The sequence below is a fragment of the Blennius ocellaris genome (assembly GCF_963422515.1).
Source record: "Blennius ocellaris genome assembly, chromosome: 4".
Lineage (NCBI taxonomy): Eukaryota > Metazoa > Chordata > Actinopteri > Blenniiformes > Blenniidae > Blennius > Blennius ocellaris.
In genome coordinates this window covers 3,715,569-3,858,870 of record NC_137653.1, presented here as the reverse complement: position 1 = coordinate 3,858,870, position 143,302 = coordinate 3,715,569, and the positions used below count along the sequence as shown (strand labels likewise).

The following is a 143,302-nucleotide window of genomic DNA, read 5'->3' as shown; positions in this document are numbered from 1 at the left end:
GTCGACAGGAATGCCTGGGATGAAATGTCGTTTCACCGGTATAACTCACCGAGTTGTTTCATTAAAGCGAGGGGCAGGATGATGCTGGCCGAGACCATGATGACCAGGTAGTTTCCATTCACGTACCACAAACTGTTCGGAGAGACATTTGCTTTGGTGAGCTCAATATTTCCAACAAACCACGGAAACACAAGAGGGCGACGGGAGACAAAAATAGAGCAGATCATGGAGGGTGGAAACAAGACCGGTTTTCATATTGAGTGAAACTGTGTTGTCTGTGTGATCCGCTGCCAATTCTCTGTCCTCCCCGTCTTAAAAAAAAAAAAAAAAAAAAACGTGTCTGCTTATGTTTCTTTCCACAGAAGGAATAGACTTTTGCATAACTCCTGATTTATGAGACTGTCGTCTACGCTTGCAGAAAATGAGGACATGCTGGAGTCAAAACGATACTTAAAGGAGGATAAGCAGCGGCAGTTTGGAGCATGTCTTATCACGTTTGTTCACGTTTCATGTGAGAACATGCCTAATAATAAATACCCCCTCTTGTCCTGACAGACTTTCTGCAGGGATCCTTCTTTGTATATATGGTCTCTCGTAAATAAGCTGTGAAAGACCCCCCATAAAACATCCCTCCCTCACACAGGGAGTATGTCACATCACCTGCATGTGTGTGTGTTCTTAACCCACGTGGGCACGTTGGTGTCAAGAGGGTCCTTTGCCAAGAATCTGACTGCTGCACATCACAGAAAACACTGTTGTGTACAATGACGCCATGCCGTAATATAGCATGAACACAGATGGTGGGAGGTTAAATAGCTTGTTTATTGTCTTTTAAATATACCCTATAACCCTGACATCAGTAGCAGCAGGTTTTAATACTCGATACACGCAGCTTAAGGAAATTATTTTCAAACCATTAAAGGCTAATTGTCTCCTAAAGCCTGTGTTGCGGAGAGGTCTTTGTGCCCTGCAGCCCCTTTTTAGGCTGCTAAGTCTGTTATTCTTAACCCCGAATGAAACACAGCCAGCGGGATCAGCTGTCAGACGGGAACACAGTGATTTGTGAGGCTCGCAGTGCGGGACGGTGCGGGTGTCAAGGAGTGTGTGTGTGTGTGTGTGTGTGTGTGTGTGTGTGTGTGTGTGTGTGTGTGTGTGTGTGTGTGTGTGTGTGTGTGTGTGTTGATGGTGGTCCCTTGAAAGCAGAGGAAGTCACACAAAGCACGGGCCCTTTCATCTTTGCCCTTCTGGTCAGTAGGTCATATCAGACGATCGGCTTTCACACTCGAGACTAATCAAGTCGAGCCAAGGTTCAAGTTCAAACCGATGCCGGGTCAAGTTGTTAAAAATCAAGTTCAAGTCTTGAAGAAGTCTCTGAATATGATCTGGCATCTTGTTTCCAAAACTGTGCTGCAGGTACTTCTTTTTGCCTTGTGATATAATATATCTTGAATAAGGACTTTGTTTGTTAAGCACTATTCTCACATCAGTGCAGCTCAAAGGGGTTTACATACAAATAAATTATAATTTACTTTAAGAATATATAAAGACCGTAACCTTGAAATGTAATACTGCATCACAAAAATAAACAAATACAAGTGAAAATAGTACATAATAAAACTGGACACGAGGGAATATAAAAAGTTGAAGACATAACAAATGTTAGTCCGAGACCAAAAATAAACTCGTCATTTAACTCTTATACCATACGTTCAAGTTATTATTAACGATCTCGCCGTGTATTTACGCAGCAACACCCACATTACCAAAAATGACCATGTAATTCAAATATGTCTCCATGTAGTCTAAGAAACTACTTCAGTTACAGCACCTTGTCCGTTCATCCACCGCACACTTATTACAGTCTATTTAGAGAGGAAGCAGTCATAAATAAACCCCTCCCTCCCTCCCGGACGCTCGCCCCTCATTCTCTCAGTTCTAGTGACGCCATGGATTTGAGGATTTGACTGGCTGGAGGGGAGTCGTGTGGAAATGAACAGTGTGTGTCTTGGTTGTTGAAAGTTGGCCCTGAGTTGACCCGTCCTTATGCTCAGCCTTGGAATTTGGCACTCCGTGTCACACCACCTGCTGCTGTCATTTGTGTGTGTGTGCGTGTGTGCACAAGTATATTGCATTATATTCCATAAATCAATTTTAATTTAGCATGACATTCTGATCTTAAAGTAACAGAAGTTTAAAAAGATTAAAAAGTCATGATTTTAGGAGAGCGTACTCCACAGGTGGACACTTCAGAGCCCAATGAACGTCTCGTCAGACTTTCTCTGTCTGAACTTAATACTCGACTGGCTCGGTGGGTCTTAAACGTTTGATTCGGTTGGGGAAAACAGCGCCTCCCTGGTGGTACTGTGTGACATCAGTGTATCTTAACGGCATCAGTTGAATGCGCCTCAGAGTGCATCAAGAGATTGCTTCAAAGGGCATGACATGAAAATGGGAAAGCAAATATTAAACGAGACAACAGCAAGATGATAGAGAAGGAGACCAGGCCGCGTGCTTTGACGGTCGCCTTTGTGCGTGTTTAACAGTTTTGCGTAATGTTTATCAAGGAGCGTCGGCCCTGGAGATAACCGCCCGGAGGCACATCTCCATGGCGAACAGTGGAGAAGTGTACAGTTGCAGTCGCCGCAATCCCTTTTGCGCACAAGGTTTGTTTTTAGATTTGAAGAGGCAGCTGGAATCCACTTCAGGCCTCCGTATCCTTATGCAGAGTGTCTGTGTCGTGACGTGAACAGTGCTTGCTCTCCAGTGGAGGGTTTATGCTGTGTGCGTATGTAACTGACAGACGCTCAATCATGGACACTCACTCCGCCCCCCCCCCACGGTGTCGCTCAGCCAATTCCAAGCCTCCAGTCTCATCACACCCCCCTGACTGACCGAATCAATACGCGTTGCCAAGTGCAACATTCGCTGCCCACATTGTCTGTCAAGCCCCCGTGACCCTGTACACAGTGTCTACCACGGCCGAGAGTCACCTGTTTTCTGTCAGCGCTGGAGCGCACGGCGCTATGCGTGTTGTTAAGTACACAGGATGACGATACTCACTCGGAATCAGGCCCAACTTTCAGGAAAGCTTGAATAACCAGCGGCAGTTCAGACTTGACAATGTAGAGGTAGCTGGACATGGCTGTGGAAACACAAGGCAGAGGGGAACGTGAAGTGGTAGAGCCAGACGTGCAAGACGACGTCAAGAGAGCAGTTACCACGCCATGTTTATGATAACGTTTATCTGAAACTATGAACCCATTGATATGTAGCATCCTGTGTTCAACGGAGTTCCAAAATAAAGAAAAAAAGAAAGTGTGGCACATTCCTAATGACAGTTGATTATTGATTAAATGTCACTCAGACATGATTTTAAAAGGGACTTTCCAATATTTCACCGCCAGAATTGCACAGTTTCTCCACTCCAGTGATGAGTAACCATCTAAGCTAAAGTACTGATGCGGACAGTCATGCTCTCAGCTCACTCATGCAATGCCACTGTTTGGTTTCTGTTTTTTCGCTGCTCTCTACGAAGAGTCCACAAAGACCACCACACACCTCTGGCACGGAGTGCTCACACTTCTGCCTCCGTGCCGCAAGTACAGAAATGTGAAATGCAGTCAGACTAAAAAAACACCTTCTTCCCCACTGCCATCAGACTCCTGAGCAGCTGAAGGGAGTCACAGACTGATAACACATTCAGCACTGAACCAATTGCACAGAGTTCACACCACTTCTTATCGCTCCTATTTTACTGTTTGTATATTAACACTTCTTTATAGAAATCAAACAGCATTTATGAATTGCAGTGTTCCTCTCGTACATGCATTTTATTTATATAATTTATATCTACTTCATTATATTTATAGTGATTTCTCACAGAACTGAATTTGTTGGTTCATCCAAATTGATTCAAGAAACCTTGACAGCAGACTTTTCTTAACTGATGTTTCCATTGAACAGTAGAGGGGGTGCACCGCTCCTGGAGGTACTGCAATACCAGGTCGATGCGTGGAGTGGACGGAGCAAGCCCCTATTCCAACTCCCTGTTCCAAAAATCAATTTAATATATGGTCCCCGGGTAGGGGACGTATCAGATATTAAACTGATAAGAACAGATACTACACTTGATCTTAGCCAAAAGGCCGAGAAGCGATACCTACAATGGGTCTGCAGTGAGGCAGTCATTCCTCGTACTGTCTACATGAGTCCTGGTGTGACACCAACACAAGTTTATATAAGGCTTCATATAAAACCAAAAGAACCCAGAGCATCACTGCCATGGATCTGATGCATTTAAAAGACACCAAAGAGGTGTGTTGCCCAGTGACATGACTGCCAACACCTGTAGCTTTGCGTGAGGCTTGTTCGGGAACCGGTGGCATTATGGGGACCGCTCAGTATGTGGTCAGACTGCGCTTCCAAACGGATGAGCTCTAATCACGACGTAAGCTTCGATGCTTTCATATGTGGTCTGGTTCATCCAGCTGTGCACACTGTGTGCATTCACATGTGTTATTCAGATGAGTGCCCCCAGTGCTGATCCTGTGTTAAAAACCAAGCGTTCGTGACATCAGTGAGCTAAAAGTAACACCAGTATGTAAATAAGTCAACTCAAATTCATTTGGAGTGATTAGAACTGCCTGAGCTGCCAAATGCTCCATGAGAAATGATGCATTCCATTTTTAACAATACTGATTTCACTGGTTGCGCTATATAATTTCACTAATAATGGAATAATCATGGGTCTATACAAATCCTTGGCCAATAAGACACATGATATTAAGTGAACAGGACAAACTCTCTTCAATGTTTTCAGCACAGCGCTCAAAGATGATTTTGCTCTCTTATATTTTACTTTCAATACTTCCTCCAATTCTATATCTACAACTAAAAACAAAAGCTAAATCAGCACCGGCAGGCGAAGTGAAGTAATTCATATTCTGAGAGAAATGACATTTGAACTCAGCTGTGAGCGCTTATTCACAAAGCCACAGTGGCTCCTCACCTCCGATGTTCTGCAGGGTGATTGCGATCCCAGCAGCCATTTTTCCAGGAGTGCCGAAGGCCCTGAACCCCAGCTGCTCATAAGCTCGAATTCCTGTAAACGGATTACAAACAATACCATTCAACCTCATTTCCAGAAATGGCCCTGTAGGTAAAACAATAAAAACCAATAAAAAAATAAAAAAATAAAAAGATGCTGTATATCTGCAATAAGAAGACGTGAAAACGTTTAAAAAGACATTTTAAACTATGCCGCACGATATTACAAAACAAATTCAATAAATGTTCCTCATGTAATCAGACACAAATCTGATTGCAGAACTTCCTGTAAAATAAACAATTTAATTGTAATTATAGAGATATTTCTTCGCTAAAAGGAAGAGACGGGACACAAGGCTTACCCACAATGCCAGAGGATTTGAGCAGCAGATGAATAGAGTACGATGACAAAGCTGCTACCGCAGTCAGAAGGAACCTGTGACACACCAGAGAAAGTCGCACAATTCTGTCTTGTTATGCATCCATCCGTGTTCGCCTCATCCAGTACTCCCTGCCATTCCATATATCGTCAGGGATTACAATCCTCCCACACCACTTCTATACTTTAAACCAATTATAGTAAGGTCATGATGTACTGGGAACAGATTTCCGGTTTCATCTGACATGATTCGTGTGTTCAGCGTGAGACGTTCAGGCAGAAGCAGCTCTTAACTGGCTGGATTTGAATCATTGTTTTGGCATCTTGAAACTTAAGCTATGCATCACATAAAAAGGCAACATGAAACCAACGATTAAAACAAATCATGAAACAAGAAAAAAGAAAGTTGAGATAACAGGTTCCTTTATGAAACACACATTTTTTTTTAATTTATTGTTGGTGGTGAATAGATTCAGCCTCCAAACATACTTATTGTAGTTAGATGTAAATCGTAAACTCATTACCGCCGCTCAATGTCTCCAAACAAGATCAAACTTTGACATCCACTTACCAATCCTAGAAAATAGTTATGAGCGCAAGGCCTCACAGTATCTATTTACATTGCGAATGGGTCCCGATTTAGGCGGTAATGTTGACTATATATCTTGCATAAGATCAGAGTCTTAACACAAAACAGGATTAAACACGTGTCAAACGCTGCAATGACACATAACAGTCAGGAAGGAAGAGAAGGGAAGAATAAAAGATGTGCAGATGTACATGACAAGATAACGGTTCACATAACATGGAGTATGATTTTTGACACTCAGTTATCATTTCCAAGTCTCATCTGGTCTCTTTTCGTCTGACACGTCAGATTTTAACTAGTTTTTTCTGTGGCTATACCAGATCCTTCATCCCTTCTCTTCAATATTAGTCTCGAAAAGCTTTTAACCAACAGTATACAGGTCTGTGGTTTGATTCATGTCTCACGTTGACATTTTTGTTTGAATCCTTGCTTTTCCTTGTCGAGATCCATCTGAACTCATCCTCTCCTGATGTGTCCTGATGTGTCCTGATGTGTCGATATATCTCACATGATGCTCGTTAGGATCCACACTCCTTTGTATAAGCTGGTGGCTTCCATCAGGTTGTCGCCGTGTCACCTCATTTTGTATCTGTGTAAAGAGTCAAATCTCTATGCCCGCATTCTCTCATCTGCACCATGTCACTCCCACCTACTGCTTGCTGACCCAGTGAAAGTAAAGGGGGGGGGAATTTCCTAAGATATTTTCTGCAGCTTCCGTCATCATGGGAGCTTAAAAACTCAAGTTCTTGGATTTACAGTAGAGACGAACAACAGAGCCGGCCATTATTCTCGTCTCCCACTTGTGCTCTCGGCAGCTACATAAACACAGACGGTATAACCGAGACCACCTGGGCCATGGTCGGACAGCAGAAGTCTGCATAGAGACCATTACGAGGAATCTCGACGTAACAGTCTGCATGGAGACGGTCACAGATTCCTTGTAAAGGATCTGTGGGTTCAGTTATTCTGAGCTGTGGCCTTTCTGGGGCCTATATGTGACACTGGGAGTGAGGATGAAAGACTAAGAGAAGGGATATGAATAGAGAGGGCTTATCGTGTTAAATATATTGTACAAAATTCTGTGGCACGCCAGTTTGTACGGAAGTCCATCAATGAAGCAGTTCCCCCGCGTTGCATTCACAATGCGACTGTTGGTTTTCTTGGGGTGTCTGATTTTCTGTTCCCGTTTAAATGGTGCATGAAATTGCTCGTGTGTGAGATTGTAAACGTGTGAGGTTGTCCTTATCTCTGTGTGTTTGCCCCGGGACTAACTGGTGACCTGTCTGTGGTGTGCTTTGCTGTCTGCCAACCGAGGCCTCATTTACTAAGACCCTTTACAAAGCATGTTCAATTGCATCCTTGTCAGTACATCGGCTTCTGCGTGTGTGCAACCAATGCCAAGTCTGTGCCTATTTATAAGCCCAAACCTTTATTAGATCAGATCCTTGTGTGTAGTAGAAGATACGTATGAATGGTTCAGTACAAATATGGAGCGAACTGGTTTATCGTAAAGCATAAACTAAGTCAAACAGCTTGTCCAGATATGTTTTATTCATCGACCAAAACCTCATGCGTGGACTCATTAGGAAATGTGTGTCAAAGTTTAATGCTTTACAGGTGTTTTTGCTTTGCGAGGTGAAATGACATCCTGGGGTCTTGGTGGCTTCCCTGGGAACACACCCACAACGAGCCGCTTCCAAGAATTACTCATTAGTGTTATTGATCAATGCTGGTCGGTACATGCTGTTTTCTTCAGCCGGCCGAGACGTTCCCATTATGAACCCGTCTAAATGCTAAACTGTACAAAACCAGCTGCAGCTGTATTTAGCGGATGAAACGGGAGTGGTAACCTTCTCCTCGAACTCTGCCCAGGAAAGTCAACACCAGGAAGTCTGTTTCCCAAAATGTAGACGGATTCTTGAATAGAAGCTATTCAACGCATGCAGTTATGCAACATGAGAATGAATCGCTTTCTGATTGGCGTGCCCTTATTTACTCACAAGAAAAGCAGTATGCCGGTGTTGGCCATGGCATAAGCCAATCCCAGGATTCCACTGCCCATAATAGCGTTGCCCAGGTTGAAGACTGACATGCCAAAAGACGTCTTCCCTTCAAACTATAAATAAAACAACAGCATATGTTAAATACCAAATAGCAACATCATACATGGTGCTGTTAAATGATCACTTACATCTGTGAAACGTATCGGCTTTTTTCCATCAGCACTGGGCAGGAATTCTTCATTCTCCAGTCCTCCATCAGGATCGTCAAATCTAGAGAGCAGTAACATGGCTGTTAAAAGGATGTTTCTCCAATTCACCGTCTTAAAATGTGCAAATTTGTACTATGTACATTATATCGCATGCTCAATTCATGTGTAGCAGATATAAACACAAAAAAAACCCAGCATATAACCCTCAGCACAAATGTCAACAAACATACCTGACTGTTTGAGTGCCATTTCTGTGTAAGGATCCACCCGTTGCGAGGAGCACAAAAACAAGGTGAACATGCATTTAAAAGAGCAAATATTATGCAGGAAGTAAGTCATACTGTATGTGGTACACCACACCTGTTGACCTGATCTAGTCCAAACCTATGTTTTTAAGCTTTTTTTTTTTTTTCCCAAAGTAGTTCAAACTTAAATAACTGAGGATGTGGTTTTCACATAAGTATAACTGCAGAGAGTAACAAGAGCTTGATACATGCTGTGTTAAGCTTTCAGGGTAAAGCCACTGTTCATCCATTCATTTGTGCATGTATGAAGTTAGACTACTCACTGATCCTCCTCGAATAAGGTCTTCATGGGTACACCCGCCTCATCAACGAGGTCATGACTTTTACCGTTGGCTAAGATGTTGGTCTCGGACTGAGAGGGCTCCATCGTGCAGGTTTCGACGGATCACTTTGCGTTGGCCGGTGTCGACTGAGGTTTGATCCTTCTGGGCGACTTAAAACCTCAACGATCTGGAACAGACGGGAAGAAAACAACCGTCACCATCATACAGACGAAAAACAGTAAAAAGCATTTCTCTTTTGATTTCAGGATAGGAAAATAAAATAAGCCAAGAAATTTCTTCCGTCCTTTATTTGTTGTTCACACCGCTTTATCCAGCTGCTGGTGGTGACGTCCCGGGTGACTTTGGGCGAAGGCAGAGAAACAATCACACACATTTAACACCAACTTTAGATCACCAAGTCATCTGAAATTGGTTTTTCCGGCTGAAACCCGAGAAAACCCTCACATGCAGCTGGACTCAAACGGCGGGATTGCTAACCACGACATCACGCAATTAGCAACCTGATACACTCTGTGGTGTTGTCTTACATTGTCATGGTAACCATCAATCAAACCAAACCACTCTGTGTAAGTCGAGTGAGCGAATTCTTGCCTCAAAACTTGCCCAAAGGAGTAAATGAAAATGTGTGTGACTGTCTTGTCTCTTTGATTTTTGCCTTGTAAAAGGACTGGCGTTTACCCTGAATCCACCCATAGTCAGCTGGGTTTACCTCCAGTGCCCTGCGACCCTGCGGGAGGCTAGTTTTTTTTGCACACATTTCATAATGTTTTCATGAAATTTTCCGTTGTTGGTACTGCAAACATGCAGCAGCAACCCAGGTTTTCTTCAAACACAGGCTTGGTTAGAAGAAATGAGCCAACACGACCATTCATTGAACCCCAAGGTTGCATAAATGTAAATAACTCAAACTCAAACTTAAAATATATATATATATATATTCATTGCAGATCATCAGCACAGAGAAAAGCAAACAAGGCCGAACCTCTCGCACAAAGGTCAAAGTCTGTTTGAGTCACTTTGACTGATGTTTGTTCTTTTTTGTGTGTGTGTGTGTTGTAAAACCACAGGATTCCCAGAGCTTCTGCAGAGATTACACTGGCAGTGCCTTTTCTGATGCATGAACACATAATATGATCAAACAAAAGGGCAAATTACTCACAACAACATGCCTCAAATTACAGAGAAAGCAGATCGTAAAACGGTTATTACTTAAACACTTTAATTATACATACTTTCAGTCGGTGAATGTGGGGTTTGCAGTAATCACAATCAGTCAGAAAGGTAAAAAAAAAAAAAAAAAAGATATATCGAATGGGAAAGTATGTATCAGAGATTAGTAATAACTTAGCTACGGTATCACATGACCACCGGGGAAACAAATGGATGTCCTTCACTGTTTCAGAGTGAGAACTCAGACGGACAATGGCGTGCTGTTGGCAGCTTCCGCTGTCATCGATGTACAGCAGCTCGATTGTCTTCAGAGCGTCTCCTCTGCCAGAGGATCAATGTCACGGCTATTCATACTGTGTGACTGAGGAGTGTCACTCATACCAGCGCAGCGAGGAAACACATCTAATGGAGATGAAAAAACGCGTGGCCCTGCATGGTTCTCGCACACAATGGTCGGATAAATTGATAAATGTCTGTAGAAATCTGTAACCGAGGACAAAAGAGTGCCCTAACCCCTATGAGACCTTTCACTCGTCTAACCACAAATGGCTTTTATTTGCACAGAGCTAACGCGCCCTTTAACGTAGCCTCAGACGTAAAAGACGCGAGAGTGATCGTCTCCACAGAAATGGGACTGAGAGACTGACATTTTTCACACAGTTATGTCATTATTGATCTTGATTATGAATACTGGTTGATGAAATGTTGAAAACTGGAAAAAAAATGCAGAAAAAAAACCTCATCAAGGATGTGAGTGCTGTGCTTCACTGCTGTGAAAATGATCACTCACAAGGCTGTAAAGCAATGGATACCTGTGTTTACTGTAAATACAGCAGACGGCTCCTGGTGCTGGCGCAAATAAAGAATTCACTCAACACTCAAACAATAAGTAAGACTACAAAAAAAGTGGAAAACTACTTTAGAGGTAGTGACAAAGTTCCACATATGTGGACAATGATATTCTAAGTACTGGATATGAAAAGAACAAGTTCTCTGAGGACGATCCGTAGTTTCCTCTTGATAATTACTGGGAAGTTACAGATTGACGGGTTTCAAAAATATATTATCAGATGATAATACATTAAGTGTCACATTAACCAACAAGACCACATCAATTCTTGACTACGGCTCCTCCTTGAAGTCTTAATACGAACATAAGACCTCCTACTACAGTCTAAGAAACATGACCACGGAATGTTCTAGCGTTGTGCACGCACATCTGCCGCGGTGACACAAACGACAAAAAGTCAATGTCTAAATATCTGACATGACGGGTAATGGAGATATCTGGGATTGGGTTTCTGTTTAAAATATTCTTATGGAAACGTTGCCGGTACTATTTCTGCAGTGTAATTTCATCTGGTGACACGCAGGAAGGAAGGCCAGACAGTTTAACTCCACGTGTGTCCAAGAACATTGACTCGCGCTTTAAAGCGACTCCACGACGCAGAAACGCCACGCTGCAAGTTGTTGCCTTATATGACGGTCATGACGCGGGTCCTTCGCTTGGATTAGGTTCGCAGGTTTGCAAAAGATGCGTACATGACCGAGAGCAGGAGCTTTAACTGTCGGAGCCAAATATATTATTTTATATATATGTTATTAAGACCCTTTTTGTACTTTTAGTACTCATTACATTCTGAAAATGTTCCGATTCAATGTGCTCTGTTCACTATTCCTATACTGAAACAGGAACATATCATAAGTAAAGTGTAGATTAACTTATTCAATTCACAAAATGTGAGATTTTCTTTTTTAAATAGTATGAGTATTCATGAGAATTTTTTCCCCCCCTTTAAAAGCTGTAAAGTAATCCTCGTGTGGATTTGTGCTATGTAAATTGCTCGACTGTTGAATGATACTGAATACAGATCTCCGTCAGGGGAAAAAATACCCCGTGAGCATATCCTGTTCTCCTGAACAGCAGGACGGCCTCCTTACACTCCTGGAGGCTCGGCGAGCTCTGTTATGTAAGAAATCGAGTCGTGATGGAGCCATGTGAAAGTCCCAGTTGGAGTTAGTGAACTTACAGAAATGGTGAAGCAAGAGGATTATTATTATTTTTTTTTATAATTCTGTCAGTCCCAAACACTCAATAAGGACAATTAATTATTTTACATGTAGAAACAGCATTCTTCAGAACGCGTTCCTCTCTATTCCTGTGATTGGCTGGCACTTAAAACACAATAGGAAAAGGGAAAAGCGAGGAGACAGTGGGGAGCCTTTGACAAGCACATGTGAATGAGAAAATGCCCATGTGGCACGAGGTGCAGCCAAGAGTGCCTGGCAGCACCAGCTCGTCCAGATCCACGTGCCTGCTGAGGACAGAGGAAACAAACTCGTGTCCCGTGCTATCAGCCAGCACCTGAAATACTCACACCACTCGTGTGCTATGAAATGAAACTCAAAATACATTTACTGCGGAGGAAACTTCAATTCTCTTTAAGGAAGAAGACAAATGAACGCCCTGAATTTCACCCTGAAATCGGATGTTTTACAGATTTCTCGAAAGAAAGAAAAAAAATCAGCTCGATAGCACAGCGGCCATTGTTTCTCCCACTATCAGCTCACCGGACTGTTATTTTTCCTACAATACATTCTCCAAATATTTTCAGCCGAGATATGCGACGTTCAAATGCGACAGTAACCTCTTGCATTCCACTGATATATCGAAGGTCTTTCAACCGGGTTTTGGTGGTGCAATTTTGAAAAAATCATAATGAAAATGTAAGAAAATATTCAGAAAATCCATTATTAAATACAGATTTTTAATTTAAAAAAAACTAAACTAAATTTTACTGATACCCAGTAAGTTTTACTCATTAAAAGTCCAACACATGACTCTTTTACATCAGCACAACAGCGAACAACTATTGGAATAATGGAATTAATATGCTTTCATACTGATGTTTCGAACACCGGTGTGAGCGAGACGTGTGAATATCTCCATATTGTGGTTACTATTGTTTTGATATTTCATAACAGCGCATTTTTAAATAGCAACGCTATTCATTCGTGATACACCGCCCCCTGCTGGAGCAGATCCCGACTGGTTAAAGCAAGATGGGTCGTCAGTCCATCAGACGACAAGCACAGACAGAAAGAAAGACTCAAACTAACACCTTTGAGTAACTACTTCGCCAAAGCTACATATTGTTGGGGTTTGGTATCGAAACCTTTTCAACCCAGACGTGAACCGGAAATCTGCTAACCGCTACGTCCATGTGCAACTCTCTGTAACATTAGACAGCCAGTTTCAAATATAATTAGATTGTGGATCAAGCGCACTGTTCCCTCATTGGCTGACTGATGCTGATGAGATTTACTCTTAGGTATCAAAGCCATAAAAGTACTAATTTGAAGAAATGGAAGCGGTGAGGTTGCAGGTTGAACACAACTCTATCTGCATTATGGCTGTGAAGCAAATTTGGAGTTGATATCCAGTACAATACACCAGAAGAGCTGATAAAACATCAACCCAGCATGTCTCTTTATCATCCGGCTCCCTTTTCACGCAGACTGTTAAAAAAAAAAAAAAAAAGAGCCGTGGAAAGGAAGCAGCACTACTAGAGCGCAAACCGAATCAAGATATAATCGAATATGCTCCTTTACAGGGAGACGGCAGCAGTCTGGGTTCACGCGAGGATTGAGATGACAATATAAAGCTCAGCTGTCATCTCAGTGATGATTTGCAGAGCGACATGCAACAACCTGATAATGTCACTACCAGCCAGTGTCCCGGCGGCAGGTGGGACATCAGCTGGACTTCTCAAATGCACTTAAAACCAATGAAGAAGGAATTGCATTTTTTTTCTCTCTCTCTCTTCCGACTGACTCCAGTGATCTTCTCGACATTATCTTATGACTCACAATCAGATTTAAGCGCCGCAGCTGTGCAACACGCATTTGTGTGAATTGGTCCAGAGCATTCTGCTGCACATCTTCATCAAGTTACAAGTTGGTTCTGATCCAGCGGGTCATTAGTTTGGGAAACCGCAAAAACGTACGGATGTGAGCTGTTCGGAGGCTAATGACTGACGCATCCTGATCTAATTAGAATACACACACGAGGAAACACAAACCACAAGAAACATCTGCACAACACGGAGCAAACGACAATAAATCTTGAGGTTTTTTTGTAAGTAATTTTTTTTTTCTTACACTACATGAGCAAACAGCTAAAACAACCTGATTATTTCATCCATTCAAACAGTTATCGTTACAATTATTTGTGACAACAAGCTAATGAACTATTTGAATAAAGTTTTCAAGTTCAAAATGGAAAATTAGGCTGTTTCATCAAGATTATGTAGAAAAGATTATGTAGAAAAAAGAAGAAAGTCAAATAAATACCTCATTTAACACCATATATAGCAGCAACACAGCTGATGAGGAGAATTATGTGTTAAAATCAGCATTATTTTCATTAAAATATTATTAAAAGGAAACGCACAAAGAAGATGACCTCCTCTTTCTACTGCAACAATGAGAGAACTTTTTTTTTTTTAGGAATCTGCATCTTTCATTCGGAACAAATGTTACAACAGCACCATTTTCAACAATGTGGCTTCAGCAGTGGCGTGTTCGTCACTGTATCTGCCACTTTTATTTCTTGTCAGCTGAAACCCCGGTGCAACACACACTTGTATAAAGAACAAAGGGAGGTGCTGTTGGCAGTCAGGTGTGACTTGGGAACAGTTCCATTGCGTTGACAATCACACTCATCTGTGCAGTGTTCAATTTGTACTTTTTCACGGCCCTCAGGAGACTCTTGGCGACTTTCATTGTGTTGTTTTGATTGCATTGGCCTGTTTGTGTTCTGATCCATCGTCACAACTCTCTGTTATTTTTATCTGGCAGAATATTAAGAATTGTGGGAGTTGTTTTAACCACCTTGGCAAACATAATAAACTCTCCTTTCCTGGTCTGTTTTGGCCTCCAGAGGGAAATATTTGAGTGTCGTCAACACTCCGCCATGTTTTCCAACTGGTCACACGCTCTGCTTGTGACGATGTTTGGTGATGAGAGGGTTTTTTTTTCTTTCTCCTCACCTGAATACGTCTGCCTGCTTCCGCCAGTGAACGTGTTGATTATGAACCACAACGGGGAAGTGATGCTGACCCTAACTTTGCATGTTATATTCTGGCTTTGTTTTCATTGTATTTGATAGTTTAGGCCGCTTTAAACTTGGTCTGATAGTACAAGTTGTTCACGACGATGCCAAGTATCTGGTTATTTATTGTCTGTGATTGTACATATGGCCCACATGGGACATTTTCAGCCGGCATACATTGGCTTGCGTGCACATATTTTGGTACAGATTGTCCATTAGAGGAAGAAGAAAAAATCTCATGAGATAAACTTTAAAATCTGCCCTTCGACCACACAAAAAATCAGTACATTTAAATTTCACGTCAATCCCTTGTGTCACCAAATAACAATGACTTTCTAATGACATTAGTATAAATAGACTGTAGCACACGTGACTGTCAGGCCCAACGTACAGACGACGTACCTATTAACAAAGATAATAATAACCTCTGGAGTGGTGACACGTTACACTTGAGCTGACTCAAACGCAGATATTCACAGTGTGACAGATGAGTGCAGCTGGCCGAGTCCCATGCAGATAAAACACCACACTGCACACCTGTCTGTCCGGCTCCTGTTCAAACTCTCCAACAGCTTGACCCCCCCCCCCCTCCTACAGGATGAGGTGACTGACCGCAGTGACGTTTATCTGCTCCCTCTCCACCGCCATGAAGCCCCCGTGTTTAGACAGGGACCAAAGTCAAAACATACAGCCCACTCTCCACCTTGAACACACAGACAGGTGTCCTCTGAACTCCCCACCCAGATCCCTCTGAATGATTATTGATTCCTTCCCCTGTTGTAAGTAGGTCCCCCTGCAACACAGGTCTTTTTATGGACATTCAAAAGGTAAGATTTAAGAGACTTAGGGGCTTAGGCACCTTCTTTTATATAATTTCAACAGCTGGTGCACAGAAATAGTCACATTGAAAGAAGTGGACCAACAGTCTTCAACACACATGTAAACACTGGGCATGTTGCTAAGAGCCATGATGGGAATATTCCCAACCCTCAGCATCCTCATGCCTGTCAGCCGACTGGGAAGAAAAATCACAACGAAATTAACAGTATGGAAGACAGAAACGCAGCGTAAAGAAAAGTTTTCAGTCACATAGTCGCAAAACTAAATTCCCCATTTGTTGTTTTTATTTTTTTTTCCCCCAAAGCACACAGTAATGACAGGCCAACAGAGCATGTGTGCTGAACTTAAGAGAGAAAGTGGACTAATGTGCAGCATTAACGTCCCACACAACGCGCTCTTCCTCCACATGGGTATATTTAGTCCACAATAACAAAAGGCGACGCGCTTTAAAGGGCTGCTGCTGCGGTTTATTCCCTCACGAACCGACGCACACTGGACGCTTTATCGCCGTATCGGCGGGATGAAATGTTAAAAAGTCGCAGCCCTCTTTTAACCGTTCAGCTGAGCTTTGGGTGGGTTTTTTTGGTAGATTTTTTTTGGGGGGTGGAGGGAAACGCGTCTGTGCGCTCTCGCGGTGCCATGTGGCGCACAAACGCCGAGCTTCGTCTTCCGAAGGCGCGGGGCTGAGATACCTGGGGGGAAACTCTTCCTCTGGGCTGATCTTTATACAGAAACATTAGAAAATGGCCAAGTTCTGCCTGAAAAATCCCAAACAGGGTCGCTGAGGTGTGCACACACACACACACACTCACACACACACGTGCGCTCATGTGTCACTGGTAGTCACGTAGGCGTCCCGCGACCTGTTGCAGGGGGGCTTTGTTTCAACTTTAACGCTTCATTGGCGTTAATAGTATTTATTTTCAAGCCCCCCCCAAAATAAAACGAATAAAGACAACTCGAGTGTGGGGCAAAGAAAAGATGGACAACCGTCTGTCACTTACTCCTGGGGCCACATGGTCGTGTCATCTGGACCTGGCGCTGCCTGGGGATTAATCTGCGTTCCTGCTTTATTGATCACCCCGGATAGTGGGGGGACGGACAGAGCCATGTGTGAGCCAACAAAGACTGCAGAAATGTCCATTCTGCGCTTTCTAATTTACTGGATGAAAGAAATCAAACATAACCTACTGCAAAGATTTACACAGTGCGTTAATGACCAACAGTGAAAGCAGTTGAACACAAAATAACCGCGTCTCCGTTGATTTGCCATTAAAAGGTATGAGATTTGTTCAGTCTTACCAAAACGTTGTTTGTCACGAAGCTCTCGGGTTTAATTCCACTGGTGAAAAAAAACAAAACAAAGCAAAGCCACAAAAAAGAAAAACCAAAAAGAAAGAAAAAAACTGATGGTCTATGTTGTTGTCCTTCTCGTGTGTAATTCTTTATTATTCTTATTATTTTTCTCTTCAGTGCAGCAGATTGCGCCTATGTCTTTGTACGTCGGGTGTTTACGCACATTCGGACCGCTTCTCCTCGCGGCGGCGGCTGCAAAATGTGCTTGTAGAAATGGACGGCATTGTAAAGGCGTCTGAATGCTCCGCTGTGGGGGTCGCGTAAGGTCCGCCTCCTTGGCGCCCCCCTTCACCCCCCCCCCCCCCTCCCCTCGGGTCCCACCCCCCCAGGCGCCCGAGCTCCAGCCTCTGTCTCTCTGCAGGTGAGGCAAAAGGAAAACCAAACACTTTGGTTACTCCAGACGTATTTGGAGAATCAATGTGACAAAAAAACATTTTAATAGATAAATACCGACAAGTCTTCCCACGCCTGCACCAAAACGAGCGCCGACTCTATTACCGTCTTCCTTCACTCACACTGAGTTGTTGCATAATTCCCTCCCTGAATGTCTCCGTGCTGCAAAACTGTGGAGACGTTAGGAAACCGTGTCAGACCGACACATAGGAGATTATATTTGGCTATGCGTGGCAAAAATTACATTGCAACAAACCAACCTAACATTTTTTTTCTAATTGTATACCTTTATTTGATCAATTGTCTTTAATTTATAGGATAGAATTAAAAAAAAGTGTTTTTTTAAGAACAGCAATAGTTGAGTTAGTTTACAAAGTTTCACCACGGCAAGTTATAGCAGCTTGTCACATTAGACATTTACGCTCGAGATTTAGACACATTAAAACTCTAGAGAAAGCCATAAATGTTAAAGTTGTGACATTTGCAGGCTGCCTATTAAGAATTACTCATTTCAAATGAAAATAATAGACAAGAGGAATTTCTATCGATTGTAGATCCCTGTAGCATTAACTAATAATATATTTTATTATGAGGTAGTTAAAGCTCTGTGGAGTTGGGTCTACTCCTCACCAGTGTGAAATGATAAAACATTACCCCATTCTGGAGCAAGAATTGCAGCAAAGACTGGATCAGTTGCGTAGGTGAATACCCCCATAATATGTTTTAAATATGTTCTCCAATTGTAGAGCAGGGTATAGAGTTTTAGACAGTGTCCTTCAGCTGAGAGAAGGTCTGCATAGAAGCTGTTCTGTCTCCATAACATCTTAAAAGACTCATTTTTAATATGCATTCATCTTTTATACCAGGTTTGTGAGAATCGCAGGCCTTCAAACCAAGTCGCCCAACATGCATCTCCGTAGATTGTAGGAGGAAACGAGAGTACATGCACAGAAAAATATATAGTCACCAGGGTCAGTCCCTATAGCTGGAGTGTACTGCATCACGGACATTCCCTGAATAGTTCTTCCCTTTGCTATCTTGTGTTTCTCTACTTGTGGTGTCCTTGGTCTCCAGAAGATAACTTGTTTCAGATTCGAGTGAAGACTCGGAAATATAATGGCGTCCCTTGTAAGCTACACCTGTGAAATATCCCATTCAATACATATATAGACTTTGATGCTTATATTAAAAAAAAAAAAAAAAATGTCTTCCTGACTTTTCAGGGTGACTGATTCAGATAATGGAGCGACTGAAGCAATGACTCCAAATTCTCAGGATTTGCTCAGTTCTCACATGTGAGACTCGTAGAACCGGGGTGGTTAATTACTTGTAAGCTGGGCACAGACTTCAAAGCGACAGCAGCTCAGCAGGTTTTCAGATTAAAATGTACAGGCGGTCACCGTGTTATATAAGCAGGACAGTATAGATGAAAGGCAGCTGCAGGGCTGCTCAGTGTATTCAGTGAAGAGCGCTATATCTTCGGTGTCAGCCCAGGCTTGGGGACTTCAGTGGAGAGTTTTGCATGTTCTTCCTGTGTGTCCCTGGATTTTCTCACGTGTTTCAGGTTTAACTGGTGACTCTTTCTCTCTGTATGACCCTTGTGAGAGACGGTTGTAGGACGACTCGTCCACGGATGAGATTTCGGAATTTGTTTTTGAGAAAATAAATCCTGTAGAATGTACTTCCACTCATTGTTATTTCTAATTGATATTTTATCTATTTTTCATATATCTAGTATATGTCCAGATATACGTATTTAGTATGGTATCATATGGCTTCGTTTCTCTTTGTTTTCATGGCAAAGAAATCGAACAAGTGCAGGTAAATACATTTCTAGGAATTACTTTTGATGCAAAGCTCAGTTGGAAGACGCGTATAAATATCCTGAAGTCAAAATAAGCAAAGAAATATTGATTAACATGTAAAATCAGATCAGTATGTGATCAAAATTGACTCATCTTATTATTTAACTCTCCACGGAGACTTGAAAAGTTCAATGTCTTGTGACCAAAACAATAAATGGTCCAAACTTCACATGCTGTCTCCTCTTACCTGTCATGATCTACTTCCCTCATTATTTTAATGACAAATCAATAATCATCCTTTTTTTTTTTACTTCAGAAAAAGCCATTTCGACTCATAAATCAAGATTATTATTATTATTATTATTATTATTATTATTATTATTATTATTATTATGCTCCAACAAATCCTCTGTTTGCATATCAAACACGCTAAAGATACATGATATTGTCGACCTTAATAGACCAGCATGTTTTCGTCTCAAATACACTTAATATAATATATAACAGTGTACTTTTGTGGACGAGTTGTCCTACATTCGATAGACTGGTGGTCTGACCTGCGTGCTTCCTGTTTTCCCCCTCGGCCCAGTTGGCTGGAATCATTCTGGATAAAGTGCTGTGGATAGATGGCAGCTACTTATCTGCCCTTTGCTAACTCAACGTAAAACAATGCTAAAATAACTGATTAGTGCTAAAATCATGTGAGAGAACAGCATTGAAATACTTGAGCTGATTGTGTGGATTATAAAGGGCCAGTGTGACCGTGGTGTGTTCTCTGTATCATTCTACTGTCAATAGGAACCAGTGGCAAGAGCAAAACAAGATTTCACATAGATTGGACAAGCAGATTAAAGGTACATTACACACAACCACATGGCGTCAGTAACAGAAGATATATGATATCGGTTTTTCTTAAACTTTAATAAGACAGAATAACTTGCAAATTTGAGTTGCATAGCTGAACTTCAGCTCAAGCTTTGCACCGACTGCTAATCAACCCAACAAGAAACAATAGGCCCGAGCAAATGGTGGCATCGATAAAGATTTACAATAATGTTCATTATGCGGTCGCGTGTGATACTGTGCTGAAATTTAACTATCACGTGGAAAGTGAGAAAAGGCATGTCAGCAACATGGAAGTGGGAAGTTGGGACGTTTCTCGATGCTCCCAGACGCTGAAATCTTTCATATCCAAACAAACAAAATCTTAACGTGTAGAATATGTCTACGCCTATTGATAATACTGACTTTACATGTGACGGAGAAGCCTTTTTTCTTTTTTTGCACATTATCAATAATTTGATAAAAAAAATGTTTTGGTTTCTTTTCATTTGAATGCCGCCAACTGGGAAATAGGAATTTTCCAACAGATAACTTCCCAAATTCCCAGTTGCATGAACACACCACAAGTAATTCAAAGGATTCACATTCATTTGAAACAAATTCATGAAGGTTTCATGATTTAACGGTGGTTCAGACGATATGAGGTACAAAAGCTGAAGCTGAAGAAAACACAGAGCTACGTTCTTGTTATTTCTTCGTCGCTCAGCAGGAGTGTGTGGTGTTCTCCCTGACAGTGTGGAGACAAACACTCCACAAAGAACATATGCAACCTTCTTGTATTGCTTCGTGGTCTTTTATGTAACAAGAGGTGGATGTGAGACTCGGGACATTTCTCCCTGAGAGGTGAGACTATCAAAGGATGGGGTTTTACTAGATTCACGCAATAACATGTGGGATACTTTGTCTTGCGTTTCATTGTGGAACACACTTTGTTTACATAAAAGACACGACCAGCAGGGAGACCAGCTCACCACCGCTTTGTGGGAAGGACCAGCATCGCCTATAATTCTTTACAGGTGTGACTTTGCTGGTTACTTTCACAGTGAAAAATAAAGGTAAGAAACTGAGCATTTAACTCTTAATTTACGAAATGCTTTTTTCCCCTAATTTCTGTGCCTATACTCCATTTACAGTTTTTATACACAATATTAAATTCATAGAGCTTTTTAAGGATAGCGTGTGAAAGAAAAATCATTCAAACTTTTTAAGAATAGTGTGTGGTCATACCTTATATCTCAGCCCAAAGTAAAAGTTTTAACAGCCTAAAGAGTCAAAAGAATATAAACTGATAAATAACAATCGGTGTAAAATTAATGGCTGCAGTGTTTAACGTTCCCACTTTACAGCAAGTAAAGTCAAAGGTTTCAATCCATTTTGTTGCTTTTCTCTGGGATAAATCATTTTTGAAGAAAGAAGCTTAAAATGTAATATTAACATAATGTACATAAAAAAAGGTAATTTTTTTAATATAAAAATGGCTGTTTTTCAAATGTTAATATTGTCAGACCAAAACAAAATGATTTAAAAAAAATAAAAAAATCACAATCCAAAAATTCAGATATCACCATCATTGGTGAATAATGCAAAGCAATAAACTCAGTATTTTCACTTTTTCCAAAACCCACCCTGATTTATCCGTCATCCCCCCCCAAAACTATTTCCCTATTTCCCCCCACTGCAATGTCTACATTTTAGATTATACATAATGAACTCAATTACTTCAGTTTAGCTTATAGCTCAAAATCAAATCACACTACAAAGACCTGCAAACAATAAACAAGACAAATCATGTTCGATGTCTTTTATTTTCTGTACAAATAGACAAGACTTTGTATAAACTGTACAAACTTCACATGCCAGAGATTAAACAAAAAAGGAAAATAGCACGGAATACAAAAGAAAATGTGTAACCCAAGAAAGTAAAATTCACTGTGCATATGTACAATTTATAAATTATATCACCAATACTCAATGTTTTTGTCTGGTTGAGGGCAGGAGGTAATAATCAGACTATACACTAAGGAATAATTAAGTCTTCTTGCGTTTCTCCTGGGTTTGAACTCCACCTGGACAGGAAACTGCTCGGGTTCCGTCGACTCATTCCAGCTCGGTGAAGCGAGCGAACATGGCTTTGCGGACGGCGTCTTTGTACGTGTCCGAGGCAGAGAGGGTGTAGTTGGTTCCTTTAGTGCCCAGGCCAGCTCCCTTCGTCCTCAGCTGTGCCTGAAGAGGAAAGCCACACAGCTTAGTAACTTTGAATTTTACATGCGTACTCGTTGCCGACAGTCTTGGGGTGGGGGGGGTACCTCGATTGGCGTCGTGATGCCCTGCTGGTTGCGACCAAGACCTTTGCCCTCCTTCCAGCCCATGGCCTGCAGCATTTTGTTCCCGATGTTGTCACTGTTAAGGCCGTCTTTAGTGGGCTGCTCGTAGTTTCTACACACACACACAAGTCAGCTCCATTACATTTTGCTCAGAGAAAACAAAACAAACACGAGACGGTAAAATAAAACCGATGCTCACATGACTGGCGCTGGCTGGTTAAATTTCTTCTTTTTCGGCGCCGGGGGTTCCGGGATGCCGTATTTTTCTCTCCTCTCCGCTGCTCTGTCTCTGTATTTCGACTGTTCAAGCAGGGAGACGCAAACATTTCCCATTTTAAGATGCCGTCCCGCCAATAACAACGTTAATCATCAGTGATTTGGGTCATTTTCAATCAAAGCCGAACCTCCGTCTCTTTCCTCTCCAGCTCCTCCAGCTCTGCTTCGGTCATTTTGGTTCTGCGGAGAACTTCCAAGTTTTTCTGCAAGAGACCGCCGGCGGGTTAAAGACGACCTCCTGATGAGAACTGTGCATTTTAAACACTGATAATGAGAGGACGTGGGGCATTACCTTGTGGAGGTCAGAAAGCTGCTGATGTCTAACTAGACCTTCTTTGTTGGGGAACTGCCGTCGACACAGCAAACAGGCCATCTTCTTCCAGTCGGTCAGCTTGTCCTGGATGGCGTCGAAAGAATCCAGCTCTGCTGCTGCTGCCGCCGCCGCCGCCGCTGCTGCTCCTCCTTCTTCAGGGTCGCTGTCGCCGCTGTAGGCCGCCACCAGGGCACACTAAACACAACATGGAGAAACAAGAATTTGCATTAGTGCAAATTAAGACAAGAATATGAGGAGTATATTGGTAAATCCATTCAGATGTCTTATAATATTAGCTGAAATTCAAAAAACAACAACAGGCCAACAACCTTGGAGGTGCTGACAGATGTGGCTGGTATTTCCTCTTCAGGGCCCCTCAGCATCTCTGGCATTAGTCTCTCTAGACCTGCCTGCTGTAAAATCAGACAAACCAGATTAAAAAAAATGAAAAAGTGCGAGGAAAATGTTCACAGTGCACAATCGTTTGTAGTGAATCTATATGATATACCTTCTTTTCGAACAGTGTGTATCCAGCATCAGCTGCGGCTGCTTCCCTCCTCTCTTCTTGACTAACTGGCTGAAAGCTGCCCTTGAAGTTTTCTTTCTGCTTGTTGAGACTTTTAGCCCATCGCTCCATGTCTTTAGCGATCTGAATGACGCAAACAGATTTAAATAAAGTAAATGATATACGACAACCAGTAAAAGGTTTCGTAGACACGTTTGTTGCAGGTTTTATAGCACAGTACCTGCTGGGCAGTCTTGCTTTTGGGCTTGTCCTTTTTCTCTTTGCCTTCTTTTGGCTCTTTGCTGCCGGACGCTGCAGAGCCACTTGCTGTATTGTCATTTTGTCCAGGGACGGCGGTGGCCGGAGCGGGGACGTACGTCTGCTTCTCGATGTCCCAGTACAGATACTGCTGCGTCTGAGAGTTGTAGTAATACTGAAACGCAAAAGCAGCAGGAGGTGCGATCAGACCCATCCAAACTCTCACCAACCCTGCTGAAAGCTGAAAACGTGAAACATGAAAGCTGCTGCTTACATGCGTGGTTGGGTCGTAGTAGAGGCCGGTTTGAGGATCGTAATAGTAGCCAGAGGACTCGTCGTACTGGTAGGCAGATATATCAGGACCAGCTGTGACGTGTTAAAACACGATAATTGAAACAGTTACAAAAACGCTATTTTGCAAAACACAGGATGCGAATTTTGAGACGACTGAGCCGTTGTTGATCGTTGTTACGTCCATACCTGCGTTGGGGTCCAATGTCTGTCCAGAGGCTGCGCCGGCAGCATTAAGAGCAGCAGCGGCAGCAGCAGCGACAGCGATGGGCGGCAGAGATGCAGCTTCAACACCAGAGAGAAGTCCAGTCTGGGGTTTACCCTCCAGCTGCTGAGCAAGTGGCAATGCCTACAATGAAAGTAAAGGTCGTTTGGTCATTGGAACAACAAATATAAGAGATACAGTGTAAATGCTGAAAGAAGAAGAAAAAAAGAAGAGTTGAATTACCTGTACAGCAGGCTGTGCAATGATATGGGGCTGATAGACTTGTGCATGCTGTGAGATCACAACCCCAACTGCAGCTGGAACGATCTTCACACCCGGGGCAGCTACATTTTAAAAGCAAACATTTAAACACTGACTCTACTTGGCAAAAGGATGCAGGTTTGAACATAAATCCAGCTGGACAACTACTACATGAAAAAGTATTAATCTATGACGATGTGTTTATGAAGCAAAGAATGCAGTGTACCTCCAAGAATCCCATTTCCCTGAGAGGTGCTGGCTCCTGCTCCTTGCTGATAGAATGGCTGATAGTCCTATTAAACAGTGAAGGAACATTATCAGGAAAGAAGTACAGCGTCATGTCTCCGGTCTGGAGTCAGTAAGCCGTTACAATGTCCTGAAACTGCCACTAGATGTTCCTACAGAGCAACATTCTACTGAAAGATGTCTTGAGCAGTTTGAACCTCTGAGCTCCACTGACCTGTGAGAGTGGAGCGTAGCCCTCTTGCAGGTAGCTGTACTCCGACATTCCGTCTGTGCTCTGCTGGGGCTGATAACAAAAAGGGAGTTTTAAATCACGTCAGCACTGGGACGTGACCAATGACGGGACGCGGGTCGGAACGGAATCTACCTGGGTTGAAGACCACTGGGCTGCAGCGATGGCTGTGCTCGCCACAGAAAAGGCACTGACACGATTTCCATCGGGGAGCAAAAGATCCCTGACGGAGGCAAGAAGCAAAGATGAGCGATTATTCCGTCTTTGCATATTTATGAAAACAGCCAGTTTGAGCAATAGCACAAATTAAAAAAAGAAAAAGGATTCAAAGAAGCCAGGATGAAGTTTGGTACTCACTTTCTCGCACTCTTGGCATAATCCACCCCGATTGTTTTGCCATCGAGTTTGAGGGGAGGCTGCAGCCCCTGTAAAATGGTGAGCAGCTGAGAGGCCTCCTGTGAAATACATTAAAATTACAGACTTAGTGATCAAACTTAGGTTTTTTTCCCCCCCTTTTGCCCTGTACATGTTGGAGGACACTTTACCAGAGGGGAGGACAGCTGCACAAAGGCAAAGCCCCTGTTCTGGCCTGTTTGCTTGTCCTTGATGAGGCGAATGTTGTTAGCGGAGAGATTAGCGTACGGTGCCAGCGCCGTCATGATGGCTTCCACTGTCGTCATAGGAGCGATATTTCTCATTATGATCGCTGTAAGAAAGGACATTTAATGGTTAGGAAAACCCCACAATGTACGTTTCATGTCAAAAACAGGTCATCTAAGGAAAAAGAAAACGTTCTTACTGTCGCCATAGAAGTCTCCAGTAGGTTGAGTTTCAGAAACTCCAGCATTGTTGCTTGTTTCACTTTCTGTCGAGAGAATGACAGAAGTAAGACGTGCATTAACATAAAAACTTCTGAGACACATTATTAAAGAACTGGAGCTGAGGTTTAAAGGTGGTGTCAGAATGATAGTAAACTACACCTTCCTGTAAGCTTTAGCCTTGTGTACTGATCAAGACGTCGTGACAAAAAGAAAACACCCATGCTGTTATGTCTACACCCTTTAGCAGTATCTGACAGGATTCCACATCAACCTAGGGTTCCTCATGTTTGTTATACTCCAGCACAGTTGCCTCAGGCTGCCCGGATGTCTGCAGTCAGTGGCCTCTCGTTGGTTTAACTACTTACCAGCTTTGGCTGCTCCACACCTGAAGCACTTCAGCCTCCTCCGGAAATTGTACAGGCCACACTGCAAGTAACCGTTCACATCATTTTGATTATACACCTACTAAAGCCCTGGACAGTGCTGCCTGAGAGAAAAGGCATGTTTTTTTTGTCTGTTTGTTTTTATTTTATTTTATTGTTGCCGCATACCATACTTACTTGAGTCACAGCCTAACCTGCACCACTTCACCAAATGTAGGCGTGTCAAAAATGATGCTAACATCGCTACAAAATTGTATCTTTCATGCCTATCTTGTGTAAGTGTGTGTGCAGTGTTCTGATGAGGCATTGTTTGCATGATGCAACCGTGATTCATGAACTTACAGTGCCGCAGAGCCAGTCTTCAAACTTGTTTCGGGGGTGACTGTAGTGCATGTCCACACTTTTGCCTTGGATGGTCAGACGTTTCTGAAAAAGGAAAATCAAATCATTCAAATGTTCATGGCGAGTGCTGGTCTCATCAACAGAGCTAGCAGTTTTGGAAGGGAGAGAAGGGGGAGAGGGGCCCCCAACAGATAGCCTTTGAGTTAAGACAGGCACATGGTGTGTATGTGAGCATGGTGTATGGTGCTCTTTAAGTGTTTGGGACCCGTGTGCCCAGGCTGAGCTGGAGCAGAGTGTACCATGTGCTCTTTACAGACATTTTTGTATGGGATTTCCACAAAAAAATGTAAGAGGAGAAAATTTCTTGGCAAAAAAAAACAAAAAAAAACAAAACACAAAAAACCAAACAAAAATAAAACGAAAGAATAAAATCCTTTTCTACTGAAGGGCAGGCCTCACACAGTAAGGTGATACTGCGCTTTGAAAATATTCTTCATAAGGCCCTGATCAAGATTAAGCTAGAAGCAGATAACTAGAAAAGATGACCTTAAGAACTGCAAATTAAATCTGCAGCTGCCACTGGCTAACTTAAGGACATACCTATCAAATGACTACGTTGTATATCCTAAAAAAAACAAACATTTTCTCTGAGATACTCATTTCAATCCATGAGAGTTTATCTGTGCAGTTTCCACACCAGGTAATCAGTACATTCTGGTGGCCTTTAGGTTTTTTTTTCTCAGATCCCCAAGATTAAAACTAGACTTGGCGATTGTGAAGCAACCTGATTGGTCTCCATCCATCGGGTAGCATCTTGCAAGTGATAAAAGTCCACGAAGGCGAAACCACGGCTTATACCTAGAGACAGCATTCAAATATAGACGGGAGGCGTGTTAGTTAAGAGTCCATGGGCATATTATTCAAACTCTTCCACAAACTGCTTCACGACCCAGGCCCAGTTTGGTACACAACAGGCCGCTCCTTAGGAGTTACATCATTGTAAGAAAAAGACTTGTTGAACACTACTGTTCGAACCACACTCAACAAACGAGTGTGTCTGCCAACTGACTTGATAGCTTTTACTAATATTCTTACTTACCTCCGACTGATTCACAACGTCCTGCAAGGGTAGGATCAAAATCTCATTCGTTTCAAAGTAGCTGATATAACTCTCTTAAAGGGAAAATGGGTCTGAATGGAAGCAGATTGGCCCTATGGTCAAAGAGAGGGGGGAGGTCACGGTCCGTCATTCATCTGGTTCTCACCTGTTTTCTTTTTCATCAGTCTGACATCCACTGGCTGGGGTCCCTCCAGCTGGTCTATGGCAAAACAAATCTGAAAGGCAGCAACAGATCACATCTTAGAATGATTGACAGTTATTATCAAGGAGGCTCTTTATCTCACGACGCACAGTAAGATCACACAAGAAAAGTTCCAGGAGGTCAAGCAAGTTTAAAAACTTACATCATCCTCAGTGATATGAGGCGACAGACCCCAGAGCATGATGGTCTTGCTTTTCTTCTCCTCTCCTGGCTCCCTTCTGTAATCCTGCTCTGGGTAGTCACCATCTGAGTGATAACCATCTTCTGATCTATCACTATTGCGTCTTTTTCTCTCTCTCTGCTGTTAAAAAAAATACAACAACCATATACACGTGTAAATACATTAAAAAAAAAAAAAAAAAACAGCTGTTAAAAACCACCCCGAGAAAAGCAAAAACATTAACGAAAATAAGTACCTCTGGGCTGTCTCTTGATCCTCGGCGATCACCTTCGTAACGATCACTTCGTCGGTCGTCTCCCCAGCGGCGCGTGTTGTGATCACGCTCTGGGTCCCTCTCTCGTCTGTCACGCCATTCGGATTCATCACGGGATTGATCAGAACCATATCTCCCACTGCGCTCGGTCCGGCTAATCCTTTTAAGAGGGATGTTCAACTTTACTTAAGGATATCCGTCAATGGGTCAATACACGCTGCTGTATGAGGAAACTTTTAATTAGGTGCGGACTGTGGTTAACACCTAATTATTCATCTCGTTGGTGTCGTCACTGTAACCAAAACTACCATAAATCAAAGATAACGTGCAAATTGTACACACTATTATCATTCAGTCTGTTAGATGTGACATTACCAGCAGAATGGAACAAAAACATTACGAGGTCTGGATTTGCTTTGTTTGGGGTAAATATGATTTCAATGACGGTAGATGAGGCCTAGAAAATACAATCTACTCCACTGTGACACGATGGCCTCCTCTGCAAATGGATCCACAAGAGGGTAGCGTTTTAAAATCAATCTTTACACTTTCTATCCATGATGTGTTAAAACTGTTTCAACAATTGACTCCTAGGTGAAATTACAATTCAACGTCAGCTCTGACGAAGGAAATTGTTACGTCACTCGATCAACACTAGCTTACATTTTAAATTGAGAGATTGCTTTTTTTTTTTTTTTTACACACGAAGCGTTTTGTTTACAATAAAACAGTTGCCTGAAATAAAAAAAAAGAGCCACACCTAGCAGGACGATCGACGTTTGCAATAAACATTCCCACTCACCTTTTATCGGCGCCCATGTTTTTTTTTTCTTAACTCCGCACTCACACGACCTCTATGGGGCAAAAACACAAAATCGCACAGCTTTAATCAACGTATATTAAGTTGAACATTTCGTGACTACCAGATTAAACACAGACTGACTCGTGTTACGAGGAATTTTGACGCTAAACGACAGCTGGCACAACTTTAATGACTGCAGACGGAAACATGGAGCCCGTTTGGATCGGCGCTTGACAAATGGGACACAACTTGAATTGAAAAACAACGACACTAAAGAGAGGCGGGGTGAGACGCTTCAGACGACAATTCAGTTACAGGGAACTCACCGGTGCAAGTTTGCTGATTAAAAAAAATATCGCGAAGTATGTATTTTTCAAAGTATCAGGAAAACAATTGGGTGAGAAAATTCATCTCACGTCCAAGGACTTCACTCGGCAAAGGCTGCTTCTTTATCCCAGAATGCACTGCGGTAGAACCCAATGCATTGTGGTGATTGTGTTTTTTTGTCCTCGGTTTACCTCGCAGGCACACATCGGTGCTCAGCAGTTTGTCGCTTTTTCTGTGACTAACCTATCATATTTTGGATCAACGTCGAAAAAGAAATGAACAAAAAATTATGTTTTGGGGTTTTTGAAGACGTGTGGATCAAATGCATTTGTATGTGGATAAAGTCAAAGCTTTCTGCCTGCGAGGCAAAGCAGAGGAGCGCGTCAACCCACTTGTAACTTATCCACCATTTTACTAGATGCTTCTTTTAATCTTTTTGTAACGAAAAACTGTTTTCACCTTATTTAATACCTAGAATCTACGTGTTCTATACATCCCATCAATGATCAAGTCAAACAACTAACATGTCAATTTTATAGAGAACAAACCTCCAGCTCACACATTCACTGTTGGAACCATGATGAGCTCTAACATAGGGAAAACACTTTAGATATGATCCAATATTATTTAACATTTATTGCACCATCGGTGCTACTGCAGTTTTCTGCTGCAGTTCATGTTTGTGTGGCTGTAGCAAGAAAATAATTTCCAACTCAATATAACTTTGTTTTTACAACAGGACAAAGGGGATGTAGTGTTTTTAATTATAAATACTGCATAGTTATATCAAAAAGAGTTCTCCAGACACAAAAAGAAAAAAACCAAACAACAAATGGTCAAACAGTGCTTTATTTTCACATTTTGCATGAGTTAATTATTTTAAATATTCCATCTATTTCATCCAATAGCTAATAAAAATACAAGTAATAATGTTTGGGTCTTTTTATTGTAGTTATTTTGTGTCTAACAGCATTCACTGAGTCACTGTTTATCATTTATTACAGTATTTAAATCCTGAAACATCACCTAACAGTTCACTGTAAATGCAGACGGCGACACAATGTTGTTCAGCTTGGCACACAAGAATGTTTCCCTCTTTGTTTTCCCCATAAACCTCTTTCAGTAATGACAATGTATGCAACACAAAAGGTCAACAAGACTCATATTTACTTTGCAGGATTGTTTTTTCTTCTTCTTTCTTTAACAGATGCCTTTAAGGTTTAGTTAGATAATATTAATGAGCCCAACACACATCTTCTATACAAATGAGTCATGAGATAAAACAAAACTTAGGTCATACAATATAAAAATGGTCCACATGGTTTCCAAAAAGCAGAGGGTGGACTCCGTCACATGTATTCCAAAACGTTGAGGTGGGAGGTGGAAGGGTAACAGGAGGATTATGTATGATGAGTTCTAGGTCAAGGTCTCCCCTTTTGTCACCTGTATGGAGAAACATACACGTTTGTTAGTCACTCACAAACAAAAACACACTGGATTCTGATCATATTTGGAGCAGGGTAGAATGCCTGCCCTGCCTTTTCCCTGTTAATCAGCTCAGATGAGGTCCAGACCCCTCAAACATCAAGTCAACAAACAGAAGGTGGATGGATGAATAGATTAATAGATGAATACTCACTCTGGCCTCAATATATTCAATCCTCCTTTCCAGCGCTGTCAGCTTCTCGTTGAGGGTGGCCAAGCGAGACCGACACGACATATCTGATAGGGATGAAAAGCTTCGTGTTACTGTTGATGTGATTTTGTTTCATTTCCTTATTTTTTTTTTTTTTTTTACAATAGCAGCTAGCATTAGCAGCTAGTAGCTACCAGCTCTTAACCCCTTTACTGCATTTTGAAAGCGGGGCTCAAAATCACCAATAAGCGAAGCAAATTACAAAAGTATATTCGACGCCAGACTGGTCATATCCGTCAAAACGTCGGTGATATAACCAGCTATCAAGCTCGAGCTCGGTGTTAGCTGGGAGTGGCCATTTAAAACGTCAACAACTGATGCTAAGCAGTAGCTGCGGGGCTCGCGCCTGCGAGCTAACCGCCCAAGACATTAGAGATAATCGCCACCGGTAAAACCTCACCGAATGAATTTAGGAAGTCGGCGATTTTCTTAATGCTGCTCGTAATGACTTCTATGTACTCCCGATTGGCCCAGTCCTGGTGGATCTCTCGCTGCACTGGGTCTTCCTGGCCCGCCATGTTGGATGAGTCGCAGCTCCGCGCAGCGTTCAGTTGAGGATAAAACACCCGAGTTCACCAGGAAGACGACGATGAAATACTGACTCTACAGTTTGAAATAAACATTGATTTATTAGGATAAAACACTCGAGTTCACCAGGAAGAGGACTGTAAAATACTAAGTCTACAGTTTGAAATAAACATTGATTTATTAGGATAAAACACTCGAGTTCACCAGGAAGAGGACTGTAAAACACGAAGTCTACAGTTTGAAATATACATTGATTTATTAGGATAAAACACTTGAGTTCCCCAGGAAGAGGACTGTAAAATACTAAGTCTACAGTTTTAAATAAACATTGCTTTATTAGGATAAAACACTCTACAGTCTTACATCATACTAGATTCCTTAGAGGGTTATTCGACAAGCGTCCAGATCAACTGCAGCCAATAGTATTTTTTTATTCCTTATGTTGTTGTTCATTTGGAGTATTTTTTTACATGAGCACTGTTTTTTTTTTTTTTTTTTTAAAGAATAATACATTTTATTTATATATGTTGTGCTTTTCAAAATAAGACACTTTACCTGGTCACATTATAAAATCAGCAAAAGTCATAAGTCATAATCCCCTATGGCGACTGAATAAAATATCTATCCATCTATAGAGAATAGGGTAAATACATTTTGGTTTAGTATTTGAACAACTGAGGATACAAATAATTTGCCATGACTCAGCATTTTAGACATTTTCTTTTTATTCTGGTTTCAATTCTCCAAATAAAGATCTGTGATATGCTTTATACAGGGTGGTACAGTCAAACTTTTACATCCTCATCAGAATCTTCCCTCAAAAATGTTTCAGGAAATGTCTTCATTTAGTAAATAGTTTGAGCAACCATTATGTACTGAAGGTATCACAAACGTTGTACTGCCATTGACTTGAGTGTGACGCCTGATAAAATACCAACAATGTGTGACGACTGATAATATTTCTCTTTCCGAGGTGGTCACAACTGATATTCTCCAACGCCACTCTCAGCACACTTTACTTGACTCGCTTAAGCAGCTCTTTAATGTCAGCTTCAATATCGATGGTGAGGAAATTTCTGCTGTAGCGCTTATACGGCTCCCCATCGGGGCCGACCAGGAACTTCTCAAAGTTCCAGGACACATCATTCCTACACACTGGACTCCAAATGATGAACTTGGGGTCACTCATGAGAGCCATGGCGTCGTCGGAGGGGAACGGGAGTTTTTCTTTCAGGAAGGCAAACAATGGGTGGGTGTCCTTCCCATTAACGTCCAGCTTCTCAAGGAGCTGGAACTTCGGTTCAAAGCCATTTCCTGGACGGACGTACTTCAGAGATCGCAGAATTTCATCATTCTTGCAGTTCTCCTGCAAAATAAAAGCGTCAAGAACTTTATAGAATAAACAAACAAACAAGCAAACAAACAAAAAAAGCTATAGTAAATGTTGACAGGTACCTTGAAATCCACTATTCAAGTTTGGAGGCCCTTGTGATGTACTTTAAGTATTGAGATCTTTTGTTTCAGTATTTCCCCCCCTTTTGGATCATTTTACACAAAAATGAAAGCAATTCCTACAACTCTGACATAAAACTTTATGCCGAGTTGGCAAATCTACAATTACGGCTGTGGATGGAAAGTCGTTGAGTTAAATCCGGCATATTTACAGAACTGGGCGTCTGCTCCTCAATTTGCACTGTCCCATTCAAATACAATAAGTAATGAAATGAAAACAATTACAAGCAATCAGAAAAATGTTCCCACAATACACCCCGGAATCTGCCAACAATAGCGTGGTTTTACTGTGATGGTAATATTCATATAGTGACGGGAATTACTTAAGAATCACATGTTTTTCATTGATTCAGCTCCTTGAAAACTACAGCAACACGTTACAAAGGCTTCCTGTGAAACATCCGAGTGCATTACTTTTATTATTAACTCGGGTAAATGATCAACTGTGAAGTATACTAAAAAACACTTGTTTGGTCCTACAGTGCAATAATATGAACAACAAAAAGTCCTGGGATTTGTATATGTATTTCTATATATTGATTAAACAAGTGCACGATGACATTTCAATTATTATAAATATTTTTAGGCAAAAAAAAACCAAAATCTAAAACAAACATGGCTCACCTGATGACCGAACTGGTTGCAGGGTACGCCCAAGACAACGAGTCCCTCGGTGGAGTATCGAGAGTGCAGCTCGTTCATGTGAGTGTAGTCCCTGGTTGTTGTTCCTCAGAGAGACGCCACATTCTCAACGAGAACGACTTTCCCCTTCAGTGCGGAGAAACTCAGAGTTTCTCCAGACAGCAGCTTGGCTGTCAGGTCGTAAAACCTCTTTAAATTCCCAGCCATTCTAAGGAGTTCCCGATGATTTGAACGACCACGGTCAGAATTTAGAGGAGAGGAAAAAAAGAACCCTACTCTGTTTATCTTTAATCCACGAAGGTTACCTAAAGTCCAGCCCCTAACGTCAGCGCGCCGCTGTTTATCAGTGCGCCTTTATACTATGCATTACTGTAAGATCGCACTCAAACGGACTTCAAAATAAGAGTGAATGAGCTCTGTAAGTTAGTTAATAAAACACAAAGTAATACTACCACCACTAATAATAATACGCAGCAACAAAGCTAACAAATGAGTGCATTATTAATACTTAAATAACCAGTGAGAATCAAATAATAATAATAATAAAACATACTGCATGCAGAAGCCTAAATAAACAAATACGACAAAACAAAACAACAAAATACAAACAAAAAACTAAACAACAATCTAAGTTTCAGTCAGTGGTGTGTCACTATAATACAATAAACATCTTCCCATTCCAATGACGTCTTTGAAATTAAAAGCCAAACAAAACAGCATATCTTGGCAAAATTCAGATTAATATTAAATTAAATCCCTCCATCGCCATAAACCAATTTCACTTCCGATTGATAGTAGACCAGTTCAGGATGTGAAAGAATTATAGAGCACTTATAAATGCATAACTGACTGAAAATGTGTTGTTTTTTTTCTTTTTTGCTTCGACAGGCCATATTAATATTTCATTATTAATAGTTTGTATTCATGATGCATTCAATTATTTTGTTTGTTGTTGTGTGTTATTATTAGAAGTAGTATTCGTTTGTGATGAATTATTTAACTAAATAACGTCGAGATTTCGTTCAATGGAACGTCACTTCTTTTATTTTGAAATCCGTTTCGTATGCTCTTACGGTAATGCATGGTCTATCGGCGCACTGTAAACAGACGGCGGCTGGTTTTACCGTCCTCTCTGAAGTGAGGGCTGGCTTAACACAAGTCTTCTGTCATAGAGCGGGACTTACGTGTAAACAAACCTCTGGCTGAGTTCCAACTTTATTACTTTTATAATATTTTTATTTTTTTATTTTTTAAATAAACAATAATTAGGATGCCTGATATTACTCCCCCCCCCCCCCCCCCCCCCACACACACACATTTTTTTTTTTATTAAAATGAATACATTTTTTATTGTACCGGTACTATCGAGGAAGTAGGTTCGCCTCGTGCGTTGCGCAGTTAACTATTGTCAAAAAGGTCAACTGACAACATAATCCGTTCACTTCAGACAGCAGTGCACTTTTCTTTAAACGATCAAAAATAAAATAAAATAAAATAAAATAAAATAAAACAAAATAAAATAAAATATCACAGAATGGTGAGTTCTAGCAAATATTATAGACAAACATCGTTGATTTGGTGTTAGTTTACCCGTTTTTTCATTAATAAGTAAGTATTATGGATTAATTGACCTGAAAGATGTGTCTCAATTACACTACAGGAAAGTCCGAGACGTCCAAGAAGTCCTTCTGACTGTTCTATACACATGATGTTGTTTCATACGCATTTTTAACTGAGAATAGATAAATATTACACAGAAAGGCTTTGTTACTCAGAATTAGATGATGTGGTAAACTGAAAGGGTCTCAGGAATAGTTAGCACAACAGGTGGCATCGTTTGAATAGAAAAATCTGAAATTGCGACTGCTGAAAAATCCCTCGCACACAATCCTTTGAGACGTTAGTTTGTGTAAATAAATATCACAATAATGTACTTCACAAGGACATTTCTTCATCGTATGAAGTTTTATCCAGTAATTACTGATAGCCATCACCCCCTTGTTTGGCCGAAATGGTATCCTCCAGGAAGTCCCATTCAATGTACAGTCAGGTCGTTCACGCCACTGTCGCTTAAAGAGAAAAAAAACAAGCCACATACAGTTAAAATAAAATATAATAAGACAACGCATTTTTGTTAAACATGCCAGCTTCTTGTAACAAAACACGGTAGAGGTCAGAATCCGGAAGTCGCGCGTTCAGAGCCCCTGAGCAGCCTGTTGGTAAGAAGCCACCATGTCAGACTGGGCCAGCATGTGTCTGGTCTTTATGAGTCTGCTAAGTCTTCTCACTGCCGCCGCTTACATCCTGTACTCCGGGATCCTCTCAGACATCACAGTGCTCACCGGCTCCCCCCCGTTCAAAAAGATCACATTCGCCTACAAGTTTAAGGAAGGACCCTACAAAAACTGCGGACAACTTTTCAAGGAGTCTCACTGCATTGGACCTGGACTTTCCTGTATCGGAGTGTTTTATGATGATCCCAAAAAGGTAAGCATCCAGAATTCAGCAGAAGACAATCGATTTGTGGGAGATCTGTGCACGATGCACGTTTTGGTACAGTTTGTCCAATAGTTAAGTTTGAGGTCGTAAAAAGCTTCGGGTTTGTGATCTGCAGACCGACCGGCTAGATGGCGGTGTTGCTATTCTAAAAACTGCAGAAACCATGGCGGATGGATGTTTTACCTCTCAGCAGGTGGTCAGCTTCATTAGAAAGAAACTGGCTTTTTAAAAGTCAGATTGCCAGTCATACGTCTAACAAGGCCCGGATCAAAAAAAGGTGTAATCAATTAACTGTATTTATTTTTGATGTGGTTTGCCATTTAATTCAGTCTAAAAAAAACCCCAAAAAACCCCGAAGATTACACAAAATATGGAAATGGTTTGTTTTACAAAAATGTACGACTTGAGGAAAGTGTAAAAAAATAGTATAATTAATCAAAACTACAAAGTCTGTGAGTCATATTCTTAACTAAATAATTCAGATTTCCTTGATTTCTTAAAAAAACTTAGGTAATTATTATTTCTTCTTCATCTCTATACATGAGTTCTCAAACTTGGGGAGCCTCTTTTAAAGTCTACCCTTTAATTAGATGTTTTTCTTTTTTTCCTTCTTTTTAGCAAAGGTTAGTTATTGTGATAGCATTTCAGTTAGTTTTGATTTTCTCTTCATTGTTTTTTTTATGCAGAAACTGGTGAATCTGTTTTTCACTGTTGTGTTGTCCTAAGCACATTCTTGGTGCACATCTGAAAATAGTAGGGTATGTTTTATATATGTCTTGAAATATAATCCAAGCATGTTATGGGATTTCGGGTTCTGAGATGTGGCCACAAATGTGTACAACTTAGAAACAATAGGTAAATATTCCATACATCATAAAAATGAATAATTATTTATCAATACTGTTACATTTTTCGAATCTGAGTGGACATTATAAACTAATCAGTCAAATTATTCATATAGCATTTCTATGGTTAACAAAAGAATGCCATTATTCATTGCAGTTGAGGTGTTTCATAAACACAAACCAATCTCTTGTAAATTTCAATTACTGAGCATTATGAGCTGACCAATCCTGTTTTACGCTGCAGATAAAATCGGTTCACGGAGTGTAGAACATTTCACAATACAGCACCAACATCTGTGTTTGCAATCCAGGAACAGCCTTCAATGTGACGCCTCAAGCAGACAGAGTTCAATCAGACTCTTCAATATGGTAACAGAATGCAGTCCTGACTGGAAAGATGGGCATTACTGGGTTGTAATGCAAGTTAACCATTAGAGAATGGAACTCCTCCACTCACCACATGCTACAGCGCCTTTTGCAATCTACAATCAATAAACACTTCTCCAGGCTTGAGAATGTGGAGTTCGTCCTTGAACAGGAATCTGACTGGCTCGTCTTCTTTTCTTCAGCTTTTCACAGTAGCAACATCGAGTAAATCACAATTACTCTGGCATCGTTCCTCTCTCGTCTCCGTGTGGTGGGGAGAAAATGGCAGTATTTGATCAAATGAGGCACTTTGAAACCCTAATTATGAAATAAAAGTGAACTCCAGGTAATACCGTCGTGGTCGTTCTGTAAAGAGCAAGGATCAAACTGGGGAATGTTATTGCCGTTCTGTGGCTGTGACTGAAGCTGTTGTTTCCTTTATTGCTTTACCAGTTCAGTTATCGCCACTATTAGTTAGTGTGATCGCTCTCTGAGATTTTTCTCTTTATTCATGCACTCCCAGTCGCTTGCCGTGTGAACTCATCCATCCTCCGAATCTCAGGTCCTTTAAGCAGCAGGAAAATATCAGCTGGATCTGTTTCCCTGATACATAATACTGCACTCTCTCTGGGGCCTCCACAGCCATGCGGCGCGCGTTCCCAAATTCTAAAGTGAGGCCAGCGTGAGCTGTGTTTTTGTTGGGCTCGACAACACCAAGAAGGAGCGGACCAGAGAGGCTCACCTTGACGTGATTAGTGCAAAAATTATTGTTCCGTTGCAGCAGCTGAGGGTCCACAGCAGCGGTGTCAAAGTCATTTCAGTTTGATCTCAGTGGTGGCGGAGCGGCAAAATGATAGGATGTCTGAAAACCAACAACTCCAGAATTATTTTTTTTTCCATTTTAATTTTATTGCAAAGAAACACTAGTATATTCTGAAAATGTCTATCTATCTATCTATCTATCTTGCTATCTAGCTATCTAGAGCTATCTCGTTTATTACTGCATACTTTTAAATGACAGTCCCCTTCATAAATTCAATTCAACTTTATTTATACAGCACCAAATGTAATCTTTACTGCTGTGCTAGTGAAATGATCGAGCAGCCTGTTCCCTGCCTCTAATATTGAATCTTTCTGGCAAAATTGTTCTGTTTTTTATATATAATTCCTCCTTTGAAAACTTAAGACACCACTTAAACCTGCCACAGTTTTATGCACAACAACCTGATGGAATGCAGCCACAGCTCAGCGAGGAGATCTTCCCAGCTCTGCTTCAAAACCCCTTTGTTATGCTCATCCTTTCTTTCCTCCTCCCCCCCAAGCCGGCAATTAGACAAGTAGTGGCTCCTAGTTCCACTGCACAGCCACAGCCAAGTCCTGATCTAAGTTAGAATAATTGGCGTAATGATCTCAGCTCATTAGCGTCCGAGCCTCAGGACGCCATTCAGTCCCTGCGTGGGGGAACCCCAGAGAGTTCTTTCAGACCGTAGGTCCTGTACTCGGTGTCTCAATGGCGAGACACCGTCCACTGACGACTTCAGTGGGAAGGTTTTGTTCAGTGTCAGCGTGGCTTGCTCTCACGTTTCTCACTTTTACCATCCTTTAATCACTTCCTCCGGAGAAACAAAGGACCTCAACGGGAACTCGAGTGGGTCCCGAGATGGTTGCCATGGCTACGAGTCTGGAGCAGCTCCGTCTCTTCCTTCGTATAGGGCTAACACGTGGTGTGGGCCTCGCTCGCTGCAGCCTCCTCCGCCTCCTCCGCCTCCTCCTCCTCCTTTACCAACAGCCTCTTTGCTGCTTCACAGCCAGGAGGGGGGGGGGGGGGGGGGGGGGGGGGGGTGGATCTCTGACCCAATGTGCCCGCTTCACCCCTGCCCCACGGTGCTCCATCACCGAGTCCAGCAAACTGCAGACATCCTGTAGTAGTCTGTCAATTTTGATTTGCCGAAGCAATTGGGGTCAAGGCCTGCGATCCTACAGACATAGATTGTCCATATAAGAAAGAAAAAAGAAAAAAAAAGGGGATGACAAGTGGGAGAGCAGCGAAATGCCACACATGTCCCATCTTCAGGGACTCCATGTTTGTGTCGGGATATGATGAAAACCGCGAGAGTGGCAGCTGGAGGGGAAACGCTGTTGAGAAAAATGTGCCTCTGTCCAAATGTTAGGCTTTGCGCTGAGTGATGAAATCTCTTTAGCGCTTGCCCTTTCAAAAAGTTGTGTTAAAACTTTCAAAATGCAGGCCTTTACTGAACGCGAGCCCGGCTTGAAGAGGCTTTCCGGTGCTCGCGCAGATAGTAAGCACCTCGTTTCCCCCGTTTCCTCACCAAAGCCAATTCAGCCGACGCGCAACAGAGACAAAAAGACGCGTCATCCACCCCGAGTTGATGTCTGAAACCTTTTTGCCTCAGATGAGCTGTGAGCGTATTGAAGTTGCATCAAAAGACACTACGCTCGTGCCTCGATGAGCACAGACGGGCAAAAGCAGACAGTATGGACTGATGTTTGTGCTTTTGGCGCTGCTGCTTTGTTCTGGACTGCCGACTTGGAGCCCTGTGATGGTTAATAAATCCACTTGGCTCTGACTCTCATTCATCCCGCAAGACAGCCAAAGCACCGAAAATATCCCCATAATTAAAGATTGTTAGACGTACCCGATGTAATTATAGTGACATCAGTGGGACATTTGACTGGATATTTAAAATCCACCAGGAATAAACTTTTTTTTTTTTTTACGCTTAAACCTTTTGTCTGACGTCTTCACTGAAAGTCCAACAAGCGACAGTCGTGAATATCAATCTGGAGTGGGTGAGTTGATGTGTATTCTGGGTTGGTTGACATTTAAAGAAGATCATCTCTCCTTCTTTGATACATTGATACATGAATATAAATCGTGTCATTGCCACTGAACATCGCGAACAAAACTTTTGGAGTCGAGACGCTTTACTCACAACGAGTTGAGCCGGGAATTGCATATTAATATGTCTGGTCATTATGGATTTTTCTTTTTCTGTTTTAATGCAGAATCAGACAAGATGAGACGACATACTAGTTCACAGAATACAAGTTTTGAAAGTTTTTTTCAAAGGCAACAGTGGATGTTGTCTTTATTCCAGCACAAATTCAAAGCATTGGTAGAAACTGTTTATTTATATAAAGCCTAAATTTTGTTTGTATTACAAAAATAATAACGAGGGCAGAACTCTTGCTAAAACCCCCAAGTCATGATCACACTATCATCGTAAAATCAATGAAAAAAACCCAATAAACATTAAACTTGATGATTCATGTTGTATTAGGAACAATATACTTCTTTTACCTTTGATTCCTACCACAGTCAGATGAGGTCAGGTGTGAATGCTGATGCATGTGTGATAAATTCACCTTCTCTGAATTTGTAAACGCCGCAATTACCAGACTTGTACCCGTCACTGCCCTTGTGTGTCGAAGCACAGAGGAGAAATAAAAGCCTCCTTGGACTGACTGACTGTGCCTGCAGCGCGGCGTTGATAGGTTTAGGAGCAAATTGGACAATTCCAGCTTATTTATCACATGAGCCTTCAGTAGTGCTCAGCTCGGCACAGTGGGGAGCGAGGCTCGCTCATCCCAGGAGTATTCATTTATAAAGAGTGTTTCCCTCTTCTTCTTCTTCTTCTTTTTTTTTTTTTCTTAATGGCCACCACGCTGCTCAAAATGGAGGAAGAAGCAATAATTGCTACGCTGCCAAATACTCCAATTAGAGCTCAGATTAACAAGCGTCTCTCCTCTTTAACTTTGGCACCTGGCGAACATCACAAAAATAACTTTTTTTTCCTCCCAAACTTCCCCCCAGTTTTTTTTTTACTTATTCCACACAATATTTTGAAAATGTTGGGGATTCTCATATTTTTCTGCCAGATTGAGTCCCATGAGACGAGATGCTGCTCAGTACAGTGATTTCATGCAAGCAGTCTCTGCAGAAAAACACAATATTAAACATTATGATTTGTTCCCAAATGGCCAGATAACATGTTTTGACAGCGCTCGGCATCCTGGAGGCTGTGGGAAAATATTGCCAGTTGGAATCGCTATAATCGCACAAAAAGAATCGGAAACCTCAAACACTGATGAGACTAATGAGCCTCATAACCCATAGCTTTCGTTATATTTCATGTTTGGATTTTTCCAATGTGTCTTGTTATTTTTAGGTACCTGGGCCGCTTTGCCGCTACGCCGTTGGCAGTATCCTGAGTGAAGGAGGGACCAAGGCCGACCAAGAGCTTCTGGAGCGCTACGAGACTTCTGGCTTTAATTTCTTCACCTTTCCCCAAGTCACACATGTGGTCACCACCTCGTTTCCCTTCAGGACGTCTCTGTCCGTCCTCCTGGGAGTACGACGAGTGTACCCACGACTGGAGACGTACATAAAGGTAGGAGGATGTGTGAAATCCTGGCTTGCCTGTAACATACATTCACTTCGGTTCTGTGTTTTGTAACGGTGAACGAGTTCAAATGAATCTTTAAAAATCTGACACCAAACAAAAATGAAAAAGAAAATCTTCTACATGTGAGACACTCTTATACCAGACTGAATTCAAAGGTTCTTCAATTATTGTCTTGTGTTTGTCTTTGTCATGTAAATAGTCTGTGTCTTGTGATGTAGAAAAGTAATATCAAAACATATTACATGATAAAAATGACAAATTGTTCTCGTGAAGCCAATGATGCATTAAGGAAAACTATATACAGGCGAACACATTTTAAATTTGAATCACGCACGCAGAGACGTTTTCTCCTCAGTGTTCAAGCAATCAGCTGGCGTGCATGTGTGTTTCAGTCTAAACTGTGTGCATGAGTAAACAGACGTAATGACAGTGAATCATACTGCATCATCAGCAATAAGCCCGTTACATGAAGGTCCCATGAGCCTCGGCGCTCTCAGTAAGTAGGACCACACACACACACACACACACACACACACACACACACACACACACACACACACACACACACACACACACACACACACGCAATTAAAACACTGAAGGCCACACAGCTTATGCATGTACACAGTAAACATGCTGAGTTTTCACTGTTTCTGCTTGTAAATTGAAAATATATATGTCAGTTGTTAATGACATTTTCAATGTGCAATGGTGGAACAAAAAAAAAAAAAAAGTCATTCTATTCCTGTTTTGTTATTTTTTGTCTGTTTATTTTAGCGATGGAAAATGGAGAAAGGAAACGTGTGAGTGTGTGTGATAGAGTGACTCATCGCTCAGTCTGAGGTGGACTTGCGTCAAACGGCAGATAAATGATCAATACCTCGCCCCATGATCGTATTGTGCGTTTGACGCGCGCTGTGTGTACCTGACTGAACAGCGTTGAAATACATTTTGTGAAAAGTTGAGCACGTCAAAACTTTTCATTACGCTTCCTCGGGCTGTCTTTGTGCGGCGTCCCCCCGGAGGGCCGCCGCCTGCGTTCAGCTCGTGTCGCGCGAGGAGATTTATGGAGGGGAAGGAAGGAGGAGGAGACGAGGACCGAACTTGGAAAAAGCGAGCAGGAGGAGGAATAGACGGAAGAACATTTCGAGTTCATTTTCAGCGCCAATTGACGAATGATTCTGGTGGCGCGCTGCTCGAGGGATGCCGGGAAAGCGAGTCACTGTGATGAACAGAGAGTTCGGTGAATACGCTCTAATTGTGGAGTGTGCCCGAAAACAGGTGGCGGCACCACAGGTTGTCTCAATCGCTCTGTGTCTGCAGGAGCAATGAGCTTGCAAGGCCTGTCTGGCTGCCGCTGCCATCTGCTCGGACTGTGTTTGAGCCTGGCTGTGCTCCAGTGGCACTTAGCCTATCTGAGAGGTTGGCGCACCTGGTCGGGATGTCACTTGTTGTAGTTCCAAATATCCGTAAAAGTGGAAGCACTCGTTCATTTTTAATGCCTTCATATTGTGTCCCAGGCACCTGTCATTTTTTTTTTTTTACAACAGCTGCAACTAGATGGTATACTTAAAATGTCCAATTTGTAAAGAAGTATATAGGATTTTCTCCAGATCTGTTACTGATGCAGGTACACTTTACACAGGGAGCTAACACAACAAGGCTTTCATTTAAAATCATGAAACTGCAGCGCCATTGATGAGACAATATTTAAAAAACATCTAACAGTGCAAGCAGTGCCTTAAATTGAATCGTCAAACTTTATATCGCATTGAACTGTGTCTAAACGGCATATTCATCCATTTGTAAACCGAGGCTTACGTCAGTTTAAACTTGTTTGTGTAAAATAATATAACCCAAAGGTAAATAGCGCTTGCTAACGGTACCGTGTGCAAACTGACTGATGTTATTACCCCCCTCATTTATTTTCCCTGCTGCAGTTATTGATATCTAACCACAGTGGGTTGGGGAAAAAAAAAATCCCAGCTGTAAATTCATATTGATTTATTCGAGTAGAAGGTAGATGTAGGAGCAGCATTAATGGTACAAACTATTCATGAAATGGTATCCTTAAGTGGTGTGGTGGTTCGCACTATGTATCTGAGTCAGGTCTGCACGTTATCCCTGTGGGAGTGTGGGATTTCTGGTTTCCTTCCACAGTCCAGTGTGTGTTTGTGTACGTGTGTGTGTGTGTAAGTCCAGGTTGCATCCTGCCTTGACCCTTGGCCTGGTGGGCTCGGCTCCAGCTCTCTATGACACCGAGTAGGATGAAGTAGTATACAATATAGATTGATTGAATGTCTAGAAAGCTCTTGAACCTGAAAAAAACCCCATCCCAGATCTAGAGTTTCTGTGGTTAGACGACACATTTCCACAGAGAGACACTTATGGAATGTAAATCTTGAGTTTGCACGTTGTAGTGGCTGTTGTTAACACTTTGTTTTAAATGCAGCTCTGTTTTTCCAAGCGTCCGTGCGTCAGGATTGTTTTTTTTTTCTTTTTCCCCCACAGCGTTTCAGCTATAACAAGCTATAACACTTCATTGAGTTTCCATGGCAAAGTTCAAATTGGAATTTAATTTTCTCCTTCCTGCGTAACACAATGCATTTCTTATGATGAAATGATTCTGTAACTTCACTGTATTGAAGCTAAATTATAATATCTGAAATGGGGATTTTTTTTGTTTTTTACTGGGAAAACTTTGCATTGTAAGCTGAGGATTTAAAAGGTCTTTTGTTTCAATAAATTTGTCATTCTTGGAGAATGTTATAAATAATATTACTACATTACCGGCTGACCTCGGTGTAGATAGTATTCCTCTAAACCGTAGCTCAGCCACAGCTGAATGGACTAACTTGAAATGGATTTCTTTTATTGGCCAGAGTGTGCTGCTGATGGCTGACACTTTGAATATCCCAAGTGGTAAGACCTTTTGAAACGAGCTCATCAGCATTTTGCATGCGTGGCTAGTCATGGCAGAATGATTTCTGTCTGTCAGACGCTTTGTGTCGCTGCCCCACGGTCGGGCCTGATATTTGCCGAGTGCGGCCATCGATCGGTCCTGGTGTTTTTTCTTCTGTGCCTTGGCTTTTTAGCGGTGGGCTGCGTCACAGAAGCCTTGGCATCTTGAGATTTAGTTTGAGCTCGGTGGCCAGGTCTTCAGACTGGATTGGGGACCGGAGCGGGAGGATAATATTGCTGACATTCACTGAGATCTAAAGGTTTGCGAAAGGCAGACGATGGAACATTTGTTTGCTTGAGGGCACTCAAGTTTCTTGCCAGCGCAGAGGTTCTGGGCTGAATATTAAGCATGTTCTCCTTTTGTTCCTGAGAAAGTGACCATTTTCTTTTCTTTTTTTTTTTAACCAAGTTGCACACATGGTAGAATGATTATAGAATCTGCTTTAGTCTGACAGAAAATGAAACCCGAGTTTTGGACCATAAGGTGCTGCCTCTCGCAATTCTTATTCTTGTCATCTCTGTGATGCAAAGCACTGCACAGATGCTCGTCCGCAGGGTCTGGTGGACATGCAGACTTTTAACCTAACTGTGACGTACATTCGGAAAGGTCAGAAAAGGTTGTAGGTTTTTTTGTTGTTGTTGTTTTTTGTTTGTTGGACAAAATAACTGGGGCCATGTCATGCTGCAGGATGTATAAAGGAAGTTGGTTTATGGTTTCACGATAAATGTATGACGATGTAAAACATCTCTCCATCAAGTGTCAATAGTTTTGTGGAAGATGAGACTACCCCCTCCCCTCCCCCTCCCAAAAAGGGTCATTTTCAGACTGTACTTGCATTTACTTTAAGTTCTATATTTTGGTTTTTATGTGTGACTCATTGCATTAATGCATTAATAATGTTGATGGGGGTGATCAAGCAGTTTGGATAGTTTATTAATGAACTTTTAAAGTTGCAGAGATTGAAAGTCATAAACTATCCAGCCTGCCAATGCGTGACTTACTCACCAAACAGATTGTTTCTGTATGGAGTGAAAATCCTCTAAACTAAGTAAAAAGGTTTTAGAAGTGATTTTATAATGGATTTAATCAGCTTCAAATGGTGTGTTTCTTTCTGCTGATGCAGACATTGTGTGATTTCATTGCATTCAAGTATCTTTTTTTTTTTTTTTTATTATATCATGTACAAAGACAATGGGCATTTTTTCCCCCCCTGCGTATTTTGCATCACGACCCAGCGAGCTAACACTTTCCTCTGGAGCCTCTGTGGAGTTTGCCCATCAAATGTTCAAACACGACTTTCATCCTGCAGCGGCCGGGAATCTACTGTTGGTGTTAAATGTCACATCTACATATGATTGATCTGATCTAAACTTTATTCACCGTTGCACTGTCGCTCTGAATTAAGATCAGGTAGGAGGGTGTGATTACAAATTAAGAATTGTTGCTATTTTTAGATATGGGACAAATAGTTTTTTGCCAGTGGCCATCTTATCAAAAAACAAAAAATCAAGCAATTCTTAAAAGGTGAATGTTATGAGTGGTTGGCATGCAGCCTTTCAGTATAGAGTTTGTATGCTCTCCTTGTGCATGTCTGGGTTTTCTCTGAATATTTCCCCCCCAATGGCCCACAAACATACATTTCAGGATAATTGGTGACCCTAAACAATCGGTGTGTGTGTATGTGTGTGTGTTTTCCTCTCTGTTTGCCCTGTGATGGACTGGCGACATGTCCAGAGTGTGCAATGCCTTCACCCACAGTCACCTGGGCTCGGCTCTCACGTTGAGGGCTGTGCTCCACTTGTCCGGTTTTTATGTGGATTCTATGAATATGTAGTTAAATGAAACAATGAGAGCAGTTCTATCATTCACCGATAAAATAATGCCATAGTGAACGAACTAAAACTTAATTACACATCATCAAAAAGCTTAGAAACTAGGCTCAATGTAGCTCCGGGATGCAGGAGCTCAGGGCGTCAAATCCCTCCTGGAATCTAATGGGATGTTTTAATTTTTGTGGAAAATCGGTTGAGAGTGAAAATAGAAATGTATCTCGTATTCAATTTAAACCTGAAAATATGTTGAAATTAGCCTCCAGTGGTGAGGTGCTGTTGACACGATTTCGATTGGGTGCATTACCGAGGCAAAGCCCAAATGTCTTTTACAAATTGTAGAATGTGTAGCTATATTAGAAGAAAATACTGTTTTATAAAACACTTTTTAGACACGTGACCAGCTTGTATAGCTGTTTTATTGTTCTACATTATAGTGAAAGCAAAAAAGGAAACGCACCCACAACCAAACTAATTTGCTGGAGGCTAAAACAGTCCAACAATTTGGTCGTGTCTTTTGTTGCGATAGGCATGCAAATTAAATGAATTTGCTCCCCTGTCCTCTTGAGGGATTTTCTGAAAAGCAATCCAAGAGGCAATTTTGAACCATTCAAGTATGAGTCCGACAAACGGGGTGGGGGCACCTAAACCAAGGTGTGGAGGTTTGGGGGCTCCGTTGAATGAACTGCAGAAAATGGGAAAGATAAAAAAAGAGGATTAGGATTTAACTGCTTTGTTCAGCTCAGTGACTTTCAGACAGTGGTTCATTTGTCAGGGCTGAATAAGGCTGTGTAAAGAGTGTTGTTGCCTGAGTGACACCTGGGTGGTTCGTGTTGGCAGTGACTACTGTCACTCAGTATGTCCTTGGACTCTTTGCACCTTTTTTTTTTTTTTTTGCTCTTCGTTGCATTGAAAGGATTACGACCATGAAAGACCTGTGGAAACACAGTTTTGCCCTCATCCTTAATGTGAAGCAATTAAACTCTAGTAGGTCTGTTGTACTGTTGTTGGGTTATCAGAAACAATAATGCGACAAAGCACGGCAGAATCGAGAATAAATACGACTTTAATTTGAGGGATTTGCTCGCTGTGGTTAACGGAGCACGATGAAAACATGTGAGGGGAAAGTAAATTGGCAGGGAGAAAAGCCCGCATGCCTCTGATAGATTGGTACCCTCCATAATCTCCCGAATTACTATTATTACCTCACAAGCTGCAGGAAATGGTCAGATGTCACTGTCCCTTGAATTACACATTTCGTGAGTGCCGAGTGCTCGTCTTGGCATTGCAGCACCCTTTCAATTGCATGTTGGGCTTAACAGCAGGATGCATGAAAATGGTGCTACTCGAGTCAAAAGGTTTTCCACATTTTATAGCAGATCTTCCAGATTCACACATCAGTACGTGTTCCCACCTGTCCATCTGAAAAATCTCCCCCCCCTTTTTTTTTGACACGAGAGGTGAGTGTGTTGACGGATCGGTATCGGCGATATCAGCTGGGGTTATGATTGGTATCTAATTATAAAGGTGACCAGTGGTATCTCGCATGGAAGCAGTGAACCAATCGAAACACTAACTCCTCCTCAGCTGCAAAATCTACTCATTTTGTATGGTTGTTTTATTCAAATGACAGTCGGGATTGGATTCCGCCACCAACAGTCACGTTCAAACAACTGCAATCAATTTAGGGGGAAACCTACATAACAAACCTGGAGCTGGACTCTGCTTTGCATTAGGGCATGGTTCGTCTTCCCCTGTGTGAGTGTTCACACTTGTTTATGTCTTACATAGGTAACGTAGCATTCCGGTGAGACCACATGAGAAAAGACATCCTTGGTACCACTGCAGGTATTTTTTCACCGTTTGTTTTCAACTGTCCATTTTGAGTCCAGTTTTACAGAAGTGCAGTTTAATTGGCGAAGTGCTCTTTTCATGTCTGTATGAAAGAGTCTGTTCCATTCTCCAATTCCAGTTTTTTTTTTCTTTTTTTCTTTTTCTTTTCCTTCAGTTGCAAGCTCCTTTGGTTGTACGATAGAAGACATGGTGTTATGGCCATGTTATCTTTAAGAGACACAGTCCTCCATTCCCTGCAGCCACATGCTGTTATTATCAACCATCAAGTGAATGTTGCGTTTGAAGTCATTTCTAACTTTCAAGGCAAGTTGTATCCCTGCAGCATTTACCACCAAAATATGTCTTATTTCTCAGCCCAGAAAAGCTCAAGTGGATATCAAGTAATGGAATATTTTTTTTTCTTTCCCTGTTCTCTGTTTGCTACTTCTCTTCCTCCACTGCCAGAATTTATTCAATAGAAATTTCATATGTCATCTTATTCATTGGACCATCTCGGCAGCAATCTGAACTTAAACATGCCTCAGCGAATGTGAGAACATTGACCCTATAAAGACGACGGCGCTGAAGACAGAGAAAGTTGTTGCACAGTTGTATATTTCTATTAACACTATTGCCAGATATTCTGTAAATACAAGACATAGAGTTTGTGTGGTTGGACGGTTATTTGTAGCGTCAGGCAGCCTCCTATCCGATGCGGCGCGAGTTCCATAAAGCCCATTGAAATATAAAACACTTTCATCTTGTAGACAGACGTTCCAAATAGACGGATAAAGCTGAAAAAACGACACATCTTCTGAGGCTTGGCCAACAGGAGACGACAGTTTAGCTCCTTCGGCAGTTGACCCAGTGTTGTTACACTAAAGGAGCACAAACGTGTGCATTTATCATTAATAACCTGTCAAGGACATCTCCCAGACCAGGCTGCCTGCTTCTCCCTGCACTGAAGCCTTTTACATCTTCTAAATAAAACGACCTTGTTTAACTTGCAGTAACATAATGGGGTGTTTTTTTTTTTTTTTGGTTCTTTTTTGCCAATTTGTCTTCCTCTGATTTCTCTTTTCATTATGTGTTGCACACAGCCTCAAACAAATAATTATCTTGTGCACTCATTGGAAGATGTCCAGCCACAAAGCAGTGAATACTTATTATATGATCAAAATTTGATCCATTTGGGCCCATAAAATTAAGTCTTAGAGTGTTTGCTGTTGCAAAGAGACTCACCATCTTCACCCACTGAAAAGATATTGTGCCGTGGATTTGCGTAAGTGGCGTTGTAATTGATTGGAGGGAACATATACAAGCATGGCATTCGGTTATTGTTATGATATCGTGTTTTCAGTGGCAAATCTGTTGATTTGATTTCTTGAATGCATAGAGGTAAGGGTAAAACTTGTTTTCCTTAACGATCCATACAGACGCACATTTGCATTCTCGCAAGAATAACAGCTGTTGACTACATGATAGTGTGCAATCATTTAAAGTGTCAGATGCATGCATGTGTTGGAGCTTTATATGGAAATGAATATCTCCTTGACGTTTGAGTTCTCGCATAAACAATAAAGGAAAAAGTGAATTCACACACGAGGTTTTAGGCTCATTGGTTGAACTATTTTCAGACCAATTGTGAATTAAATCCTTGTATTCTCCTGTTTTGTTTTACTTCATGTCCTGTTTGGTTAATGTGTGTTGTTAGTGTCTTTCCATACGGTTTTATTTTGATGAAATTTGAATAGAAATGTCTCGCGTGGCGGGTCGACTGATGCAGTTTTCATTTCTTCTCAGGAAATGGTAAATCACACTTAATATATCTATGAAGCCACACTGTGTGCACATGATGTGATTGGAAAGGAATGAATAAAGTGGTGGGAGCACTTATCTGCCACTCTCCTTCAGATTTTCTCATCACTCGTGACAGCGGTGCTCAGTTTCCCTTCCCTTTTCTCCTCAGGAGACAAGGGGCCATTGTTGAGGCAGAGGTTGCTGTTTTTATCCATCTCAGTACTCGGGATCATCATTTGTTGACTGTTGTGGCCTGGGAAAAAAAAAAAAAAAAGTCTGTTATTCTCCATCTTCTCCCCATCGGCTTCTCCATCAATTTCTAAGAGTCTTTGTCTCGCCGACACTCAGTCTTTCTCTTTAAGCTGCAGCAGGTACTTTAAGCTCTGCTTCTGGTGGAGAGACGTCATATTGATAAATGCCAATTGTTATGACCTGAGAACGACTTGGTTCTATTGTTAATTCGTGATTGATGGTGCCACATTTATCGTTTGTTTTTTTTGTGGTTTTTTTAAGCACAATTTGCGACTGATCTTTAAATAAACGTTTATTGCTTAAGAAGACTTTTGCAATTTCCAATCCTCTATCACATTTGCCTCCTCTAGTAAACATATGTGAGCAGCGTTTTCTCCGCCCACACAGACCGGTGGAGGATTTGTCACGTCGTCCAGTGTTACTGCTGCACATTGTGAGAGTGTCACAGCTGAGGTCTACCAGTAAAGGGCAAAGCTCTGTGGTAACCAACCGTGTTTTCTGTTGGACATGCTGTCCGTCTGCTGCTGAGGAGGAGGGATTCATTTGACTTGGACAAAGACCGTTACATTTTGTTTTGGATTGCACAGGTTTGGGTTAAAAATGCAATATAAGATACACCTGTAAGCATGTAATCTCTATAATATAATATAATATAATATAATATAATATAATATAATATAATATAATATGATCCATTTTTTTAGTGTTGTAGAGCTGACTTGAAAGGTTGGCGTTGCGAAGAAACCTGTGGGAAAAAGTTCTGTTTTTACTGCCGTTTTACTGAAAACGCTGTGCCTAGATGTTCGTGTCGTGATTTTATGCACATGAAGCTTCAGCGGTGAGAGAAATGTGATATCATTAACAAAATTAAGACAACTTCCAAGATTAGAACAATTTTTGTACATCATCTCTACATTCAAGGGGCTAAAATACAAATATTGCCAGAAATAAAATGTTCATTAGTGGTACTTGGTTGTGGATCCGTTGCAGGAAACGACTTCCTGAAGTGAGGAACCTACAGTGAACCCACAAAGTTTTTCCTTCAGTAACAAAAAAAAGCGTGAAAAGCGTGTTCAATCGGGTTTAGATCTCCAGAGTCCAGAATGCTCCTTTGCAGTATGTTTTATATTGTTGTAAATTTGTGATGTGGAGCACCTTTTAATCAACTTTGCTGTATTTAAATCTGAGTCTCCTTATAAATGTCATATTTTAATTTGCCTGCTTCTGCTGGATCCTTGATAAACACAAACTGGCTGCTGGATGTAGGGTGTAGATGTTTAATTGTTTATTTATTGTATTATTTTTATGGAATAATCTATAAAACAAAAGCTTTTTATAAAAGAAAAAATACCAGCAAAAGTCAAGTAGTGATAATCTTGACATAAATGTAAGACATAATATGGTTGGTTTGATCCCGGTTTACTTGTTAAACGTACCAGTTTTTCCAAATGCGCTTTCAAAAAGGTACACATATGATTATTTCGGAGTAATTGTGCCCAGTGGAAGATGTTAATCAGCGTCTCTTTGTCATTTTTGGTGTTAAAACCCCTTTCGAGTTTGTGCGCATTCCTCGAGCAAACAACAAGATAAAGTGGAGGTTTCATGAAAAATGTAGATGGACGCGATTCATCAAGTGCCACCTTAAAAGAGCAAGTCCTATTTCTTTTGTGTGCAGGGAGTTAATGGCTCCTTTGGCAGCTGGAGCGCAGCCATTATTTCTGTGAGCCTCGACTTTGGTTCACTTCGTTCTCATGTAATACCAGTTTTTTTCTATTTGTTGAAATCATGCATTTGGTTTCCCGAATGTATTCTCTATATCTGTTATGTTGTCCCAAAGTGTGTGTGTGTGTGTGGTTTTTTTTATGCGCTGGTAAAATATCCTTTCTTTGAGGCAAAAAAGAGCTCTTTGGTGTTTTCCCCACCGGCAAATCTTCCAGCTCCACTCTGGAGAGAAATGTGTTCTTTTGTCTCTGGTTGAAAAGTGGCTCATGGAGGAAAACCTTGTTATTTCTGGAAAATGTTTTATTTATTTTTGATTCCAAACGGGTTAAGAAAATACACACTTACAAGCAGACTAATTGAATTCATGAGAGGAACAGGCTGTAAAAGTAAATACGGAGGAGTGGTTACAGTTTCTTTCATTCACCCAAGCGCACATGTGAAGGTTTTTCAACTCGGTCCCCTGCAGATTTTGTTCGCAGGCCATACAAGCACAGAGCGAAAGGACACCAATGCATCCTCTTCTTGCCTGCAAATATACAACCAGCAGACGAAAGTACACGAGGGATGATTAAAGGAACTCTTGTGTTTATTCCTCATTTTTAATTTCTGACGAACTTCTCAATTCTTGATGCATGAAGGCTCGTTGAGCTGCAGCATATGATTGAGTTCAATAATGAAACTGTTAAATTAGCTGCTTGCCATTTAAAACAATTCCATGATCGTAAAAATTACATAACTGGGAACGGAGGCTGAGTTTAAATAGCTCTTTAGAAAGTATCGGTTTTCTTTTGAAGTAACGTGAGACTTGAACTTGCGTTTATCTTTTCAGAACATCTCGTCCTGTCTTGTTGAACTTTGCAACGCCTACAGTCGTAGTGATCAATGTGTTGCAGCGTTTCATTCATTGCAACAGAAATTCATCTCCTCTTCACTCCAGAAGTGGATATTTATTAACTTTTCAATGCTGCACTATAATTCTTGTTTTGCTGTTTGTTTCTTTCGTTGTTCACTTGTATTGTGTCTATATCACTTCTGTTCTCGACATTAAAAATCAAAAAACACGCGCAGATGTAAAATAACAAATGAATCGCATAAACGGGTAATTTTGTTGCAAAGACATTGGAGTATAGTGGAAAAGCATGTATTTATTTTACATTATTTATCTTGGTAAGGTAATCTGCATAATCTCATGAAGCTGTTTACATCATTGCACGGATGTACAGATAATTCTACTAGTTTATTGGACGTGTTGAAGCCCAATATGAAACGACCCAAAAGGTTATAAAATATAATGTAGTAAATCCAATAACTGTTCAAGAATGTAACAGACTTGCTGAGCCTGAAATTTTATTACTGGGCAATAATGTAAAAAAATATTCACAAGAATTAAAATGTGATCTTAGTGTTTCATGCTTATACATTATTTTGTATAGTGATGATTGGAGAAATTGATTGTAGAGAACAGGAGACTATAAATTACTTGGGCAACAGCATTCATGCATAAATGCCATAAACTGTATATAGATATACATTTAAACAAAGAGTCCACATTTTCTTTTCCCACTTAAGTCTTCATTGATTTTTTAGATTTTTTTTTCTCACCACAAAGAGACAGAACAGGACAGTATATCCTGAACAAATGTAATTGTTCTAGACAAAAATAGGATATATAAGAGCCATGGCACAGTGGTTAGCGCTCTCGCCTCACAGTAAGAAGGTTGTGGGTTCAAATACAGGGCCTTTCTGTGTGGAGTTTCCATGTTCTCTCCATCTGTGTGGGTGTGTGTATTCTCCAGGTACTCCGGTTTCATGATGTAATAAGCTTATTCCATTATAAGGGGGGAATTAGTTTGCTTGCCCTGTAATGTAATATTGAAGGTTGTTTTAAGTTTTCGGCTCAGGGTTTATTACAGTTTGGGTTTTATTACGTTATATTTTATAATAATTCGGTTCGTTGTTACATTTTTGCTCGTTGTTACATATCGAGGTCTAACAGGGAATATAAATAGATCAGACTGGTACAGAAAGGCCATAATCAGTCCTGAGTACTCATATATTTTGGTTACTGATTCATAAGGGACTCTGATTTCCCAACCAGTGAAAATACATTTCTTCAAAAACAAAAAATATCAAAAGAGGAGAAGAAAGAAAGGGTACATCTGTTTTTCTTTTTTTTTTTTAACAATTCAATCAAAGTGTGATGACGTTGTTTTTTTATTTCTTATTCCCTTAATAAGGCCACAATGTAATAACGGTTTTGTAGCAAGGGAACAACAGATATGTTGCTGTCAAAAAATAATGCTATTTCCAAGCTTAGGAGGATGTGAAGATGGGGAGAAAAAAAAAAAAGACCTAACAATGACCCTGTTACTGTGGACTGCCTTAAGGGCCCTCCTGGGCCCTGAGGTCATGATACTTCTGGGGAAGAGTGTGGAGAAAATCAAGCAAAAATCAATAAGTACACTCCCAACAATCCCCTGCCCAAGTGCAAAGTCCTACTGTGGATCTTGTGCTTCAGCGATTCCTCTGCTGCTGTAATTATTATCCTCCGTTCTGTCCCAGGAATACTGTTTAGGAGACACACAGAACCTGACCTCATTATATTGTCAGGCTTGATGGGTTAGGTTGTTGTTTTACTCACCTTGCAGTCCCGATTAGTAATAACTGTGGGCCTCATGAGTCGGTGCACAAATATTAAGTGTCCTCGGAAGAAATTCCGAGATTAAGGTCAAATCAAGGATTTATCTGTCCTTCACTCTGGTTATGTACAAGCAACTATAATAGTTTTTAATTACACATATTACCAGGTTGTTTTATTTGTATGGCAGGTTTGGATGTTGTCACAGCTTTGTGATATTATGTGATACATAGTTGTTTTTTTCTGCAATACTGCATTCCTAAAAGTGGCATCTCTAAATCACTTAAATTCACCGTCAAACCGCGTGAAATTAGGAAATATCCAGTTTACCATCACATGGGATGAAAAAAAAAAAAATGCTTGAGGCTGGTTTTAGAGAGTAAAATGCTATTAGGCTGACTAAAGAACCACCGAAATGATTTATTATCAAAATTCTTGCCAATTAAATAATTTTTTTAATCTTCTCATCACATACTGTGTCCAGGTTTGAAAGACGGCTTATGCTGCTCATACCGCACGTTATGTACAAGTTGCACATCAAATGCTTCGGTAGCGACCCACTTTCACCGCCTTCTGGCTCGGCTCGACGCCTCATCTCACACATTCTGCCCAGCTGCTCTACCTCATTGTTGTATACACCATTTCACTCGTCAGACTTCACAAGTACCACACTGAGGCCACACGCATGCTGATTGTGTGTTACGCACTCACTTCATCAGGCACGCATTGTTACTTCTCTGTTGGACTTCCACTTTTGCCTTCAGAACCATGTCGCATCATGGAGACATAGATTCAACAAGTTACTGGAAACATCCCTCAGAGAGTTTCCTCCCTCTTGACATGATGGTATCACACATTCATGGCGCGAACGTCTCCTCCACCAGACGCAAATGGAATTCAGTGAACTCATTGTCACTATAAGAAACCAATGTGAGAGGATTTGAGCTGTGTGACGTTGCGCAATAAACTGCTGGAAGTATTCATCAGAGGAAGAATTCCGTGGGTGTAAATGGACGCTCAGGTCGGCTGTGGCATTCAAATGACACTCAGTCGATACTAACGGGCTCGAAGTGTGCACCAAGCAACCTGAAAGTCTCAGCTCCGATCAGTTTTGAAGAGCCCGTGTAAATCGTACCCTCAGCTTTATGGTCTTGGCTGGACGGAGTGTCACACGGAGTGGTCTCCTGCCGGTGGGGCCCATTAGCCTCAAGGTTCCAGGTTCCAGAGGAAAATGTAAGAAGTGGTCATTTGAGGTACTATGGCCTCTCTGTCTCGACCCAGCCAGGCCATTCCCCTCTGACTTGTGTAGCATCAACGAGGATTCCTTCCTTCCTCTCAGTGGGTACTTTCTTTTTCACTGATCATTCTCTGTTAACACCTTAAAATGGCAGTTTCTGAAATAGTGGCACCGGCAACCAAACCGCGCGACTTAAAACATCACAATTGCCGATGGAGTGGCTCTGATTTTTAAGCTTTTATGACCTGCAAGTATCAAGCTATTGAATGCTAAAAAACATATCTTGGCTATTCATTTTTGATAACAATAGACAACGCTGCGAGCTCCCATTAAAGAGAGTGGACCTTTTCTTTTGCATATTACAGTCTGTCTAGTTTCACTCAGTTGTCAAAGTACGCACCTTCTGCTCATTTTATTCCAAAGAGCCATTTTACTTTCTAATTAATGAGAAGAACATTTGTGCCGACGCTGCTTCTAACATTACTTTTTAGAGGGAACTCGGTGGAAACGGAATTCATTTTCGTGCTTTTTCAAGTGGATGTGCCACAAAAAAAAAGACGTAGCCACTTGACTTTAAAAATCCTGACATGGTATTTTTATGAAAGCAGGGGCACAAATGTGTTATTTAACTTTAATCGGAAACCCAATAGCCTTAGTGAGAGGTAAGTCGGTGAACTGCATCGATGAACGGTACAAAATCCGAAACTGATGGGTTGGTTCAAAAAATTGTTTGACTCATAATGAGAAAATAATTAGTTCCTTTTTCTTTGCCATTTTATCAGAGAGATGTGAGATCCTAACATGCAGAAAATGTCACCATTTCCACTCGCAGCTCTTTCTTAATGAGCTTTGAAAAAATAAAACCAAGTCCAATCACCAGTTTTCACCTTCAGATATGAATAAATCCAATGCCGGTGCCCTGATGAAACTGTTTCTCTGACATCAGGCCAAATCCGGAATCATAAGCACTGTTAAGCAACTTTTTTTTTTTTTTTTTTAACAGACTTTTGAATCGTCACCTCAAACCACAACTAATTGTTTACAGGATTCATCAAAGCAAAGACGGAACACGTCGGGCTCCTGTTTATATGAAAGGAGTGAAAAAGAAAGTACCTGCTACTTTCTATTCCCTTTTAGTGGAGAACTTCTGGTGTTTTTTTTCCCCCCTTCTAAGGATAAATGCACTGTTTTTATAAACCACTCTCACGCTGCTCTCCCTTGGCCTTTAATGCTTTTGTTCCTGGATCTTTTAAGTGTGCCATTAGACTGCCGGGTCTACTATTACGTTGCTACACCATGTCAGCAGTGCTGCATTTATGAGCTCTGCTTCAATCCATAATCAGCTTCCCAAGTCAAATTTCACGTGCATTCATTGCGATATGCAAATAATGACAGTTCTGACAAGTCGGATTGAGCAGAAAAAGATGCATGACCAACTTCACCTTCTGGCGGTCGGACCGTCTGCCATATACTGTCTCACCTTTGACTCTGTACGGATCGAATTGTCGGTCTGCATGTGTCCCGACGCAAAGTTAGCGATTATGTAACGGGCCACGTCTGACTCAGGCTGATGAGCGACGCCAACGAGGACACACGGATGTTTCTGAGGGGAAACATGCACCAATAATTGATGTTTGCTGAAACCGTGAGCGAAACTGACAATGTCATTTTCCTGCCGACAGCAGCGAGAGGAACGTCACCGCTGTCATAATTGGGTTGAGACAGATGGCGAGAGAGATGATAGGAGAGAGTTTCAAAAGAAGTCGGCTTGCTCTTTTTTTTCCTTTCTTTCTTTTTTTTTTTTTTATGAACACATCCCGTGTGTGTGTTTCTGCTCGCTCCACCACTGCGTGTGATGTTCCTCCACTAAACAGTAACTACCTGTCACCGCTTCTGCTTTGCCTGAATCTGGAGCATCAGCAAGGGGTCACAGGGGGAACGTATACGCTCAGGAACGGCCGAGAAACAATCACAGTCGCGAGGAGTTTCCGCAGTTGGAGACATGTCATGAATTTTCCATCATTGTAGGAAATGATTTATGTTCTCAAACACTTCAGCTAATATAGCTCGAGGCAGTGATGTGAATACATAAGATTTCATCGGCGTAATAACTCTTTTATATTGTCTTTCGATATAAAAAAAATGACTCGTCTCAAGTCCACAATAATGATATCAACCGTTTTGTTCAAAGTTTATTTGATTGGAACTGTGAAGCAGTAAAAAAAAAAAAAAAAGTTAAATGTTATCGTTTTCATCTTTTAAATTATATGGCTTTATTTTTATTGTGTCCCTGAATAATCAATCACACTCAGACAGCGAGCTGCCGCTGTGATGTGTTTCTACTATTGCTCGACATTTAACATATGCCAAAAGGGTGAAGTAACCGACATCAGCTGTGCATGAGCGGAATAACAAAACGCCGCGTATGAAAGGTTAATGAGCCCCGAGAAGTGGAGTGGTCTGTCATAGGAGGCTTCCCACACCTCGACAAGTGAGGCGACGAGCACGGGGAGAACAGCAGATTTAACAAAAGCAGAGTGAAATGTGGAAGCTGAACATCCGTGACGACAGATTGTCGGCGTCTGAAAATGTGATGCACGTCAGGCTGTGAGGAAAAAAAAGAGTTCAGGCCAGTTCAAGAGTGGACCCGCGAGGTTTCCACATAAGAAATGGAGTCGTTTTCACTGGTTATTGACTGGGAGGAGACCTTCAGTTGGCATCCCTGTACTTGTGCTCTGTTATATTGCTCTGCTGTCCACCGCCTGTCCCTGGAGAAAATAATGCGCTGCTGGACTTTTAATTAAAATCGTAACACAAATTTCTCCCATATACATTCTGTAGTCACACCTCAACATAATCACTTCTGCAATGTAATGGGCTTTTACTTTTAAGTCGTGCATGCATCACTTAAAAGCCCCTGTAGCAGTAGGATAGTTTGAGAAAGAAGCTTATTGACGTTTTCGCAGCGTGTTACGGGAAGAATCACTGAAACGTGAAGCTACAGTCGGCAGCAGGTTAATTTGGTTCCAGATTAACAATATTGAATTTTTTTTTTTTGAAATTTTGATTTGGTGTGGGTGTTACTTTATTTAATGTATGACACATTTCTTGAATATCATAGACTCCCCTTTGTGCCTCTCCCCCAGGAAAGAAGACTGTGCGCACACCCATTCCTGGAAATCTACACAAAGGATGAGATACACTTCATGGCTCCGTTGGCCCGTCAGGCAGATTTTTACGTGCCTGAATTCAGACAAGGAGAAAAGAGGCTGCCAGAGGATTCGCACAGTGACACTGATGTCTCGGGTATGTGAACTTCTATAGTGACTTGCATTAGCGCAGGAAGTACTCTCAAATAAAGTCGAAGTCAAAGTCCATTTCAAGTCTCAGAATTGCAGATTCCACATGAAAATAGGTTCAATTCATTCAATAAAAAAAAAAAAAACTCCACAAACAAAAACAGTTCACACCCCTAATGTTTCGTTCTTACGATGTTTGGAATCTCTGCTCGGTCGCTCCTGTGTGATTGCTCCATGGGCAAATCGCCAGCAATGGTATTGCTGTGGAAATCGATGGACCTCACGATTCGTTTGGCAAGTGACCACAACCACAATCCGTCTGCATTTGCTGGCCGTTCTACATTCCCAAGCTCACCTGTGGCCGTGAAGGAGATGATGAATGCGAGCAGCCAAATTAGTTTTCTTGGCAGGGAGGCTGGTTTCTCTCTTTGTGAAGGAGTGAGGCGTTTTACCATGCAGGAGAGCCTCTAAGTGAAGCTCCTCCATCCTGAGATGAGCTGGTGAAGGTGGTTCAGGTATCCAATTAAGACCCCCCCCCCCCCCACACACACACCCCCATCCCCAACCCACCCATCACCTCCCATTCATGAACAACTGGGGAGAGGTTCAGCTGGAGAGATTAACTTACCAGGTTGTTCCCTCTTGAGAAGCTGAAGACATTTGCACTGGACTTAAAAATCACAGCCATGTGGATTAAGCATGAAAGAAGACGGATGGATGGAAGAATAAGCTCTCTGTGTCTTATTTAGAACACATGATATCCCTAAAATGAGGATGGCTGCATAATAAAAGGAAAATACCATGTTTGAGCTCATTATTCTGAGCTTAAAATAATATATATATTTTTTTTAATTCAGTAACATATATAGAGATGTATTGTTAAATAGTTCATGTTAAAGATATTAAGCTCATGTTGTCGAGTGCATGGGGAAAATAAAATTAGAGGACATTGACAAGTAAAAATATTTTGCTTTGTGCAAACTTTTTGTGTCCAGTCGGTCAGTATTCACCCGAAAATAATGAGTCAGAAGGAAAGTAGGCGAATGAAAAAAATAACATGATAAACACTTAAATGGATATTTTCTTTTTTCTTTTTTCTTTTTAAAGAATTCCCAGACTATATCACTGTAAACCAGCTCACAGAGCACCAGCAGGAGACGTTATGGTTAAAGAGAGTTGCTGTGCTGTCGGCACAGTTTGAACACATTTTCACTGATATTCACATTTTGTCTGGATGATCTCGTACTGACAAGCATCACAAAGTAAGTATAAATACTTAATTAATCTGCCAGTTAAAGACACTACTTCATACCACAAGACATACAACATACCGCAAATTTGTAATGTGTAACACTACAGCATGATATGATGATCAAACATATTGTGATTCCAGTGACATCCTACTTTACAGCGTTACACCCTTCACTTGCAGTTTTTCATGAGTTGGTTGGATATTTTTGCACATTGTGCTTTTTTTTTCAGCTTCACAAGTGTGAGGTCTGCAATTAGCTGAGCAGCTTGCATCCCATAGTTATTTTTTTCTTTCCACAACCTCAAGGTCTAACCATTTGCTGTCCCAGAAATAAGAAAAAACTAAAATGTGTATATATAAAAAAAAATGCTTTACATGCCAGCATGCTCCACTAACCAAGCTTAGCTTTTCATATTTTATCTTGCTATTATAATATCTGGTGGTATTTCAGTGACATTATTCTGTAAGCTGTGGTGACATTCGACCCTAGAAAGCTCCACAGAGCAAGAGCAAGAGAAATCAAGGCTTTTTCTTTCGTCTAACTATTGTCTCATTTCGTTAAGAGTAAAGTTGTTAAATTTGTCAGCCCTTTTTGTCTGATGGCTGTTATGAAACTGAGCCCCGACTCCGGAGTGTGGCCGGTGCCGGAGGCTGTTCAGATGAGACCTCGTTTCTATTACTTTTCATTATCGAGCAACCTCGTAGAGGCAAACTGTGAGCGACGCCTTCAGAGGTGTTAATGAAAAGCCGACGCACAACAGCCCCTGGAAGTGGGAGTTGTTCTAGCACTCACCGAGCGGTAATCCACAGTTTAACTCACACCATATTGGAAAGCTGCCTTTACTCTACGAGTTTTTCCCATTTTAACGTGGGAGGAGTATCTTTGGACCGACTTGACTTTCGTGGCTTTAAAATGTAGCTTTAGTTGAATACACACAGCTAAAACTGCTAAAATGTGAAAAGCAATGGTGACATTTAAATTTACTATAAATTCTTCACAAGTATTTATTGGAGGGGTCAATAAAAAGGAGTTTTATACCTTTACAAACACATCAATTGGAGTGTTTTTTTGGTTGGACTCTTTCTTTTTCTTTCAAGAAAGTGGCTTATAGACTCATATGGACTCGTAAGATATCTGAGTGCCATATGAATTAAGTCCTTATTAATTATTATGGAAATGTTACTTTATCTTTGTGGATGTTCCAACATTTTGTGTTGAAACTGTAGTTTCGTCCTCATAATTGTAACAAAACCCTAAAAAAAATAAAAATTGGTGATGGTCACAATGTTTCCCGTCTTGGCTGAGTGCTGCTGTGTTCACAAAGCAAATGTGTTCAGCTGCGAGGCGATAAAGTGATCCGATGTAGCCCGGTTACCTTTTAAAGTGTTGGATTCCACTGGAAAGTACAAGTGAATAAAAGTTTCTTGACATATCTGCAGTCAACCTTTTCTAAACACTGTGAGGAAAAAAAAAATAGTCCAAGCTGAGCCGGGGCGGGAAAAAGAGCAGACCACCGAGCACTAATTCCTGCTTGCAGCTCCCACTGAAGCGTGAATCTAAATCCATGTTGACAAATACAGAATAGATGATCTCTGATTGACTCGTATTTAATCACGAATGATGCCATCCTTCCATCGTCCCACCTGTAAAACTGTGGTGGACAGTCCATCACAGAGCAGAGATGGATTTGTTAGCCATATTAATCAAGCCTTTTGTGTGGATGTGTGTGTGTGTGAAAGAAACTTTTTCAGTATCTGACCTGCAACAGTGGAAAACAATGCGATTGTACCGTTTACATGTCATAAACTCTTCTGATCCCGTCGTCGGTGGAAGTCGATCTAATCACGCAGAATTGTTTTCACGATGCAGTTTTCATCGGATCGCGCTGCGCTTGAAATGACCAGCTTTTGTTTCTTTGATATAAATTGGAAAACTTTCCTTTCAAACTTCTGATCAGTTAAAAGAAATAGTCTGAAGATGAAAGCTTTTCCAGGCCGTCTTTTTTTTTTAACCGCCATCCCCGCCCGTCTTTCAATAAACTAAACACTCACTGGATTAATAGAAGGGAAATCTGTTTGCTTGTGCTACTTTGTACAGAATATATTCATTATTTTGCTCACTGAATCCTAAATATCGGAGGCGTTTACGAAGTGCAGAAGATGATCTGAAAGAAAAATGATTGATGTGTTCCTCTTCGATTTCATATTTGCATCTGATCTTTGATTTTTTTTTTTTTTTTTTAATGACAAATGTTAAAGTCGATGCTAAACTTTACATAATTCTAAAAGATTGCTTCTATTATTCATTCATTCTTACAAACTGATGCAGGCTTATTTTTCAAATGAATGTGCCGTTGCATTTAAAACATTTCCTTTCAAAGCAGCTTAAAAACCTCAAAGATGCCATTACAAAATACTAATAAAAAAATATTCTACAATTACGCACAGTAATACACATTATTTGAAACAAAGCTCTTCACTAGCACTTGTCACTCTGCATTTCCTGGTGATGAGATACAGTTCTTTCATAATTTATCCCGGTCCCGCCCAGACACACACAATCTGTTTTTCAAACTCCATTGCAGTTTATTTCACACCTCAATCTTTTGAACAATAATGAAAAAAAAAAAAGTAAATAAAGTAGTTGCAATAAACTAAACTACAACCTCTTTTAACCACCTTTACCCCCCCCCCCCCCCCCCCACCACTGATTTAAGTAACAAGTGAAATGTGCGAGAATGCATAACTGTGCACTTTTCATTATAATGCACATGCGTGTTGCATAATCCATCCTTCATGTTGACACTCGAGCTCCTACTTCACTAACTGCAATGTCAGTTTTCCATAATTTCACTGAGGAAAAAACCGAGGGTTGTTTACGGACCCCGGTGGCTCCTCAGACGTCGTGTGCAGTGGAAGTGACATTCAGTTCCACGGCTGCGAATGATAATGTGACGGGCAGCCTCGCTCCTGTCACACTGGGATCGACTCGGCAAGGTCAGCGGAGCATTCAGGCCACTTGAAGCTTCTCTGGTCCACTGATCTCCCCACTCAGCCGCCCGACACACCCACCTCTCGCGCCCAAGCCTGTCTCACTGACCTGATCCACCCCCGGGCTTCTGCTCACACGGTGTGGAAATCCCTCCACCGCTCTCCAGTTCCCGTTCACTGCCACATATATTTTTGGGGGGTTTCAACACTTGATCGAATAGGTTTTCCAGTCAAGCCTGTCTTGAAGTTGTTGGAACAGAGGAGCTCCATGTGGAATCACGGTGTGTTTATTTTCAGCTGAGCATGATATTTAACACTCCACACGGCACCAGAAGGACGTATTTAACAAAATTGATTTCCATACATTTTGGGACAGTGTGTGAATAAAAACTGGCTATGATGTTTTCTCACAAGGGGAAAAGGAGTTCATGTGAAAAGGAGGCTCACATGAACCTGATGACAACAAAAGACTGAAACGGAGAAGTTGTACTGACAAAAGCATTTCGGAGAGCATTTTTTAAAACATTGGATCAATTGGAAGCAAGTCAGTAATATATATATATATATATATATATATATATATATATCTACAGCGGCAAGAGTTTCACAGATGGATGTCCAGAGGTTCACCAATCAAAAAGGATCAAATGAAGGGAGGGAGGAACGAAATCTCTTCAAGAAAAGAAAAATGATGTCAAAGTGCGTGAGGTGTTTACAGAGTGCCTACAAAAAAGGAAGCTTTGCAACTGGTAAACATGGCTCTGCCATTAAATTGGAAAAAAAAAAGACGTTTTCATGAAAGGTTTGACTTTTGAACGCGTGATATTTTGCTCATCTTCTACCATGAATACAATAACTATCGATTAAATACGCAACTCAATGTATTATGTTTACATATACTTGTCACACAGACTGTCCTCAATCCCCCCCCCCCAAAAAAAAAAAAAAAATTATATTTTGAATAATGGCCATTTTAATTTAGATGGATTTGTTATGCAGTGATGTAAAACATTATAGCCTGACGCTAAATCGTTAAATAACATTTAGCTTTTGCATGCATTGTTTACATTGTCTAATTAGCTACACGAGTCCCAGATCAAATGTGATTTTCCTGATGGAGGATTGTTCCACTGTCGGTTTGTAAAGAGACAGAAAGGACATGACGACCTGACTGGTAATATGTTGACTAAAAGAGCATATGTACTCTCTCTCTCTCTATATATATATATATATAAAACGTGCCGACTGGTGAGCCTCGGAGTTCCCTACATTTCCTTTTTGTTGCTGCCGGTGCCCTTTGCACCAGCAATGCTGTGGGCTTTGCATCAGCTTGTTAGTTTATTCATGACCACTGACAGAAGATCTGCTGTGTTTTCTTCCTATTAGGAGAGGGCTTTGTGTTGGATGTAATGATATGGTGGAAGGTTTGACTTTACAATGTGAACCGACAAATGGATGACCAGGCACCACGGATGTTGCAGAATAACAGAAATAAACACACCAAGGGGTTTAGTGAATCACTGTTTCCACCAGATGTAATAAATAACCATATTACATTTAATTTAAAAGTCAGTTCAATTCAGTCAAGATATGACAAGGATGAAGCCAAACCCTGAAAATTACAATAATGCAATAACGTTTAAAAAAATAAAAATATGAACAGTGAAGGAATCTTGTGCTGAATTTTAAGGAGTGAATTTATATGTGGCCCTGTTGATAGAGTGGGGTCATCTCTCACTCGTAAGGTTGCGCGTTCGATTCCCTATCTATCCACATGGTGTGTGAACGTGTGTGGGTGAATGTCAATATCCTCACAATCAGAATTTCCCTGAATTGGCTTGCAGGGCTTTCTGTGTGGCGTTTTCATGTTCTCCATGCACTTATTCCCTTTCAGCAGTCCAATATATACAAGTTTGAGGTTAATTAGTGCTTCTAAATGGCCCTGGGTGCAAATGTGATTGTCTGGATGCTTGTCTCGTCTCTTTGCCTTTGCCCTGTGCTGGATCTGACCGGGGTTTTACCACCTTCGCTCCGAGTTGGATCCGCTATACAGAAGATGGTTGGACATAATTTTAAATAGCATTTTAAAAGTTTGAAAATGGCCGAGGGAGGAAAACATCCAGAAATCTTTCTTTACACTCTGAAATCTCAACACGCATCACAAATTGTTGGAGAAAAAAACACAAGCGGCCAGCCACAGTTCACGGGGGTCCCACGTGTTATCTCCGCAGCCCCTACAGCCCCGATGTGTAATTACATTTTCAAGGAGGCGCAACCCTCTCCAGTGTTGCCTTCAGCGGGGCTTTGCAGGCGACGCACGTATCTACTGGTGCAGCGTTTCTCTTTAAAGAACATGTGTGAATTATGTGTCTGACAAGAAGAAAAAAAAAAAAACCTCTGTTGCTGTTCTAAACCTATAAGTAGTGGTCGAACTGTCAGTTTTGCAAAGAGTTGCTTGATTGCAGCCGCATGTTTTTTTTCCTTTTCCCCTGATATGAAGTCTTGTAGCTCTGATTGTCACCCTTCACACAACACACCGCTTTGCAGTGATTGTGCCCCTGTGGGATTTAAACTTAATTATACTAATTATCCTTTCTCTGCACTTTGTTAAAACACATTCAAACTTACCTTGCTCAAACTTTGCTGCTTTTTTTCCTCGGTTTCATTCCAATAATGGATCAACTGTCAGTCAGATGTACCAGGAGACTGACGCCTGAAGTCGCCACTAAACTATTAAACGAAAACCACCTTCCAGCCCCCCGAAACACTAAAGACATACCTCTTATGTACCTTTGATCTAAATGGGAATTTTCCTCTCTTTCGACGGAATACATTTGCCTCAGGGGTTTGGTGGAAAACCAAACGAAATATACATTTTTAGTGTTTTATTTAATTCCTATTCTGCCTCTATCACACATATGCTCACTTTGCGGCTGTAAATTAATCAACCAGAGCTTGTGGCTACATTTATATTGTGTTTCTTTTTTTTTTTTTTTTTTTAATTTTACATGCATTAATTTAAAGTTAAATGGGAGACTATGCTTTACTGTAAATTATACAGTGTGCAATCTTACATGCTTTTCTTTCTCGCCCATGGAACTCCACTAGTTGATTGTCTGCACTTCCAGGGATGAATTATTTTCCCTCCACTCAGCTGACAGATTGCATTGCAATTAATTGGAATTGTGATTTATTTATTTTGCACTTCTTGTTCAAGTTCCAGTTGCATGCTTGATCTTCGACCCGGGCTCGTATTCTCCGACAACACAAAGTAAATCCTCACGCTCTTCTTCTGTTGTATGTTTTTCGCCGTGTGCAGCACAACAGTGCAAGCCCCACAAGCTCATCCAGTGTTTCTTAATGCTCAGCTGCTTCTTCATTATGGTTCGTGACACCTTCAAGGTGATTGCAGACGGCTGTACATTGTGGTGGTTACTGTTTCAATACTTTTTTTTTTTCCCCTTCCCCCGTTTCTTTCTCTTTGATTGTCGCGTTAGAAGTCTCCGCACCGCAGATCACAGCCGCCACTGAAGATAAAAAATCTGTGAGGTTTATCACTGTTCTTTACCTTTTAAGTTTTAATGAGTATTGAACAAATGTTGCTTTGTTGAGATTGTCAGTGCAGCGAGAGGATGTCTGTTCCCCACAAAGCCTCCATTATTTTGTTTATTTCGAATGTCTTGTATGGAAAATGAATGGACACTATGAACACATTATAATTATATATTTTTAAGCCATCTGACCAGTCTTATGTCCTACCTCTTCAGCCCGATTGCAAATTGTTCCAATGTCTACACATGCGTGTTCACTGACATATCTTCCTGCGTATATTTAAGCCTCCTGACATCATGCTGACCCACCAGGAGGTGAAGACATCAAATACAAAATATTCAAGTGTTCATCATGCATCTGACTTATTTCACTCAGTGACACATTGGGAATTTGATGCATTACTTTACAGTCCTGTCAGATATTCATCTTCATCCATACTATAATCCATCCATAGATAACTTCAGAATTCAAAATGTTTGCACAATTCCTAAGATTTTAATATGACACGCATTTTCCAGTATTCATAACTTCTACACTGATATTCAGTTTAACACTCGTTTGTTTAGGGTTTGTCGCAATTGCGTGCTTGGACTTTGAAATCACCAATTTTTAACTTTGTCTAATTATCGTGTGGAACTGTGAAACGCTGTCGTGATGGGATGTGATGCTGCTCAGCCTCAGATTACGCCGAGATCTTATCCCTTCACCATGTTTTTTGTCTCGTTACGTAGCAATCGGCCTCCTTGTGTTGAATGTTGGTTCTTGGCATCTTCATCCTCCCCCACATCAGGTCTGCTGCTAATGACACGCTGGCTTATTAATGTTGAGCGCTATTGATTTGGGGGAGAGCGTTGTGGGGAAACACTCGGGGCCACACAAAGACGAAAGGTCAACAGACTGGCACGCCTAGGTACGGAATTGATCCTGTTAACCTGCAAGGGACAAACTCAAAAACACAGAGGAGTCAAGTGGTCGGCTTGCTTGTATGAGCTCATCCAATTAAAGAACAGAAGACCTTTAGCTCACAGGAGCTTCTAATTAACAACACTGCAGGGTCTATTTTCAGGTTTGAATTGGAGTCGCAGCACAAGGTGTTGTAGCTGGTATCACATTTGCAACCAGAGGAATGTGTGACATGTATGATACATTACAACAGAGCCTCCGTGCACAAATGCAGAAAGGAGGTGGTAGAAATGCCTGCGCTCTTAAGAATTTAATTATGTGAATGAAATCAGAAGTAATGAAAGTAGAAGAGGTGTTGAAATCCTTGTTAATTCAGAAAAAAAAGTGTATTTATCTAATATTCATGCATGCAACCTGATCTATTTCTATAGCTATTCTGTAGCACATTTTGCTGATATTATATGATTTCCTGACGGCATTCTTTTGTAATTAAAACATTTTGGGAGGGATATTTTGATGTCATTCTTCGTGAGTATGATTCATCAGTTTGCTGCAAAATAAAGGGACTCTTTTGAGGAACGGGATATTCATTCTGGGATAAAATCACAGCACAGCTCTACAGCCATCATGCAGATTTTGGTTGCAGTCCCAGCCCTTGCATTTTTTTTTTTTTTTTTTTTTTTGGGGGCGGTCTTGCTTTTCTCATGTGGTGTTTGTTTATGGAAGTCCTCTCACCATCTGTCCTCCCCCTCCCTTTGTTCTATCCCTGCTCTAGGTGCAGACTCCAACAGCGAGTGCAGCTCAGGGAGTGGGGTTCTCCTGTCAAGCAGCAGAGAGACGTCACCGGCGGCGTCCTCGGTCCACGCCACGCCTGTGCGAGATCAAGAGGACGGGGATTACGCCGGGAGACGCTCGTGTAAAGAGCCGGACTGGGATCTGGAGGAGGGAGACGAGCCACTTGACGGAGACTCGCAAGAGCGCAAGAGCCGCGAGGATCCCACTCAAGAGTGGTGGGGTGTTGTTGGTGGAGAGGAATAGATGTTTAAAACATAGCGTGGTTTAATATTTTATGGATGTTGCTGGTTATAGGTTATATTTTTGTCCTAAAAGATTCATGAAAAGGTCAAAACGAGACTTTTCTACCTCCGAAAACACCCTGTTTGTTGCGAAATATCATCAAAACATTTAGTGTTCAGACTAAATCCATTTCTCTCCGTTGCAATTGCATATGTTGACCTGTGCGTTTGCGGGAGAATACGTTAAGCTACAATCAATCCACACGAAGGGTGGAAACGTCCTCGGCACCATGGTGTAGTGACGAGCGCTCTCACAACATGAAAATCCCTGGTTCGAGCCCGGTTAAGTCTAAGTGCTGACTTTAAAGATATTTTTATGATCGTATGACTGATTGTGATTGACTCCATTGCCTGCAGGATGTATGGATTGATTGATTACCTGATGTTGCTCAAAACAGAGGAAGCCTTTGTCCTCGTCAGTGTTTCTTGCTGTTGTCGGAATAACACAGTCCTGTGTCACACTTGAGCGACACAACCAACACTTGTTCGTGGGATCATGTTTTTGTTCATGAAATGTGTCAGTATCCTCTATTTTCACAGTTTTAAAGGGAAAGCTTTTGCGTTTTTTTTTTTTTTTTTTTAAAGTTTGCATCGATTGAAAGAACAAAACAGTTCTCGCTTATTCAGGTAGCCTGAGTTCACTTGAAACACGTTTGTCTCCGCGATGCTGTCAAACCGATAAGACGACTGAAGGAAGTATTTGATAACTGAAACAGTTTTGAAAGTCTTCCACTTTAAATATTTCATACCTCCTGCTAAAAGTGTCCATAGTTGTTTTGAGAGTGATGAAGTTGTTTGAGGAGCTGCCTTTACTTGTCTATTTTATGAAGTCAGCCGTTGTTTGTTCTCACGAAGTGCTGCGCCAGAACTGTTGGTACTTGAAAGAAATGCTGTAAAAAGGTCCTAGGGAACATAATATGGTAGAAACTTTCTCAAAAGTTCACTTCATTCAAAGTGCAGTTAAATGGAGGAGGAATAAACCAAGGCGGTGCCTTTTGTGGTAACGTTCACAGCGCGTCGGCTCAGACCAAATCAATTTCATTTGAGAAGCAAATTTCGACAGACGCTCGGCTGTGCTTCAGTGTCGCCTGCAGACACTCGCCCGTTTGGAATTCTCCTGCCCTTCGGCGAAGAAAGTGCCTTCTGTCGAAGCACCTGCTGCCCTTCTTCTGATTTCTCTGGGACGTCACCAAGTCCCTGCTGCATTTATTGGTTGTTAATGGACCACTCGGCAATAAGGACTCAATCAGCACATCTGGAAACAGCTGTCCACTGTAGAATTAGTCTTTGTTCAGTTTTTCTGTTTTGCACCACAATGTAAGGCTGTTTTTTTTACTTGATCAACCTTTTAGTATTGCTGTTCTGTGTTTTAAACGAAAATGGTTTGCTCTGATCATAACAAAAAATACAGTGTAAACCAAATGATAATCACATATCAGAACTATGACTTGTTTACAAAAGGTTGTAATGTCTTTAAAAACTTCAAAAAATAAAAATCACTGAACTTTTTCAACAACACATTGGGATCAGTATGTTTTCTTAAATAAATAAAAGTGTTTTCCCCAACTGAATTGTAGCACAGTTTGTGATGTACAATTGGAAATATACTTCAATTTCCCCCAAAATAATGGTAAAGGTACTTTTACAGCGCATTTTGCCAGTTTCGTTCGTAGTGTGAACTGCAGTCCTCCTCTGGTCGTCCGGCCACTTCTGGGTCAGCACCGGCAAATGGGCTGATCATTAATATTCATTTCACTGAGAGCAAGGCTCCGCGACTTCGTCTTAATTTTACAGACGCTTCACATCTGGCACTCCAGTATTCTCAAATCATTCCAACATCGCATCCCCAGCTCCTTAATTTTCTATCCAGCAATCAGATTCTCTCATTTTTACTTTTTCAAGCCTTTCCCCATCTGCCGTCTCTTTGCACACGCTAAGTCCTGTTTGGTGTTTTCTCATTTTGTTGTTTTTTTTTGTCTTTGTCTCTGGGGTAAATGTGTGAGCTGCAGCCTCAAACACCACCTGATGACCCACGCCTCGTGATATTTCCCTATCTTTCATCTTTCAATAGACGAGATCCTGCTGAGCTCCTTACAGCAGGTCAGTCTCACTTGGAGTGGCCACTGTTTGTGTGCGTGAGCCAAGTGAGGGATGAGCCATGCAGGCTGGGCTTTCGGCAAGCAGCCATTAGTTTGTTGATGTTTTTGTTTTCGAGAAGGTTCTGATCTCAAGCGCGCACATTTAACACTCTCCAGATTTGCATTGCTTTGCAGAAGAGTAATACTGCGCACCCGCATATGTAAGATCTGGACTGTTTTCCACTTTATTACATTAAATGACAGAACGGCAACCTGTGCAGCAGCTCTGCACTGGTTGCAATGCAGAACTGCCCTACCCACAGCTCTTATTGGCTAAAACAAAACACTGAGGCCAAACACTCACTGAGACACTCACCAACTTGCGCCCAAAGCTAAGTTGGCAATTTTCCCAATTCTGCTGAAGGTGAATATGGTTTCGTTTGAAATGTGCAAGGGCGAGAAGGAAGTGCTCCCCCAAGTATGCATAGGAAGAACATGCAAACTCTTCATTGAGGGAAAGTGTCTGAAATCCTAAGGTGCGAGTGCACACCTCTACGCCTGTGCAGCCCACCCAACTGTTACGTGTTTCATATTTGAATCCCTTGCAAAAGCAACAGTTTTTCCTCATGCTTTGAATAATATTGCCAGTATTTGTCTTCATGTGGTTACCACCATGTCAAATGGACTTTACTCATACGGCCCATGAAACGGCTTTAGGAACCTCGACATGTTTTAAACATGCACACGTGGACAGGAACGGCTGCAAGGTGATGGCATATTATTTTTTGCAACCCGTTGTTCAGTATGTTCCCCGGAGACGTTGGCACCTGGTCGGGACTGAACCACCGACCTGGAAGCCAACCGATCTGCTCTAGAACTACACCAAAAATACTGCAGGATACAGTATTTGTTATGACTGTAACTGTAGATACTGCTCATGACTAATTCACAACCAACTTTTACTTTGCGAGCCCCTCCAACCCAGCAGGACAACAACCCACCTTGAGGCGATGTCGGGGCTATTGACTTTGAGGGAGTGTGATGGAGCGCTGCGTCCGACGGCCTGGTATGCGCCGACTCCTGACCTGAACCGGCTCAAGATGGACTGGAGAGGGTTTGGACTGCAACAATAAAAGAAAAGCAGCTCACCAGGGATGAACGTGAGAATCCCTTCGTCACTGTAGGGGGAAAAAAACCCAAACATCTCAGGCGACAAACACACGGGGCGAGTAGCTTGCTGCCATGAAGAATCTTCGGAGATAACCTCAATATTGCTCAATGATCCCATACAATAGAAATATATTTAAAAAAAAGAAAGAAAGGCAAATCTCTGAATGAGTAGCTGTGTCCAAACTTTGAATGTAAGGGTGGCAAGGCATTTTATGATGACAAATCTCCTTCTGAGGGTGTGAGTCATCCTGCATAGACAGTACCTGCGAAAAACCTGCAGAAGATTTTATTTTTTTTTGTCATTTATAACTGCGGTAAAGTCGTTGTAAATCCATGAATAATGGGAGACAGTGCTTGAAAAAAAAAAAAGTTTTAGAATAGGTGTAAATTCTTTACAGCGACTATAGGCGCGTCATTCAGATTCACACTGACTCATACCTGACTGAGGATCTTGAGTGCAACTGGGAGCTGTTTTAAAGCAGCAGGTTTATTGAGCTATTTTTTTGGAACTGAAACTTGGAACAAATCTTAGACTCTGGCTGATTTCATCCAGATAAACCAGTAAATCTCCTTTGAAATTCAGGCTGCATTAGTCCCTTCTTTGAGAAGGTCTTTCTTCTTGCATTCTGCATTCACGACACATTTTTTTTCCCGATGTTATCTGTCAGTGTTTCCTCTGAGCACAAGAATAATGCGCCGGTGAAAATCGTGAGCGTTAATTACAGGGATTTTGTTGACAAGCGCTCGTTAAGCGGCTGTACGCTCCTGCTTTACTCCTCAGAAACATTGAAATACACACAAGAAAAAGAAAAAAAAAAAAGCAACAAACACCCATTCACTAATTTACAGTAATGTGAAGTGGCCTCAGAGGAATTAATTGGCTGGATGCTGATCTTTTACATAACAAATGTTCAACAAATAAAATGATCTATAGGGTGTGTTTACATTTTTAATCTAAATGCTGATTACTCTGAAGATGGGTTTGAGTTCCCAATGGATGAAGTTCATTGAGATGGATGAGCTTTAAGAGTAAGTGCTGAGATGTTTTCCCTCTGTGTAATTACAAAAGCTTTCTGTAAGGAGTCTTTCTCGTGTACAAGGTGCACGCGTGTAAGACTGCGAGCTGAACTTGTTGATTGGGCAGACAGATGAGGCGCAGAATCACTCAGATATGGTCACAGGATGTGTTGCAGTAATGGGCTCGGTGTATAAATACTTTGCATCTGAAGTTGGGGAAAGATCCTGTTTCATCCTCGTGTGGCAGTTTGAAAGGATCATTCCAGATAACGACAACATTTCACTTTCACTTTTCAGAACGGTGATTTCGTTTGGTCGAAAAACTTTGCTCACACAGAAGTACTTTCAGATTATTAGGCAATCTTCCAGATAGAGAAAAAAAACCAACCAAAAAAAAACATATTTTGGAGAAAAATCTATAAATAATACTCTGAACTGCCAGCAGTACAAAGCAAGAGCCTCTACAAATACAGCTGTAGCTCTGCATGAACTGCTTGCGTAAAGAGGGATTGGTCTTGTCACGTCAAGTGTTCTCACTTTGTCTTTTTTCCCACAGTAGGATGGGTTTGAATGACCAGACAATCCTAATAGATTGTGAGGGATTGACACTCAGTTTAACGCTTTATGGGGCATCATAAAGTCAGAATATCCATCACGAGTTAAAATACCTAAGAACATGTCACTTTTTTTTTTTAACAGAAGCACATTTTTTTCTATAATTTGTGAAATACAATGTTGATCTGATCAGTTTTAGGCTTTTCAATAGATTTTTATTACATAAAAAGAACAATTTGCTGTGTTTTTTTTATACTAACTTGCAAGCGCTTGAGTACAAATTCCTTACTTAAAAATATTTCATTTCAAAAGGTTGTTTAACTTAACACTAACTGTGAATTGATAGCCAAAACTAAACAAAAACCATCATGCATGTATGCTGCTGGTGACATGGCCCAGGAAAATTGGAAAAATAAGAAAGGGAAGTCAAAAAAGTGAAGTGAAAGTGTGTGTTGAAAAAATAATTGATATTTAAAACAAAGCCCTCCTTGTATAATAATCTCAAAGGACACAATAAATGTAACCCAGATGACATTAAATGTAAACTATTTGAATGATGTAAGTCAGTAAGTCAGCAACCAAACAACAAACTTACCTACCTACCTACCTACCTACTTAGTTATCTACCTACCTACCTGAGCAAGTTGTGTAGTAATTAGTCTTCTCACCAGTGAGTGAGTGAGTGAGTGAGTGAGTGAGTGAGTGAGTGAGATCCCAGTTGGACAGAGTGTTATAGAAGGAGTATTAGTTGCAACTCCATGAAATGGTTCGTAGCACTTTTGCATCCAGAGTTGGACGACCCCAGTTGGATTTCCAGGCCGTTTTGTGTCTGCGTGTTCCTCCTCTACGTGTGTTTAAGGCTTTACTCCAGGAACCTTGTCTCACAAGCCTAAGACATGCTTATCAGTTGAATTGACGCCCATGAGGATCAGGTCTGTCTCCAACGCAACAAACGGGCCCGACGAAAACGTGGATGGATTGATTGGACCTGAGCGTTGACTCTGCCCCGATTGAATACGTTTTGCAGAAACTTTTGTTTAAAAGATTAAGTGCTTTAAAACCATGACTCAGCTCAGGCGAAAGCAATCAGATCAGAGGAAATTGGTTTACCTCCTCTCTTTGTGGACTCTGATGCGTTTGTAAGTTATTTGTTCAACTGATGAGATCAAATGTTTTCACACTCGGGATGTCAATAAAAGCTGACATCTGACATTGGGGGAAACATAATTGTGGATTGAGTTATCAGATTACCACGAAAAAGTGCCACAATCTGACTGGAGTGCACAGGCCGCTTGCTGGGAGCACTTTGCTTCTGTCCTCTCTGTAATTTGGCTCGACATTAATTGGCATGTTCCTATCTAAACTCTGCCTAACACCCACATGCCCTCCACTATTGCAATGTAAACCACAATTCTATTCCAGGAGAAAATTGGTCCCTTTGTGTTAGCTAAGGGAATTATGCAACATGCAGCACCCGCTCGTCATTTTAATTGCCACTGTACACAGGAAAAAAGTTCTCCTTCCCCCAACCCCTAACTGCAGAGCTGATCTGGACACGAAACATTTGGAAATGGGTGAGATGTGTTTTGTGTGTCTGTGTGTGGGAGGGAGGGGAGGAGGGTGGCGGTAGGAGACACTACCATAAAACTAAAGTTCATAGGAACTTTGCAAGGCTTCCTGGACACTTGTGATGTCAGGCTGGCTGTGCAGCGGGGAACAGTGGACACAGAAGCCAAATTGTGCAACACATCCTCACTAATTACCCAACAGGAATGTTGCTGATGTAACATGGTGTTGGATGAGGGAAAGGTGCAGTTTGTACCATGAAAATGTGTTTTTGCTGCTGATTTTTAAACCATAGAACTCAATGTAAAGTTTGTCTTAATTGCCAGTGAAACTTTAAAGTGTTTTGCAAAGCTTTCAGGAGCCTAGTGGTACGAATAGGTACAGAAGGACAAAAATGTAAAGGAATAAAAGCATGTAGGTAATAATACCTAATTAACTGTGGACTAAATTACATAAACTCTTGCTTTAGTGAGTTGGGGTGTTCTTTTTGTTTTTCGTGAAAAACAAATTGTGCATCTTCCCTCTTGAGTTTGTGAAGAGCTGTGCCTCTCAACTGGAGTGTGATTCACTTTTAATGAGATGGAGGTGAATAGAAGAGCTGGCCAGCCTTCACAGAGTGGTTGAAAAAAAGAAAGAAAGAAAGAAGTTGATGTTCAGTTCTCTTTTCTAAATTTAGCCAGAGAGAGGCAGCATCTTGTATAATCGATCTGGAAAATGATTTTTTATTGTTAAAAGTTAAACTGACACCATAGAAGCTCAGCGCCTCTGAGAGTTTTACGCATGGGTCACCTGCGATTTTTTTTTTTAATTATTATCCCTGCATATTGAACAGCACGCTTTGTTTCATGAACTGTGTTCAGTTGTTTGCCATCAGTTCCCATCGTTGCCGTAACTCACTTCGCTGCCATGCAAACACGCGCTGCGTGAAGCATCGTCAGGTTAAAGCGCGAGGCAGGCGCGCACTCATTACGGCGGCGGAGGAGCGCGCGGAGCGAAGAGCGGCTGCGTACTGCGGGATTTCTCACCTCATCCTGCTCTCAACTTCAATTCATTAACTTTCCGGTTTGCGTACGAAACGCAAACCGGCGAAAAACACTGGTGGGGGGGTTTGTGTTTAATATAGATTCACCTGCCTTAATTGCCAGGTCGGCTCGCGCGCTCCAAACAGGGAAAATCCCCCCCACCCTGCAGCCCACCCTCTCACCCTGCACCCCTCAAGCCACCACCACCACCACCACCACCACCCCTCCTCGAGCCTCGCGCGCCTGTGGACGTGGGAGCGGGCGGTGGGCTTGTCGGTGGGCTCGTGCTCGCGCTCGCGGTGGCTGGCAGGCGCAAGTTGGAGGGCATCCGAGAGGAGTTACCAAGTCCTGCCCATGTGAGCGACACTTTTTCAGAACCAAGGACAGAGTCGAGGCGCCGCCTGGCAAACATGCTGGAAGTGAGCAACATCTGGAGTCTGCTCGTCTCCTGAACGCCCTCACGCGCTCCGCGCGGACCTGCCGAGACACATCTGGCCAACACACACGCACACACAGGTGAGAAACACTCTTTACTTTGACCTGGGGAACTTAGTTTATCATTTTTTTTTTTTACGTCTGTTTAAAAACAAAATCCCTTAGTCTCCAAATCTATTATTATAATCTCTTATGAGCAGATCATGTTTTTTTTAAACACTTCTCCTCATCACATTTGACATCTGAGACAAAATAAAGTATCATAGGAAATTGACAGTGCAGTTTGCTTTGTGGTATTTTCAAATAAACATGATCACCTATTATTAGACTAAACACAAACAGTGAGCTTGGGATGTCAAGAGATGATGCTTACAGCTGTTTTGCAACCGCCTCATGTAAATGATATCATTTAGGTGTACATACAAACCAATCAGAGCATTTGTTTTCATAAAACGTCCTCATCATCCTATGATTGACTCCTGTTGTGCAAAGTAACCCGTCTGTGCAAATTATCAAACAAAGTGTTGCCTGAGTGAGAAACTGCTGCGGTTGTGGAACAATGCACGATGGCATACATCATGCTGTTGTCAGTGGGTCAGACGGGGTGTGATGCAGCAGCGGGATTTCTCTCCAGTCTGAAAGGATGCTTTATTATTGTAGACACCTCCACACAGTCTTGATGGATGTAATTATCATCCTATTAGATGATGCCACCATGATAACCAACTGTTAATGGGCAAAGACAAGCTGTGGTAGGAGGTCTTAATCTGACAACTACACTTTTTCTCCCAGTGCTTGTTCTACTCATTTCTGAATAGAGATCCAGGTGGGATGCGTGCACTGGAACAATCTAGACTGGAGTGTGCCGGCAACCAGATTCCCTTGTGCTTCGTTTTGATGAAAATGATGCATTTGATCAATGCTGAATCTCACAATCAAGTTGGCTGCTGGCCGCCACAGAGGCATCCTAATTCCTTCAGCTGACAAGTCCAGGTGGAGGGATAAACTGAGTCCCCGCTGGAGATTACATAATGATGGAAATCATCAGATGATTTATGTCGGATGCAGTCTTTCCCTTTTCTTTTTGTATTTCGTTAGTCACACGAACGTCCCTTGCATTAAACAGAGCAATTTGTCTTTTGACTAATTAGTTCAGCTTTCCAGAACAATGCAAAAGTCTTGTCATATTGTGTCATGTGGCAAAATTATAATCTGCATTTCACACAAGTAGAAAAGAACGACACTTTATAATCTTTGGATGGCAGTATTTTAAATGTCAAAGGGCTCCCAAGTGCTGTGTTCAAACTGACATTACCCAACAGGCTTAATGATTCATGTGTAGTGGATTAAGGTCTAAATTAAATGTCATTTCATGTAGTTTCAAGTGATAGTGTTAACCCTATATTGGGTCCCCGCTAAAACATGAATGCATGTTAAAATTTCACAATTAAATCTCTTGCAAACTGTGTAGAAGTTACCAAAATGAGACATATTTTACCGTGAAGCAAACGATTCTCTAAATTGGCTTTAGCCTCCATCACAGATTGCAGATACAATTACAAACAATTTACACTCAGTCTGACTCAGTGGATGGTCAAAAATAACACATATCTCAATTTTTCACAAGTTATAGTAATTAATTTTGTTTGTTTGTTTTGAAGAAAATACAAAGAGATGCATATGTTACCAAATAGGATCATTTAACAATAAACGATGGAAGGAGCACAAGAGCTGGATGGAAAAGGAAATATTAAAAAAGCAAGAAATTGTATATAGAGTGAAACCAATATGACTGATTGAATTATTGAAAGGAAAAACTTAATTTCATTCCTGATCAAAAACAATAAATAATCCATGTGTTCATTTATTATCCTGGACCCCACATTTTGACGTCATTTCTCAGACCAAACACCATATTTACCTTCGGATAAATGTACGAGCGTCAGTCACAAAGGTGCTGGAAGCAGCGCTGCAGTGGCACACATCTTCACACATTAGCTTCAGCTGGTTCGGGAATGAGGACAATAACGAACGGGTCTCTCAAAGCATCTTTATGCAAATGTTGGAGAAATCCTCTCTTTGCTGGGCAGCGGCAGTAATGCATTAGCTGATGGTTCAAAGCCAAGTAAAGCACACTGCCTTTTCTTTTTGAACTTGCCTTTCAGAGGGAATATTGTACGCAGACAGCTGGGGAGCGAGTGACTCTGTCGGCTGCTGAGTGTGAGCGTGACAGCCGTTTCATGATAGTTTTTAATGATGTGATCGAGGCCTGATAAAAGCTACTTTACTACTTTGCAGAGGCTGAGGTTTCATGTAAGCCGATAACGTTGTTCCAGTTTAATAAGCGTTTCAAATAATTGGAAGGGAATATAGTTCTGATGGCTGATTTTTCATGTCCACTTCAGGCTCTTCAGTATTTTGTTTGCAGTTATCGAAGGTTCAAGAGTCCTGGACCTCCAACCTCACTTTGGCCTAGTTTGTCGAGGTCTGCTTAATTGGCTCTTTCTTATTGCACAATTAATTCACACTTTGACCGAGTGTTTGGATGGAGAGAGCCCCCCCCCCACCACCACCACCACACACACACAAGTCTGCCTCAACAGACACCAAAGAAGAGCAATTAGACTCATAACGCTGAACTCTTGGAGTTACTTTCCCACCTTGCTTCTAATATTAAAATAAATGAGGCGCAGCAACACCAAACACCCATTGTTCTGCGCACACAGCATATCGGAGGACATTTTTACATTACATTACAACTTCATACATTACCGCATGTAATCCTCTCCGAAGGATGAGAGGGTGGCACATTCATCAGTGCACACCCACAGCTTGATGTAATATTTATCCGGGGAGAAATTCGGCATTCATTACACTCTTACCTGCTCATTTTGCTACACGCACTGCTCCCGCAATGTCACACGATATACTTCACTGTCCCTGAAAAGGAATTGTCACATAGATAAATCACGTCAGAGTGTTGTTTTTGGCGTGGCTACAGGAGCTGGGGGTTTCTTTGTCACCGGCCCCTTCCTGGTGAAGGTGTCGTGCCTCTGTGAGCACAGGAAGCAAGGCCAGCTCAGATTGAATATGCCAGTAAAGAGAACCGCTAATAATAGAACTGACAATGCATTTGTGTCTACAAGTGACAATTTTTTTTAATGTAATATTGTAATGTCGGTAACAACGCTGCATGGCAGAAGGGTAAAAGTCAGTGGTGAGCCCCCCCCCCCTGCAGTTTCTTAAAGGAGAGGGGAGCGGCAGCACATCAAATAGTCCAAACTACAGCCAAGCTCTGTGGGTTTGCCAGTGTGACTCCTCTAAAATCTCAACATGGATTAAAAGAAATGCTAAACAGGCTCATGGACGGTTTCTGCTGATATTCTGTGCCATTTCTGCACTCCTCTGACTTTGAAATCATTGTGACTAATACTGCTGATATATTCTATGATAAAAAACTGTCGATAGCAATCCTGAAAGGGCTGTAAGCCGTGAGTCACTCGAAGGACATGATCACTGTGTGAACCCACTTAAATCAATGTGTTTTCTGCTGAACTTGTTTGATGGTGTGACCAATCATTCGGTTGGAGAGATACAAGACTGTTTTTTTTCTCTCTCTATCAGCACCGTGATTGAACCTGCCCGCCTCCCTAATGACACATTATCACAGCTCCTCATGAGATCCGAACCTGTAACCTCAACATGATAGGAATCTATATTAGCATACGTGTTTCACTGCCCACTTCCCTGCAGTCCAACCCTTATTTTATTTATTTATTTATTTATTTTTATCCATCAGGTTTCCATGGCAACCCCAGCCATTGAGGAGTACCACTGTCTATGTGATATCTCTGCTGTAAGCCTGGAAATAATGCTTCACTCGAGAGGTGCCTTAAATATCTATAAATGTTTGATGCAGTCTCTGTGGCGGCAACACCGAAGTTTGTCTTTCAGATAAAAACTATGGAAATTGAGTTTCATACAGAACTGAACAGTAAGCCAGACTGTAATAATGTCTACTGCTGGTTCAATTCACAGAGAAACTCCCAAGATTCAAGGCTCAGTTTCAGCCGCTTGACAAAACAGTGTCTGGTTTAGGCTGTCCAATTAAACCAATATTTGCCTGTTGGATCCCTGCGTGTGGCAATAAACTGGGAACAAGCCTGGCAGTTTACTAAGACTAAAGAGAAAACCGATTAAAACTAAAAAAGATCAAAGAAAGTTTATGATTGTAAAACTGAAGACATAAGAAAGTTTATAGATGTTATAGAGGTAGGGGAAATTTTAATTCTCACTACCATCAGGCAACATCGTGACGGATCACTTCAACTTGGGCTGGGCCTAAAAACAAATCTACAATTTTATCAAGAAAAATTTGAGTTTCGAGTCGATTTTTGACTTTCATTCTTAATGCTCATAAAAATGACTGCAGACATCAGATATGTTGTCCAAAGTGCCTCTTTGTTTCTGTGATTGCCCTCGGGGTTATAATGCACAAATAAACTGCACAATCCCCAAATCCAAAGTAAATAAGGGGCTGTCATTCAACCCAGGTTTAAGCAAAAGTGCAACAGCTACTACGGAAACACACGAGAAATGGTAGAACGAATGTAAAAAATGCACTTGAATTTGCAAAATAATGTATTCTTTATCTCCAAATTCGATTAATCAATTAAATAATTTTTTTGGTGTAAACCTTCTTCGACCACAAGGCTATTAGACAGCTATAACTACTTTCTGCTAGGGAGCGTAAGTTTTGGATGTCGACGGAGAAACAGACAGACTGACAGGCAGATAGGATCTCCACTCATAATAAACTGCAGAACTAGAACTAAAAGAGCTGAACAAAATCAAAACGCTGACCAGGACCCCGAAGGAGAATAAAATGAAAAAAAACGACTGTCTGATAAAATCTGGTGAGGTGGTGCAGTAAAAGCAAAGCTTAGGTGCGGGTCTCATTCATGATTAACTGGCTAAATTACCTTTTCCCTTCATTCACTCAGGTAATATCAGACATGCTGCACTCCACCTGAAAGTAATCTCCCTCCAGAGTGTGTGAACCTCTGCTCCTCACGACTTCAGCCAGCTAAACTTTGCCACCTGCTCCTGCCATGCTGAGCGCCGTGCTCTGCCCCAAGTCCCAGGCCAATCCCGCCCATTACTGGCCCCTCCACGTCTTCCTGCTCGAGCTGCTGATACCAGGAGTCCTGCCCAGCATCTCCAGATTGCCCCCCGCGGCCAAGCGCGAGATCATCCTCGATGGAGACTTGGTGATTGGAGCCCTGTTCCCGGTGCACCACAAAGGTGACGGGACGGAGGACTGCGGCAAAATCAACGAGGAGAGGGGCATACAGCGGCTGGAGGCCATGCTGTTGGCTCTTGACGAGATCAATGCCAGCGATCACATTCTGCCCGGACTCCAGCTGGGGGCCCACATCCTGGACACCTGCTCGAAGGACACCTACGCTCTGGAGCAGTCCCTCGACTTCGTCCGAGCGTCTCTCACCAAGGTGCACGACCCCGGCTTCATATGCCCAGATGGCTCCCGGCCCGTCCAGAACGAGGTCCCGCTGGCCATCTCCGGGGTCATTGGAGGATCCTACAGCGACGTTTCAATCCAGGTGAGCATGCAAGACCACGCCGCTTTCTTTTATTAGCATCACGTCATGATTCGCATTTGATAATCATCGTCCGGTGCTTCAGGAGACTGAATTAACTGGAGCTTTGCCGGAGCTTGAGGACGTTTTACACGGTAGGATTATCACATTTTACTGAGCGGAACCTCGCCCAAGTAGCACAACATATATCTTTTCTTTGAGCAGGAATGGTAATCCAATACTAATTATGTTTTCTATCCCTGTAATGCAGTTCAGTGCTCTGGCACTACATTAAAATTAACTGTATAACTCACCACAAAAGAGACTAACAAAGCACACGCATCTCTGTGGCTGCATATCAAGACCATTCAGTAAATCTTGGCTTTGAATTTTCAAACACTTTCAATCGATAAAGTTAAGCAAATGTTCCAATGTGAAAACTGAGAATCTTTATTTCCAAAACACATTTTTATCGCAACTTGAGTTAATAAGATGCCATTTATTTAGTCTTTCAACTTGCATTGCATTACTGCTAAATGAATAAATCTTTTTACATAGTTAGCTTTCATTCAATCGGCAACATTTGCTTCATTTTGCTTCCAAAAATCAAGACGACCACTAATAATGTCCATGCATTTACCCTTTTTCTGACCTGGAAGTTTGCACAAGAAAGATTTTGCTTTGGCTGAAACTAAAGTCCACGAGGGACGATTTGGTTTGAAGCCTCAATATACAACGTGACAGCCATCAATTTGCCAAGCGACTTCATTCCTGCATCATAAATGAAAATTGACCTTTCACACACGTCTGAAAGGTTGCCAGAGGCGATGCATCTGAGCATAATTAATTAATTCTGATCGTCCTCACTCGCCATAATTACCATGATGCACTGGTGAGACAAAGTGTGTAGAAATAATTGGGTTACACTATCCATTAAATCCAGATCACAACATTACACAATCATCATATCGACCCAAATACACACAAGTGCAGGTTAATTACGTTAGACAACAATGAAACTTAGCATTTCAAAAATTGCCTGTAGGTGTGAATGTGAATGTGATTGTCTCTCTGTCTGTCCCGTGATGGCTGTTTGTAGTCTGCCGTCTCTCATAATCGTCTCTTGGGTTCGACTCTGAAGACGGATGAAGAGGTATTAAAGGTGGTTGGTTTGGCATTTATCTGTTGGTGTTTCATACCAATTCGCCATTGGGGTACATTTTCTTGCAAGCGCCTCACCTGTTTCACACTATTTAATTATTCTGACATATCATCAATGTTTGTTTCTGACAGGAACTAAATTAGGCAGTCATGTATTCAAGAGAACAAATAAAAACGTGGAGGTTTTGAATGACCTGCGTTACATTTAATGATGTCTTTGTTCCAGTTTAATCTTCAATGAGGTTGTGGGTGCCTGAGCTGATGCCAGGCGAAAAGCAGGGTACGTCCTCGACAGGTTGCCAGTCTATAACAGAGCAAACATTCACACATGACGGCAAATCAGAATTCATCTTCTGTGTTTTCTGGACTATATGTCACACTTCTTTTGTTTATTTGCTGGCAATGTGACATATATATTTTTTTTTAAACCAACAACTATTTATTTATATATCAGTAAATACCAGCCAACTGGCACCACTTGAAGTCACGACATGATAAAAAAAAAATCCTCCATTACTTCTGTGTTTGACTGACAGTCAAGCACAATGTGACCAGAAAGAAGGAGCTGTGCAGCAGAATCCAAAGCTGAAAATTCAATAATACATACAATAGAAAACAATAACAGAGCACCAGAAAGAGGGTCTGAGAAACCTGTGAGGGACTGAAAAAGCACAAACTAATTCACAGATGTGAGGGCCAGGATTATTGATTCTGCCGTTAAAAAAAAAAAAAAAAAAAAGTTTTATACACCGTATGAGTTTTTCTTTCTTTCTTTAAAACACTTTTTTTTCTTTTTTTTTTTTTTTGACAGATGCTATTTATAGAGGTGCGATCCATAGTCTGGAAAATGGCAACACGTATGTCTTTGGACTATGTGTGGAAGCTGGACTCCCCAGAGAAACCTCATGCACACATAGAGAGAACATGCAAACTCAATAATCCTACTGCGTTATATGATGTGTAAACTTAGGCTGGTGGTGTTCAATGTTCAAACTACAGCCTGTGGGTGAACTGGTGTATTTTCAATTATCAACCACAATTGACATATATTTGAATAGAGTAGAAGTAAAGGGTTCACTCCACTTCTAATGAGGTTCTCTGTATGTTGATCTTGGAGCTCATTTGGTGATGTTTTTGCTTGACTGGATCCTCACAGTAGGAAAAACTTGACTCGATTTTCATGCATAACCCCCCCCCCCCCACCCCCCAGGTTGAGTGTTGCAGCAAGAATACTATTGACCCTCAGTAAATTGAATTGCCAGGAGCCTGAAGAGATGAAAATATAACCTCAGCGTTTTAAAGATGAATGGAGAGTTGTACAAATGAGACTGGGAATACCACGTCATTCTCATCTGAAGCCCGCTTTACACACAGGACTTCCTGTCTCAAAACAGAGTGAATAAAGTGGGTTTTGCGTCCCATATTGTTCGATGACGCTCCGACAAAAAGACCAGTGTGTTTTTCTCCCTGTGAATGAGGCTTCAGCAGCCACACAGTGACAAAGACTTGTAAAGAAACTCTCTTCTCTGGAGTGTTTTTGTATGAATTTGAATACATACCTCTACTGTCACTACACTTCACAGTCTCTTTTGTCAGGGCCTTTACTTCCCGGGCGCAGTAATGAGTCGAGCCGTGAGAGTGGCCGGGAGCCCATGGTAGGATTTTTTTTTTTGAGAGAGGTCACCGCTTTACACAGCCTCTATTTATCCCCTGAGTGGCATTTTGTAAAGATAAAAGGTTATAAAACTGAGTAGGACGAGAGCCAAGCACCGTCCTAGAGGAACTTTGAGAGGACTTGCTTTTCCCATCTGTGGGGTGCATCTTCATTGGCTGGCAGGGACGTGTCCACCTGCATGTGGAGGAGGCTGATGCTGCTGTGACTGGGCCAAGGACGGGCTGGTGAAGACGGTGGGAGACGAGCCACTTTCTCCCCAGTCTCGAAGGATTCGTACATAATTAGCCCAGGAATATTTAGCAGACTTTCATCATGATCTCAGAGTGTTTTCTTGTCCTTGGTACATTTCCTCGTCGTTAAAAGTTGTTGAAAACAGCTTTTATTACCATCTGGGATGTTGGCTGTCCAGAATCAACCATGAATGACTCAGCCTCAACGGCCTACACATTTTACAGATACTAATTTAACCTGGAACCACGGGGGAAACAATTAATAGATGATGCACATGTTGAAATCGTTTTTAACTATTCGCGCGCACTCGCCAGACAAACAACATTAATATGGGATTTGGATCTTCAAATTCACAAAGCACGATGTTTTAACGAGACACAATCAAATATTAAAATTTCCTCAGAGGCAAAATCACAACATGGTGTGAAACATGAACTTTATCCAAGTAACTTTTCGCATAAATCCACACAGTGGGCGTTGCATCTGTACCACACGAACACAAAAACAAAAATCTAAAATATTTTGGGGCAAGAATCCATTTGCCTCGAGAGATAAGCAGGTTTTTGTTTTTTTTAGTTTTTTTTTTTAATTGAGCATGTAATATTGCAATAACAACTACACTCCTAAAAACGTCATATCTGACGTTCAGACTCCAAAAGCAGCTACAAAATCCCGTTGGGGCCACACGACAAACTCTGTCTGTTCGCTGCTGAAGCTGCTGGGATGCCCTCAATAATTCCAGGTTATAACATCTGTGGTGCCACATATTGATGTTTAATATTTTTGGTTTGCTGTGGTTTATTAACTCGGTTGACGTTCCGAGCGGTGGAAGCGGAGAGGGCCATGTCTTTATTGCGCTTCTGTCTTCACAGAGTTAAAAACAAAACAACAACACCAAAAAAAACTGTTTTGGCGTTAACTTGAAAAAGGTCTTGTTTATTATGAGATTTTGTCACTGAATCCTCCTCTAACTTTCCCTCCCCACTCTCCTCCTCTCCTCCTCTCCTCCTCTTCCCTCCACTTGTCTGCCTGAAACTGTTCTTTTTGAACGGGAAGCACATTCGGAGAACACGGCTCAGCTCTCTAATTAACACATCAGTGTGTCATTCAGAGTGAAGGAAAACATTGTAATGAATTCAAGGTTGGTTAGAGTCAGGAGATACACAGCCACCAATACTGCTGGTCTCTCGGTTCCTAGATAAAATTCAACTTGCCTCTCGTCAGTCTTGAGTCAGTCTTTTTTTCCGTGTGGACATAGTATCACAGGAATAAATGATCAGTCTTTACGCAGAACCCCAACGCCGCTATTCACAACTTAGTGCTAACGACTGTGCAACTACATTTCAGCATTTCAGTTGTAGTCAGAGGAAAAAAAATAACAAGTTTACTTCAGAAGTGCTACGGGCGAGAGTCGGCATCTCAGAGCTCTAAGGAGGCGTAAAAAGGGCAGATGTATCCTTGTACTCGTGTGCAAACGAAGATTGCTCTTGTGGTGGGTGTTGTTTTGCTGGTGGGAGGAAATAACGCATGTGAAGTTTAACGTGGCGAACTGTCTGCCCCTAAAATAGTGCTCACATGCAAATCAGCTCACATTTCCTTTAGCCAGTGCATCACTAAGTACGTATATTAGCACTAATTTTAGGTTGGGATCACAGTCGTGCGGCACATGAAGGCATGTCCTTACATTACATGTAGGACACACCTGTTGGCGCGATCCTGCGCATTAGGCAGCAGTTGTTCCTCCCTGTCATGTGTCCTGGGACGGGAGATTACTGCGTCTGCTTGAAGATGAATCATTTATCAGCCATGATGAAAATAACAACTTATAAATACTCATAATATGGTAATTCAGTGATGCTTAAGGGCACTCATATTTTTTGGAGGATGTAATTTTACTCACACTTAAATCCACGACACGGCTGAGTACATTTTGAAGTCAAGCCAGTTGAGCAACAGAGGAAGCCCCTGCAATGCAAAGACTAATTGCCATGACGTATTTTTTTTTGGTGCTTTATTTGTATGAAAAATGTCCTTTGAAATTTAGCTTTAGAAAACAACACAACCGCTAGATGATGGGAAAGCTTTTCCCTTTTATTCCCTTGCATTTTGCTCTGAGACTCATCCACGAAATATACGAGATCAAAGTCCTGCTATTAATACTGCTGTTAAAATCTGTTGTAAAAATTATCTACAATGGGGGGACTGCAATAGTAGCTCTACTTGATAACAAACTGATAGTACTCTTTCCAACTCTGCCTTCTTAAAATTATACCCACAGCAGTCTGATCAAAACTTAGAAGTAGAAAAAAAACTCTCCTCCTCTGAAGGACAGATGGGGAGTAGATCCAGCAGATATACTATATTAAAAAAGGCACGAGGCTCACTGCACTGCTGTGATTTTCCTTCCAAGGATGCAGGTATTAAAAAAAAAAAAAAAAAAAAGAGCTCAGCGATCGGTCTGGCAGACACAAATGCAAATGAGAAAGTGCATGTGAGGTGGAAAGTTGTCCCAATCTCCAATTTGGAGGGTTACGCTTTGCATAGCAAGAGGAAGTATTCACAGGAATAGTGAAGATTCGTGTTGAGTTGTCGTAGAGGAGCATAAGAAAATCATCATTATTGTGAGATGTGTTTGGAGCAGAATCAATTATATCACACCTCTGTGCGGCTGTTCGAGCACCACGCTTCAGTCTTGATGCTGCTGCCTCGCTCTGTGTGTTTCCATACAAGTTGAGGCTGCTGCTGCACACAAAATAATGCATACCTGTCGCTGCCTTTCACTTCTAGCTTCTCAATTTTATGGCACACAGGCCATTAATCTTTTTTTTTTCTTCTTCTTCTAAAATACAGCATTCAATATTGTGTCTGTAAACACACATTATATAAATATTTTTTCCAAGGTTTTAAATATCAAAATGTCTGTATTTTCTCTGGCATTTTCTGCAGAGAAAAATATTTTAGTTTTTAGTGGCGTTATTTACCCCAATTATTTTACTTTACTTCACCAAATTCCTTATTTATTAGACATTTACTACATTAATCTCAATGTGAACCAGCAAGATTTCAGTCTGGATATTCAGAGCTACTGTTTTGTTTGTGCGATTCTGTAAACAAGACTTCTAAAGCATCATGACAGCAATGTGGGGAAAAACTGGTCTGCATAGTAAGTGTGTGTGTGCGTGTGTGTCTGTGTGTGTGTCTGTGTGTGTGCCTGCTGCACTGTACATCCACAGTTTCTCTCTTCATGTCAGCTACTGTATCTACTGCGGGGCTCAGCTTGACAGGGACCTCGGGGACGTGCAGATGGACTTTCCATGTTGAAAAAAAAAATCATGACAGACACATGAGTAAGAGACTGACCGTGTTCCAGCTGCCTCACATCTTCCTCTGCTACTTTGGAAATCCCTCGATGCATCTCATGCACATCACAGCGAACACATGACTCTTTACACACACGCGGCTGAGAATTTGAACGTAAAACTATACACGTTCCAGTTTCGGCACCAGAAAACCTTCGTCGAGCATTTATTTTGTTTTCTGCTTCGTTTTTGTCCTTGAGTTAACACCACTCGCTGCAGGCCTCCTGATTTGACACGTTATACAAAATAATTTCTGTACTGTGGTGTGTTGTGACAACACAACACAGTATGTAAACATATTTTTTTCTTTTGTGTGTGCGAAGAACAGCTGGTGGAAGAGGTTGGAGTCAAATCTGTGATAAAAGAGAAAGAAAGAACAAAAAAAAACCAGGAACTTACTCATAGTGCACTTCGAGCTGTTGGCAAAAATACAGTTCAATACAACTAAAGACGTATAACATCGTAGATGATTTTAAAGCAGTTCCACCAACTAAAATTCATATGGCCATTTCTAATGTTAATAATATAATATGTATAATATAATATCTGTCAAGTGAAAGGTCATGAAGACATAAGAGTAAATTAATCAGCTATTTCCAGCAGTTTTCAATTTCCACCCAGCTATAAACTATTGCAGATTCATAGTGTAATTTGCATTATGTATATATTAAAATAAAGCATGGACAAAGGCATAATGGCCGTACAAATGAAAGACAGAGCTGAAGAGGGTTCAAGTAACATTATCAATAATATTGTCTTTATCTAATGATTTTCCTCAAATGTAGAACGACAACGAGACCCTCATGGTCTGTTTTACTGCTATAATCACAATAAAGTATAACAAAGACCATCTGTATATTCTTTTTAACACGAACATCCAGGATGTTGCATTGCAGCTGATTTCTGCATCTTGGAAGAGTTTGCATGTTTTTGATAGCTAAAACCAACACGCGGGTCATCGCCACAAAGTGTGATCCGATGTAACACGAGGCTCTGATGTAAATAAGCCTTCATCACACATTATGTTGGAGTTGCTGTGGCCAGAGCTCTGAGCTTCATTTGGGGACATCTTTTGGAATTTGAGCCATTGAACCGTGAAGAGCATCTAATTGGAGCCGTGTTTATTTATTTATTTAACCTGCGGTGGTTGTTAAAGGGGTTTAGGTCGTCGACAGCGACGAGTTCGGGTTAGTTAAAGTCTGGAGCTGTATGTTTGTCGGAAGGCGATAATGGTTATGTTGCCAACCTTGAATTAACGAGTCGGCGAAAGTGTCGACGAAGCTCCCTGCAAACTGCATCATCCCTCTGCAGTCCTGGGTCATAATTAAGGACTTAAATGCACGTTTAAGGTGTTCTGACATTGATGGACAGCGTGCACAGGAGTACAGTACACTCCCGAGCCAGCGCCTGTGGGCGTCGTCATCTGAGCGAGGGAGCAAGAGGAAAATACCGCACGAAGACGAGCAGACGGTTACTGTCACACACTCCAGTGGCGTCCTGAAAGGTGTGCCGTCAGGCTTCTCCGCCAATCTACTGCTGAAGGCCAACTGCCTGTCTGAAAATCTCTGCAAGAGGAAACTACCTTATTACCATGCAAGTGTGACTGAGTGGCTCAGTGTAGCTGTCAATAGGTTAGACTGCTGCATAAACACTGCTTGCATACTGTATGTATGTGTGTGTGTGTGTATATATACATATATATATACATATATATATATATATATATTGCCGAGGCAACATAGATTAAATCAGAAGATCTAATCAGGCTTTGCCATGCATCAACGACAGAAATCACATCTCACAGTAGGTAATTTGATGAGACCTCTGCCCTATTTTCCACTAGAAACACGATATAAGTCCACTGCTGGATGTTTCTTCGCTTGTCTAAATACATCATATTTACATTCATTGCCTCCAGAGTTTGCAGTGTGTCTGTGTTTTCTGCCGCTTGTGGTCGTTGGGGTGTTTTAACCGAAGGGAGGTTAAGCTGTGCAAAGATCAAGGCTGGTGCCTGTAATTTCTGAAATGAAAATGTTTGCATTGAATTTCCAGTGTTAAATAGTCTCCCTTTGTGTTTGGGTGCAATAAAGTTTCTTCAGCACCTGAAGCCTCATCGGACTAATGCAAAGGTGACTGTGTCAGGAAAGGCTAACTTGTGCAATCACAGAACATTATACAGAAAAACTTTAACAAAAAAAATAAACAATTCAAGTCTGTGATGCCAGAGGCTTAGAAAAATGCTAATAACACTGTTAACTTGCAGATATTCAGAAAGTTTGCAACAGGAAGTTAGTTGGCATGAAGAAAAAAAATATCACAAAACACTTTTCATTTATATGTAATGTATCATAATAATTTCCCGGTTCTGTTTTTGCTTGTTGACCACAAATAAAAAAAAAAAAAGTGATCAACTCAACAAAATGAGCAAACGACATCACACTTAGCTGGCTCGAGTTTTTGAGGGAGGTAGGCTATGACTTCTTTTACACTTACCACTGAAGACAGACATCACAGGGTGTGCCAAAGTTCATGGCAATGTCTTGAGTGGTTTTAAACTAATGTTTGGTGGATCAAGGGGGGAGTCAGTTGTGCCACTGGCCTGGTGCTGAATAGAGCCATTAGTGGATATTGAAAGTTTTTCATCTGCAACATACAGAGTGAAGGTGCGATAATTTGTCTCTCTGTGCTCGCCCTACAATGGACTGGCAACACACCTTGCCCTTCTCTCTGTGATTGCTGATTGGCTCCAGACACCCCCAACGACCCAAGTCTGGATACCGTGGGTATAAAGGATGCAAAAGGCTCCATTAATGGATGTTGTGGACCAACTGATGGACCTGCAGGCCGACCAAACTGCATCAAAGCAAAAATGGCTGAAAGGGTGCAGAAAATTGTAGAGTTGATGTATATATATAATATGTGTTATCCATGATATCACAGAATTGATCTTCTTTAAATTCTAGTGGGCTGAAATTATGGCATAAGCTCGAGGAGAGAATGGTTCTCTTGAGGGGACTTGGTGTGAGTGATGTAGGTTCCAATTATACCCATCCATGCCATTGTTTGCAAAGCTTCCAGGCATAGGATGAAGCCTCAGGGAACAGGCAGTTATACTGAAGCCCGCGGGTATTGACTAATCACCACCGTGTCTCGTAAGGAATCCTGCAAAATGACAAGTTTTTACTGCTGCTCTGTCACAGCCCTCATAATGCTGCGTGGGAAAATAATTGCTATTATTTTATGTTGTGACTCTGACACACTTATTTCCGCAGGATGTTGACACCATGAATGCCGCGCGGAGTTTTAAGTTGGAGATTATCATTCACTCCCGTTGAAATATCAGCATCAGCAGCAATCACCCACTCGAGTGAATCAATATTTGTCTCGTTCAGCAGGCATCAGGAATTGCCGGCATTTTCCACGAGAGCAAAAAAAAAAATAAATTAGAAATCCTTATCCCTGTGCCATTGTTGCTGTTGTCATCTGGCAATATTAGTGAAGGGGATTTGTGCACGAGCCGCTGGTGATGTGGATCCCTGACAGAGTAAATGGTTTGAGATAGAGGAACATTGAATAGTTGCTCCTGCCATCGCCCGTCATCTGCCACGGCGCTGAAGCAAACAATCACACGGTCACAAAACGCTTGAATGGTTCCACTTCGATTCCAGACCAGATGAATATCTACCAGCTTAAAAGCAAACGCGCTTTAAAAATACATGGTTGAGACAGAACATTGCACCTTTTTTTTTTTTTTAATTATAAAAAGGGTATAATTTTGAGGTTTTTAAAAGAGATAATTAAAAGGTTATACCAGGCTGAAATTCTCTGTAAAACAAAACAACTTTTCAATTCATAGAAATTTATGAGCGCTGTTGATTAAAGGGTAACATTTTTAATGAAACCAAATGGTTACTGATTGACTTTTCACTATTAGAGCCTCACAGATTAACATGGTGCAAAGTATCTGAGTTTCACTCTCAACACGTGAGAGTTGATTATTCCACTTTATTTTCATGTGTCTTTCTATTATTTCATATTTCTCTCGTTTATTTCTGAAGAAGTTCAACTGCCATGAAAGGAGGATACATATTTTCCCCCCATGTGCTAAAATATGTAGACTGGAGTGCATCTTGTATCCTCACCTTCACTCTGAATATATTTTCAAGAAATTATAATTGTGCTAATAAAATTCAAGATAAGACCGAAGGGTCTATATTAAACACTTGAATGCCTTCTGCACAAAAATCTAATTAATTCATCAATTTATTGAATCTTGAGGTCACAAACTTTATATAATCAGTAGCTTTGAAATTAGAAAAATGAGAAACAACATGTATTACAACCTTAGTTACTCTAATGTTTCCACAGGGATCCCAGACACGAAAAAACCCATGAAATAATGCAGAACATTAAAAATGACGTTTTTTTGGATCTACTCCCACTACTGACTGAAGCAAAGCAAAGTGACATAACTAAACAAAAAAAGCCTGACACATTATACAGCAATGTTTTTTTCAGTCCTTTTTTATCCTTGGGCCATTTATACACCATTAATTTTCCTCTGCTTCTGTTTAGTGTTCATTGAAATAAGTTAATGAGCTAAATCTATCAATGAGGTTTTCAAATGCATGAAATAAAGTGACTTGACCACATTGGGGTTTTTTTTTTTGTCTTTCTTCTGCAGGTGGCCAATCTCTTGCGTTTGTTCCAGATCCCTCAGATCAGCTACGCCTCCACGAGTGCAAAGCTCAGTGACAAAACCCGCTATGACTACTTTGCCCGCACTGTACCGCCCGACTTCTACCAGGCCAAGGCCATGGCTGAGATCCTGCGATACTTCAACTGGACCTACGTGTCGACGGTAGCCTCGGAGGGCGACTATGGCGAAACCGGCATCGACGCCTTCCAGCAGGAGGCCCGCACTCGCCAGATTTGCATCGCCACTTCGGCCAAAGTGAGCCGGTCCATGAACCGCCAGGGCTACGAAAACGTCATACGCTCCCTGCAGCAGAAGTCGAACGCCAAGGTGGTCATCCTGTTCACCCGGAGCGAGGACGCCCGCGAGCTCCTTGTGGCCGCCGCCCGGATGAACGTGTCGTTCATATGGGTGGCGAGTGACGGCTGGGGCGCCCAGGAGAGCGTGGTGAGGGGCAGCGAGACCGCGGCGGACAGCGCGTTCACCATCGAACTGGCCTCGTACCGAATCAGAGAGTTTGAAGACTACTTCACCAAGCTGAACCCGTACACCAACACCAGGAACCCGTGGTTCAAGGAGTTCTGGGAGCACCGCTTCGGCTGCAGCCTCCAGGAGCACGGCTGCAGCGATCGCAATTTGAGGGACGGAACTTTCGAGCAGGAGTCCAAGATCATGTTTGTTTTGAACGCGGTCTACGCCATGGCTTATGCCCTGCACAACATGAGGCAAGCCGTGTGCTCCAACACATCCAAAGTATGTGACGCCATGAAACCAGGTAATGGCAAGAGATTTTACAAGGAGTTCATCTTGAAGACCAAGTTTGAGGGTAAGCACTGAAAAGCAAAAAACAAATGTAAAAATACAGACACACACTGTTTTAATGTTCATGAAAGTAAATGGTGCTGTTTTTAAAAAATAAGATTTAAATCAGCATGGATGTATTACGGTGAATCAAATGCTGGTTCTATGTAAGCATAACACAAGATTAAGAATTTAAGATTTCTTTTCAGGGAAGAAAAGGGATTTGCAGTTATTCAATTAGCACCGTTAATCCATAAAGTAGCATGGATGGATCAGTGAGATGGGAACACATCGAGAACATAATATCCATAGATGACTGGATAAATGAATAATCACATTTAGATGAACTGAGGTGGATCAAAGCCAATGTTGGTCATATTCCGTTTGCATGTCGTCAGCAATAATCTGCACTCCGCGAGCGAAGCAAAGATTTTTTTTATGGTGATAGAAGCGACCATTGGAGACTTTTCTTTTTCCACATTCTATACCCTATATTAGAACTAATGAATTATATTTTCTACACTGTATGTACTCTTCACTGCACCCTGCATTTATGAAAATGTACTTATTGCCTCGATAAGTGCTGACCATCATGAAATAAATGACTGTTGCTAGAATGGGCCGTCATCCATTCCAAGGGTTCTTCGTAACCTATCACACCGTTCCCAGTTCATTGGTTAACGTGTCTTTGGGTGAGACATGGAGCATCTTCCATGGCCTCTTAGTGTGTGAGTGAGTGAGTGAAGGTGATTTAACTGTGTAAAACCACTTTGAGACTGTTGAAGGTGCGTCGACTTCTCCTACAGTACAAGCTAACGAAATCATTTATCTTTCTCGTTTCAATGCGAACTTTTCAGTAGTCTACATTAGAAATGACAATTTTCTTTTGTTTTTGTTTTTTGTTTTTTTTTGTCTCCACAGCTCCTTTCAAACCTGCAGACACCGAGAGCATGGTGCGCTTTGACTCCTTTGGCGACAGCATCAGTCGCTACAACATCTTCCATTACCACAAAGAGGAGGGGAAGTTTGTCTACAGGAAAGTGGGCTACTGGGACCAGAACCTGACCCTGAACACCTCCGTGGTGCCATGGCGAGGCGTTGTACCACCGACCTCCCAGTGTAGCGACCCCTGCAGGAAGAACGAGATAAAGAGCATGCAGCCCGGAGACGTCTGCTGCTGGATCTGTATTCCCTGCCAGCCCTACCAGTACCTGCACGATGAGTTCACCTGTGCCGACTGCAGTTTTGGGCAGTGGCCTCTGGCAAACTTGACTGGCTGCTATGATCTTCCCGAAGAGTACATCCGGTGGGAGGACGCCTGGGCCATCGGGCCTGTTACCATCTCCTGCCTCGGCATATTGTGCACCCTGTCCGTGGTGGGTCTGTTCTTCAAGCACAATGAAACCCCCGTGGTGAAGGCGAGTGGGCGCGAGCTCTCCTACATCCTCTTGCTGGGAGTGCTAATGTGCTACAGCATGACCTTCATTTACATCACCAAGCCATCCACCGCCGTGTGCGCCCTCCGCCGGCTCGGCCTGGGCACCTCCTTCGCAGTCTGCTACTCCGCTCTGCTCACAAAGACCAACCGCATCGCTCGCATTTTCAGCGGGGTGAAGGATGGAGCGCAGCGGCCACGCTTCATCAGCCCGGCGTCCCAGGTCGCAATCTGCGGCGCGCTTATCTCCTGCCAGCTGCTGGTGGCCGTCATCTGGCTGGCGGTGGAGGTGCCGGGGGTTCGGAAGGAGGTGGGCCCGGAGAGGAGGGACGTCGTCACCCTCAAGTGCAACAGCAGAGACACCAGCATGCTCATGTCTCTCACCTACAACTGCGTCCTCATCATCCTCTGCACCGTCTACGCTTTCAAGACGAGGAAGTGCCCCGAGAACTTCAACGAGGCCAAGTTCATCGGGTTCACCATGTATACCACCTGCATCATCTGGCTCGCCTTCCAGCCCATCTTCTACGTGACTGCCAGTGACTACAGGGTATGTATCTCCAGTTTGGTTTTCCTTTTTTTTTTCAAAGTCAAGCGAGTATTCATAATTCATATTTTCAGGAACCTCTCAAGCCCGCTGAGGTGGGATAATGTAAACAAAGGCTATAAATGACTGCCCCTTGTGTATTTATCATTCCGAAAGAAGAAGGTGTCACTTTCACATTCCATTTGATCACAATCACCCAGACTCATGAAAGAGCAAGCTTTCTTTTCATGTGGGGTTGAAGGATCTTTCAAGACGAGAACAAAGCCTCTGGAGAGAGATCACTCCTGGATATACTGATAGCAATAATTAATGACAGTCAAGCTGATTCAAGGAAACTCAGCATCACTGAATGCTTAATGATACATTTCAGGTTGAAAAGGATAAATCCTGGATGTTTACGACCTTCCTTGACTTGCCCCAAGTAGTGAACTCCTACTTAAGTAATTGTGCTGAGGTGCTGAATGCCAGCTTGCTTCTGCAGCCCCGCTGTCACGTGGGAATATAGTTTTGCAGTCTTTCGCCTCTACGCACACGAGTGGCTAAAATTAGCTTGCATCACACAAATGATCATCAACAAATAGGCTGAATATGCATTCTTAGCTTATTTCTGTTATAATGTTACAGCAGGCCAAAAGAAATTGGAGTCTGCGTTTTATTCATGACCGCAAGAACACATTAATCAGTTTTTCCCTGCAGTGTCAAATAATACAATAAAGACACGTTGGGTATAAAACTGACAGACCATGTAAGTTTTCAATGCTGGAGCCTGAGGCAGACCTGGGGCGACTGCCACAACATTTTGGTCAAGGTGTGCAACAAGGTCTTTGTTGTGCAAACAGATGAGGGGGAGGGGGGCTTCATAACAGGCTTTATAACAGGATGAGCTGCTGCAGGCTTTTGGTGTCTGTGGTGATCAGCCTTTCTGGCGTCCAAACCGTGAACCACCTCTCCTGCTCCTCTGTAAAATTATTAAGAGACCGGCTTAATGCCGTGCAAAACGACAATACAAGGCTTCACTCTGGAGAGGCGGCGCACGGATTAATTCAGAGGGTGAAAGAGTTGGCAGCACTGCAGAGACCTCACTGGTTTTTGGGTCCGGTATGTGACAACAGTAATGGCAGCTTCGGGGTGAGTTGCCATAATTCAAATTAAACTTGGACATTGCAGAACTGCTGTGATGAGAGGGCGGCCTTGGTGCCCAGTGAAACAGAAAGATAAAGATATTCTGTTTCATTTGATTTGGGGTCATTGTGTCCTCTGGTTAAAAAGAAAAAAAAAAAAAATAGGAAAAAGTCAGATCCTGTTACCGGTAGATGTTTATTTATTTATTTATTTATTTACAAATCTGATCGGCCAAAATTATCACATGCTAAAAAAATTAATAAATAATAAGGCTTGATTTATTCTACTTTTTGATTCAAAAGCATGTGGAAGTTTCAGTGCTGAAGCTGAATATGTGAAAAAAGGAAAAATGAACTTTTGCACTGTATTCAAATAGTTTCAATGCATTTGTATTATTCAGACTTCAGACAGTTAATTCAACATTGAAATGAAACCTGGTGAAAGACTGATATGATCAAATATATAATACAAGATATGAGAAAATATTCATAATATTCAAAGCTTTCCAAAGAATTCATTGTTGTGAATTCAAACACTCTGTTTAATAGTGGAATAAAAGAAAATGAGAAGGAATGCTACATATCTAATCCAAATCAAATTAACATTCCAACAACATGATGAAATGCTGAAGTCATATTTGTGGCAGAAATAGATAGGCAGCTGTGGATGGAAGAAGAAAAAACTACCCATGCTCCTCGTGGTGCTTTCTCCAGTTATTTATTTATTTTATTTTTAACTTAAAGCATACAGTATGTGGACTTTTCATATTTCTGCAGCACTGCTGTTGTGCGGTGTGTTTGGGAGGGATTTCACTTCATGCTGTGGTTCTGCAAATAGAAGTTCCTGGACTGCGGGGGTAACCGGTGGGGTGGGAAGAGATGGAGCTCAGGAAGATGACCCCAGCAGTCAGCTCACATTAGCAGCTGAAATATGACTAACAAGGCTCTGACTTTCCAGGACGGCCAGCTGTGCTTATCTCCTAGTCGTCTGCTTGCCCCCTCACAGTCATGCACATACAAATGCACCATTAGAATTGCTAACATACATAATTAAAAACCTCACACACACAACCACATCCATAATTGAAAATGTAAATATGCCCAATAATGCAGGAGTAATGACTATATGAGGCGTGAGGGGATATAAGGGGTGTTTGATTTTGATATGAGAATAAACACGCAGGAACATTTTTCTAAACGGCACACTGGCATGTTGCACTCTGTGTTTATTGAGTGAGGCAAAGAGTAATCCATATCTCAATCGGTGGAAGAGCGTATGCTCACATCACCGTAATTAAGTAGAATTTATAGGCGCTTGTACGAAAACAATTTTACTCAAGTTCAATCCACACAGCGTCGACACATTTCAGTTAACCTTGAAACCTTTTGATCTGCATATTTTCTCTCGCCAATAAATACCTGTAACAGAACTAATTCCTGCTTGATATATGAATCTTTTCACAAAATTAATTGTGGTCGTGTTATTTGTATGTATTTCATCGTTCGTCCGAAGCAGTGGTTCTCCCTGCTGAGGGTCAGGGTTTCCCTGCAGGATTCTCCCACTAATATTTAAGAAGGGTTTTTTTTATTAAAAAATAAAGAATAACTAGAGGATATATTGATGAATTATTCAGTTAAAACACACATGATGTTGAATTAAAAACCAGGAAATTTGCATTAAAGATCAACCAGAGTTCAAATGAAAAGCCTCCTCACTAGCGGAGGAAGAGTTCGGATATTTTATGTCTACGAAGTGAAACGCCTATAAACTAATTAAAACATCATAATAAGTGAGCTCAGGAGCTCTGTAAGTGGGGCTCGTCCTCCCATACTTTGAGAACCTCTGGTCCATAAAGAATGCAGGTGTTTTATAGCTTTGACTATGTAAATATATGAGGTCATAAAGTGTAGTATCTTGTACATTCATGTATATTTTAATTGGTGCCTTAGGCCAATTCATCAACGTGAACTCAGTTTTCAGTGCTCTATTCAACTATTTCACTGTCTTGATGAATACTCATGCAGTCATATTGTCTATCAATAACTAGCAGTAGAGCTCTCTGTGAAGTGAATTTTAGATCAATACGTCTGTCGACACTTGCAGTTTTACACTCTATTAGAAACGAAGGCCCTGTTTGTTTTAGTGACTCTCGGAAAAGAGTGAAATGAACAGATTGGTTAAATGCTTTGGGGGATAGCCACAGGAGGGGGGGACGTGGGAAATCCACTGACGGGATTCAAGGTTTTCCAGCGACCGGAGCAGGAGATAGATAAAACCTGATTTCGTGAAAGGCTGTGCAGAGTGTTTATGTGAGGGATGATTGGACCAGGTGGCCTTTTGAACAAACTTCATCAATGCTTCTGAAGACAAAAAAAAGAAAAGAAAAGAAAAATCCAATACAGGCTGATATGTATTCATCACCTCTCCGCCTCTGTTCACAGGTGCAGACCACCACCATGTGCATCTCCGTCAGTCTGAGTGGCTCGGTGGTTCTTGGCTGCCTCTTTGCCCCCAAGATCCACATCATCTTGTTCCAGCCCCAGAAGAACGTGGCCAGCCTCCGGGTCACCGCCAACCGCTTCAGCGCCACCGTGTCCACGACCGCCTCCGCCCCCAGCTCCAGCTACTCAAAAGGTGCCAACGCCCACCGGCCTGCACAGGATGCCGAGCGCCCCACGCTCAAATACCAAATAAATAAATAAGCAGCCTTGCAAAGACGCGCAGAAAACAGATTTCGAAATAGATTTTTTTCCAGTGAAAATTCGGAATTCATCTCGGCAACCTTTCTTCCCCCGGAAGCCGTGGCTTTCCTCATAAGTACGGCCGTGATCAGGTTTCCGATCCACCAAAACATCAGAGAGACACTGATAAACTCCTTTTTTTTTTTTTTATTTGTGCAAGAAAATGCAAATCCATCCTTTGTTCAACATTTATCGCAATTTCTACAAAACCTACCGTGAGCAACCGTGAACTTTTTCTGAGGACAAAGAGTGCTATCTTAACTTCTCTTGGTCACAGGCGGATTCCCTCCAGGCTATCCATCCATCAGTCTAGCCTTATATATCCCCTTAATCCAACTCCGGACCACCACAGGGTGCTGGAGCTCAGCCCTCCCAGCTGATAATGAACGGAGGCAGCGTAAAGCACAGCAAACACTGAATCACACCTATGAGACCTTGAACTGTGGAGTGAATCCTTCAGACAATCGAGAAGAGAAGACATGCAAACAATATATATTTTAACAGGAGACCTTCTTGCTCTGAGGCTAGTGATCTAACATACAACACTCTACAGACTCTCTTTGTGCTAGTGTGGGAAAAAGAAGCCTGGTGCTTTTCTCAACACAGGATTACTGCAGCCTCAAGCATTCTTTGATACTAATGCAGTGGGTTAAAAAAAAAAATTTATTTAGACTTTAAGAAATCATCCTGTGGGTCACATGGAAGCCTCTTGTGGGCCAGTTTTGGCCCGCAGCAGCAAACCCTATGGTGTCTAATCCATTAAGTCCATTCGGCGTGAAAAATAGGCAAATATAAGCGTAACTTGCAATGACTGGCACGGAAAAGGAAGGTTTTTTTTTTTTGTGTGCAGACTATTTGACTAAGATGTATTTGTTAGTTAACAGTAACTACCGGGTAACAGATTTCGTTACCTTTATCACTGTCCAGCCATTTGAAGTCCTCATGCTACACTAAGATAACTGGTTTCTGGACACTGACCGGGATTAAATAATCTGTGAAAATAAGAAAAGATAACCTGTTTATTTTTTTTTTTAATGCTGTCAACAGCATGGCTCAACCACAATAAAGGAGTGGAAATATACTACATTCAGTTAAATGTTTCTTTTATTAATCATTATTAAAGGAAAGTGTCGAAGGAAAGCAAAGAAGGAAAAAAAAACATTCAATGATATCAAACTAGTATTTCAGCTTGTTTCTGTGGTTTTGCATCAGCATGCCTGAGCAATTAATTCTGTTTTGTTCAATGCTAGATTAGAGACATTTTTATCTTGAGCTCAGTGAGGAATGGAGTGTGTTCACAGCCTAATCAAATATACAAGATGGTACATTTATGTTGTTCCACGGTGTTTGAGCTCTTTATTCTATTATGTTGGGGTTTTTTCATATTGATGTATTTAATACATTTATTGAAGCACTTATAGTCTTTTCTCTGACCCAAATTACAGAATAGTTTATAGTCACTGTATCGAGCAGTCTAAACCTAAAGCGGTTTAACTAGAAAATGCTCCAGGCTGATCTGAACCAGCCCTATAGCTTTATACAATTAACATTTTCATTTTGTAAAACGAATTGAAAGTGGGAGTTAGTTCAGTGTTGCAATGCAATGCAATGCAAAAAAAAATCTAAAATCACTGTTAAATACGTACATCAAGCAACAGAAGAGAAGAAATATTCTTCAAAGACACGTCTCCCAATGCAGACTGTCCTCTCTCCTTCATTCTGCTGCTGGCTTTTTTTTTTTTTTCTTTTTCTTTTTTTAATCTCTGGTTCACAGTTGTGTTTCCTATCAGCAAAAGACTGTTGCTTGGCTGACATCACTGCTCCCTCTGCTCCCAGGATCGGCCTCCAACTACGTGCCAGCGGTTTGTAACGGCCGCGAGGTGGTGGACTCCACCACGTCCTCCCTGTGAAGACGCTCCTCTCGATGCACAAGAGACCGTCCCATCCTCCGCCATCCCTCCATCCAGCAGGGCCGTGAGTGACGAAGCCCCCCCCAACCCCCACCCACCCCCAACGCCATCCAACATGTTGAAGAGAGATAAGTCGTGTCAGGGTAGACTGACCGACGGACGGACTGACAGTGGCAAGGTTAACCAACTGTGAAAGCTCAATGATGTTCCTACAGCGAGCAGTATGTATCAACTGTAAAGCCTTTTTGTATAGATTTAATATGCTGTGAGCTCCTCGGTTTACCGATAGATGTGATTACATGCACCGTGCCTTGTCCTAAAAAGTCTTGTTGTCAAATGGGTGGTTGTGAAGCAATAGTGTTATACAAAACAAAAGGCTGTTATTATCTTGTCCCTCCAGTGCTGTGAATTTATCCAAATGTTTTAGACATTGACGGAAAAAAAAAAAAAAAAAGACGTTTCGAGATGAAATTATCCCTGTTAAACAAAATGTGTGACTAATCATAGTGTACGTAATGGAATCTAAGCAACTAGACAATATACAGGACATGTGTTAATGTAGACTGGTATAACAGTGTGTGCTTTCTTGTAATTTATGTAAATAAAATGTTCTTTTTTTTAATATTAAAACAATAAATCCCATTATGTTTGTGGCAGTATGCTTCTTTGATCCCAAAACATTTAACAGGAATTGCAATGATCCCGACTTTTAAATCCCAGCTTATCCTAATAATCAATTTATTGCCTGTTTTTCTCTTCCTTCTTAAATTCATGGCTAAAACAGATATTTGGTAAGTTTACACAAGTTCTAACTAGTTGAATTAGTTTGCCTTCACAAATGCTAGGCAGTTTTTGTTTTTTTTCCCCATTTTAGGAAATACTCTTCCAAATATAAATAATTTATGTCAAATGTCGATATTATAAACCTGCAGTATAACCACCAAAATTGGTCTCATTGCAAATGATCCTCCATATGCATGCTGTGTAAATAGGATTAAATAATACTTAAGGTAATTGATTAAGGACATGAGTAATAAAACATGAGTGCAAATGACCATCAGACTCCAGCAGAAGGGGAAGAGGACTCCTGCAGGACAGCAGCTGGCGGTGCGGGTCGGAGACTATCATCTGATAATAGTGACCGTCCTCCGAGCTGTCCAGTGTCACACTGATCAATCACTTTTATAAGTGATCATTGGGGCGACCTCGACGTCCTCATGCAATCCTGGGATGAGCTTCTCAGGGTAACTGGTGAAGTCAAACTGAAGGTGGTTGATTTCAGAAAGAGATAAAACCTAGTCAGTCAGTCTGGGTCAGTTAGAAAAAACAAGTCAAGATGAACGTCTGCAAATTCCCTTGTGGAAATGTTCCTGGTTAATGAACATGAGATAAAGCATGCAAATCCAGTAATCAATTGCATGTAGTGAAATAGTTAGCCAATTGCATTTATTCAAGGCGCGCAGGACGTCTGGCAACATGAATCTTCCCGAGTCGAGTTTCACATTGTGCTACAACAAGAGGGCTTCAAGAAGCCGTTACCGTTTCAAAGAAAATCCAAACTTTCCACCAAGAAATCATTTGGACAGAGACAACTGCAGCACAACTTTCAGGAAAAAACAAAACAAACTTCGAATAAAATTAAAGTCCTGGTCTGAATCCTACAATGCAGGCTTCTTCACACATTTGGTCCGTCCAGGCGCTGCCCACCTGACCGCCGGCGCTCTGGTTTCTCCAGTGAAGCAGAAACTTAAAGGCACTTCTAGAAAAACAACACGCACAGGAGGGAACACAAGCCCTCGCCTGGATGTACACAAACAAAGAAAAACGTGTGTTTTGACATGTTTAATTTACAAAAAAAAAAAAAAAAAAAGAAGACGACGACATTTCATTGTTCAGCCACTTCAACATCTTCTGGATCTGACGGCTTCCTATTCAGAGGAATAATGTAGATCCCATTTTTGGCTTCTTTTAGTCTCCACCAACGCCCCAACCTGTAAACAAAAAAGGGTTGCACAGAAGACAATAGCTTTAAACCTGTAAATGAACAGAATGGTTTTAGGATGAAGTTAATTTTCATGATGAAACCAAATAACTGCAGTAATGACATCAAATCAGACAATTAGTAGGTAGTTCACCACCAGTAAAAGTACTGGCGCCTCTTTGCGTTTTTCTCTCGTCTGAAAAACGTGACACGATGCAGATGGAGCCCCGCAAGCTGAGCAAACACTGAAATACATCCACAGCACCGTGTCACAGTAATTTAATCACAGCAATTGTATTGAGGTGCCAAATGTAGCTGCAGCGGCCCGAGGAGAGCGCACAAGTTCTTGGAAACGACGAGACGCTTCACACTCGAAGCTTCTGCCGAGCGTCAGCTCGGATTCAGCATCAAAGTCATTTTATTCACTTTGCAGAGATTTAATTGTCTACAAACTCGGGTCACGGGGCAAGCGTTCGGCGTGTACAGCCTGTAAAACAGGATTATTAATCCAGATTTAGAACGGATATGGAATATCATCATCTCTGATCACTTAATATAAAACTGCGGATCAAAATCCATCTATTCACACCCCGAATTACTATTTTAATGCATTTAGTAAACTGCACACATGTCGATTACAAATTAGCTATACAATAGTCAGTTTTATGTAACCGAGCAACTTTAATCCTCAAAAATCCCTTTTCACAGATGCATTTTGTGATAATCTGGCCTGTACAGTGCTGAAACTTGCTCATTTCAGATGTGATGCATCTGTATCATCATGTTCCCACATGAGGTGTCTGGAAGGAAACAAAAGAATCCTTCACCTCCATATTTTATTTTATTTCCCCCAGCTGGTGGAGAAAGTAAATCTTTCAAGTGTGACATTATCTAAGAATGTGTTTGGTGAGTTTCCATCAGTCGGCTACTGGATTATTCTTTCTGTGATCTCACTTAGAGAAATCACCAAAACCACCTCTGACATGTTTTCGCCTGCAGCCGAGCCTGCGATGGAACAACACTGCCATCTAGTGGGCGAGTCACTCAACTAGAACCTGCGCTGATGCTCATTATCTGTGGGCACCAGAGCCAGAGACAGTTTCTATGGAAACAACGTTACCTGTGCTCCTGTCCGACCCCCGCCACCAAGAAACGACCGGAGCTTGAAAACTTCAGACTGTTGATAAAACCACACTGAGCGGGGGAGAAAGAAAACATGTTTGTTTACACAATCAAAGAAGATTTACCAGTTTTGATGTGTAGTTAAATGGTAACAGTTTGCGAGAGACGCAGGGTACGAGTTGCAGTTTACTGAAAACTCAGATTCTTCCAACAGGATGTTATTTTAATGACGGAACATGACTTATAAAGGAAAGTTATAATAAAACACCATTAACGGACTTTATAAACCTGCAAATTCCCCTCTATGACTAAGAAATGGCATTTCTGCCATCTTTACATTCCATTTGATAAGTAAATTTTAAGACTGCAGGTAAAAACTGTGCAAAACATGTAAATTGTTTAGCCCCACTTTATCAAATAAAATGGAGGAGGACTTGACCTCCACTCTGGTAGCCAATCGGCTCCTGGGTCTAGATTAGCGTCAGTCGTGCAGCGGGTTGAACTCTTACCACTGGCACGCTGAACAGACGCTCAAGTCCGCGGTAACCTTGACCACATTTCCATATGGTGACCTGCGAATTGTGGGAACCTGCAAAACAAACCATCGTTCTCATTATTACATCACTATGAACAGAATAAAACACATTTTAAACACAGCAACTTCTATGAAATCGGGATTTAATGAAATCAGATGAAGCTCATGAAGGAGACTCTCACAGCCAGAGGCACCTGAGGCAACGGTATCCGAGTTGTGAAGCGCCGCCACCGAGGCGACCCAGTGAGGCTGCTCCAGCCCGGCGTCGCCATGACAACCATGAGCCTGCTTCACTGTGCCGAGAGGCTTCTTCTTGTTGACACTCCAAAGAGACAAAGAGCTGAGGTCAATAGAAACAAAAGGGGCCAGAAAAGAGAAACACGATTGAATTCGAGCAAATTCAAAATGGGGTAAGAACTCAGCTGATTATTGATGCAAAGAAGAGCAGACGAAGTGTTACCCGTCATCGGCTCCAGTTATCATGTGCTCTTCGTTGATGAGCTGGATGGAGTCGATGGAGCCCCTGAAACATTTTAGGAGGGTTTTAGGAAACGATACTAAACTTTACTGGACATGAACACACAAAAAATGTACAAGTAAAGCATGTCGTGTAACTTTTCCAAAGCACTTCAATGAGTACTCGTCTTTGCATACCGGAAAACTACAAGTAGAAACAGCAAATAAAAAAAAAAAAAGAAAAGTGAGATTGAAACAAGCTGGTCAAGACGCGATTTGGTGCACAGATGTTGGGTTAAACAACCACAGAAAAGTAAGCAAATTACTTTGAGGAGCATATTTAGAGTATAACATTAACTGAGAATGACAGGGTAGCATCGAGCAATACTATATAACATGCAGCATGTGTCCTTGAGCAAGGCACTTGGTCTCCATCATTAAGGTTGACACAAAAGTATGCAAATAAAAAAATCATTTGTATATGAATAAAGCACCTGATGCCGATGAGGAGAATACAGAACCACGAATGACAAATATAAAGGAACTCACTCGTGTCCGTGGAAAACCAGCTGGGACTCCTCGGCTATCTTCCACACCCTCACAGTGCGATCACGACCGCCTGCAGTCACGCAGCGTTCACGGCTCAGGCTGTCCAGTCCGGTGATGGCATCCTGATGTCCAAAGCTACAGAGACGCAGAGTACAATATATATATATATATGAATAGCAAGATCAGCAGCAGAATCGAGGAACATTGTTCTCATTAGTTTACTCACAGAGTTTCCACGTAAGCGTTCTCGTCCACGTTCCACACTTTGACCGAGCGGTCATGGGAAGCGCTGTACAGATCGTGACTTCCCTTCCTGAACGAAAGACCCTGTGGGGAAAACAAGAGGAGGATTTTACTTTGGTGGATTAAACCTGATGTATTTACTACGCTGTTAAAAAAGGTGAGTTGTAAATGAAGAAATGAGAACGTACCGACACAGGGCCTTTGTGTCCGGTGAATTTATACAGATGTTTACACGTCTCAGCCTCCCAAATCATGATCAGTTTGTTCATGTCGCCGGTGGCCTAAAATACAAACAAACGCACAATCCTTTACCAGTTCACTCGTGATACTTTCAATAAACTAAGGATCAGTGTAGCGAGCACAACTCACCAGGTATTTCCCATCTGATGATATGGCCATACACAGGATATGGGTCGTGTGCCCAACATGGCGGTCCTCCGTCCCCTTCCTTCCACCATGAACTGTGTGCAGCTTCTTGCCACTCTGGACATCCCCTGAAGAAAAGAAAAAGCAACATGTTCTCCAAGATGGGATAAAGTTTTGAGACTCATATGTTCCCCCCCCTCCGAACGGGAATCAAACACCAGCCGGAGAGGGATTCATTCTCCACTGACATTTGATGATGGAGCAGTCTTTGGCCGCAGAGAAGATGCACTTGTCATCCGGCGAGATGACCAGACAGGTAACAGGAAGCTTGTGTCCCCTCAATACTCGGATCTCTGAAGCGTCTGGTGGTATGAGCTGCAAGGCAGAAGACATCACTCGGTTTGACAGCGGCCTTAATTTTTTTTTACAATCATTTTTATACATGCAGCAGCACGGAAGGAAACTAAATTTGTACTTACGTCTTTGGCAATAAGACGCTGAAGCTTCCCTTTTTGTTCGAGCTGAAAGAAGAATTGAAACATTGATGAAACATCACCAACATCACAACCAAAACAAATGACAATGTACAACAATAAATATGTTTTCATTTAGATGTAGATAAAAAGGCGATGAGGTAAAAAAAAAAAAACGGTCGTTATGACAGCACGCCATGTTGCTGCAAAATTAAATACACGGAGGTTCATAAAGATAAAAACACTGCTTAGAATAGTTTAATGATTTGACAGAAAAGTAAAGTCCAAGCCAATGTGTATTGTGACTGAAATTGCAGAAACCTGAAAGTAAAATAAAATGTGAGGAAAAGCTTTATTTTCCAATCAAACAGACTTTTGTGATCCACCCCTTCAGAAAACTTACCACTTCTTCCTGAAGTCTTCCTGCAACCAGATCCGTCTCGAAGGCGTCTTCTTCCGCTTTGTTTTCCTCTGATGACAACAACAAATCTTGTTATTATCCTCCCTCGTCGTCCAACTGCTACAGCTTCATAAAGTTACCTGCCATTTAAAACACAAGCTTACCTTCATGTTTCAGCTGTTCCAAATAAAGTTTAGCTAATCTCAGCTTCTTCTCCTGCGGTGTTTCCTCATACTCAATGTCCTCATTGGACTTTTTCTTCTTGGGCACTGTGGAGCTGAGAGAGAAAAGCAAACATATCTAAACACCAACTTGACAAAATATGAGCATCACAAAAGAGAAGAAGTAAAGGAGTAAAACTAGTTTGATTTAGACTAGTCACTAGTTTGATTTATGCACTTACTCAGCAGGTACAAGGGGTTTGGGTCAATCACTGACACCGCTATATAAAGCTGTGCATCATCTGCCCAATTATGATAGAAGTTATAATGTTCTATGATCTGAGCCAGAGGAGCATGTCGATGTCAAATGAAAGAGGCCCAAGACTGGAGCCTTGAGGAACCCCAGAAGTGATTTTCATATGCTAAAATTCATAATAAACTATTAACACAAAGCACTACCTGTCTTGCTGACTTTTAACATTTCCTCTCAAGGGTCAAAACCATTTATTGAAAACATAATTTGTGAAACCAGAAAGCACAAGTGATGAGTTATTAACATTTTAAATGACCACATGAGAAACACACCTCTCTGCCTCAGAATCGCTGGAAATCTCTTCGTTGTACTTAGAAGATGGTTTCTTTGATCGTACTTCAACTGAGCCCCCGGCAGCCTGATGGAGAAGGTTCCAGAGATGGTCACATGGATGAGAAATGGCTCTTTTAACATGTGAATCTGCAGCAGGTAGGATGAGGTGAGCAGCCTTTAGCTCCTCTGCTAACACATCCGTTTTCCTACCTTTCGTTTCGGCACCGGCGTGTTCTTCCCCCTTTTGGCTGATTTGGGGTTTCCCTTCCCTTTCATAAAAAATGACGAAGACATAATGACGTGTCCCAACAAAAACACAGAAAGAAGCTGCAATCACAGTAAACTCGTTAGCTTTCTCCTGCAGTCAACATTAGACCCACATGTGTCTCGTGCAACCAACCTAGGAAGTGAACGTTGCCGCTGGCCGCTCGCTGATTGGCTGTTTTCACACAGGTCCCGCCTTTTGAATAATCTCTGCATTTTGATTGGCTGAAGTGACACACCACCCGAACAGGAAACAGTACTGATGTGAAATACTTCCCTCGGGGAATACGGTTTCGCAGCTTCGTTCCGCACATTATTGCAAAATAAATATGCGTTTTCTTTTACATTCAACATATACACACGTGAACCACACGCGGCAGGAGGTAATAATAGGAAGGGTATTTCACTCGAGTTCGAAGTGAAATGTCAGCTGCGGCTGATGGAAAAAAGCCATAATCACATGAGGATCTATGTACTGCACTACTGCAGTAGTACTACTACTTCCTCTACTACGCAGTGTGTACTGTGCAGTCTTTGTCCTCACAGTGTTTTCAGTGAGTCGTGGAGGTAAACCCAAGCGGCCAGGTGAGGCTGACACTACTACATCTTCACACGTTCTTTTCCTTCCCATCATGGTGTTTACAACGACGCAGTTTGCATCACTGAGCTGGGGGCTATAAGAAGTGTTCTGGGAGAGGGCAGCGAGGGGAGGAGGAGGGTGGCGGTGGTGTGTGCAGTGTGAACTGGGGGAGAGAAAAAAAAATCTCATCAACATCTTGTTTCAGATGAACAAGTCTGTAAGAGGCGTCTGTGCGACACCAAGTGACTGAAAAAGTTTGACTCCTAAGTTTGAGTGCATCTTCCCATCCAGAGAGGAAGCAGATCCTCACAGGTCGACCTCCCCCCCCCCACCCACCCCTCTTCCATCCACTCACTACCACCACAACCTGAGCAGCTCTTTCCCACCCTCCATGCCACCGAAGAGAGACACCGCAACGTCTCCAGCGCAGCCGCCGGTGAAGATGATCAAGATCGGCGCACACGTGCAGGAGTTTGGCTGCGATCCAGTGGAGGAGAAGTACCGGCTGCCTGAGGAGTCCAGCTACTCTCCTCACCCCAGCCAGGAGGTGAGAAGCCCCAGAGGTGCATCAACACAACTTTTTGCAAAAAAAAAAAAAAAAAAAAGTCTAACTGTGCATGTGCACATTGTCTCTCTCCCCCCCCCCCCCCCCCCCCCCTTTTCATCCTGGCAGCATGAAAGCCTTGATTTTGATGAAGAAAACCTCGCAAGTTCAGGACTCAGAACAGACACCATCAGCCTTCTCATGAAAATCGAGCAGCTGCAGGCACAACTCAAATATGAGCGCAGATGTAGGATTCTGGCAGAGAGAGAGCTGAGGGAACTCAAAGGTGTGTGAAAAGTCCCTCATCATTATCTGAAGAACAGCTCAAGATCACACTGAATTGATTGTAGCCCAATCAACACTGTAGCTGTTTATTTTTTTCCAATTCGTTGTTTTGTCACATATTTTTTAGTAAATTCGCTTGACATAAAGTTGAGTCTAAACTATGCCATAACACATTTGAATGTCAGTGAGTAATCTCATTAAACGTTGTTAATTGAAAGAGTAATATAAAGAACCATATCATTTGATAATGCTTATAGGATATATAGTGTTTTATTGTTAGGTTGATAGCATAAACCAAAGGTGTGTGATTATTGTGGGGGTAGATAATGGTGTGTTATCACCGTGAGTTGAATAAAGCCATATCTTATTGTCGAGGGGGACCATACAAAAAACTAGGACTTCTTTGGCGGGCCAAAGCACAAGTTCGATTTGGAAACATCCCTCATTAAAAGACCGTATCGGATAATCTGTTGCGGTGCATTTCTCAAGTTGTTTTATTTCCTTTTCTCATTTGGTAAAATAATAGCACATCCAAAATGAAAACTTTAAATATTTCAACACGGATAAAGTGGATAAAGCGATTCCCACAAGGATGAAGTTCATACACCACCAAAGTCCATGAATGCAGTGATCATCAAGTCCGTTCTAAATGCAAATTGTGACATCGGTCTTCATTGGAGGCGGCTTAAATATAACTGTGCTCTAGTAAATGTTTGAACAGAGGTTATCTTCCAAGAACCATCCTATGTGTATTTACAGACACATAGGGTACAACTAATTTACACTACTTATATGTTGCATAGTTTCAAAACATCTGTAAATTGATCCAAAGTACCATCTCTACTAAATAAATGTTCAGTTTTAGATCAGTTTAAGATGCTAAAAGAAGTAAAGAAACCATCTGTTCATCACTGAGGGAGATTGAATTAGTAAAGGCGAACTAAAGCGTTGGATATTGAGGCTCCTCGCAGTTTGCTTTTGTCGTCTCAGTAATTAAAACAAAACCCAACAAAATCTGGCCTTGAGCCTTGGCTATAAACACATTGTCAAATAGTTAACTACAGACATGTACTTTACTAACTAATTCCAAACTTTCTGCAGAGATGAACACTCTTATGATGCAGATGAGACACACGGCACATGAACTGCGAGTCACCCTGGATCACGTGCTCCAAGGAGAAGAAGCATCAGTTGCACCGCCAAACTCAGACGAGGGTGTTTCTTTCTTGGCCGACGCCGAGATGGGAGCTGCTCACAATATACCAGAAGTCAGTATCTGCTATAGGCCTCTTGTCTCTTTTAAATGTTGGCAGATTGTTCATCTCATTAACTTCCCCCCCCCCCCCAAAAAAAAATCTTTGTAGAACTCTGTGTATAAGTGCTCATTCTAAAGACGTGGGTAAAAAAAAAAGTCCATGAAATTCACCAATTTAGAGCTGATATTCTTCACTTTCAGGATGACCTCGACTTCCTCTATCTCGCCGAGAATCTCAGAGTGCCTAAAAAGCTTTACGAGCGCATTGCAGAGATCGCCGACTACAAGAAGTACACGTCGGCGCTGCTGATGATTCTTTTCGATAGAGAAACTTTGGCCACGCACTCCCTGCAGGGCCGGAGGAACGCCTTCACAGGAGAGGATTGCCACAAGCCACAACTCCCACCTGACATCCTAAAAAGTATAATCGGTGAGCTAAAGCACATCTCACGTTATTGAGGCACACACTTATCGTTCCTATTTGGTTTAAAAATGGTTGTTTCTACAAATTTTTTTGGCTCTAAAAATCCAATCTGCTTTCTGTCCTTTCAAGATCACGTCACTGTCAAGTTCGGCGTCGACAACAGCCAGATAAAGACCGCGATCCGCACAAAGCTGAACAACGAGGACAAATTATTGAAGAAGAGACTTGGTTTGGGTAAATCGGAACCCAAACACCTGATGGATCAAAGCTTCTGTCAAGACGCTGGCCTTCTGCCTGAAAACGGAGCGATGCCGAGCGACTCGCACTCCTAGCGCCTCCGGCCTGCCTTCACCTGTTTGTCACTGGGTTTTCATGTCTGATAGAAACATGTGACTGGTCTTATTTAATTTGTTATGCATTGCAATATGGTCTAAGTTTGATAGAACTGAAGTCTCAATGAGTTAAAAAAAAAAAAAAAGGCGTCTTTTTTTTTTCTTTTTTAATTCTTGCTGTTTCAGAATGGCTGTATTAGAGACCTAGTGTGTGACCTTCATGTTTGACAGGCATTTATATTTTCGAAGAAGTAACATTTGTATTAGCAAGTAGGGCATTTTAATGTCGCAATATAATAAGGATCTTGTTTGTACCTTGTTCATGATCAACTGTGCTTTACAAGAAGCGACACTGTGGTTCTAGATGCATTTGCACTCTCAAATTATGCTGTAAATGAGAACTCTTCCTTCCTCCTCAACGTGTTAATAATGTCTGTTGTCAGTTTGTAGGAGCCAATAAACTCTTGAAGCCTGAATTCTCTCGACTGTTCCTTCATTACGCTGAAGTACAATATGCTCTGTAACACTAGTTTTACCTCCCAAGCAGCCTGCAGAGGTCACTGTCATTCCCTCTTTCTGCCTTTTCCTGCAGGCTTTAATGCAAAGTCAAGGTTTTTTGACACTGGGGGGAAAAAGAAAAAACAACTTGTGAGTGTGTTTTTATCTACATTGTGTAAATCTACAATTAAATTTTTGGGGGAAACATGAATCCAGATTATGGAGGAGGGTTGCAGTTTAAGAATTAAGATGGGAAAACATTACATTAGACTAAGGTTTCTATATATGCCTTTGTTGTGGGAGGTTTAATTGTGATTACAGAGGGATATTAAATGATCTTGTTCCCATAAGAAAAATGAAGGCATTTATTTAAGGTTCTTGGGTGATGCTAGTTGTAGTTATGTCAGGGATAAACAAGGGTGTGTGTTGCTAATCAAAAATTGGGGGGTTATGCCAAAGTGAGGACAAACAGTGCAAGTCCCCATGAAGAAAATCCAATTTTTACACAAAGACACAGATTTTATTAGATTTTTTTCAAAGCTTTATCATGTTTCGGATTTGGTCAAGAAGTAGTTCAACAGTCAGTCTGCAAGAAATGGTGGTAATTCAACGTGACGTCTCCATACGTTATTGAAACATAATATGTTTGCGTTTTTGTCTTTCAGGTGGGAAGATCAACTTGATTGCATTCTAACCAGCGGGGAGTCATTTCACCTTGGAGAGAAAATGAAAATCCCCAGAAGGAAAAATCAATGATCATTGATGTGAAGATGAGAGACAGAGAGAGAGAGACAGAGAGATGAATGTACTGATCTAATCCAGCTAATACTTTACTATCCTCATTCTCACAGATGCTGTGGAGAATAAAAGGAGCGTGTGTCAGTGTGTGACAGCCACATACGGACTGATGAAAGACATCGTGGCCAATGTCAGTGGCCGGTGGACTGATGCAGTCATCTCCAGTGACTTGAACAGTCACCGGAAGCTGGCTCCTCCCTGTTTCCATCCTCTTCCTCAAACTGCAAGTGATGTCTCTCTCTCTCTCTCTCTGGCACTATCACTTCTCTCCGGGGGTTCCCTTTCACCAGACACGTGCATTGGGGAAATCTGCTGTTTTCATCAGAATTTGTAGAAGAACATAGGTCCTGATGGATCTTTGAAGGCTGGAGCATCATTTTGATGCGCCTGGATTCAACACCTGGAGTTTTTGTATTATTTGCAAGGTTTCACAGATAAGACATATCATCATGTTTTGGAAACATTCAGCCTCAGAAGAACATTTTGGAGGACCTACAGACAATTTTCAAAATGTAAGCAGTACTTGGTAAGTTTTCACACATAGTTTTCTTCTTCTTCTTTTTTTGAGAAGGAAAGATAATTAAGAAATAGTTTAGAAATGTCTACAACATTATGCATTTTTATAAGTAAAAGTACCCTAGCAAAGTTTAATTAAAAGAAAAATATTTGACCATGTTGGGTTCTGACTTCAAATGAAAAAGGAGTCTTTGTAATTTAGAAAAAATACATTAGTGTAACACATGGATGCATGTTTTGTAAGGAAGGTGCAGGCAAATACATACAGAAATGTATTGCGTCTTAAAACATGATAAAAATAACAAAAACATTTGAAGCCCTGTAATAAACATGCCCGATGAGGGTGCGAGTATGTAATATGGAAAATGTTTTGAAACAATACACTCCTGTTGGAGATAACGGTAGCTTATTTTTATTCTTGCAGGATTACCAGATTAAAGTCATTGTATCAAATTATTGCAAATGTTTGATCATTGCAAACATTTGTCAGCCCTTTTATTTCACTTGTAGGAAATGTATTGTGATTTTTCAAACCATGTCTATTTAACCATATCAGCTTTTTGTGGCCTGAAAATTGCTCTTTTGATAATTAAAAAAGGTTAAGTTTAATATATGCCACAATTAAATGTAACATACATTCCATGTGAATTTAGGGACCTTCACTGATGAGTGGATTTTCTCTCTCTTCCATGACAGTTCTAATAGTGAAGAATTGCTAGAGATCCTAAATTATCAGCATGTATTGTATTGAACACGTCACAAAGCCTTTAGTGAATTAAATATATGTGGGACGACTTAGCGGATGAACATGTTTAACCTACTCGTGGGCCTGGAGGATGTAGAATATGCCTGAGCTGCTAACTGAAACTAAAACAAGGGCGCCTCTACATAATGTGTATGAGAATGTACATGCACCAGTCCTCCCATGGGGATAAATCACAGCACAAACGTGGCCTGCCAATAGCTGTCCACCAGAGAAGATTACAGCGGCGGAGAGCATCAGTGGATCACTGACAGAGAGCGAGCTCAAGTATTTAGGACACTGCATCCTCCACGGTCATACATCCCAAACCTGATTAGAACGAGATGAGTGGATTGATGTATGGCGCAATAGACGTGTAAAAAGCATTGCATTGTCTGCAGCGCTCACAAGTGTAATATACAGTACTTGTGTTTTGAGGTCAGACCTGGGCTGCCGGGACGCTTCCTCTTTGATGGCACACTGCGGGGTGACACTGAACACATACTAATCAATGCAGCCGGCTCCCTGCAGCTGGGCTAAAACAAGCACACTCATTATCTTTCATTTCTAAAGGATGGAGATGGATGGAGGAGAGACAGGGCATCCTCCATGAATTATTCCTATTGATCATGTCTCCTCCTCGGCAAAGAGAGACCGTCCTTTCCTTAATGTTCCCACAAACAATCTAAATAGTTATTGATTTGCTTGCATGTGTGTCTTTTTCTTGTGTGCATTGCAATTTTCTAGTAGATGTCCCTGGATGTTTATATCCACACACATTCTGTTACACTTTGGTGGGAGGAAGGATCATTGATGATACACTGAAAGTGAATTCATTGTCCAGCAGTATATATTTAACGCCCAGTGTGGCTCAGGTTAACGTTCATGTTGTGTCGATTCATCGTGAGGCTGAAAACTCTGCGTGATTAAAGCCCTGCCTCACGAACTGAAGATATTAGTTCTAAACAGTTATCGGAGTTCCAAAAGGCTGAATGTCCTGTTAGTTCACTGAACAACAGAGCAAAATAAAAGAAACCCAAAACTGGCTTTTTTTTAACCGGATGTTTCTAATCAGTTCTTAGAAATTACATCATGTAAACATAATTTGAATTACCGGTACACTAAATCAAATGTAAAAACACTAACAGAGTAGTACAATGGCTGACATAATACAGATAGTACATATGGAAACGTAAAAAGAAAAACCCCAAACAATGATCAAGTATTTTCACTGTGTATGAAACAAAACAACTCCAATTTATAGATGCAGGACAAAATGTTCCTCCATCAATTTGCATGCTTTATTCAGACTCGGGGAGGGATCGACTTATCAGAACAAAACACAAACTGCACGTGTTCCACTTTATCACAGGTCCAATACAGAGCAACAACCAACCTCCACAGTTTAGACTTACCAATAAACCTTCAATCATACCTTTGGATTATGAGAGAAGCTGGAGCACCACTGTTCAATCAGGGTTTTTTTTTTTCTTTTAATATTAACAGAACATCCTTTTTTAACATGCTCATTCTTAGTAAGAACACACAAACAGGCTAGTGATTATCTAGCGGCGGCAGTCCCTTTATTCTTCATAAAGCTTTATAGAAACTTTGTTTGGTTTTACAGCCCGCAAACTCCTCCTGCATGACAACGTGTTATTTTAAGCTGCAGAAAGCTGTTTTGATTCTTCCTGAAGCTCAAAAGCAGCAAAAATGGAAAAAAAAAACTTGAGCAGGAATTCCAAAATTAGAGCAAGAATTGAATGGATGACGGATGAAGCTGCTACAAATACAATGATGAGTGAATCTTTGTTCAGAGATTTAAAGTGATTGAATGCATTGTTGTGTGCAAAATTTATATATGCAAAATTATATATATATATATATATATATATATATATATATGTATATATATATATATATGTGTGTGCATGTGTGTGTGTGAGATATTAAAATCCTGTTTGAATTTTAGTACAGTTACTGCAAATGATGACTTCTTCTTTTTTCTCTCGCAGGCATAAAGAGCGTTTAATCCCATGTCTGAAGGAGCCTCATCACTGAGTCATGGAGGAACGTGGAACCCAGATTTGTACATTGAAACCTTTATTATGAATCATGGAGGAGAGCAGCTCATATCCGACGCCTGAATACAACGACAGCGCAGCTGCGTGGGCTCCGGCGCCCTCGGCCCCCAGCAGGCAGCTGGCCACCCTTCCCAACCGCCAGACACAATTCAAGGACGTGACGGGGATATTTTTCATGGTGACCCTGAACGTCTTGGCCCTCCTGGCCAACACCGCCGTCCTGGTGGTCGTCGTCAAAGCGCCCCACCTCAGGAAGTTCACCTTCGTGTGCCACCTCTGCGCGGTGGACCTGCTGTGCGCCGTCCTGCTCATGCCCCTCGGCATCGTGTGCAGCTCCCCGTACTTCGCCGGCGTGGCGTTCACCGTGCTGGAGTGCCGGGCCTACGTGTTCCTAAACGTGATCCTCGTCGCCGCCTCCATCTTCACCATCACTGCCATCAGCGTGGAGCGTTACTACTACATCGTCCACCCCATGCGCTACGAGGTCAAGATGACGCTGAAGCTGACCGCCGCCGTGACGGCGATGGTGTGGGTGGCCTCGGCCCTGCTGGGGTTGTCCACCGTGTTCGGGTGGTCGTCCTCCGGCGGCCTGAGCTCCGTCAGCGCTGCTCACTGCTCCCTGCACCGGAGCCACAGTGACCACAGGCGCATTTTCTCGGTGCTCTTCAGCATCAGCTGCTTCTGTCTGCCGGCCGCCGTCATTTTCGCCGTCTACTGCAATGTGTACAAGGTGGCCCGGGTGGCTGCCCGGCAGCACGGCCCTCTGCCCTCCTGGACCCACAGTCAGCACAAGCATCGCTCTGACTCGATCAACAGCCAGACGACTATAATCACGACTCGCAGCGTTCCCCGCAGGATTCTACGCGACCGGCCTTTTGGCGGTGGGAAAGCCGCCCTCACCCTGGTCGTCATTGTCGGCCAGTTCCTGATCTGCTGGCTGCCTTACTTTGCCTTCCACTTCCACTTGACGCTGGATGCGGCGCCGCACGTCCCCGACGGCCTCGGGGAGGCCGTCACCTGGCTGGCGTACTCCTCCTTTGCGATCAACCCGTTTTTCTACGGGCTCCTCAACCGACAGATCAGGGAGGAGCTCTGCAAGCTGAGGCGCTGCTACGCGGCGCGGCCCACCGAGCTGGCCGTCTCCAGCCACGAGGGTTCAGGCCACGAGAACTTCCTGCAGTTCCTCCACAGGACCAGCTGCACACTGGAGACACGGGCGAGCTTTGCCACGTCCAGTCCCAGGAGCACTCTGGATCAAACTGGGCAGGCGGCTTTCAGGATACCGGGACAGATCCCAGAGGAGTTCACATAGATAAGTCATGCCCCTGCTGAAGTAACCTGCTCAGTGGTAAAGGACCAAGATGAGGGCTGCGGTACTTTATAACTGTAACATATATAGAAATGACAAATTGTTGTCTTTTTAAATTTGACATGCTTTTAATATCTAAAGTCGCAGTTTTTACACAACCTGAAAGTTGGGGGATTTGATTAATTCTGTTTCTGTGCAAAAAGTAAGAGTGAGACACTTTATTCTTACTGTTAAAGTGTAGTTGCTGTAGACTTTTCAAATAAATAATGATGAACACAAATGTGACATTTTTAATTGAAAGATCACACTTCGGTCAAAATCTGCATCGAATTCTGCTCATGTATTTCTTTTCAAAATTTCGAAATTTTGAAAACTACTTGTTTTGTATATAATGCATGACTCCAGGGGAAACCCCCTTTGTAATGATGATGAAATCTTAAATTTTCAAGATGTATTTATGTTTCAGTAACCCATGCATCTATTATTCTTGGTACAGAAATAGGAGAGACATTCATCATTTGTTCTATCTAGATTTATTATTTCTTATTGACAGAAATGAGCAAAAAAATATCAGGCTCATTGACTTGAACATTAATATTTACTAAAAGTCAAATCTGAGTCATTTATACACTTACTTATTTTGTATTTTCTGCATATGATTGTTGAAACAATAATACTTAAAAAAAACATTTCTTTTAACTTGAGGATATCTGCTTTCAAGCTCTTTCTGTTTATCTACAGTCATTTGTTTTGTAGCGTCAGGAAATCATAAACAGGATTATATGCAATCTATATTTGATAAACAGACTCGAATCACACATAATTAATATCTTATATGTTAAAAATATTAGGAGAAAATAGGAGATATATTCCATAAATGGTTGTACTTTTTTGCTCATTTGATGCACGACTATGATAATACAGCATCCTGAGTTATTTGGGGGGGAGAAACAAGGACAAAATGACTTTTTGAACAACAAGGGGGAATTAACTTGTTCTAGTTTTGAATGCATCACAAATATAGTGTTAAAACACAATGGTACTCATGTTTTTTATGAATTCTAAAAACCTTGCATGAGCCACAGCCACACATATTTCAACATCAGGGCCACTTTCATTTACTTGATTATTTTGAATCTACAAGGAATTTTGTAAACTTAGTTGACTTACCCAGTAAATTGGTTAATTAAAAAGTGGCCTCTTGTTTAAGTGGCCTTGAATGCACAAATAGGTTGCAGGAATGAAGTCATTCTTTCTATCAAACCTACAAAACGACACTCCACAGCTCTGTTCTGTTCCAGCATGCTGATGTTCTCCTGTTTGACGTTTTGACTCTGGGCGGTCAAGCTTTGTCTCTCTGGGTCCCGACCTTCATGTTCTGCATGTGTCCATTCATGAAACGCCTGCGAAATGAGACTGAGCCCAGTTAACACATCATTATATAAGGAGAAAATGCCATGTCATAACAGATGGAGAGGTTGTTTTTAATACCCTCTTAATATGCACACACAGACATATTCTGTCCATTTTTATACATCCTGTCTTGTTTAAAAAAAGAAAAATGCAGGTTTGTTCCTATTTAAACAAGTTCATCCATGGAGTTGAACTAAAATGTATCAATTCGAGACATTTTGATTATATAGTTTTGATGTCTATTCAGCAAATGCTTTGAGGGAATTTGTGGCTCTCCCACACAGATTAGACTTAAAGGATAACGTCGGACAAACACGAAGATAAGTAGTGACAAGCAAAAAGAACATGCTGAACTAAATTTGTGTTAAACCTGTAAACACCATTGAGAGATATGAGCATAAATCCCCGAATCACTAAAATGATCACCAAGAAAGTTGTATAAAAATAACCTCTGCTTTGCTCTCTAGAATAGCTTCTTCTCGCTGGGATGCAGCAAAAAAACAAACAAAAAAACATTAATATGAACCCGTAGTACAGTGACTACGGGGGAGAAGATCACATGAACACGGGCACGCACGCACAGCACGCGCACGGCAGCTGAAATCCAATTTAAAGACATCTGGATATGTTAAAAGCGAGATAACACTGGGCTGTTTTATGGTCTCTGGCAGTAAACACATTCACGCAAGTGCTGCAGAGTATCAGTGCAACTCTGATAACGGCGCAGCCAAGTGTTGTCATCAAAGCCAATGTAATAAAAGAACAATCTGCGATGTGCATTAACAGCAGGGAAATATCACACAACACTTGAATGGGGATTTGCTGTGCGCAGATAGACACTGTATGTGTGATATAGTGAAGACTCTCCCATTACCAAATGCAGATATTTAAGTGATACACTGTATTATAATACATCCTAATTGTAAAATAAGAATAAAAAATATAATTTAGGATGATCAGAATGTTGAGTTGCTCAACAGAAAAGAATAAAAAAAATATACTGTACTGTACTGTACTGTACTGTGCTGTACTATACTGTACTGTACTGTACTGTACTGTACGTGTCTGGCTGATGCTTTTTGAAGCTGTGAAAAACAACATATAAATTATATTTCCATCGGATGTATTTCAATGCCGCCATAAACTAGGACATCACAATTTTGATACTCACTCAGTAAAGATTCCATGTTGGGTCACAAAGCTGTAAACAATTTGCTAAATACTTCCAATGAGTTTATACAATTAGTGGAATGTTGAAGAAGTGGTTTGTACTTTTGCTGCCATGGACTTTAGAGCCCTTCTGTGTGTAGTTTCCATGTTCTCACTGTGCATGTGAGTTTTCTCTCGCTGTCCGTCTCTCTCAGTGTTGAACGGGTGATGAAAAAAAGTGAAGAAGACAAACGAATAGATGGGGTGACTTTTACACTTTTTTCTCCATTAATAAAGCTTGTGAATGTTTTTTTTTCCATTTCCTGTATCTCCAGATGAGGGGACAATAACATAGTCCACTCACACAGTTCGTGACTCAGTTCAATAAATATTTGAGGTTGACAGTCTTCATAAGTTGCTAATTAAAGTGAAGCACCTCCCATTTCAGTGGCACCTCTCATTAAATCGCCACATCAACTGTCCACCTTCTTTGCAAATCCGCATTCATTATAGATCAAACACAAGGCGACGCTCCACAGAGGACGAGCTGAGTGGGGCTTGTGATTCAGCCGATTCGTCATATTGAATCTTCTCCAGAGAGGACTGAATGTTCCAGCTTGGCTGTGCCTCGCCGTGTCTGTTTGCTTTAAACCCGATGAGCTGCTCTGTTGTAGCACACACGGCGATAATGAGCAGGCCACTCCCGGACAATCAAAGAGGCAGAAGGTGTGATTGATGGTGCTGTCTGAAGGAGTGAGACGCATTATTTCATCAAAAAACCGTCGGCTCAGGCAGTAACAGCACCGGTTTCCTCAGAACCGCACGGACACATAGCCTGCAAACGTGACAGCCGCTCAGTCATCGTTTGAGAGATCAGGCTGCATAACCTCATGTCCACGACTTTAAGGTTTTCACAGATCAGCAAAAAAAACCCCACCATGACAAGGTTGCTGTGTGTGCTTTCACTCTTACGGCTGACAATCATTTGATTCCCCAGGGACACGTACAAGAATAATAACTCTCTTATGTTCTGTGCTGTTAATATAAATGCAGCAGCTGATGACCTGAGCTCTTTAAAAATGACTCAAGAAGGTGAAATCTTCCTCTATTGAAGCTGTAGGAGGAAAGAAAAAAGACGTAAATCTTGAACAGCGCAGGAGGTTTTATAGCTTGTTCATGCTTTGTGTTCCGAGTTATGCCAGATAGAGTTGTTTGTCACACTGGATTACTGTAGGAATTTGGTTTTAGTTTGGTTCCTTTTTAAGATCTAGTATTTGTTAAATTGCTGTTTTGTACTCTTTCAACCACAATAAAAAAAAAGTCACTTGCTCACATATATTCTGGCAAACATGTCCAAATTATATAAATTCAAATAATTTACCAAGATAATCCTGCTTAGGGAGCAGCAGCAACACTGTTCTACAGCCAGGAAGTGGTAGGTCAGATATAAAACAGAACATTAGCAGCCACATACTAATTATTTAGAGAGCAATTACAGCTGCAACCACTTGGTATATAATTACTGGCAAAGCACTGTTTATTACTGCAGTTAGCTATGAAAATCCAGTTATTTCATTTAAACTTTCTTAATTTAGAATATGCCAGGACCTGTTTTTACCTTCATGAAGACGTGACAGTGAATGTCCAATTTGAATAGCATTGAAGGCTTTCAGGATTTCAGCCTGAGCTGTGAAATACACAGGCGTGCTAATTTTAAAAGAAAAACCTATGATTCATGTCACGCAGAAAACAAATATAAAAGGGGAATTCTCTGTAGTTAATCTGAAAAAGGCACTTGCATTATCATCTAAACATGATAAATAAGTCAGACTGACCTATTGTACCGAAAACAGCTGGACTGACAGGTGCAGAGCCGGAACACTGTCTGACATCCACCATGTCCCACATAAGCTGCTTCTGAGCTTCAGTCTGAGGTTAAGATTTATTTATTTATCTGTCTATCTATCTATCTATCTATCTATCTATCTATCTATCTATCTATCTATCTATCTATCTATCTATCTATCTATCTATCTATCTATCTATCTATCTATCTATCTATCTATCTATCTATCTATCTATCTATCTGTCTGTCTGTCTGTCTGTCTGTCTGTCTGTCTGTCTGTCTGTCTGTCTGTCTGTCTGTCTGTCTGTCTGTCTGTCTGTCTGTCTGTCTATCTATCTATCTATCTATCTATCTATCTATCTATCTATCTATCTATCTATCTATCTATCTATCTATCTATCTATCTATCTATCGTTTTGACAAACATTAGAAATAAATTCCTGCCGCAGCTCTTTTCCAGTCATGGAGGTGTTGATATGAAAATATAGAGCGCATTAATGCACAAATTCTGCTTCCACTTTCTCGAAATGAGCAAACAAACAAACAAACAAACAAACAAACACTTCTCACAGACAAACACCACATAGAGAAAGCAGTGTGATGAAAAGACTCAAATTAAATAAATAACAAAACTAATAAATGAGTGATATTGTTTTGACTCTCCAAAACAAAGTGATGCTTTCACGCAACACTATACATCTTCTTGCAGACATACTGTATATTTGTGATGGATTATGGTAATGATTCAAATTATGCATGCACAGCAAGCCACACCCACACAAATGAAAGTGATCAACTATACCTTGAAATGTATAATACATCAACTAAAACCTATCAACATAACTGCTTCTGTATGGAAAGAGAAAAACATCTGATGTAGAATCACATTCTAAGGGGTTTAAATAAATATTCTTTTAAAAAAACCAAACAATACAATACAGTTAAATCCTGAATAACATATGGATAAATCACAGCATCTTTTTTAACCCCTAAAGTTACACTAATGTAATTTATTTGCTGAGGTGTTTTCACTGACGTATAAACTTTTTTTTGTTTGTTTTAACTTCCTCTCGTTTTCCTTGTTCACACATTTATGGTCACTCGTCGGTGACATCTCCTGTGCAATGGGAACAAATAAAGCCCATCTGGTGACGAGGGCCATTAACATACCATCGTCTCCTGCCCTGTCGTAGGAAATTCTCCGTCACCAAAACATTCTGTTCCCCAGAACTTCATCCAGCAGGCAGACATGATCATTACCATGGAGACTGTCTCTGCAGCCCGAACGGAGTTATCCAAAAGAAAAATAAACTCACCGACAACAAAATATGAACATGTTGCCATGTTGTTAAATACTGTAGGCAATTACTAATTACCTCCTAAAATGATGAACCAAACATTTTTAATTTAGTATCTATAATCTTATTAATAATTAAACACTGGAAATGTGTTGATAAATGAGAATATTTCTGCAGGAAAACTTGCATAAGATTGATCTATTTTAGCAGATTTTCAGTTGAAATGCTCCACAATGTTGAATACCATGTTAATATGTGGGAAACTGGTTCAAAGGTTTGCAGAGGGGATTCTGCATTCTGCCTCATCGCATGGTACAAAATGTACTTTACAGTAGAGAGGAGAGTCTGTCACATGTTTAATGTGACACTATGAGTCATGTTCGTTAGCTTCAGAGTCCAAAGTGCAGCTGATAAAACATATTTTTCCACATGTACCAGGAGGCTGTATGCTTCTTCTTCTTTTTTTTTTTTTACAAGCCAGTGAAAGCTTTTAGTTTTGGAATAAATATCTATTGGTTTACCATGACACCCCTCCATGCAATGTTGATTATCTCCATCATGTTTGTACATTGTTATTTACATCATTGATGCTCTTTTTATGTATTTAATATCTTCTGAGACTTCCATTTGGATGTAATTAATTTCCATCGTGGGCCAGATGGAGGCAGTGTTGTCTTTACTCAGGCTTTTCACCTCTCTTGAGTAAATGAGAAAAATAATGAACATAAACTTACAAAGCAGTTTGTTGTCGTTGTTTTTATTGTTTTACCATATCTTCACTCCAATGCACACCACAGAGCACTAAATGTGTGTCTGTGGTTATATTCTCACCACAGTTAATGTAACTGTAATATGATTGCTGATTAGCACTTACTCCTTTAAAAAGTAAATGAGTTACTTTACTCCTTACTTGCTTTTAAAAGTAACACATTTCCATTATAAGTTACTTTTTTAGTTACTTTCAGACCGTCTCAACATAAAAATGACAACTGATTTTACCGAAAACTCTACTGACCCCTGCCTCCTGCACCAAGTTTATACATAGTTTAACCTCTGACCTTCATTCTTTGTTGTATTTATATCTGACTCATGGTTTTATTATCAGATTTTTACTATTACTGGTGTTTATTTACCCGTCGTGGTAATCTGTCATTGCACTATTCATCTATTTGCACTACCTGTTCTATGTGACCATTTAATTTCCCCCGGGGACAAACAAAGTCTTTAATTGATTGGTTGATTGAAAAAAAAGGGAGGGGCGTGGCGTCCTTGCAATATATCTTTTTTACTAAGAAAAATTCCAAAATTAGTGTAACATCTCTGCAGTTGTGTTTTTATTGTAATGAGATTTAGTGATGACGTTTGTTGGTTCCGATTCTGTCGTGTCACCTGAACGCACCATTAGAGTGAGTTGGCCTGTGATTAGCTGAGAGTGGGGAAGGCCCATTCTCAGTTTGATTGGTTATTTATTCACCTGGCAGCATCTTTTCCTTTGATTTCAATTCAAACTTTGTGATATTTGAGATTATATCAGTGGTTAGAGGTTAGAGGTCAGAGAATGTGTGTGTGTGTGTGTGTGTGTGTGTGTGTGTGTGCGTGTGTGTGTGCGCGTGTGTGTGCGCGCGTGCGTGTGTGTGATTACTGGTTTGGAAATCGTAACACGCTAGATTACTCGTTACTGACAAACGTGTTCGTGTGAGAGTATCTGGCATCACTGTACCCACCAGGGAGTATCCCTGCATACTAACCCATCTCACAGTATTTATATCCCCTCCTATCCTCGCTACCCTCCCACGGCACAGGAAAATGATCTTCACTTGAAAGACCATCTGCGAATACCATCCAGGGCACTGTAACGTTCCCAATATAACCTCAGAGCAGCGCCAGCTGGGGGGGTCCAGTCACAGGCTGCAGTCTGCGCTCTCAGTAAACTCACCATCGGCAACCCTGCAGCTCTTTCTGGGATCGTGCTTTTCTCCACATGTTTGAATGGATACCCTGATGAAAGAGGACGAGTCAGAGGACGTGGAGATCGACTTGGGCGACTCCAGTGACTCCGAATACTCTGAAAACGGCGAGGAGCCTGAAATGCTGTGGAGGGCCCCTCCCGCCCTGGAAGAGGAAGAAAACATTCATACTTCCACACTGGTGGAAATCAGTGACACCAAACCGCTGATTAATGCCAGGGACCCCCGAGGAGTCAATGACTGCCTAAAGGTATTGCATTTTGCACTTATCCAAGTTAATCTGATGTAAATACAAATGAACTACAAAGCTGCTATGAAGAGCAAAGTTGCAGTTTGACTGACTGCACTGCCCTCTAGCGGAGATATTTTAACACAGCGTAGTGTTTAGGGGTTTCACCTTCTGGATTTAATGGGTTTGTGTGCCATTTGTTCCATTTGTGCTTTTCACAGGCTTCTCCGGTTTCCTCTCGGTTAATGTGTGGCGAGGCGTAAATGTGTCTTCATGTCATGATGTGTCTGTTTGCTCAATGTTGGACTGTTGACCGATTCAGGGTTGACCCTGCCTTGAGCTGTGATTAACTTCAGTGCTCCATGACCCCCGAGTTAAATAAAGCATTATAGAACGTGGATGGATGGCAATGTGCACCATGAACACACTGAGATGATCCACTGCAGCGGTGTCACTCGCGGTTTGTGTCCCCAGGTGACGTTTGAGGATGTGATAGCAGAGCCGGTGTCGGTGCGCAGCGGAGACCGCGTGTGGATCTGGAGCCATGCCCTGTTTGAAGTGTCCAGGGTTTGGATTTACAGGATAGTCACGGTGCTTTTCGCCATTCCCATGTCAGTCATCTCTGGTCTCCTGTTTGCTGTTCTCAGCTGCATCCACATCTGGTAGGTTAAGATACGGCGAGCTTGCTCTGCACTAAATGAACGAGTTCATCTCAATTGTCATGAATTCATAACACAAAGACCTTCTCATTGCTAAAAGCAGCAAAAAAAAAACCCAACAACAACAAAACAAACAGTAACATTAAGCAGAAACATGAGGACCACTCTTCACTGCCTTGAATATAATATGAAAATTGGAATTCATAGAATATTTATATTTGCAGTACACGTTTTTTTTTCTGGATGTAAACTTTATATCAGAAATTTAACAACTTGTGTTGGAAACATCATTCAGTTCTGTCCCTGTTGATTGTGCTCTTGTTTGCTGCTGGAGGCCAAAGAGCCCCTGAAGATCCTTTAATCCCCATAAGATGAGGCTGATCATGACTTGTGCTTTTCTCCTCGATGACATTAAAGTGTCACTCACTTGTTTTGTGGCTTAAGAGAGAGTCTCCCTGAGATTGACACTGAGTCTTCAGACAGAAAATCAAACCACAGGCTGATCTGGGATTCAAAGGATGTGTGTGTCTATTGACAGAAAGTATTTACTGAAATATCTTGGGAATGAAGGAGTTTTTAGTGTTTACACAGCTAATGGATTAAGTCTCAAAGTCATTGTATTGCAGTAACCTCTGTACCTAAAAAAGAAAATAAAGCAAGTGAATGTGCACATGTCATTGTACTGCTGATTTAACAATGCTTATATATTTTAAGGAATGTAAAGGAATGTACTGTGTGTTTTGAAAAATATAGAGAAAGAATCTGAAATTAACACTGCAGGAAGAAAAAAAGAACAGAAGTGTAAACTGGGGATATCGACATCCTCTCAGACATTTCAAACTTCTTCTTTTTTTTAAGTTGCTGTAATTTGTGAGATATTTCATTTGTAAATGTTAATTTTCTCTGTGTGACAGGATGGTCAGTCCATGCATCCAATGCGCTCTCATCGGCACTCGCTGGCTGCAGAGTCTGTGGAACATTGTGCTGAGTGTCATCGTACGTCCTCTGTTCACGAGTGCTGGGAAATGTTGTGGAGGCTTCAGCGTTCACCTCGCCAAAGAATAAGCCTCGCCCACGAGGAGCACGTCCACACTGGACACGTTCACAACATGGACTAAATGCACTTGTGTTAAATGAGAAACTTTAAACATGCAGAGCATTCATCTTTTGCTCCTGACTGTTTAATTAAAATGTTAAATGTTAAAGTGTTTTTTTTTTCACTTAAAAAAGCAGATTAGTTCAGCTCATCCCTCTTCATGAACACATTGTAATATTTTGAACCGGCACGTTGGGGCAGCAAAAAAAAGTAGACAAATTAAATGATGCACTTCTTTAGAGTGTAAAATCCCATTACAGCTGGAAGTTAAGTCCCTATATTAAAATAGTTAGATGACTTTTGACTTGCTATGCAAATTCATTGTTGTGTAATTTGTTACGGGTGTGTTTTTGTATTTTCTTATATTTTTTAAACAGTGTGAATTTAAAGAACCAGTACCCTGGCAAGTCTCCATGATTTATTCTCTGCACACTGAATGTTAATTAGTAATTCATAAAATGTTTAATTACCTGGCAATACATTTTTTAAATGACATATGACATCTCATCCCTGGTTGAAAAAGAAAATTCAAAATCTGTGAATGTGCAGATGCGTTCGTTTGCAAAACGCTTAATTAATCGGACACAAGACATTTTCCTGAGTGGATTTCCTCATACTGAGTGTAGTGCAGGCTTCAGGTCCCCACATTAATCTCTGGGCGTAAAGGATTTCCACAAGCAGCAGATGAATATTGAAAATATCAAATACACGTGATTGTTTTTAAGATTGAAGGTCAAAGATCTTAAAGGAACAACACTATTCGGTAGCCTTGTTGGTAATTGGTAAAGAAGAGAAATGTATTACTAAGTCCTGGTATAATTTGAATAAAAGCATTTTTTCAAGCATTGTGTAAGAAACTCCATGTCATTGTTGGGAGAGGGGGCAATATACAGAATAATTTCAGAAAAGCAATGGGTGGTCTCTATATGGACACGTATGGATAAAGATCGTCAGCTCCAGTGGTATTATATCATTCAAATAGGGTGTAAAAGTAGAAGCATGTGGTGATTTCCTCATCTCAAACAATTTATTGAAACAACAATGGAGGGTACAAAAAAAAAGTCTCAATATCTTGCCATGTACCCATCAGCATCAATTCTAGCTTGACGATTTCTCCTGCTGCTCACCAGTCGACTCATCCTTTGCTATCTCATTGGCTCATTATTACATTATTGTCTTCATTACATTCAAATTGATTTCATGGTTGAAAGTTCTTATATTATTGGCAACGACACTTATTGCCGCTCAGTGACGTTAATTTTCAGTTCTCTGCTTCAATTCTCATAATTGTCCTTAATTAGTTTTACACAGCATGATAAAAGTAAGGATTCTATTAATACCACATATAATGTATACCCTCACCTGATGCTGTTTTTGAGGTCATATTTACCACTGTAATGAAATAGTCTGTGTGCGTATTATACACAGCAAGTTGTGTTGTGATGTGCTGGTCGAGCATTCTGTGTTGCTGACAGTCTGAGGTGGTTATCACTGGCAGCTGCCAGCAGATGTTCCAGGATTGGAATAACACTGTGGCACATATCTGTAGATACCCTGCGTCTCCCACAGCCGACTGTCACTTCAGCCCGGAATGCAAAAAGCTGAATCGCAGAATAGAGAAAACTTGAGACTTATTGAGTCTTCATTGTCAGTATGTGTGTGTCTGTCCTTAAAAAAAGACTGAAAAGAAACAGGGTGGAACAAAGTATTTATAGAGGACATCCAGTACATCTTGAACTTTTCTCTTGTCGGGTAACATGAATGTGCTGTAATACACAACAGCCGATAAACCCTCAGTCCTTCAGTGAAATTTAGGTCAAGGTGACAGTGTTTTATCCGTGAAAAGACCAAAATATTAGTGGGTTGTTTTTGTACTAACTATGTAAAATCTGGGTGAGAGTTGCTTGAGTGGTAACAATATGTTTGATTTTAAATTGACCTATTGTTCATGATTCAAAGGGATTTTTTATTTTTATTTTATAATGATCCATCTATTTCACCTGTACTGGCCTATGAAGCTGCTGCTCAATTCACCCAGTCTTTCTGCAAAAAGCTATTTTAGTTCTTCCACCCTCAACCTTTGGCAGGGCACCCATTGCAGATTGAAAATTTCAGCTCTACAGTGTCAATGAAGGACCATTTTTTTTCATATACTTGAAGACTTTAAAGTCAAGATAAAGATACTTAATGATGATTAAACAATCAATACCAATGAAAAGTTGCGTAAAACTGAAGAGAATCACACTACATCACAGGTAATTAGATCTTTTCTCACTAAAGAAATCTCTACTTGGGGTTTAATACCTCCTAAAGATTATCTATATCTTAGTACTATACTATACGAGAACAAGGGTTGGTATTTACAAGAAATGTACACTAAATATCACTTACTGGACTTAAGAGGGTTGCGGGGTTGACGGCCTCCTTCTTGAAAAGCCTCCAATATCCAGGAAGTCTCTATTTGCACTGTAAAGAGCCGATTGCGATGCAGCATTAAGTGCTCGTAATTTGACCGCAGCCTCATTGTTTTGCTGATGTCAACCCTTACGATTCTGCTCCTAATTGAGTGTCTTAACATTATTAATTGATAATCCGGCATGTTTAATTTAACACCCCACAATGTATTAATTTGTACTTTGAATGTATTTATACACATTTGGCTAAAAGTTAGTCCTTAAAGTATCAGTGAATAACTCATACTGCAGTGAGACTTTATTTGACAGCTGTGCTGCTGACACATTTTCTCTCACTGTTGTATATAAAAATCTCCTTCACCTTCAGAGCTTCTCTGTTCTAATGCTGTCATACATCACAATGCTGAGTTTGACAGCTGGCAACATTATATAAAGTTTGACACATTTTAAAACACACCTAATACTTATAAGTCAACAATGAATATTATTTGAAACTTAATGCTGAAAGTCTCCATATGTTGAGCATAAACAGCAAATAACACCTAGAATTGTACAGGAAAAGAAAAATAATGATCACAATCAACAAAGCCACAAGGAAAAATACTTTGAGTCAAGTCCAATTAAATTAAATATACATCAACATCCATGCATAATGACATTTAGAAAGATCTATGTTTGAGAAGATGAGTCAGAATATACAACAAATTTAAAAAAAAACAACGTAATGTGACGACACATTAAGAGAAGAGGAAACTATTAAAAAATTAAACTGTAAATACTTCTTGGCATGCAAACAATATTTTTATCTACCTAACAACACTGTTCCCTCGAAACAGTAATCAGTATTGATAAATTAAATTGCATTTACAAGGACCAAGCCAACATTCATATATTTCAAGCTAAATCTCCAAAGTGAATATCATTGAGAACCCTGACGCCATAAACACAATAAAGCTGCTTTACAAGAGGTAAACAATCATTTCACTGAATCCTTAATACCCACGTTAAACGGGGTAGAGCAATTTGTTTGTTTTTTTATTTCTGCAAGTATTCTAAGTGCAAGGCTGAATTTAGAAATGATGTGTTTGAAAAGAATTTCTGATGTGGTGCCTGTATAAACTGTGTTTGATCTCATTTGTCTTTGTTGGAAAGAAAAAGTGCGGAAATGCTACGAGTTATTTTGCAGAGTAGCAAAAATCACTATAGAGAAAACATATAGTTAGTAGAATTACGGTGTAAACCTAATCCCCCGGAGAAAAAAAAATTTGTTTTGGTAAAAACAATCAGTTCAACAGATGCAGCATCAACTTTTACATCACATCTTTAGTTTTCTTGTCACTGGGTGCTGGAGATTCTCTGGACTTGAGGGTTATGTTGTGTTATTCACCTCACACGTTCAAACAAACATCTTGCAATGTCCAGCTCGCGCCCTCTGCAGTTGATTAAATGCCTGGGAAAGGTCTCGCATTGCTTCCCGATAACAGGGAGCATGGTCAGCTGCCAGCTGGCTTTTCAAGGCCCCTCAGGTCACTGGTCCTCCCATACTGGACGTGTGAGTGAGGCTCCTCTGACTCCCCGTGTCCTTGACGGTGTACGTGGAGGAGCCGCTCTTGTGGCTGCCCTGTTGGCCACAGCTGCACGAGTCTTTCAGGCACCGTGTGCAGCAGCAGCAGCCGCAGCAGCGGGAGAAGAAGCACTGCACCAGGTCACGGAACAGGTGACCAGCAAAGAACATGTAGATCCAGGGGTTACAGCAGCTGTTCAGACTGGCCAGCAACATGGCGATGATGAAGGCCATGTCTGGGGAGAAAAGAGGAACATCTTCCAATTTGGCTTTGAATAGAAAGCATTTTGGAAAAACAAACTGAGTAATTTATGCTTCCTTCTTTTTTTGTTTTTGTTTTTAATAATGTTGTACCAATACAAAGTCAAAGTCAACAATGGTTGGATCCTGGCCTGGCCTCACAATGGATCAAGTCCAGTATGGGTGGGCTTGTCTGTGTGTAGTTTCCACGCCTCCCTGTGGGTTTTCCTGAGACTTTCCTCTGACAGAGTATCAGCAGGACTGCCGATGTTTCTGAAGTGACCTTGACTTGTGTGTGTTTCTGTCTGTTTGCCCTGTGACGGACCAATGAACTGTCCGGGGTGTAATAGCGACTTGCATCAGCCCTCCACTCAATGCACACAATAAAGTGACATGTTGGTTCATAAAACTTAAGATGGACATTGTTATTTTATTGCGTCTTCCTGCAAACAGTTGCTAAACCAGGTGTTCTTCCTCCAACATCCTCTGTCACCTCGTATCCTCCGTCGCTCGGCCCGTCCCTGCTTCACTACAACAATGAACCACAAACTCGCCTGCACTAACTTCCCAAGGTCAGGCTGTGAAATGCTTATCTACTGGCACAGCTTTTTAAGTATTGTTTCCATCCATCCATTCGTCTTCTAAACCTTCTTTTTCCAGACCGGGGTCGCAGTGAGCTGGAGCTACTCCCAGCTAACATGTGGACACAAGTAGGTCACACTGTGTTCAGGCCACCAGTCCACCCATTGTTTAATTTAGTAATCTACACTCCTGTTATATTGGAGATAAAGTGTTGAAAACATTTCTGAGTTCATTTTACACTTCCTTTTATTTATTCATTTATTTTATTCTCTACATTTTTGGTGCTCTCTGTTGCTTCAATGTCTGACCTGACTTTGTGCAGCTTTTCAAATAGTTTGGAAATCTTTTACAATTGCGAACCAAAGTGTGACAGATTGATGGACGCCACACAAACAGAAGTTTAAGATGCTTGCTCGATTGAGATGAATGGTTTTGATCAGAAGAGTCTGTCCTAGGTAGAAAAACACACCGTATTTTCTCATTCATTCAAATGATTGCATTTCCAATCGTTTGAGACGCGGACCACGTTAAGGACGTAACTTAAACGGTGGAAAGTTGAATGTCTCCAAGTTTCTTTACAAAAAAAAAAAAAAAAAGAACTTCGATGGAGTGTGATAGATTCAATCCCTGTTGTCTTCTTTTTCTTTTTCCACCAAGGAGCTGATCTTCTCTCTTTCCGGGACTCTGCTGCTTCCCTGCAGTTTTTAGTTTATTGTTATAGTGGAGCTTCGTGGATTGTCAAATAAATAACCCAAGAACACAACTTTACGCAGATTAACCAATTTGTGTGGAATTGTAAGCTTATTTGGCATTGGAAGACTTTGCCATTATGAACATAGTGACAGCACTGAAACACTTTTCAGTCCATATTGTGCCTCCAGACATAAAAAATAAATAGAATGTTGGCTTATTTTCTGTAATATCAACACTTTTTGAGAATAACAAAACAAACTAAGTTAAAGCCAACTTTGAAATCATAAGATCTGTGTTGATACTTCCGTCACTTGTATGATGAACACGTACTTTATCAAAGATAAGTTTGAGAATTAAAAAGTTGAGCAAACACTGCAAGAGTGCACAAAGTTCCTCAGAAAGTCTTCTTCGGGTCGTAACATGATACCAACAAAGTTCAAGCAGTGAGACTTCATGGTTTTCTCGCTTTAATCAAACGGCCAGAGCAGCAGGAAACACACCTATATGGAGTCAAACCCCGAGCTTCATTACTTCAAAGAGACTGCAGTGAGTTAGAAAAGAAACTGGCAGAGACGCAGTGAAATCAGACTTATCTTCACTTTGACACTCGATCTGGAAGAAATGCGTCACTTTGAAAAGTTTTGTTTGAAGAGTGAAGGAAGATAATATGAGTTTTATCTACTGCGGACTGATTTATATTCAGATTTTAAGTCCACTACTCAGCTACGATTTCTGATGGATTTTTAGAAAGAAAACAGAAGAAACTGAAAATGTCATCCCACCTCTTTGTTGGTTGATTTTCAGAATATAGATAGTGTGAAAATATGTAGATTGATAAAGCGAACAATTCATTATGCATTGCAATTTTTGTACAAACCAACTTAATCAACCATTATCTGCCAGTCAGCGAAAACGAAGATGTTTTCCTTGGTCAGTGACCGGTTGACCTTTTGGAAATGTACCGTTTTAATAGGAGATGTTTCATATCTGAATGCTAAATAAATACATAAAATCCTCATTAGGTAAGACTTTTGACTTCTTTGTATAATGATCCTTTACACACACTCACTGATGGTGTGTATGTTTCTTAAAATGAGGAGAAATAACATTGTGAATTCACCCTCTAAAACAATCCAAGGCCCCTGTTACAATACATAATGTTATTCTTATGGTTAACAAAGCATGCGATCTTGGCTTCAATATGTTTATTGTTTTTCCCTAAATTTGTGGATCAAGTTTGGAAAAGGACCAAGATAATTATAACGCTTATATCTGGTCTATTTAGAATCCCTGTGCTACCAAATTAAACACTTTTTAAAACAGTTTTCAAGATAACACAGCTGGAAGGGTTATTGAGATTATTTTCTCTGGTGCTTTTTTTTTCCATTTTAATGGCAAACAAACAAGACATTAAGGCTGAATTTGAGCGAACTTGTCAGTTAAATGTATATTATATAAACCCCAGAGAGAGAAGCCCTTTGATGTCTGGTACATTTACTTTCCCAGAGGCTTTGAGGCCTTCCTATGAGCTGATAACAGCTGGAACAGTTGGCTGCTTAGTGACACTCCCAGTCTTCTGTGAGTCTGCATTTAAACAGCACAGTGTGCCTTCAGTGACAAACTGATGGCTTCGACATTCCAGAAGATATTGTGTAACATGAAGAAATCTGTAATTTACTAAATCATTTACATACATGAGGTTTAATTTATAGTTCATGGAGCGTATTCACAGGGAATACATTCACCACTATCAATATTTGAGGAAAATGTTACTTTTATTTGGTCCCAGTTAGTGATTTTGTTAGCTCGTGAATGACAGAAATATATACATAATTAAAATGTTGATGCAAACATGTTAAAGCCATACACTGGTACACGTGTATTATTATTTTTCAAGCTTCTTGCTCATTAGTAAAAGGGAAAACATGAACTTTACCTTCTCTTGGCGCAGCAGGGTCCCATGCAGACCACATTTGGACGAAGAAAAAAGGAGTCCAGCACACAATATATGCGAGGACGACTACAAATGTCATTTTCACTGTGCGGATCTTGGCTTTGGATATGAGCCGCACGCTGCTCACGCGGGAGAGGGGGTGCGCGCCTTTTGAGGGCCTTGGAGTGAGAGCCAAGACATGCTCCCTCCTGGTCTTTAAATTGAAATTCTGCCATATCTTAAAGCATATTAAGCCATAGCAGATGCTTAAAATTGCCACTGGAAAAATGTAAATGCTGAGGCTCATCCAAGTGATGTATGCTTTGGCCCCCCATGGCTGCACAAAGTCTCCCCAGCAGTCGTAAACGCCGTTGCCGACATCCTTCAGAGAAAATATGTAAGCCTGGGGAGCGCTGAATATCAAGCTGAGCATCCAAGAGGCAATCACACAGAAGCGGTCTTTTCTCTTGTGCACGGAGCGAAGTGGCTGACAGATTGCCAGGCACCTGTCAATGGACATCAGCACCAGCATGTAAGTGGACGCAAACATACCAACGACCTGCAGATACTTCACCAGCCGGCACAGCAAATCAGGTCCGTAGAAACGAAAAGTGATATCCCAAATTAGTTGTGGCAAGACCTGAAAGATCGCAACGACCAGGTCTGCGAGGCTCAGGTGCTTCATGAAGTAGTACATCCGAGACTGGCTGTGCTTGGTGGTGTGGATAGCCCAGAGGACGCACAGGTTCCCCGTCAGCGCGAGGAGCAGAACCAGGAAAAGGATAGTAACTTCCACTTTGGCCACTTCTTCATTCCGTTTCAGTGGGTTCACCGTGTTGTTCCCGAAACGGCTCGTGTTTCCATGACCCACGTCGCTCCATGTGACATTATGAGACCAACTGTCCTGCTCGCGTAAAAACTCCTCCATCGTGCGTAAAAGCGCCACTTTGGCGCGTCAAGCAATCACATCACAAAACTGGACACTGGATCTACTTTCAGATATATTGGCTCGGCGACATTAACGACCAGCTCACTTCTTCCAAGTTTTTTTTTTTTTTTTTCGTTCTGTCGATTCCTTCAGATCAAATCACAATATGACTTTAACCCGGGATTGCCTGCAGAGAACCACAGAATGAAACAATCAAAACTGCTTCATTGCGCTCATCTTCAAACTACTAAAATCCAACTAAGTAATGCACTTACTACTGTATCAAGATCGACTTTGAGAGAGAAACTCACCCGTGAAGACAACAATCCTTTGCACTGTTACTTTGGGGATGTTGGAGCGACACAGACCTCATCACTCGCTGCGTCCGGTGTGATGTGCGATCCGCGGAAGCTCCGTATCCCACCCATGTCAGACCCCCCCCCCCCCCCCCTCCCCTCGAAGGAAACTGCCTCAGTAGGAGCTGCAGGTTATCATTTATGTACTCTCTGACATCCTGCATCTTACTTTATGTACCAAAACACCCGCAAACAGCACATATCTCAAATCTTAGCATTTTAGCAACAGCAATTTATAAGAAATATTAGTCTGAATCTATGAGTGCGTTCTTATTAAAGAACTCAAATCACCATCATTTAAACCTTGACATCATATTTTGACAGTATAAGATTTAGATGAATTAAACGTCATCATAATAATGGATATGAAAAACGGTGTAAATACTCGCTGTGATGATGGGCTACACAGGAACGTTATGCAGAAAATGTAAAACTAAGTCACACAACAGAACCGCAGGAAGTCCAAAAGTCTATTTAGAATGTGACAGGATAGTGAATCAGCCGGAGCCTTGTGTTTTTGGGCGCAACAGGGAACAACTTGTTGAGAGGCTGTGGGCGCACCAATGGGTGGGAACCATGCAGAGGCGCCCCCCCCCCCGCCCCCTATTCTTTTCTTTTTTTTTTTTTAATGAGGGGACGGATACGTGGCAAAAAGAAGGCCACAAGAGAAAACAAAGGTTTTGTTTTTCATTTGTTGTGTTTATCTTTTTTTTGGTCTTGTTTTATGTCATTCTGTGTCTTCAGTGCAATTTGTCAACAACTTAATAGAATCTTAAGCCAACAAGAGAATCACTATTTTAGCCGAGTTCAGAGCTTTCCCCCTTTTTCCCCCCTACCGCTTCGTTTTACAAATATTAACCTTCCCATGTCTCTCCATCCAGACACACAACACAAGCAGTTATTATAACATTCAAACTGCTGCAATTGCTTTCACAGATTTCTATGACACTATACTGCATATTCATAATAAACACATGAAATAACGTTTTTTTTTAATTCTATCAACAGTAAATATTGTATAGTAAATTAAGTATTTTTTCAACAATGTCAATTTTGGTATTAAATATTGTATTATAGGTTTCAAGTTCCAACATTTAGAGCTTTCAAGATGTGGAAAAATAGCCTCTAAAATACAAACAGCTTGTTAAAACCATCAAGAACTGGAGGACTCAAATGCACAACTCAGAATTTTAGTAAAAGTCTTTACTTTGCTAAAAAAACAAACAAACAATAATACAAATAACAAAAGGTGCTCTCAAGGAGAATCTAAAGTACAAATAAGAAGAACTGCTCAAAGAGTCAGAAATGATCAGAAGCTTGAAAAGGAATGGAAGCCTGGTACGTGACGGAACAGTGTGGAGCAGAACAAGATGAAATGGCAACAAGACGAAAGGAGACAAGGACTATTTATACAAGCTGTAGGGGAGATCAGGTGAAAGCAATCAAAGGTGGAGCAGACAATCACCCTGGTGGAAATTCACACAAAGGGAGGAAGTCATGGTATGAAATGAAATGGGAAAAGGTAAGTACAAGCAAGGACTTCACAAAAACAAAACAAAACATACATTTAAAGTAAGTTATGGCATGAAACAGTGAACCACTGAATATTAACACTCTTGATGAAACATAACACAGCTTCCTGAAATGTCAACGTTGTTTTTTCGGGGTCAAATTGGACTCAGTGTGAAACAGAACTGTGGTCAGAGCACATCTCCTCACACAGACAGAATAAAATAACAGGTAAAGCAGGTTTTGACAATTTATTTTTTTTAATTGGTCATCAGGCCGCCTCTGGGGTTAATTGGTGACCTTAAATTGCCTGTGGGATTGAATGTGTTTGTGTTTTTGATTATGATTGTCTCGGTCATAATGCTGATTTTTGTTTTGTTCTTTTCCCTGTTCCCGACCTCCTTATATTCCATGTTGTTCTGGGTAAAATTTCTGATTGAAATCCATGTATGATGTCATGTCCTTTGTGTTCAGTGCCTTTTGCTTCCCCCATGTTTCATCATCCGGTGCTAACTCTTTTCTTACAGTCAACAAACACGCAAGATTATTCTCTGACTGGAGTCAAGTACATAAAATCAAATCTACTTCTCAAAGCAACTTTCAGGTTTGACTTTTATTTTCCTTTCATGATACAAGAACAGGCAGAAATTTCACTTTAATGACTGACATCACTTAACCCTTCCGACACCACTGTTTCCATAAAGAAAGGCGATTACAACAATAACCTTCATCCAAAATAATCTTTGCTTTTATGTCACATCCTTTGTGTATTTCCCCAACCTAGATTTGCATGCTTTCTTTTCTTTTCTTTCCTTTCCATGGTTGTTCCACTCTTTTCTGACTAGACTGAAAACAATTAGGACCCGTCCGGTTTTTTTTTTTTTTTTTGCCCGTCGCTACTGTTGAATAATTCCTTGCAGCTCAGCCACAAATGGGCCACGACAAAGTCGGTCCGGCCTCGGAGGAGTGATATATTGTCGCCAGTCATGCATGTGAACGTCACATGTTCTGTGTGAAAACTCTTGGCTTTATTTGACACGCTGGACTGCCCACCTGCAAATGCAATAACGGCAATCACTTCTTCTATTAAACAGCCCTCAAGTCTGTTTATATGTGTACCAGATACTATCTTAAGAGGTATGTTGGAAAGTAAACAGGAACCTCATTTTATTTGGTGGCGACTATAATCTATGTCTTTTTTTAAAAATCTAAACATGTTTTTTCCAATCATCAGTACATAAAAAAAACATGTTTTCAAGCAACCAGCAATTATATTACTGAAATTTGGGGTAGTCACAATGTTCTTCTTTTCTTATAGTGAGGAGTTGTAATGAGGATATTTAACAGAGTACAAAGTGTTTTTGGTAAATCGTGAACAGCATTTACCTTTTAAGGTCATTTTACTGTTTAATGGGGTTGGTGGATTCAAACTATCCACCTCATGATTACGAGACGACCCACAGCCGTCTCTTTTCTATAAAAAGATTAGTGTCTTTCTTTTGTGTTCTTAAATCTACTCAATAACTCAGTTGACAGAAAGCCTGAATAATTGATTCTCCACAGTGAATAATTGATTGTTCTAGTCTTTAAATAGTTTGTTGGTGTCCACTCTCCATTTGATAGAGCACTGATCACACTGTGCACCTTATTTTTTTGTATTAAAAAATGATCTCCATGCAAATGTGACTTTGGTTCTCAGAAAAAAAACTCAGTCTCTTTCTGAAGACAGGACTGCGATTTGTTGAAATCACCCATAATGCATGAAGCACAGGACGACATGAAACGTGGAATGGCCACAACAAGTTTAGGTGGCTAATAAGATTAAATCATGATGAATTCATTGTCTCAAGCTGCCAATTACTTTGTTTATGCCTTAGGCCCTGCAAGTGCACCAGTTAAAAGGCTGAACAATGTTTTTTTATTATTCCCATGCAAGGACCTGACGATGCTATTGTTGCTACCTTCTATTTGCACATTATGTGATGCCGTTTGTGTAATTCTGTTTTACCATGAACTGCCGTATACGACCTTCCATTACGCATCCATCCCATGCACTCTGGTCATATGATAATACATAGGCTTAACAGGGTTTTCTTTTTATTAACTTCCTATATAAATAGTATTATGATATAGAATTTTGCACACATGTAAACTTCCTATTACAAAATAAAGTTGACTAGTTAATTAAAGGCAGAGCTTTGGTAGATATTCACTCAGGGGAAAAGGTAGTTAACACTTAAAAAATCTGAATACTGCCGCCTCGGTTTCTCCTGCAGGCGCTTCTTGAATTACGGTCCAGCAATGATTCGAAGCATTGTCTTGTCAGTAATTATTTGCGGATGAGAATAACAGATTTTAATATGGGACATAATGCAGCTCAACACTTGGCAGCGACAGGTGAATAATAATGAAGGCAGACATAATTTCCATGGATGAATCGGTGTCTATTTAGAGGGTGAGGGAAGAAGAACTGTGAGGAAGGAGACTGATTGGCTCCAAACCAACTCTGCAGCCGAGACCGACAAAGAAAATATACAGCCACTGTCATTAAAAAACTATTTCCAGCGCGAAGAAGAACAAGGAGTCCTGAAAGTAATTGTAAGACCCCTACAGAGGCGCGGCGATAACGTCACTGATAATGTCTGAGATAGCATGAAGGAGCTCAAGCCAACTAACATCTGCTGAAGATCTCTGATAACATCTATCATTTATTTTTTTCACCTTTGAAAAAGCAGTTTTACTTTGCTGCATTTGTCTCAGTGCAAACTTTATGAAAGTAGTTAAAATGTATAGGATATTTATGATTCATTCAAGTCTGTTTGAGATCAAAAAGACTTCAGATAAATGCAAATGAATGAAGCAGGCCTTGAAAAATGAGTTAGAATAAAAACCTGATTAGAAACCTACTTAATAAAAACTGCAATTATTGGTAAGATGAAAACCTCCAAAAAAAAAAAAAAAAAACAACCCATAAAAACACTTAAATTGCATGGAATATGAATCTCTTAGAGACTTTAGAAGATTTAATAATGAGGCACTCCTTCTCACTGAATGAAATAACTCATTTATCAACTTAAAAATACATGCAAATTAGAGCAAAAAACCCATTCGACTTCACTCTGTTGTGATTATTGACTTCTGAGTGGAAGCAGTATTGATATTTTTATTTTGCTCCAAAAAATGGAAATGACCAGCAACAGAGACCCAAAAGACACAATACAGGCAAGGAGTGAACATTGCCCAACGGTTGGTTGTAATAGTCATTAAAATAACTTACCTGGAACAAATGGGACAAAACTACAGGATCTACCCAGAACTGCTGACCGTGTCCTCGGAAAAGACAAGTCATTTATCACAATCTGCCCTGATCTCTGTCAACTTCAACAAAATCCACAAAATATCAGCAACATAGATTTCTTTCTGCAGAGAGATTCTGAGTCACTTTTTCCAAAATAGCTGCATTTTAGGCCACGAATTATGAACGTGTGAGCAATTCCAATCATTAGGGATTATGCAGAGGTTTTCATTTGCATATTATGTGATTTTTTAAATTGAATTTCGAGTGCAAAAGTATTGCGAAATCACTTCACTCATGGAAAACACTCATGTCTTTATGGTTCCACCTGCAATTCCTGCTGCTTCAGTTTCTTCTTTTCTTCTTTTTTTTTTTTTCATTTGCAGTCGATAACAACCCAATCTTCAACCCCGACACTGCTGCTTTTGTCCAGCTGCTTTCTGCATACATTGTTCCAGATCTAATCTCCACACCCTGCTCTTTAAATGTCACTGTAAAATGGTCGTCCTGCTTTTCAAATCCTTTGTTGTGTAACGCTCTTCCTCCTCCATCCACCAGCTCATTTCTCAACCCGGCCAGGGAGCATCTTCAGCGTTCAGCCATTCATCACCCTGCCTCACCCCCGCCAGCATCAAGACCTCAGACGGCTGCACCTTTCCCTACCTTCATTTATGGTGTGACTCTGCGGTGTCAACAGTTTTTTGTTGTCGTTTTTTTGTTTTTTTGTTTTTATAAAACCAACAATCATCAGTAATATGTCAATTGACATTATGGTGCCCTTATTCTGCTGCCTTGGGACTTTAAACTGAGAACATTTCTGGACACTGAGAGAAACCCACACACTGCCAGTGAGAACATGTAGCCTCCTCACAGAAGAGGAAAAAAGCAAAAACCCCAATTCAGCAGATATAAAGTCAGCTCGCTAAATATTTGGACATTTGCAGATTTTTGAGCCCCAGCTTCAGTTCATGTAGT

General features: G+C 41.2%; 11 protein-coding genes across 13 annotated transcripts in view; 5 read left to right on the top strand and 6 right to left on the bottom strand.

Moving 5' to 3' along the window:
* Positions 1-17,481, bottom strand: part of slc38a3b (solute carrier family 38 member 3b) — a 26,861-nt gene extending 9,380 nt beyond the window's left edge. Inside the window, exons 1-9 of one of the 2 annotated variants that reach the window (XM_080495188.1) lie at positions 17,241-17,481; positions 8,795-8,981; positions 8,457-8,477; positions 8,206-8,287; positions 8,015-8,130; positions 5,409-5,482; positions 5,009-5,101; positions 3,061-3,142; positions 50-132 (exon numbers count right to left, since the gene is read on the bottom strand). In XM_080495188.1, coding sequence (XP_080351314.1) covers positions 50-132; positions 3,061-3,142; positions 5,009-5,101; positions 5,409-5,482; positions 8,015-8,130; positions 8,206-8,287; positions 8,457-8,477; positions 8,795-8,898 — 655 coding nt within the window. In that variant the 5' untranslated portion in view covers positions 8,899-8,981; positions 17,241-17,481. The remainder of the gene's footprint in view (positions 1-49; positions 133-3,060; positions 3,143-5,008; positions 5,102-5,408; positions 5,483-8,014; positions 8,131-8,205; positions 8,288-8,456; positions 8,478-8,794; positions 8,982-17,240) is intronic. The other variant, XM_080495189.1, reaches the window with a different exon arrangement.
* Positions 17,482-22,121: 4,640 nt separating this feature from the next.
* On the bottom strand, positions 22,122-29,798 carry rbm5 (RNA binding motif protein 5). Its single transcript, XM_080494946.1, has 25 exons — positions 29,674-29,798; positions 29,348-29,399; positions 28,528-28,705; positions 28,254-28,412; positions 28,055-28,124; positions 27,574-27,647; positions 26,790-26,873; positions 26,430-26,490; positions 26,043-26,108; positions 25,789-25,949; positions 25,601-25,698; positions 25,379-25,466; positions 25,229-25,297; positions 24,995-25,061; positions 24,751-24,851; positions 24,492-24,651; positions 24,286-24,377; positions 23,995-24,186; positions 23,757-23,897; positions 23,578-23,661; positions 23,228-23,443; positions 23,064-23,138; positions 22,859-22,959; positions 22,642-22,771; positions 22,122-22,558 (listed from the first exon to the last, which is right to left on the bottom strand). The coding sequence occupies exons 2-25, from the start codon at positions 29,362-29,364 to the stop codon at positions 22,433-22,435; spliced, it is 2,610 nt and encodes an 869-aa protein (XP_080351072.1). The 5' UTR covers positions 29,365-29,399; positions 29,674-29,798; the 3' UTR covers positions 22,122-22,432.
* A 709-nt stretch (positions 29,799-30,507) lies between these two features.
* brk1 (BRICK1 subunit of SCAR/WAVE actin nucleating complex) lies at positions 30,508-31,907 on the bottom strand. The gene is made up of 3 exons (XM_080494685.1): positions 31,771-31,907; positions 31,314-31,396; positions 30,508-31,117 (listed from the first exon to the last, which is right to left on the bottom strand). Exons 1-3 carry the CDS (start codon positions 31,886-31,888, stop codon positions 31,091-31,093), a joined length of 228 nt encoding a protein of 75 aa, XP_080350811.1. The 5' UTR covers positions 31,889-31,907; the 3' UTR covers positions 30,508-31,090.
* Positions 31,908-32,614: 707 nt separating this feature from the next.
* Positions 32,615-34,364, bottom strand: gpx1a (glutathione peroxidase 1a). Its single transcript, XM_080495912.1, has 2 exons — positions 34,035-34,364; positions 32,615-33,264 (listed from the first exon to the last, which is right to left on the bottom strand). Exons 1-2 carry the CDS (start codon positions 34,257-34,259, stop codon positions 32,914-32,916), a joined length of 576 nt encoding a protein of 191 aa, XP_080352038.1. The 5' UTR covers positions 34,260-34,364; the 3' UTR covers positions 32,615-32,913.
* Positions 34,365-36,284: 1,920 nt separating this feature from the next.
* Positions 36,285-69,497, top strand: tex264b (testis expressed 264, ER-phagy receptor b; the record flags this gene model as incomplete). The annotated part of the gene is made up of 4 exons (XM_080495367.1): positions 36,285-36,539; positions 41,953-42,174; positions 59,609-59,768; positions 69,235-69,497. The coding sequence occupies 4 exons, from the start codon at positions 36,285-36,287 to the stop codon at positions 69,495-69,497; spliced, it is 900 nt and encodes a 299-aa protein (XP_080351493.1).
* Positions 69,498-82,489: 12,992 nt separating this feature from the next.
* On the top strand, positions 82,490-102,653 carry grm2b (glutamate receptor, metabotropic 2b; the record flags this gene model as incomplete). 2 transcript variants are annotated; one of them, XM_080495697.1, is made up of 5 exons in its annotated part: positions 82,490-82,999; positions 94,086-94,923; positions 95,820-96,883; positions 100,444-100,636; positions 102,580-102,653. In XM_080495697.1, 5 exons carry the CDS (start codon positions 82,490-82,492, stop codon positions 102,651-102,653), a joined length of 2,679 nt encoding a protein of 892 aa, XP_080351823.1. The 2 variants fall into 2 exon arrangements, with proteins under 2 accessions (XP_080351823.1, XP_080351824.1); XM_080495698.1 differs by having other exon boundaries at positions 82,547-82,999; positions 102,604-102,653.
* Positions 102,654-104,100: 1,447 nt separating this feature from the next.
* rrp9 (ribosomal RNA processing 9, U3 small nucleolar RNA binding protein) lies at positions 104,101-109,895 on the bottom strand. The gene is made up of 15 exons (XM_080495624.1): positions 109,736-109,895; positions 109,525-109,610; positions 108,943-109,055; positions 108,782-108,849; positions 108,385-108,426; positions 108,154-108,280; positions 107,909-108,033; positions 107,728-107,820; positions 107,523-107,623; positions 107,297-107,431; positions 106,752-106,814; positions 106,486-106,631; positions 106,266-106,345; positions 105,755-105,828; positions 104,101-104,644 (listed from the first exon to the last, which is right to left on the bottom strand). The coding sequence occupies exons 1-15, from the start codon at positions 109,817-109,819 to the stop codon at positions 104,539-104,541; spliced, it is 1,443 nt and encodes a 480-aa protein (XP_080351750.1). The 5' UTR covers positions 109,820-109,895; the 3' UTR covers positions 104,101-104,538.
* An 830-nt stretch (positions 109,896-110,725) lies between these two features.
* Positions 110,726-113,610, top strand: LOC308129559 (uncharacterized protein). Its single transcript, XM_080495529.1, has 5 exons — positions 110,726-110,916; positions 111,043-111,199; positions 112,300-112,466; positions 112,655-112,883; positions 113,007-113,610. Exons 1-5 carry the CDS (start codon positions 110,761-110,763, stop codon positions 113,207-113,209), a joined length of 912 nt encoding a protein of 303 aa, XP_080351655.1. The 5' UTR covers positions 110,726-110,760; the 3' UTR covers positions 113,210-113,610.
* Positions 113,611-117,878: 4,268 nt separating this feature from the next.
* LOC308129364 (putative G-protein coupled receptor) lies at positions 117,879-119,159 on the top strand (the record flags this gene model as incomplete). The annotated part of the gene is made up of 1 exon (XM_080495304.1): positions 117,879-119,159. The coding sequence occupies one exon, from the start codon at positions 117,879-117,881 to the stop codon at positions 119,157-119,159; it is 1,281 nt and encodes a 426-aa protein (XP_080351430.1).
* Positions 119,160-126,756: 7,597 nt separating this feature from the next.
* On the top strand, positions 126,757-129,648 carry cav4a (caveolin 4a). Its single transcript, XM_080495858.1, has 3 exons — positions 126,757-127,079; positions 127,533-127,720; positions 128,632-129,648. The coding sequence occupies exons 1-3, from the start codon at positions 126,852-126,854 to the stop codon at positions 128,780-128,782; spliced, it is 567 nt and encodes a 188-aa protein (XP_080351984.1). The 5' UTR covers positions 126,757-126,851; the 3' UTR covers positions 128,783-129,648.
* A 2,607-nt stretch (positions 129,649-132,255) lies between these two features.
* oxtrb (oxytocin receptor b) lies at positions 132,256-137,546 on the bottom strand. Its single transcript, XM_080495935.1, has 3 exons — positions 137,479-137,546; positions 136,243-137,354; positions 132,256-133,027 (listed from the first exon to the last, which is right to left on the bottom strand). Exons 2-3 carry the CDS (start codon positions 137,165-137,167, stop codon positions 132,750-132,752), a joined length of 1,203 nt encoding a protein of 400 aa, XP_080352061.1. The 5' UTR covers positions 137,168-137,354; positions 137,479-137,546; the 3' UTR covers positions 132,256-132,749.
* Between the last annotated feature and the right edge of the window lie 5,756 nt (positions 137,547-143,302).

Bases quoted from the DNA above. Each gene is read 5' to 3' on its own strand.
- rbm5 (XM_080494946.1), bottom strand. The intron at 26,874-27,573 runs GTTGCTTCACAA...TTCCTTTTTCAG, and splicing joins GATGGATGGAGACCAATCAG to AAACGTCTGACCATCCAAGG. The intron at 25,298-25,378 runs GTAGATTCCGTT...TTTTGTTATCAG, and splicing joins CCCAGTGGTCTTCAACCCAG to CCCCAGCAGAGCACAGACGG.
- brk1 (XM_080494685.1), bottom strand. From the start codon at position 31,888: ATGGCGGGCCAGGAAGACCCAGTGCAGCGAGAGATCCACCAGGACTGG. The intron at 31,397-31,770 runs GTGAGGTTTTAC...CATCCCTATCAG, and splicing joins CGACTTCCTAAATTCATTCG to ATATGTCGTGTCGGTCTCGC. The intron at 31,118-31,313 runs GTGAGTATTCAT...TTCTCCATACAG, and splicing joins TTGAATATATTGAGGCCAGA to GTGACAAAAGGGGAGACCTT.
- rrp9 (XM_080495624.1), bottom strand. From the start codon at position 109,819: ATGTCTTCGTCATTTTTTATGAAAGGGAAGGGAAACCCCAAATCAGCC. The intron at 109,611-109,735 runs GTAGGAAAACGG...CTTCTCCATCAG, and splicing joins CGCCGGTGCCGAAACGAAAG to GCTGCCGGGGGCTCAGTTGA. The intron at 106,632-106,751 runs GTAACACTTCGT...TATTGACCTCAG, and splicing joins ATAACTGGAGCCGATGACGG to CTCTTTGTCTCTTTGGAGTG.
- LOC308129559 (XM_080495529.1), top strand. From the start codon at position 110,761: ATGCCACCGAAGAGAGACACCGCAACGTCTCCAGCGCAGCCGCCGGTG. The intron at 110,917-111,042 runs GTGAGAAGCCCC...TCATCCTGGCAG, and splicing joins CTCCTCACCCCAGCCAGGAG to CATGAAAGCCTTGATTTTGA. The intron at 111,200-112,299 runs GTGTGTGAAAAG...AACTTTCTGCAG, and splicing joins AGAGCTGAGGGAACTCAAAG to AGATGAACACTCTTATGATG.
- cav4a (XM_080495858.1), top strand. From the start codon at position 126,852: ATGGATACCCTGATGAAAGAGGACGAGTCAGAGGACGTGGAGATCGAC. The intron at 127,080-127,532 runs GTATTGCATTTT...TTGTGTCCCCAG, and splicing joins GAGTCAATGACTGCCTAAAG to GTGACGTTTGAGGATGTGAT. The intron at 127,721-128,631 runs GTAGGTTAAGAT...TCTGTGTGACAG, and splicing joins CTCAGCTGCATCCACATCTG to GATGGTCAGTCCATGCATCC.
- oxtrb (XM_080495935.1), bottom strand. From the start codon at position 137,167: ATGGAGGAGTTTTTACGCGAGCAGGACAGTTGGTCTCATAATGTCACA. The intron at 133,028-136,242 runs GTAAAGTTCATG...TTTTCTCCCCAG, and splicing joins CCCTGCTGCGCCAAGAGAAG to ACATGGCCTTCATCATCGCC.